Here is a 121,896-nt window from a genome sequence, read left to right as displayed (position 1 = left end):
CGAATTATTTTTGGCCGAATATCACATCCGTGAATTTAAACAAAGCTGAAAAAAACGTAAACCGAAAAGCCAAAAACTATTTGGGATTTTTTGGCTTTTTTTGGAGGACTTGCTGTTGCTTGAGGCTAACTGTGGGTGGTCTTGCTTTTACTACTAGAGACCCTAAGGAATACTTGAAATCATACCTTTGTACCCTCTTCCTCTAGATGCTCTGTAATACAGGAATTCTCTCACTCCTCTATGTCGTAATGATAGCCATTTTGCCTGTTGTATAAACTACTTAAAAGGTAGTCAGTAATACTGCATTGCACAGCCACTGAGGGACGTAGGTTTGTACTATTTAAACCTTATGTATGATACATAAAAACAAGTGAGAACTCGGCTGCCCTATAATCTAAAACTTTCCAGGGATTGAGCTCAGCAACACATACTTACGGTAGTACTGTAAACTGACATCTGTAATAAAGGGACAAAAAATGGACTCAGTCCCAAGAAACCTAAGTCTGTGATCTCAGGCTGTGTGTATATGTGTGCCTCCCCCCAGTACAATTATAGGGCTTTCTGTTTGATCTTTATTACAGTGAAAATGATCTGTTTGGCAACCCCATCTACGTTTTGATCTTCCACTTTTTAATGTAATTTAACTTCACTGCCTGGAATCATTGCAACATACAGTAGGTTGACATGTATAATTAATAGTAAAGGAGACAGTATCACTTTTGGCATGCAGTCAAACCTAGAAAGATATATGGTGGTAAATTAAGGGTCATGCAAATCTCTGACTGTCTAAAAATCTGTCAGAATTTAATTTCCCTACCTTGGTATTATGCATCCTTATCCTTTGCATGTTTAGTGTGTTCAGTTGGCTTGTTCTGAAGCAAGCACAGAATCATAGACTAATTGCTCTGCATGGTCAGCAAAATGCCCCATTTTCAAACTGAAAACATTAGAAGGTTTTTTAAAGCCTTTCAGTGGACGGGGAACGGCTTTGGAGGCTTCGCGGTGGTACCTCGGCCACGCCGTCCCTGGCTGCTGAAGGCTCAGGAATGGACTGTTAGGGTGCTATCCTAAGCAGGTCTACTGAGAATTCTACTCAGGTCTATTCAACTGGATGTATATCCAGGAAAGTGGTCTTTAGATAGCTCTGATAATGGCTCAGAATATAGAATATTTTTTTTCTTCAAATAAAGGGGAATGTGTATGTAGCTACATCTGAGAATTCTTGTGAGAGAACTCACAAGGAAGTGCTTCTACATTTTCTAATATTTGAAAGGAAGCCCACTATTTGAGAATCAGGCTGTGGAAATTGACTGTATATCTGCATTTTTTCCTTTGAAGCAATCTCAGTCCTTTGCTGGTGGAGGTTAATGCTGTTCTCTTTGATCAAGTCTCACTGATGGCATGAACTGTTTAAAAATAATTTAATTTTAGCCACATCTACTGAGTGTCTTTTAAGTATCAACGGCTCATATGTAGTGTTTGACAAAATGTTTTTTAAAATGGCTTTTATACTATACGTAGATAAACTTGTTGTTTTGGACTGTGGTAACTACAATTGAGGGAAGCAGTGTGGTCTATTGGTTAAATTATCAGTCTAGGATCTGGGAAACCTAGCTTTGAATCCCCACTCTGCTATGGAAACCTGCTGGGTGACCTTGGGCCAGTTACCTTGTTAGCTCAATCTACCTGACATGGTTGTTAGGATAAAATTCAGTAGAGGAGACTGATGTAAGCTGCTTTGGGTCCCCATTGGGGAGAAAAGCAGGATATAAGTTAAGTAAATAACATATAAACAAATAACAATGTGAATAGATTTGTTTGTGTAGTGCCTGCTTAAATTACAAATATTTACCCAAAGCCAAATGGGTTGGAGATTGGTCAGTGCTGCCTTTTGCACTATTTCAATTACACTCACATCAAAATTGCTTCTCAATGAATGGCTATTAGAGAAGGACTTTTAAATTACCTGGTCTACTTAGTGATGCTGTGGCTGACTTCCTACTTGAATCTAGATATCCTAAGTCCAAATGGCCATTCATTGGATTATATGGGTGTCTGTTTGCTGTTAATTCATGTCTATCATCCTCCAAGTTTCTATTTTAACAAATGGCTAATGATATCATATGATAATGTTGGTTTGTGGACTGTGATTGGCCAATTCTGGGACTGTTAATACTCAGAAAAACTCTCCTGTTGTTCACTGTGTCCACAATAGCATTATCAGAGTGTTCGTTTTATCCACATTAACTATATATGTTCTGATTTTCAGGAGGAAATATGTCGATAACTTCAGTAGCTTTCCGGTTTTGTGATGAGAGAATGAGCACTTCATTCGAGAGCCAGCAAGGTGTAGTGGTTAGAAGCTGTGGTTTGGAGCAGTGAACTCTGATCTGGAGAACCAGGTTTGATTCCCCACTCCTCCACATAAGTGTCGGACGCTAATCTGGTGAACTGGATTTATTTCCCCACTCCTCCATGTGAAGCTAGCTGCGTGACCTTGGACTAGTCACACTCTCTCAGTCCCATGTACCTCACAGGGTGTCTGTTGTGGGTGAGAGGAAGGGGATTGTAAGCTGGTTTGATTCTTCCTTAAGTGGTAGAGAAAGTCGGCATATAAATACCAACTCTTCTTCTTCTTCTTCATCATCATCATCACCATCACCACCACCACCACCACCACCACCATGGCTTTTCATTCAGATGTCCTCCCATATTAAAAAGCTCATGTTATTGCTGAAACTTGTTTCCTGAGAAGTTTTATTAAATTATTCAATTTGATTGACTATAGTTCACAGGTAAAACCTTATGTAAGAAAGTTTAATTATGGTTTAGCTCAAGGGGATAATTATAATTTCAAGTTTGCAGAGCAATAGTGCTACTTTAATAGGCGTTGATGACATTTTTTTTCCTGGTAATAAACTGAAATGAACTCTTCTACCTCAGGAGGTACCCAAAGATTCTAACCATGCCTCTGAGCTGAATATCAACCCTCTTAACCTTCTTCATTGTCCCTTATGAAAAGCCTTCTGTCTGTCTGACTCACAGTACATATTTCTCCATTCCCTACAGCATATATACATAACTTGGTTCTTCACCTTTTACCTTTCTGTCCCCTCAGCCCAATCTACATTCCTCAGGGATTCCCCTTTTAGATATACCTTTCTGCCCTCACCAGGGTTACCAAGGCAGCTAACAAATTAAAAATATACATAATGAAAACATGTCTTAAAGGTAATGATCCCCTGTGCAAGCACCGGGTCATTCCTGACCTATGGGGTGACATCACATCCTGACATTTACTAGACTTTGTTTACAGGGTGGTTTGCCAGTGCCTTCCCCAGTCATCTTCCCTTTACCCCCAGCAAGCTGGGTACTCATTTTACTGACCTTGGAAGGATGGAAGGCTGAGTCAACCTTTAGCCGGCTACCTGAAACCAACTTCTGTTGGGATCGAACTCAGGTCGTGAGCAGAGCTTGGACTGCAGTACCTGCAGCTTACCACTCTGCGCCATGGGGCTCCTGGAAAACATGTCTTAAAACCCATTAAAACTATGCAAAAATACATCATTAAAACCAATCTAACATACACACACACACGTTAAAAACAACCATTAAAATGTAGGGTAGGAAGGAGGACTCCTCCATAACATCTGAGCTGGTTTTGTTTTAACTGTACAGGACCATTCTGTGCAAGTATCTCTGAAATGTGCATTAAAAGATATTTCTTATAGGGCTACTATGCACGGGTTATTTATGTTGGATATGCTGCTCTCTCGAAATAAATTCGGAGTACTTGGGATTATTCGGAGCAAATTTCTGCAGTGAAAATGCAGAGCATCTGAACCAAGGGGTGGTGGTGGTCAGTGATGTGTGAGACCGCCCCCCTGCAAATACTGCTTTATAATTGGCTGTAGTGTATTTTTTAAAAATACGTCACCAGTCCCTTGGTAGAATTCTTTCATTTTAACTGAGCCGAGTAGCTGACTAGCCCCCCATCCGGGGTGGTGGTGGTGGTTGAAGAGGATGTTAAATGGAGACTGGAGAAATAAGCAGCCACAGAGGACGTTTATTATTATTTGTTTGTTTATTATTGGTTTGTTATTATTCCAGTGTCACTAGTCCTGCACTCACACAAGAATGCAATTTATGCCTATCCTAAAGAGGTCATGTGTAAGGGGAGGGCAGCAAATCAGCCAGCCGAGGTCTGAAACTGAAACACTCACTGTGAAACTGACCAAATAAGCAGCTACGTAGTTTGTTATTATCCCAGTGTTATATCGCTAGTCCTGCCTTTGCAAACAAACAAAAAAACCTGTTCAGTCCGGCCGAGGCCTGAAACTGACCAGATAAGCAGCCTCATAGTATTCCAGCATTGCCCCCCCCCCAAAAAAATGGCTTTGAGGGGAGGGGTTGGATGAGGGGGAAAGACAAGTGGGAGGGAGAAACAAGAATGGGCATGGGAAGAAAAACCCAAATTGACAAATATACACAGGACCAACTTTCGATTTGGGATCGAGGCAGACTTTAAACATGGGCCAAAACAGAATCCAGAAAACACAGGGGAAACGCAACAGGAGAGCAAGGCGACTTCCAATGGTTGGAGAAAACGTGCATAAAAGTAGTTGGGGGATGATGGCGATGGAAACAGCCCGTGCATAAAAGGCCATTGTTCTATAAGCTTCCTCATGAATGAACAAAGTTTATAGTACTGAATTCTAGGTGAGTGAGTAGGTTTGCCAACTGCATGGACAAAACTGTCTTTTCCTTTTAATAGAGGCTTCATTGGATATTATTTACTACTAGGTGGTGTTTTTTACTTCCATGCCCTGAAAAGCTTCAGCTGCCCATTTCCACATATTATGCCTTTATTAAAGGGATAGACTATTTTTCTTCAGGCCTGTTGGCAACCCTATGTCACCTACCATTGTGCTCAGCAAAGCGTGACGCCAATTTAAGAGGCTCTTCTGCCATTCTGCAAGTGTCCTTGTAGAATGTGAATGTGTCACCCAGAAGTGAAAAGTCGCTAGAAAAACATACACCAGTTCCAGTTGCAAGAAGGAAGCAGTTAAAAATTTCAGTCCCTTTAAGTTGTGGAATTAGCTTGTTTAAATAATTAGTGCAAATCTGCACAAATGTCTCTTAAGTGTTTTAACACTCCATTCGTATGTGTGGCAATAAATAGGTTGTGGGTGAGATTCTACTGCTGTTTGGGTAGCAACCCTGGACCCTCCTGGCAACGGAGAAAAATGGGTGTAGGCCTTATGCAGTACGCGGTTAAGTTCAAAGCTATGTCAACATAAATTGATACAAAAAGATAAAGGGGAGACAAAAACAGTATTTCTTTTAGTGCAGGAAGCTGCCTTAAACTAATCATTTAGTTTTCACGGTGTTAAACTAGATCAAAGAAAGTACATTTGGAAAGGGCCACCTCTCCCCAAATGAGCCCATTTGTCAGTTGTATTCATTATGTCATCTTTTTCTCACCATTCCCCTGCCGAGGGGGTTATACACTATTCCTGTGCCATAGTGATTTGTGTTGTCATACCCACCTCATGGAATATGTCACCAGAGCAAGTGAAAAGAGTTTCCTTTTCACAGATGTTTAGAAAGTACTGTATGACTATTTTTTTTTAAGTTTTAAAGTGACTTTTATTTAGGAAATGTTTCTGCAGTACAAACGGTAACAAAAATTAAGTCAGTACAAACCAGTCCTGGAAAACGCGGGTGCATGCATTTTATACATGTTACAAAAAAAGACAAAACCATGTTTTTGCAGAGTTATCGCCCAACCCGTTATCCAGAGACTCTACCGAGCATCAAGGGAGCTCTAGTACACAGGGTGTTCCTTGGTGACAATGCCATATTAAGAGAAGTTACCTGCATATTGATTTGAGAAATTTATATCCCATCTCAGAAAAGCCCTTTTGGTTTCCAGAAAATAAAATAGTAATAGACTAAAAACCGTAACATAAAATCATATAGGAGTACATAGTAAAACTAATAATTACTTAAGAGAACCGCAGGAAAAGACCATTTAAACATGTATCAGAAGCCTGGAAGAATAGAAAGGTCTTAATATGACACCTAAAGAAAAAGAAAATTGATATCATGCAAGGTCTTTGAGGCATTGCATGAACCATGTGCCACTACAGAAAACCTCTTACCTCAGGTAACCCATGTACCCTATTTCAGAAGACAAGGACACTCTTGAGTAGCAAGCCAATTCACACAACACAGAGTACACAGGTTGGGTCCAAATCCTCACCCAGTGTCATGTGTAACAGTCACATATGAGTCACGCATGACTTGCAGATTCTGCTCAAGTCAAGAAAGTGCTGCAAGCCTATTTTGTTGTCCGGGCTTTGAGTTTCTTCTCTCTGGATGTTACTGGGTGGATTATGTATGTGTACGATTTCATTATTGTATTTTCTTCATGATTGTAAGCCACATTCTTCAGACTGTTCTTTTTGGGGGAAATGTTGGACATAAATATTTTAAAATGAATTAACACAGGAAGGAAGAGTTCTTAGAAAGACGTTAACCGAGTTCCAAGTTTTGATAGCTTTTAAAGTAAGACTGTAGCCCTCTTTTGTTTCAGAGATATAAGGGGAAATGTGGAAACAGTTTTTGGCCAGATTGCGTGGAAGGAATGAGGGAGGGGAAGTTGCAGGAACAGAAGTTGAGTCACCTAACCTCTTCCTGACCAAATTCTCCTCCGTACTTTCCCCCTTGTGTTTGTTTCTATTTTTGCTGTCTCTTTAATAGGCTAACTCAGAAGGTTAGTGAACACAGGCCTTGAGAAGGAGAAGAAAAACAGTTTCACTTTTGTTGTTGGTAATCTGTATGAGTGGTGGATATATAAAGTGTTCAAACCCAGGCAGGGGAAATTCTGGGCCTAGTAGGAGTCTAGGAAAAGGATTAATTAAGTTTTTGTTATATTTTTCTCTTTAAATCTAGTTGTCTGCCCTGGATTTCCCGGTGTTGTTTAAAACAAACCATTGAGATAGAAAAAGAAAGATGAGTTTTTGTTGCTGCACTGTACAAATCTGTCTTCTTTCAATGCCTACAGTGATAAGTGAGAATATTGGGCAGATAACTGGGTGAGATTTATACTATCTGGTGGTTGCCTCTTCTGCTCGCAGTAGGAAATTTCCTTCAGGCATAGGTGGAGACATGGGGTCAGGGAGGACAGCAGCAGAAGAATGAATGCCGAGTTTCACTCAGCCTGGTGTCTGCTTTTAATCATTCATTGAGAACCATCTTACTGTAACTTGCTTGTGTTAAGGACTGTATGTCTCTGAGCATGAAGATAATGCCTTTTATTCATCAATGAGTAACTACTTCCAAGCTCCTTCCTCACCACCCCATTCCCGTAGGTATGGTGGGTAGACAACCTGGAGGCTTGGAGGAGGGGTCATGAGGGGCCACCATGCCATCTGTGTCTCAACATCACTCCGGGAGAAAACCCAGAAGTGACATGGGTAGCTCTAGGAATCACCAAAACTGGTTAAACTGGTTCTCCCTGAAAGTGACGTAGAGAGTTTCTGGTGATTCCTAGAGCTACCCTGTGTCTCTTTTGGGTTTTCCTTGGAAGCGTGTAGAGATGCAGACAATGTCACTGGGTTCAATTTTTTTTAAAAAAATCCTGCCACCACTCCAAACAGTGGCAGGCAAAATAAGCAACCAGCAGGAGGCCTGGCAGCTCTACTTAACAGATCACCAGTCCTGCTCAAAAGCTAGCACACAGGAGACTCGGCTAGCTTCAATAACAGGTCTCTTTATTGCTTCCAACTGGGAGAGAACACAGTTGAAGAGCACCAAGACACACACTGGAAGACTGCAACCAACACACAGAACTAGACGCAAGTGTGGGCACTCCCATACAAGCCTTAAAAAGTAGGGTTGACAGGTCCCTCTTCACCACTGGCAGGAGGTTTTTGGGGCAGAGCTTGAAGAGGGTGGGGTTTGGGGAGGGGAGGGACTTCAATGCCATAGAGTTCAATTGCCAAAGTGGCCATTTTCTCCAGGTGAACTGATTTCTATCAGCTGGAGATCTGTTGTAATAGCAGGAGATCACCATATACCACCTGGAGGTTGGCAGCCCTATTGAGAGGGGAAACAGAAATCAACTCTTGAGGGCTCACTTAGGTATAAACACATACGTGACATCACCCTCATGGGATTAAGGCTAGACTGAAGAGGCTCAAGCGGGTTTAAACTCCAGAACTTGTCCGTACAGCAAAAGAAACTCTTTACTGCAGATGGTCACAAGGCTGAAGAGGCATAATATCCCAGCAACCCTAAGCCCTGCCATCTCTCACAACAGCAAATAGACATTTTAGGAAGATCTAAATGAATTTGAACCAGTAACAAACCCTCTTCTGAATTCTAAGACTGGAAATACTCTGCACGTTTGCATACTTCTTTCACCTTACTATGTAGTAACCACACCCAGAGCCATCAAAACCTTTACAAGGTTCTATAAGGTAGTTTTTATTCACTGGAGATTTCATGGATTGAAGGCTGCAGGCTTTTTATTTTATGAGCCCTGTGGTGCAGAGTGGTAAGCTACAGTACTGCTGTCAAAGCTCTGCTCACGGCCTGAGTTCGATCCCGACAGAAGTCGGCTTTAGGTAGCCTCCTCAGGGTTGACTCAGCCTTCCATTCTTCCGTGCGCCCAGATTACTACAGGGGGTAAAGTGTAGATGATTGGGGAAGGCAATGGCAAACCAGCCTGTAAACATAGTCTGCCTAGTAAACGTTGTGATGTGACGTCACCCCAAGGGTCAGGAATGAACCGGTGCTCGCACAGGAGTCTATCTTTACTTTTTATGAGACTTTACTAGATTAGGGGGAATTTGGGGAATTACTGCTGTTTTATGTTTTCATTATGTATTTTAAGCTTCCTTGAACCACAAGAAAAGGCAGAATAGAATAGAAATATTTTAATAAATAAAAATAATTGGCCCTAAAAATTCAACAGCACATTCCCAAGATGCGCTGGTGGCCCTCACCAAAGGCCTTTGGAGGCCGGCAAAGGTGCAAGCTGGCGCAAGGGCCCACAATGCTGGCATCCGGGAGGCGCACGCTGGCGTTTGTGGCCCCAGCGCTGGTGTGCAGGGCCGGACCCGGACGCCGCCAAAGCCTGTTGCCAGTGTCTGGCCACCGGCAAAGGCCGCGTTGTCGTCCTGGGAGGCGTTCCCGGGGCGAAACGGCGCTGGCCGGGGGGGGGGGCACAGCCGCTGTTAGGCAGCCTCCTGAGCTGTTTCGGCTCAGGAACGCCCCCTTTTTTCCTCCCTGAGATACTCTACCTTTTAGGTGGTGTATCTCCCATGCAACCCTATGCGGCTTGCATGGATTTTTTGTGCTGGGAGGGCTGAAACCTCCTTAGGAGGCAGCACCACTGCATTGCCTCCGAAGCCTAGCGCAGGCATTGTGGTCAGGAATGTGCTGCAAGTATATTACATTTAGTACATAGTTAATTGCCATGTTTTTAAAAATCTTTTACTGTGGTAAATCAGTCATTTCAAGGCACAGGATTGTGACTACACAACGGTGCACATAGAGCTAATACAACTGTTCATTGTGAAATCACCAGGTTTAGGATAATGGGGACCTGAACCCCCCGACCCCCCCGCAGTGTATTCATGCTTGCACACTGTGAAATTTCTGGCTATGGACCTGGCTGTTTAGTAGGGGCATGCCCAGGAATGGGGTGTTTGTGTGCATGACAGCAAAGTGAAGCACTAACACAAAATCTGAGACACTTGTGCTGTATTTGCAGAAAATGTATTTATTTGCAAAAAATATCTGGAAGATTCAAGGCAAGACTTACAATGCAATAAGCAAAAGTATACCCTTCTAAATCTGAAGTCAACAGATTTAGAAACGTATGACTCTGGCTAGGATTGCATTGTGAAATTGGTGCAAACAACCATGAATCTTTTATCTTACTCTTGTTTAGAGAGGGCTGATCTCCTCCTATACTCTTGGTAGAAAGCAGCAACTGGCTACATTTGAAATAAGCTAATCAGCTAACCTACAGTACTACAGAACTACCGGAAAGTTGCCATAAACCTTGCTGTTTAAAAAACATAATATACTCTAATCAATGACCACCCTTCATTCAAAATACAGATTGTAGTCACTATGTAGCTTTAAGAACAGGAAGTTTGTTGAAATTGGCAAAACTAGCCTGCTACTTGTGTAATGTTTCCTGAAAAAAAACATCCCGTTTAAAAGAAAATTTCTCTTTCCCCTCCTAACAAAATATCTCTACACCACAGTAGAAGTTACTCTTGGCAGCAATTGCTTAATTTCCTGGAGGTAGAGGATCTGGAGATAGAATGGCTCTCATTGGCTGAGCTGCCCAGATCTTGAAAAGGCAGGGCAGATAGACCTACCCAGTGATGGCAGTAGAGTAAAAGAAACAGAGGCCCCCCACATTTCCTGCAGTGACAACTGATGCAAAGGATTAATTCAGTTTCTCTGCAATCTTCCTGTTGTCTTGTAGCAGTCCTTTCATCTTATCATCTGAGGGCCTCATAGGCCTTTTATGCAGGGACGTTTCCCCACGGTCACCCCTGCCGACTGCTTCAGGGCTTCCTTTTGATTATGTGTGCCTTTTCCTCCCGTCAGAGGTTGCCTTGCTCTCTCTGCGCACTTTGCCCGTGATTTCCAGATGCTGTTTTAGCCAGAATATGGAAAATGCGGGCAAAACATGCAGGGAGAGCGAGGCGACCTCTGATGGGCAGATAAGCATGCATAATCAAAAGGAAGCCCCAAAGCAGTCAGCAGGGGTGACTGCGGGGAAATGTCCCTGCATAAAAGGCCGTAGTCTCCCTACCTGAGCAGTTTCCTGCTTCTGATATATTTAAAGAAATTCTCATAATTTGTTTTAATTTTTTTAAACAAAAAACTCCTTGTGTTCTCTTTTTGCCTGCCATTGTCCACTTGTATTTGTATTGTCAGAATCTATGCTCCCTTTTGTTTACTTCACACGGGCAAGAATCCCACTTCGTTGGTTGCTAACTACACAATCTGCTTAAATTTGGCAGTACCTTTCCTATCTCAATATATATTCTCCCTAACAGGCATTATTATGGATTTAAATAATTTCCAAGAATCCTGAAGGGATATGAACTTTTTATCCTCCCTTTTATCTTCTTTATGACTGATCCCTTCATTTTTTAGAAATTTCCTCTTCTGAAATCCAACGTGATCATGCTGGTGTTTTTGGACAACTCTCTAGTTACATAAATGCTGAACTTTAATAGCACAGTGATCAATATTCTAAGTTGCTGCAACAATAGTTTCATCTCACATCATGTCCGCAGCACCACTCAGGACCAAGTTCAAGGCTGTCTTCCCTTTTAGTTGGCTCCATAAGCAGGTTTTCCAAGGCTAGGGTTGCCAACCTCCAGGTAGTAGCTGGAGATCTCCTGCTATTACAACTGATCTCCAGCCGATAGAGATCAGTTCCCCTGTAGAAAACGGCCGCTTTGGCAATTGGACTCTACGGCACTGAAGACCCCCCTCCCCAAACCCTGCCCTCCTCAGCCTCCGGCCCAAAATTCTCCAGGTATTTCCCAACCCGGAGCTGGCAACCCTATCCAAGGCACATATTTATCATTAGGGTTGCCAGGTCCCTCTTCGCCACTGGCAGGAGGTTTTTGGGTTGGAGCCTGAGGAGGGCGGGTTTTGGGGAGGGGAGGGACTTCAATGCCATAGAGTCCAGTTGCCAAAGCGGCCATTTTCTCCAGGGGAACTGATCTCCATCGGCTGAAGATCAGTTATAATAGCAGGAGATCTCCCGCTAGTACCTGGAGGTTGATCATAACTAGAACTTTTGCCTTTCTTATAACTTCAGCACACATTAACATAGTCAGTGTGATGGAGGCTGAAGTCACCTATTATTACACAACCTTTGTCCTCTGCTGCCTTCAAGGAGCTGCTGGCAGAAAAGGCAGCTGCCCTGAAGAAGCTCTGTGTGACTCTTATCAATATGAAGATTTTTGTTAAGATCCGAATCTTTAGCCACCCAGCTGGGGGAAACACGTTGACATTTCTGTCAAGAGTTCAGAAAACCTCCCACAAAGCCAGCTGTGATATGCATCAGCTAGGGTTGGGGAGGGTTAAAAATAATCACCTGTAGTTGAAATGAGACTTGGGAACTAGGAAGTGCTGCAGCTCAGGCTTCCTGTATAAATAAGTGCAGCTTTCCCACAGCTATTGCATATGTGTACGGTGACGTGTTTTTTTTTTTTTAAAGATAATGGCAACATACTCTTAATAGCAGGGAGGAGATTATTTCTCAGAGTGCTGAGAGGGTTGGGAGATGAGTCCTCTTTCAGATCTGTAATGTGTAAAGCTTTCAGGCACCGGGAGTAATAAGGAAGGAAAAGAATCGAATGCAATCTGTTTTCTCAGGCTTTGAGCGTTTGCTGGCTGTGACATGAGTCTTGGAAGCACTGAAGCGCCAGTGGAGCGTTTGAAAAGTCACACTGCTGGGGGTCGAATCCTTCTCTCCTTTTGCAAGGTATGTTGGTGCGACCTCTGTTTCTTTACAGGAGGAGATTTTGCGTGCTGGCCAAGGAAAGTAAAGTAAAACAGAAATCGTTCTGGGTACATAATTTTAACATCAGCAGCCAGTATTGCAGTGCTTAGAAAATCTTTTGGGGTAAAAATTAGTTTCTTAAATGCTAAATACCAGAGCACTTTTAAACAAATTCAGGGGAGAAAAATGTTGACTGTATCAGAACAGCGATAGAAAAATGCTTGGAGATGTAACTGAAAATGCTCATTCATAATTATATGGAAGCAGAAACTCAATGGCGTGTTAACTTATGTGCTGCAAATGGTGTCAAACTTTCTGTCAGAGGGTGATTGCAACAATGCGAATCTATTTGATGTTTTGTACGTTGAACGAAAATTCCTGTATCCTATTTAGAACATAAATGCCCCAATCCTATTTAAGACATAAATACTCAAATATCATTTCCCCCTCCCCTTTCTAATTCCATTAAGACTTAATGAATAGCAGCATTCTGCTGGCAAATACTGAATATGTAATCTAAATATTTTTGGTTCCTCATGTAGATTATTTTATTATCCAGTAGAGAAAATAAAAGCCATATGTTTGTGTGTCTGCATATTTATAGACTTCTTGTATACATTATTTTATACAATGATGTCAGTACAAAGCGGCCTCTGCTCTTTAGTCTGCGAGTGATCTTCTGCTTTAAGACTTAATATGATAAAGTGCCAGTCAAATGCCAGCCCCATAACTCCTGTTAAATATCCTGAAAGGCTTAAGGAAATGGTGCTGCTTTTGTTCTCTTAATAAATGTGCCGGAGTTATTTCTAAAGACACGACTTCGGTGTGCATGCTTGTATTTTTCGGGGCAAAGAGAAGAATGGAGATTTCACCAACAGTTTTAGTCCTGTGCAGATGGGCAAACTGGGTAGAAATGCATGTATGGAGGCAGTATCAAGATTGTATCTGCTGTCCTCAACCCCTTCCTCCAGCAATGATGGTAACTTCTGCACAGAGATCTGTGTGCCAGTACAGAGCATGCATGGCTCTGAATTAGGGTTTCCAGGTACCCCCTTGCCCCCAGTGGGGGATGGGGTGGGGTGGGGTTGACAGATACATGCTGGTAAACTCCTGGAGGTTTGGGGATGGAGCTTGGGGAGGACAGGGACCTCAGTGGAGTACAATGTCATAGAGTCCACCCTCCAAAACTTCCATTTTCTCCAGGGGAACTGATCTCTGCAGTCTAGAGGTGAGCTGTAATTCCGGGGGATCCCCAGGTCCCACTTGGAGGCTGGCATGAAAGATGTGTAAAAATGAAGAGTACAGGTCACACATTCAGAATTACATTACACACAGATACCTCTGCAGAAGTTATAATCAGAAAGGGAATTTGACTCTAGTCTTGCTGGCCCTCATGTATATATTTGAGTCCAGTTTAAGTGTGTGAAGTGTTTGCTCTACTACAGCCTCTCCCCTTCAAAGTCCTAGATTCAGTTCCTGGCATCTCTAGATAGAGGTTCTCAGCAGGGCTGGGAAAGATTTGTCTGCAAAACAATATTGGGCTTGAAGACCGATGTTTTCACTCATCGGTACTGAGCAGCTTGGGTATTCATATTACAACAGGACTTTTGACTGCTGTACCTGTTCACAGCTTGTAATGCTCCTTAAAAGTGAATGCTGGGTATTTGGAGGTGTAATGTTGAGCTGAGAGGTAAGGTATGATAAATTCCTTGCTTGGTCCACCTTGGACTACATCTGAGAGTTTTTCTGATAACAGCCTGTTTACCATATAGCTGCCACTCATCTCCTCCAACCAACAGACAGTAAGGCATGACTAATTTGCTCACCTAACAAATTAAAAGCCTAAAGTGAAGAAGTGAACTCTCTGAGGTAGCTGACCCTTCAGTGAGTGGAGTAGATTCTCAACTGTTATATGTTTTAAAAAATAATAATAACCTGTACTTCAGGGGTTATTAGGGTTGTGAACCTCCAGATGATGGCTGGAGATCTCCTGGGATTACAGCTGACCTCCAGGAGACAGAAAATGGCCATGTTGGAAGGTGGAGTCTTGTACTCTATTGAAGTCCCACCCCTCCGCAAACTCTGCCCTTCTCAGGCTCCACCCTCAAAATCTCCAGGTATTTCCCAACCCAGAGCTGGCTACTCAATGATGCTGATTGATGCGAGAGAAGTTGGGGGACTCTTTGTGTCAATTATAGAGCATCACCTGCCATTCTTCACCTCTTGAATGAATTGGGCTTTTCATCTGCAGGATTTGTTATGTGGTTTTGGCCACAAACGTTCTGTATCCGATGGCAATTTTGGGGAACAACTTAGGGCTTTCCTGAACCTTAGTTATTGTTCCACTGTTTTCAGAGTGTGCCAGAGTTCATCAATAAGTTCCACATGGTGGCCAGAAATAAAATGGCGAGACGATCGAGGGCTCTAGTGTCTCCAGATCTGTTTGAGCTGGTAAACCAATGCTGATAAATACGATATAAAGGTTCAGCCAGAAAACCTGGTTTTGGTTCCAGGTCATGTTTACCTGACCTGGAACTTGGATCAGATCAGATTTTCCAGTTTCATTTCTTACAGGAGGTGGTCTTTTTCTTTTTTTCTTAAAGCATTCAGATTTGGGGGTAGCTGGCAGTGCTAAGGCTGTGGAGGGGGAGGAATGTGGGTACAAAGGGGCATAACAGATGGGACTGAAGATCAGGACTTATTGGAGGCCATAAAAGCACACCTCTGTAAATGGGAAGATCTTTGGCTGTTTCACTTGCCACCACCCCTCCGATGGGCTTTGGGTCTTTGTTTTGATTCTGCATGCCGTTTCCGACTGTCAGAGGTCACCTCGCTCTCCCCATGCATTCCCCTGGGTTTTCAAATTTGAGATAAAACAGGTCCCTCAAAATGTGGGCAAAATGCGGGGAACTGCAGGGGGAGAGCGAGGCGATCTCTGATGGTTGGAAGCGGCATGAAGAATCCAAACAAAGACCCAAAGTCATTGGAGGAATGATGACGAGTGAAACAGCCATGCAGAAAAGACCCTTGATCCCCCCCTCATTTTACAAGCTTGAAATGTCCTGAACTTGTTTCAGTGCTTTTTGCAGCCCAGGAGGCTTAGAAACTGCCCCCCCCCCCCCGCTGATTTTAAACTGAAAAGCTGATAGTCTTTTCTAAAAGCTACTGTGCTCATTCTATCCATCTATCCATTTTTCTCCTGCTTTTGCTTAGAGAGTGGAGGGTGGTATGCATGATTCTTCCCTACTCAGTTTGATCCTCACAACAACCCTGTGCTGTAGGTGAGAGAGAGAGAGAGAGAGAGAGAGAGAGAGAGAGAGTGATTGGCTGGCCCAACGACACCCAGTGAGCTTCCTGGCTGTGTGGGGATTCTGCCATTTGTTTGCTGTATTGCTCATTCGTTAAGGTTTCTAGACCACTTGTTTTAGTGAACTCTGCCTTTGAGAACTGGACTTTGGTTTGATATGAAGAACATAATACTTTGCCCTTCCTTTTTTGAAAATAAGCTGCAATGGGAAGTCATGGGGAGCTGGTTGTCCTTATACTCAGACGGGCTGGTATTTTCAACAGCAATGAAACCCAGAAGCCACAAGACCTTATTCTATTCTGTTCTGGCATAGTCGACTAAAGCCCCAGAATTTCTGCTTCTGGAGTCTGACTTGTATGCAAAATGCAATTTGAGGGTCTTTGGAAGTACTGGGTAAGTTTGCAGTGTTCGCAAATGTTTACTTAGCTTCCTGTGCCAAATAACTTTGCACTGAGCGTTCCATTGTCATGGTCTTGTACATACAAAGTTCTAGTTCAGGAGGGACTAACTGATCATTAATGTAATATAACAAGGAAATGAAATACTGGGTTTTTTTCCTTAAAAAGAAAAAGAAATAGCCAAATCATACAGGACGCGTTTCTTCTGTAATAACTCTAAACTGGACACATTTGTTTCTTTGTATGCCAAAATACACAATTTCTGTGGTTTTGTAAAAAATTATATGGTGTGTGCCTCATGACCAAGAGTTTATATGATCAAGGCTTAAGACTAAATCTCTCAGTGAGCTCAATGAAACCTGATGCATGCCTTTGGCTGAGAAATGCAGGGATGGACCACATTGCAGCTTTAGATATATTAAAAGGTAAAGGTAGTGCAAGCACTGGGTCATTACTGATCCATGGGGTGATGTTGCATCCCGACGTTTACTAGGCAGACTGTTTATTGGGTGGTTTGCCATTGCCTTCCCCAGTCTTCTACACTTTACCCCCAGAAAGCTGGGTACTCATTTTACCAACCTCAGAAGGATGGAAGGCTGAGTCAACCTTGAGCCGGCTACCTGAAATCGACTTCCGTCGGGATCGAACTCAGGTCATGAGCTGAGCTTACAGTTTACCACTCTGAGCCACGGGGCACAGATTACCTGATTACATTTTTTGTTTGGGACCTAATTTTGTAAACTCTTGGGTGTCATAACCCTAATAGCATTGCTGCTGTTGCGGTTTGTCCAGAACGGCACGTGCAGATATGTATAGGACTTGGCATTCACAAAGACAGGGTTGTACTCTTTTTCAAAACACTTCTTTAATGCACGTTTATGTTAAATGTCCTTCCAATTTGCTCTTTATGTTTCCACTGAAATTAAAGGAAATTACTGTGCTGAATTTGGTAAGACTAGAAATTAAGCTACAGCAACTGCTATCAACTGGGATGGGTAGATTCTGCTTTAATGGTTTACCACTTACGACTTTTCAGGAGAACAACAGAGTTCTGTGGTTAATTAAGGCAAACTTTCCCTCTGCTGCAAGGATCCTTCACATTGCTTTGGCCGAAGGGAATGTTGGATAGGATTCTCCCTGCCTTCAAGGAAGGCCCGATCAAACTGTAGCCTTATTTCCCCAAGCTTAAAAAAAAAAAGATCTTTAGTGCCTACACTTACTCCCACTTAATGGTATTGACTTTTCAGTAATATGAAGCTCAGGACTAATATAATGCTTTGCCTCTGTTTCTTTGTTGTAGTCATGGGAATAATGAAGAAAGCATTTATATGAGTACAATATGACTCATTCATAAAGGGCAGAGCTTTCTCTGGATAAGAGGTAGAAGCACAGCCTTGACGCAGGGTTCATCCAGCTCTGGATTAGATCGTGTTGTCTTTTAATGATCAAGCTTGCAAGGCGAAGCACCGAGACATATCTTGACTGTACTAGCATCTTTATCCTACTTCTGTTGAATTTTTATTTTCTTCTTGTTGTTGTTATAAGCTAAACTTGAAAGAGTTATAAAAAAAGATCAGGCTTGCAGCTTAGGAGTGTTTCTGGACAAGGTAGGGTTGCCAGCTCTGGGCTGGGAAATACCTGGAGATTTTGGGGATGAAGCCTGAAGAGGGCAGGGTTTGGGGAGGGGAGGGACTTCAATGCCATAGAGTCCAATTGCCAAAGAGGCCATTTTCTCTGGGTGAATTGATCTCTATTGGCTGGTGATCAGTTATAATAGCAGATTTCCAGCCACCACCTGGAGATTGGCAACCCTAGGACAAGGCCATGCTCCTGGATGCTCAGGTGGTAAGCGAGGTTTAGAGGGTGTGTGGCTCAGTGGTAGAGCATCTGCTGGGCATGCAGAAGGTCCCAGAGTCAATCCCTGGCATCTCCAGTTAAAGGGACCAGGCAAGTATGTGATGTGAAAGACCTCTGCCTGAGATCCTGGAGAGCCGCTGCTGTTCTGAGTAGACAATACTGACTTTGATGGACCAAGGGTCTGATTCAGTATAAGGCAGCTTCATGTGTTCATGGTGGCGGCCAGGAGTGCTTTTTTACCATATTGGGCTGGTATATGCTGTCCTAAGTAGAAAGGTTCAGGCTGTTGACATTCAAGCCTATGTAACGTACGGGTCAGTCTATTGCAATGTGCTTCACCAGGGGCTTCTGTTTGGAAGTGACTGGGAATCTACCATTGGTCAAGAATGCTACAGTGAGAGTTTTAACAAGCACCTAATGTACTGAGCATATTATTGCAGTATCAATGTTCTAGTTCTCAGTTGGTTTCTGGGCTCAGTTAATAGCACTGACCGCAAGGGTTGCCTGTTTCCTGCCCAATCTCTTATCTCATCTTTGCAGGCCCTCTTCCATTTACCTTTATCATCACAAGTGGCATGCGCTCCCTGCTCCTCTGGCATGTGGCTGATAGATAGTAGACTTATTGGTTTATAACAAACAGCAATTTGCTGTGACCTCTGTAATATATGAGATGACACATTGTGGTTTGTTCCTTGCTTACAAACCAGGATTTCAAACGACTGCTGATCCAGGCTTGTAGGAAAGAAGCAAACTGCAGTGTGCTATTCCATCTAGTAGAGATGGCAAACAAATTTGTTTTTATTGCAAACTATGAAGTCTTTAGACCAGGGGTGTTGAACTCAATTGTTACGAGGGACATAAATGTCACTTGGTTGGGCCGGGCCATGCCTCGCCAGCCCAGATCGAGAGTGGGGGGTGGCTGCCTCAGAGGGCTGGCTCGCAGGCCGGATAAGAGCTCTCAAGGGGCCAGATCAGGCCCTTGGGCCTTATGTTTGACACCCCTGCTTTAGACTATAAGCCATATACAAGGTGAGGAAGGAGGATTTGAGTCCAGGGACTTCTGAGGCATGTTTGTCAACCAAACTGTAGTTAGTCTGGTCATCTGAATATGGACAGAGATTTCTCAGTGGTAGCCACGGTGGGGACCCCTCATTTAGATATTAATACCACTCTTTGCTCTCCATTAGGACACAAAATAGCATACAACATTGTTCTCTCCCGTTTTACCCTCACAACAACCACTCTTGCCCTGTTCACATGTTATGGTGAACTCATGTACCACTGTTGGTGAGAAAGAGCCAATGAACATTTGCTTTACAAATAACAATGGGGACCAGTACCTTGATAAATGTGGGTTTTGTATAACGTGATCAGCTGTATGTGTGTAGACTGTAGGATGAGAATGACTCAACGCACCTATAAACAACAGTCAAGTGTACACTGTACATGGATTGTGCATGTGTTCATTGTAACTTGTGAACAGCTTCTGAGCGGTAGGTTAGACTGAGAGAAAGAGACTGCCCAAAGGTCACCAAGTGAACTTCTATGGCATGGTACGGATTTGTATCTGGGTCTCCTACATCTTAGTCTAGGATTGCCAGCCTCCAAGTACTAGCTGGAGATCTCTTGCTATTACAACTGATTTCCAGCCTATAGAGATCAGTTCCCCTGGAGAAAATGGGCACTTTGGCCATTGGACTCTATGGCATTGGTCCCTCCCCTTCCCAAACCCCGCCCTCCTCAGGCTCCACCCCAAAAACCTCCTAGCGGTGGCAAAGAGGGACCTGGCAACCCTATCCTAGTCTGAAATTCTAACCAAGACACCATGCTGGTTCTGTGTAACATCTATGCTGTTTCCTTTTCTAAAATAAAAAGAAATGGAATTACCAAGGTAACCCTTCCTCCAAGGAGCAGCCATTGCAGAACATGTACCTAAGTAACTCCTTAGAGCATTGGCTTACAAACTTCACACTTTCAGTAAAATGCTTTGAAGATTGTGATTTTAGTATTTAAAAAGATGTATCCTACAGGGAAGGTGCATTGTATATGTGTGCAGATGCCCAGGTCTTTTGAGTTTCACCTCGGCCTCCACATGTTGATAGTGCACCCTATCACACACTCTCAGCTGTATTTAGCAGCAAAAAGATTGTGAATAAAGTTGCCTTTCAAGAAAGCTTGTCTTGTCACCTTGGAGTTTCCCAGAATACAGTTTGAAAACCACTTCCTTTGATAAAACTCCATAGTTACACCAAGCAATATTATTCTTTTTAGTTAATCTGAAGTTGGAACAGTAATATGTCTGTTTTTAAATGACATGTAGATATATTACAGTTGTCTAACTTTTTATAAGAGCTCATTGAAATTGAACATCCATTTAGTTTGCCAAGTATAAGTTTAACTTTTCTGATTAATTTTTAATCTTGCTGTTATGGTTTGTGTTCGAATAAAAATAATTGCCCCCCTCCCCTTTGTTGCATCATGTTCAAAACATTTCCACATAAGTGGTTTCTTCCGTGTTTTTTCCATCCTGGACACTTCCTGATGGCATTATTTTTTTGTCATTTTCAGATTTAGGTTTCATGGTCTCTGTGCTACACAGTAGATTTCTTGCTGTTAACACTGAAAGGTAGGGAATTTTGCTTAACCTCAAAAGCCTCAGGGAGAGTTACGTCCATAGTTCTACAGTGTGCTCTGTTTTTCTGTGATCCATTAGATATGCTAAAACTGTTAGCATCTGTCACTGCTAAGAATTGTCAGTACAAGGAAAACAAGAGCTGGTATTGTCACTTTTTGCAATGATGAAATTATCACTCTAAAGGTCCAGATACTCCATGCAGATTAAGATTTATGAGTGTAACAGTGCATTCCTAAGGAGAGTTAGGGGAGAGCCATGGCTCAGTAGTAGAGCCTCTCCTTGGCATGCAGAAGGTCCCAGGTTCAATCCCCACATCTCCAGATAAAGGGACTAGGCAATTGGTGATGTGAAAGACCTCTTCCTGAGATCCTGGGGCTGCTGCCAGTCTGAGTAGACAATACTGACTTTGATGTGCCAAGTGTCTGATTCAGTAGAAGGCAGCTTAATGTGTTCATGTGTACTCCAGTCTAAACCCATTGAAATAAATGGGCTAAGACTGGAGTAACTCTTCTTAGGATTGCACTGTAAGGAAAACAATTAAGATGGTTCAAACTCAGACCCTCACTTTCAGTTAAAGAAATCTCTACTGGATTTATTCGTTGATATCAATTTATTTTCCTAGCAGGTGGCCTGCTAGATCTCTAGATCAAGCTTGCTATTGACATAGTAAATTCTTTGGTATCTTTCCTCCCATCTTTGTTGTTGTATCATCACTCAGTTTATAGGGGGAGTGCCAGAAGGCTTTCTAAAGCTCTCCATCCCTATCTTTCATTGTATCTGAACACTTAAAACCCTGCCTGTGCAAGCATAGGGCTGCAGGTGGAGGGAAGGTGCAGTGCTAACAATTTGAACTATTCCTTAAAAATGCTCCTAACTACTAGTTTACATCATCTCATACTCTTGGAATGACATATGTCATGGAAGATGCTAAACGCAAATCAGTAGCAAGTTATGGACGTTTTGAAGCGCTAATGGAAAATTGTAGTATTCTTTAAGAAAATAGCTTATTTTGGTATAATGCAAATCTTAATGACAAAAAGAAGCTAAAACACCTTGTACAATTGTTTTTCACTCACTTCGTTCTTTTCCGGTCTTTTGGATGCCGGCAAGATTTAATGGTGCATTTGTGTGTGTGTTTACCCTGACATATTCGATGTTCTGTTAAGCAGATCAATCTTTTAAATATATTTTCTTAAAATGTATGCAAGGCAGTCATGAAAGATTCAAGATCTACTTGTGACTTAGTGGTGTGGATAGGCCAAAACTTTTGAAAGTGAGCAAATAAAGAGTATGCAAGTGTATCTTGAGTCTTAAGCATTCCTTGATGAATAGTTTTTAAAGGTTAAGTAAATGTAAGTACTGCAGTCTAATTTTAGCTTCCTCTAAGCGATAGACTATGATACAAGCTTTCTCTTGGAGGGTCTAGTTTTAAAATATGTAGTTCTGCTTTGAAAGCTAAGCAGGCTTGGGCTTGACCAGCCTCCGCATGGGAAACTGCATAAGGACTGTATGTATGGGCACAGGAAGCTGCTTTACATTTACTCAGATTGACCCAGTGGCTCTGAAGTTTCTTTCCAGGGTTTATGGCACACGTAGGTTTTTCCTGACAGCTGCTACCAAAGTTACCAAGGACTGAACCTGGCAACTTCTGTGGGCAGAGCTTGCATTCTACCATTGAATTATTATCCCACCAAGTATGACTGGAGAAAAGGTGAGATTGGGACTTGATTGCAATCTGTTTTCTAGCATCTCTTTGGCAACAGTTCATTTCTGATTAATTGTCCATTGATTAGCCAGAGAAATTAGTAATAACTGTTTCACAGCCCTGGATGTAATTCTTTTGGATCTGATTGAGATGCAACGAGTATGGAGGCTTCTTAATTTCATTGAATTTATTGGCACAAGGACTTTCAGGATGAAACCCTTTGTGCTTAGGTGTAGATTTGCACTGAAACAAACCATGACCATTTTAAATTATATTGGTGAGCGGAGTGCACAGAATATTACATTTACATCTTTGGGTATCTGGAAGCTGAGTTCAGTGGTCTTTACACTGTATTGCAATGAATGTCGTCTACAATATAGCAATCAAGAAAGCTACACATGAGCCTCTTCAAGTTACAAAGAGTAATACAGTTGGCAATGCTTATTCTCAATGGTAGCAAACATCGGATATCGGCTCAGTTCAGACAAAGTGCAAAACCATGGCTTATTTGAACAACTGTTAGTGTGTGATGCTAGGATTCACCTTGCATCAACACCTGCTGGTTTTGTTGCCTTTGCTTGCTTTCCAAAAGAGATCTGGTTGGTATTCTGTCCTTCATTGTGTTGAGGAAGCCATTAAGGAACAAGCATGTAATGAGATAAGATGTCCACATTTGTACATCATGTGAAACCATAGTTAAGACTGACTGTAGTTAATACAACCAACTCCAGACCACTTCAAATCCTGGTTTGATGTACCTTTAATGAAGAAGAGTTGGTTTTTATATGCCGACTTTCTCTACCACTTAAGGAAGGATCAAACTGGCTTACAATCACCTTCCCTTCCCCTCCCCATAACAGACACCCTGTGAGGTAGGTGGGTAGGGTTGCCAGGTCCCTCTTCACCACCGGAGGAAGGTTTTTGGGGTGGAGCTTGAGGAGGGCGGGGTTTGGAGAGGGGAGGGACTTCAATTCCATAGAGTTTATAACTGACAATCAGTTGTAATAGCAGGAGATCGCCAGCTAGTACCAGGAGGTTGGCAATCCTATAGGAGAGGCTGAGAGAGCTCTAAGAGAGCTGTGACTAGCCCAAAGTCACCCAGCAGGCTTCATGTGTAGGAGTGGGGAAGCCAACCCGGTTCACCAGATTAGCATCTGCCGCTCATGTGGAAGAGTGGGGAATCATACCTGGTTCTCCAGATTACAGTCCATTGCTCCAATACCTATATTTAGTGTAGTAGCCCATGTTTGGATGATCATATCAACAATATTTTAATGTATTTGAGACCATGGACAGTGCTGAGGATCTCCAACTTGAACTCATGGCAGCTCTGTTGTTTACTTCATCCTAAGGCCAACCAGCATGGTTTACTGGTTAAGGTGTTGGAATAGGATCTGGGAAACACAGGTTCGAATCCCCACTCTGCCATGGAAGCTGGCTGGGTGACCCTGGGCCAGTCACACATTCTCAGCCTCAACCCTGGCAAGTATTTGGATGGGAGACCTCCAAGGAATACCAGAGTCATGACGCCGAGGCAGGCAATGGCAAACCACCTCTGAATATCTCTTGCCTTGAAAACCCTATGGAGTTGACATACGTCAGCTGTGGCTTGATGGCAAAACAAGCACATGCAAGGCCAACCCTATCTTCTTTGGAGAGTCTGTTTACATTGATTAAAATCTTCTGGATATACTGTGCCAGAGTTTGGCAGTAATAACAGACGTAGGAGTATCTTTATTTGCAGCTTATTATGAGTTAACAGAAACAGAAGAACAAACATCACTTCTGAATGTTGTGCATTTTTCCGACTACAAAGGATTTGTGATGTAAATAGAACGCAAATAGGTCAAATTAACACCCTGTGCTAAATGCCACTAATTTAATGGTATGTTTGCTTCTGTGTAGACTGGTGTAATCCTAAAAATATTTGGGACAGGCTATGTAATGAGTTGTAAACAGATGCCCACAGAGCTTTCCCAGACTACTTTCTATGTGTCTTTTTATTAGTGGGTTTAAAATCAGATATGACTATCCAGAATTATGATGCTACATGCAGTGAGCTGCACTAGGTAATATATTTGTGCACTGTCGCTGACGTAAGTTATAATTCCATTTACAAGGACTTCTTCAAGGGTGTTATGAGCGTGTTAGTTTTAAGAGGCCTGGGGTTTGAGGTAGATTTGTCTTGTATAGAATCTTTTTGAGCTAAATGTGGTATGTTTCTGTGTGGACCTTTGTACCACTATCCCTGATTTACACACTACTGGGTCTGACTCATGAACAACATATGTGGCTGCTGTCATATGTAGGGTTTACTCCCACAACTGCATGCTGGATTGCAAGGCAAATCTGTAGATTGCGGCCCCAGCCCTAGGGGGGTGGGGGAATGGCCCGGGGGGGGGGAAGGGGGGCCACGCCACCCCAGGGGCTACCAGTACCCTGGTGAGGAAGCGTGATTTTTCGCAAGAATGACGAGTACGCAGTGTCTGGAGTAAACAGGCCACAACTTTATTGATTACAGCGTTAGGCATTGGCAAGCATGAGGGGCAGGATCCAGGGATCAGCTGACCCAACTGTCAGCTGATCACGCCCTGCGCCCAACCTGCCTGCTGGGCGCAGCCTGAGATGGCAGTATGCTGGGACCCACGTGGGCGGCAGCCCACTGTTTGGTCCACTGCCACTTGGGAGGAGGCCACACCGCAGCCCCCGAGACAGGCTTAACCATTCCTCCCCCCAAAACCCCTTATTAGAGTCCCCAAAATGGGAAGCGGGGCACGCAGGCCTTCTTTCCCCCAAACTGGATCCGGCCCCATGCCCAAACCGCCAACCATTGTTGTGACTGATAACCCTACCAATCCCCATAAACAAGGGGAGGGTGGGCGGGACAAGCGGCGTGGAGGGGGGGAAGAATGGCCACGGCCAGGGGCGGGGCCTCAATATATCCCCCCCCGGCATGCCAGCCGGCGCGAACCCCCATTGGATGGGGGAAGGCCCCGTGACCCCCGCGGGGCCCGCTGGACATGCTGAGAGAGGCGGGGTGGCTGCGGGGGCCACCGGGAGCCGGCAGCCACCATTGTCCTTCCCAGCAGCCCCACGTAGGACTCGGGCCCACCCCCTCTATCCGTGAGGGCTGGCTGGGCCCCCCCGGGCCACCCATGCCGATGCCCCTGCTGCCTGGATAGGCTCCGCCACCCACCGGACACGGCCGCTGGTAAGGGGAACCGGCCCCTCTCCCCCTGATCCTCCCCCACCCCCGCGGGTCCGCAAACCCGGATCCCGCGAGTGGGATCCACGGCTTGGCGGGTCCTAAATTCTTTATTTTAGATTTTTGGGAAGAAATCCATGACAAGTTTTATAAAGGACAGAAATCTTATTCCACAAACATCAGAATAAATTGGGTGATTTCCAACCAGGAAAACATTCAGTCTCACCTGCTTTTGAGACTAAATGTTGGAACTAACAGTGTGGTACTTTGTAAAAGGCCTTTCTAAAAGCAGGCCTGCAAACGCATATGCATTTTGCAAAAAACATATGTAGGTGTCAGAAGCACATTAAACTGCAGATGAAAGTAAAGGTGGGCTTTGATGCGTCATGGCATTGTTTGATGATTCACTGATAACGATCATTGTTGCAACAATTATAGAACAGTGGTTTATGGGTTCTGACTTGGATTAAAGGCATTGTTCAGAAAAGCTTCTGGTAATAAGCTGCAATTCCTGTTCTGTTCTCACAAGGAATTATTTGCGGCTAATGGCATGGAAAAGGATGCAGGGCTTGTTTGTAAGCATTCAGAGGCAGATGGTTACTTTCCCCAGTAACAGCTTCAACAATTCAATAAGCTTTTGCTATGCAATTCATTTAAAAGCATGTCGCATTGCCAGCCGAAGTTACCTCTTGTACTAGGTGCTTTTGTGCAGCAGATTTGCACCAGGAAAAACAACAGCAAATAACCGTTTGCTTCTCAGGCCAGTTACAAAGAGCCACTTCACTCCTCAAAATTTTCCTCTGTGAAAATACTTTTCATGTTAGACAACAGTATACACAACCACTTGTTATATGCAGTATGGGTTCTTATTTTGCTATGAGTGCGCGGGTGGTGCTGGCTTCTGGACTGCTTTGGGAATGGAAAAATATCATGGTGAAGCAACCCTGAGGTACTGATGCACTACACCCACTGTATAAATAGGGTTGTCAGCTCTGGGTTGGGAAATACCTGGAGATTTTGGGAGCAGAGCCTGAGTAGGGCGGGGTTTGGAGAGGGGAAGGACTTCAATGCCATAGAGTCCAATTGCCAAAGTGGCCGTTTTCTCCAGATGAACTGATCTCTATCTGCTGAACATCAGTTGTAATAGCAGATCTCCAGCCACCACCTGGAGGTTGGCAACCCTATAAGAGAGATCACATACCTGGGCTAAATCTAAGAAGAAGAGCTGGTTTTTGTATGCCGACTTTCTCTACCTTTTAAGGTAAATCAAACCAGTTTACAATCTCCTTCCTTTCCTCTCCCCACAACAGGCACCTTGTGAGGTCGGTGGAGCTGAGAGAGCTCTAAGAGAACTGTGACTAGTCCAGGGTCACCCAGCTGGCTTCATATGTAGGAGTGGGGAAACCAACCCAGTTCACCAGATTAGCGTCCACCGCTCATGTGGAGGAGTGGGGAATCAAACCCCGTTCTTCAGATTAGAGTCCACTGCTCTTAACAGCTATACCACGCTGGCTGTCTTTTGGCTTGCTTTTCCCAAGTATGTCCCCAGATCCAGTCAATAGGTGCAATCAGGGAGTTCCATGTTTCACAGGTGCATGGGAGCCTGATCTGAATTGGAGCCATGGTGCTTGGGGACAGGGGGCTTAACCCCCACCCACTGTTTTCTTGACATGGAGGCCCAAAGGGCCACTTCTTGCTCTGCTGTCAAAACTTGCTATGTAACTCATCCTGCCTCTGACTCTGGGCAGGGCTTCTGAACACTGGAACTTCTTGTTTCGTGTAAGTGCCTCTGAAACTGAATATACAATGCCAGGGGTTCAATCCCATCCTCTCAGAGTCCTCCGTGTATCCCAGGTGACCCAATGGGAGGAAAATGGTCAACAGCACTCACAAATAACAGCAGGCTACGACAGCCTGTCAAAACCAGTAGACCCTGTTCTAAATTCTTATTCCTTTCTTGCTTGCCATGATTGTGTATGAACTGTGGTGCTCAGAATGGCACACAGAGCTCTGCACCTGGATATGGCTGTGCTAGGCAGAATAGTATTGTTGCTTCCTGTCCCCTCACCCCAATAGTTTTTAGTTTAATAGATCAGAAATGCAAGTGGGGATTTTGAACTGTGGGACTGTGTGTTAGATTCTGGTTCAGTTTCCACTGTGCTCCTCAGAATTTAGCTAGTCAGCTAAATCCAATCTGATTAGGGTTGCCAGCTCTGGGTTGGGAAATACCTGGAGATTTTGGGGGTGGAGCCTGGGGAGGGCGGGATTTGGGGAGGAGAGGGACCTTAGCAGAGTATACTGCCATAGAGTCGACTGTCCAAAGCAGCCATATTCTCCTGGGGGACTGATCTTGATTGCTTAGAGATCAGTTGTAATAGAGGAAGATCTCAAGGTTACACCTAGAAGTTGGCAACCCTAAATCTGATACTTGTATGTGGTTTTCTTCATTGGAACAACTCATGTTGGTTGTTGTTGTGGTATTTCATTCTTGGATTTTTTTCACTTTCTTTAAAATGTTTGTTTATTACAAATATCCCATATTTCTTTTTTATTGTTAAGATTGTTTTTATTTTATTTTCCAAATAGATAGTAAATATAACAACACAGTCCCTGTAACCCTACCAGGGAACTCAGTGGGGTACAATGCCACAGCGTCCACCCTCTAAAACATCAGTTTTTTCTTGGAGAACTAGGGTTGCCAGGTCCTTCTTCACCACTGGTGGGAGGTTTTGGGAGCAGAGCATAAGAAGGGCAGGGTTTGGAGAGGGGAAGGACTTCAGTGCCATAGAGTCCAATTGCCAAAGCGGCCATTTTCTCCTGGTGAACTGGTCTCTGTCGGCTGGAGATCAGTTGTAATAGCAGGAAATCTCCTGCTACCACCTGGAGGTTGGCAACCCTATGGAGAGCTGATCTCTACAGACTCTGATCTCTGCAATGAGCTATAATTTCAGGGGATCTCCAGGTCCCACCAGGAGGCTGGTATTCCTATCAGGTAGAGACAAAGTGTCCCTCAAAATAGATAGAACAAAATCCACCATATCCTTCCCCTCCAGTTTTTCTCTGATCCCCACCAACTATAAATAATTATGACAATTTATGCTTCTCAAATCTAGAATTTGGAGCTGTTGAACAGAGGCTGCGGTAGAGGTAGAAGCATCTTCTAGGCTGAAGATTCTGCTTTCTGTATTTGTAAGTTGTTTGGATGTCTGCTTCTGAAGAGATTTCAGTTCATTGATTTCAGATCTGACAGTAAGGAGACCTTCCTGCAGCTCTCTAATGCCTTTGGTATGCTGAAGGATCTCTCTTAAGAGGGCCACAACTAGTGGAACAATTGCAGTAGGGAAGCGGCCCCTCTATTACAATGAATAGCAGTAGGGTTTCCAGCCCCCACCCCTGCCTGGTAACGGGGGATCCACTGGTAGCATGGAATCCTCTTTAGGGCTCACCCCCGGCACCTTTCGGTCAGCCAGTGGTGGAACTAACAGGCAGTAAACATAGTCTGAGGCCTCCGGCATTCACAACGTGGTAATGTCATTTTTGGCATGCATTGGAAGTGACGTCATTGCGTTGCCAACAACTGCAGTACACTGGTATTTGGGCAAAACTCTATGGTAAAAATGGTCTCTACCATAGAATTTTGCCCAGATACCAGAGTGACCCTGCGGCTGTGGGTCACACAATGACATCACTTCTGGTGCATGCTGGAAATGACATTATTGCGTTGTGGCTGCTGGAGACCTCGGACTACATTTACTGCCCATAATTTCCACCCACCCCTCCATCTCCTGCCGGTTGCAAGGAAGTACCTGGCAACCCTAAATAGCAGGAACAGTAGAACTGCAGCTAGTGATGCTAGTGAATTTGGATCAGTCCAGTAGAAATGAGTGCCAGATGATAATGGATTGGACCTGTAGAAGACTGGAACTCACTCACAAATGCTGCATATAGCTAGGAGTCTCCGCCCAATCCCCCATTTCCCCCATTTCTTTGGTCTGTGGAACTCACATTGGCATATGTAGGGTTCCTAGGAGAACCCCTGTCCAGACAAGAACCACATTTGCTTAGCTTCAGCAGGGTTGCTGTGTCATATGCATTTGAGCCATACCTTGGAATTTTTGCAGCCCTTCTCAGTTTTACTGCCCAGAAATCTGCTGTGTGATTTCAAAGGTATCTCATCCAAATAATTAAATATAGTAAACAGTGCTAGACTTTGCAGTGACCTCTAAGGAAGTGTTTGTTTTAGCTGGTTAATATGGGTTACCTTTTACTATAAGGATGGTCCTTAGGTGTGTTTTAATGCTCACTGTTGAAATCAGCAAACTATGTTGAAGTGTAAACCTGAATAGAATTAATATCAGCACTTTCCAGTGCATCTCCTTCTTCTAAATACCACAGTTTTAAGCAGAGGTGAAATTCAGCTAGCATCATTGCTTGTGGTAGTATACCATCTCTTATTTACATTTTTTTTCCAGAACTGTTGGGCCTGCTTGTATTAATGGCCTCTGTTGGAAAGATCTGTTATCACACCATGATGGCAGGAATATCAGAAGTTGGGGAATTATCCTTGGAACCGTTGGTCATGTGCAAACTTTGCCTCTGTGAATATTCACTGGATAAGATGACAACTCTCCAAGACTGCAGCTGCATCTTTTGTACCGCAGTAAGCATTTTATTTTTATTTACAAAATTTATATCCCGCATTTCTGCCCTCACAAGGGCCACCAAGGCAGCGAACAAATTAAAACATATATGATAAAATCACAGTTTAAAACCATTAAAATCCCCCCCAATATACTTAATCAAAATACCTATGAAGACAGCATTTAGATCAATCCAGTAGAAATGGCATTCCTTGGATGGAAAGCAAGTGTTCTTGTGCTTCTGGAGCAATAGAAACCATCTCACATATATTGTTACATTGTCCTTTGTTAAAGCCAGGTGGAATATATTGGGAGTTTTTGTTAATACTGCTGTTCAGTGTTCTAGTAATTCTGTTATCTTGAAATTGTTCTTTTCTAATGATATGAACTGGTTGGAAGCTGTCGCTAAATTTCTTGCACATGTTTAAATAGATGTAATATTTAATGATTTGTTGATCTATTTTTTTTCCTTTCCAAATCCTACCAACCTCTGGTTGAAGGGATAGGAAATTAAAAAAGTATTAAAGTAGAAAAACAACAATTAAAACATTGGTCAGGAAGGAGGGATCACTGAGGGAATGTCAAATGAAACAAACTCAATCCCACAGTTCAAAAAAAGCATTCCTGTTATTAATGTTGAAGGAACAGAATAGGCTGAAAGTCAAACCATTTTATAGTAATTTTCAGCAGGTCACTAGTCTCATTGATGAGAAACAGAGTGAAGCGTTTGTGTTTTACATGCTAAAGCATGATATTTCTTACAAATATCCCCTCCTGATGGGCTAAGATATGACAAATCTCCTGGACATGATAAAACACTTTCTAGGGCTGATTATCGAACATTTTCTCTTTCTCCTTCCCTGTATATGTACTATTGATATATTCTTCTGAATTTATGGAGCTTATACTGAATATATGCCCTGACCTGGATAGCTAAGGTTAGCTCGATCTCGTCAGATCTCGGAAGCTAAGCAAGGTCAGCCCTGGTTAGGACATGCATGGGAGACCACTAAGGAAGTCTATGCTTGATATGCAGAGACAGACAATGGCAAACTACCTCTGAATGCCTCTTGTCTTGAAAACCCTATGGTTTCACCATAAGCTGACTGCAACTTGACAGCAAGAAAACCCAAAAATGACATCAGACGATGACTTGGATCCTCCTAAAAATATCTGGTGATGGAAGGATTTTCATCAGCAAAGCTATACTTTCTTGCCTCCACCCCCACTACAGCCCCAAGTGCCCCCTGAAACGCTGCTCCTGAATGACATGTAGGGTTGCCAACTGTGGTTTAGGAAATACCTGGAGATTTCGGGGGTGGATCTTGGGGAGGTAGGGGTTTGGGGAGGGAAGAGTCCTTAGTGGAGTATAATGCCATGGAGTTGATTGTATTTTCTCCAGGGGAACGGACCTCTGTCATCTGCAGATCAGTTCTAATTCTGGAAGATCTTCAGGCCCCACCTGGAGGCTAGCAACCCTAGGGACAGGGGCCCTCCAGGAACAGGGTCCCCTGTCCCTAAGGAGTCGGACGTCTGCAATGGTAGGGGGTAATCAGCACAAATCTCCACATCTTCTGTTCACAGGAATCTCCAGGATCCAGCTCCCATTGGTCTATCTAGCCTAGTACTCTGAGAGTGGCTTTCAAGTATCTCCTGGAGGTTTTCCCCCAGTCCTGTTACCTTTCAACTGCAATTAAAACTGGAAGTTCAGTCTGCCAAGCATGTGCTTGATTGAATTATTGGCTGGTCCCCATAACTCAAGATAGATCCTATTGCTGAGCTAATGTGCACTCTTGACAGCTGTATTTGTCACCTGTGAGAAATTCTCCTGGCATCCATTGCAATAGTGAATGTACATGGGATACATTTACATAAATACTGTCATATTACTGCTGTTGGTTGTAGCCCCTGAGATTATTAGTGATAAGTGTCAAATCAACCCCCAGGTTGCTCTAGGCAAATAGTACTTCTTTTCTTTAGATGTCAAATACACCCCATATTTTTAAAGCATAAGAATTGGGAAGTTGTAATTACATGTTTTAGCCATCTTGGGGATTTAATATTTGTACCATTTCATATATTTGCTTCTTTGAAGGCTTTAAGTTCTTCTTCTCCATTACTGAAGTGCATATTTCTCCTGGATACCTTCTTTGGAGGAAATAGGCTATTCCCCATCCCATACCCCAGTTATGTGGGAATACTGCAGTCGTGGTACAGTTTGAGTTGTAGAGAATTGTCTTTTTATTGTTTGAAAGTTCCTTAAGAAACAGTAAATCTCATTTAAGCAAATGAAGACAAGTTTAGAAGTCCACTGTCCAAAAATAATGGTTGTAAGTTGTGTTGTGGAGTTTTTACATGACAGGCCTAAATAGGAGTCCTATTCAGATTGCTACCAATTCCCCACATTGAGAAAGATTTACCATCTAGAGTACACAAGTCAGTGTTTTTTTTGTTGAGTAAATATTACAGTACTAACCTTTTACCCTGATAAATGGAAGTAGTCCAAGAACATCTCCATATGTTCCATCAGTATCTGTGCATTGTTAAGAAAGCAATGTAAATATCAGTCAGTCTTGGTACTGAAATCAAGCACAGTATAGTACCGGAATCCACTCCTGTATATTTTACACCTGAGTGTGCTTAGTGATACAATATTTTTCCAACAATATTTTCCCCAGTATGAATAGGAACTACAAGGTATTGGGGGTCACACTGGAAGATGCATGATTGGATTACCACTTCTGCCTTTGCTTGTATGTTTGTCCAAGGAGGGGGTGGTAACTTGTTTTTCTATGCCTGTGGTTACTTGTTATCACTTCTGTAGGTGGTACAAGTTTTTTGGAAAACTTGTTTTATCTTTACTTTGGAACAACTGTCCTTGGGGAATGCATGGTTTGATTTTAAATCTTGTTTTATGGAGTTCCCCTACTCCCCATATATGGACTGTTGGGCTTACCTAGAGAAGTCAAGAAATTAAACTTGAAACACTGAGGAACAGATATGTGAAGGCAGCAGAGTAAGGACTTGAGGATTCTACCCGATTCACAATGTCCAATTTGAAAGTGTGTTTTTATGGAGGTTAAATTTTAACAGGAAAGTTTGCCCTTCTGAAATGCAGTGCAATGAACTGCTCCTTATCATGCTGAAACCAATTTGTTGATGTTTGCAGTATGGACAATGGCATACTTGTCACATGTTCTATGTTCCACAGATGGAACAGTGGCTCCCACTAAAACCTTAGCAGGAGCAAGGCCTCAGTCTTGGTAAATTCAAGGTTATACAGGTTGAATATCCTTTATCCTGGCTGCTTGAGACCAGAAGTGGTCTGTATTTCAGATCTTTCTGCACATTGGAATATTTTGGAATTTTTGCATATGCATAATGAGATCTTGGGGATGGACCCAAATTCATTTATGTTTTATATACCCTTTATACACATAGCCTGAATGTAATTTTAAACAATATTTAAATTATTTTGAGTACACTGAACCATCAGAAAGCGAAGGTGTAGCTATCTCACCAGAGTACCTGTATCAGCTGTTAAACAAGAGCGACAACACACTAACTAGCAATGGCAGGCTTTCAGTCTCCACCTACGATGCAGTGAACATTGTATTTTATTTTTTTAGGTGAGAGGAAACATTGGAAGCAGGCAGCATGGATCTGCCTGCATGCCGGCTCTAAGGGTCTGGCTTTTGGATCAGTCCAGATATGGGATGCCCGGATAAGGGATAGCCTACCTGTACCTTTGTCTAGTGCATGAAGAAGCAAGAATAGGCACCCCCTCCTCACTATAATCTACATTAGTGTCCATTGTTTTTCCACAGGCTGTTTAAAGGCAGTGAACAATTAGCATGGCTTTGTAAAGATAAACTCTTTACTTCCCCCCATTACTTTACTCCTCCCCTCATTTCTTTAGGTATCATGCCCTGACATTCCCTTCCTTTTATCTTTTACTTTTTGTCCCATCCGTTATTCTTCTTCCTCTTACCCCCACTGTGTGTGTGTGTAAAGTGCATTCAAGTCGCAGCCGACTTACGGTGACCCCATTTGGGGTTTTTATGGCAAGAGAGGTGGTTTGCCAGTGCCTTCCTCTGCACAGCAACCCTGGTATTCCTTGGTGGTCTCCCATCCAAATACTAACCAGGGCTGACCCTGCTTAGCTTCTGAGATCTGATGAGATCAGGCTAGCCTGGGCCATCCAGGTCAGGGCCTTACCCCCACTACCCCTTCCTTTTTATTTCTTTGTAGGCATTTTGCTTAATATTGTCATTTTTAGAAGTTGTGTTACATGTAAAAGAAAAATATGTTGTATAAAATGTTTTTTTTTAAACCCATTGCTGTAGACATCTGTAGCATCCTATAAGCGACTTTTCAATTATTTGGAGGCGTTTTCATTTTTTTTAATTTTAAAAATGTAGAGACAATGGGCAATTTACAGTGTAATCCTAAAAAAAAAAAAAATTCCTGGGTGTAAAACTCACTGATTGGACTTGAGCAGGATTCTTAGTAAACCTGGTTAAGATTGCACTGTTAGTTTCTCCTGTGGTAACATGAGCAGTCCAGTTGAAAAGACTGTGTTAATGTTGTGCAATCTCATGGAACTTCCCTGCATTTTTCTCTTCGAAGTTCAGTAGAAAGCCTTGGGCATCCTGCCAATGCCTAGCAATTAGCCTCAATGACCCTGAAGGTTCTTTCCAGGTCCAAGCCTACAAACAAGGTTTATCTCTTCTGTGGAGTCTTACTGTGTCTTTTGGAGCTAGATTCCAGTAGCACCTTAGAGATCAACAAGATTTTCAGGGTATGAGCTTTTGACAGTCAAAGCGCCTTTCAGATAACTTTGTCAGATAACTGTCTTTTAGTATCTTTCAATCTTAAACAAGTAAAAGATTGTTGTCGTTTGAGAGTGAGCATGGTGTAGTGGTTAAGAGTGGTGGTTTGGAGCGGTGGACTCTGATCTGGAGAACCAGGTTTGATTCCCCACTCCTCCACATGTTGTAGGGAGGGGAAGGGAAGGTGATTGTAAGCCGGTTTGATTCTTCCTTAAGAGGTAGAGAAAGTCGGCATATAAAAACCAACTCTTCTTCTTTTTAAAAAGAAGCATCCAGTTATTGGAGTAGACCATTCACTAAAAACGTCATAAGGAGGAGGTGACTAAGAACTGTGTAATATGCAGTACAGGATTTTGGTTTGAAGAACTCAACTGGAAAGTAAATTTTAAACATTAGAATGTGCATTTATTTAAACCTTCGTTTTACATAGACCTCTCTTTAAAGTAATTTTCTAGATTAAAAAAAACTGAACCAACCCAAAGCCTGTGATATAGGGGAGGATAATCAGTCTAAATACCATACATTTGCATATGCCCCAGAGCCATCACTTGCTAATTTTGTGCCCGAGGCAAGAATATAAAATGGTGACCCTCTACACATTTATAGTAGTTATTTTGGTTACTCTGTGTTGCCCCTCTTTAAACAATGTTACACACATTTCATTCAGTGCATGTAGTGGAGAAGTGAGCAAAAGAGCACCGCCCCACCTCTGTGTGTTCACTATGGTTGCCAGGTCCCTCTTTGCCACCGGTGGGAGGTTTTTGGGGCAGAGCCTGAGGAGGGCAGGATTTGGGGAGGGGAGGGACTTCAATTCCATAGAGTCCAATTACCAAAGCAGCCATTTTCTCCAGGTGACGTTGTTGAGATTGATTGCGAAAAATCGTGATCTTGTGGATCGTAGATTAAACAAACACACACAAAGACTCAAGACACGTTGCTTTCCTTAACAAAACTATAAGTGTCAGAGTAACAAGTTGCCCAAAATAATCTGACAGAGACAACTGAAAGGTAGCTGTCAGATCAGAGGCATCTAGGATGATGCAAGAGGCAGCAATAGCCTTGCAGGTTCTAGGGTGAACTGCAACTAACCGGTTTGAAGCAGTAAGGATGATGTAATACTGTGGCCAGGTCTGCAGGTGGCCTTATTGGTTTCAGGTGGAGTTATGTATATAAGCCTATGTAACTGTAACTCTGTGTTGGGAAGTTTTGTGGAGAGAGTGTACGTGACGGTTTGTCTTTTGTATCTGTGCACTGTAAATTAAACAACACTGTTTTCTATAAAGCAAGGAGTTCTGGTGGTGTGTCCTGGATAACTGCTAATCCGCCTGCTTCCACATCAATAAGTACTATATTAAAGGGAGGGTAAACTAGGGATATAAAATAACAACTCCTAACTACAACTTATTTTCTTAACTCTTGCTGTCACGTGGCTCATAACTCGAGGAAGAAGAATTGAAGCGAAGTAAGTCGTTTCTTAACAAAAATGGCGGTTTAACTACAGCTTCTCGGAATGCACCTGAACATTACATGACCAATATTTGTTGATCGGACCAATCAACACTTGCCAAGTGGCGAGCACTATCCCCTGAGACCATATAAACAAAACATAAACAATTAACCATTTTTTGTAGTCCTGACAGAGACAAAACTCGCAGACTAATTCCCAACAGAACTAATCTCTATTGGCTGGAGATCAGTTGTAATAGAGGGAGATCTCCAGGTAGTACCTGGAGGTTGGCAACCCTAGCGATCACCAGCAGTAGAAAAGAGTAGGAGTCCAGTAGCACCTTAAAGACTAACCCTCACTTCTTCAGATGTGGCTCACGAAAGCTCCTACTGATGTGTCCCCTCATTTACATAGAGTCCAATGGAGTAAATGAAGACGAAGAGGTTGGGTTGAGCTTCACGGCTTTCTTTATTGGCCAAGGAAGAACGAACTGGATGATCTCAGACGCAGACTTGATGAGCTCTGCTATCTGGTCACACCCAAGGGGGGGGCAATGCAAGAGGTTTTATAGACAATTCACATTCCAATCAACATCCGATACAGCTTGTCACTGCTATGTCATTTAGCTTCTACCCCGCCTGTGTGGGCATTGCTACATTTGAATACAGCTCTATTGTTCTCTAGCGAGTAGAAACGAAACCTAAAGGAAGAGGGGAGGGGGGTTGAAGGCTATCAGAGCCTTCCTTTAGCAGACAATGGAATCTGTGTGCATGTTTGGTTGCTATGCAAGAGGCAGGAAAGGAGGGGCCATTGGGTATGCATGTAGCCTGCGTGTCTGAACGTGATTACTCAATCACAACACTACCCTGCCAGAAATTTTGTTAGTCTTTAAGGTGATACTGGACTCCTACTCTTTTCTACTGCTAGTGAAGACTAACGCGGCTACCCATCGTGATCTAATGATCACCAGGCTATAAGCACCACACCTACACATGGAAAACGTGCACACGCATTGGGGCCAGCCATTGGGAACACTGCTCTTTTCCAGCACCACCAATCTGACCATGGGAGATTCTGTTTAGTCTCTTCTCTGGCAGCTGAGATTCAAGCTCTGCTTTCACATTTTAAAGTAGAAAAAAAGAAAAGAAAATCAATGTTTTCACAGTATTGAATGTTGTACCTGCTAATGAATACTGGGGTAGGGAGAGGGAAGGCAGCATGGTATAGCCTGATCTCATCGGATCTCAGAAGCTAAGCAGGGTCAGCCCTGGATAGTATTTGGATGGGAGACCACCAAGGAATACCAGGATTGCTACGCAGAAGGCCCTGGCAAACCACCTCTGTTAGTCTCTTGCCTTGAAAACCGTGTAAGGTGTCACCATAAATCAGCTGTGACTTGACGGCACTTTACCCGCACACACAATGAATACTGGACTTACGACATGTGATTGTGAGAAATGTGGTTATCTACGCTATCTCTTTGTATTCCAAGTTTAATGATCTATTTTGCCTTTCTACAGTATCACAGAAAAAGCATAAGTACAAAGATATTCTATAAAGGATATCTGAATTACACTAATCCCAGAACAAATTTGAGAGACCTTGCTATAATTCAGTATTTTCTGACCCCAGTTCCACCGGTTAGACCTAATCTTGTATAGGGCTTGGATTTACCAGCACATATTTTGTACTGATTTTGTAGTTGCAGACGAGTTCCCAACTGGCATTACAGCTTAACTGCCGAAATAAAAAAAAAAAGGGAGGGGATTATCCTGAAGTAATTGAGTAAACCATTAATAAAGGCAACATGGTAACAAAATATAAATTGTACTAAAATGTAAATATATGCAGATAAGTTTGCCAAAGAGTAAGTCTTTAAACGATGCAAAGAGATGAATTCTGAAGTCCTACATAGTACCAAAGTTGTAGCCAAAGTTGTCTTCATCCCCTACTTAAGTATCAAGAGTTCTCATGTGGTAACCAAACTCTGGAACCAAGTCCTCTATATCCTAAGAATTAATGACCTCCAAAATGTCCTATCATTAACAGCCTTGCTCCGGTCTTGCAAACTGAGGGCTGTGGCTTCCTTTGTTGAGTCAATCCATCTAATTGTATTTCTGTTTCTGTTTTGGGGAATTTATTTTTGACCATTTCAGGAAAGCCTGTTACCACTTCCCATCTGAGGTATGCTGCCCTTAACTTGCTGGCTTTTGCAGAAGCAAAAGTGCTTCAATAAATTGTGTGAGTGGCAGAAAAAAACACCCTTTTATTTATACCCCCTTATCTTTGCTTCCTTTATATATAAATAGTGGACTTATGTAAATATGTAAGGGCCCTCCTTTGCGTCTTAACTTGACTGTTAAGTCCCTTGGCTTTCTGCCTCCCTCCACTAAAAGCAATTGGAGGGCAATTTATAGTGGGGAACTGCACTGGGGAAAGTGTTTAACCCCCCTCCCATCAGTTCCTTTCTATATACAGTTGTTTCTAAGGAACATTAATGACCTGGAGGTATCACAACCTTGGCACTGATATTCATGTCTAGTCTGGATTGGCCCCAAAGCTTTGTTTGTTGTATTGCTGCTTGAAGCCCACACATCAAGATGACACCCCCCACACACACACTGTTCAGGAGTGTGGTGAAGCAGGTCAGTGCGTTTCAGTTGACTATGCTCTTAGAATTGACCCCTTCCTGAGAAGTGGTACGCTATCTTATTCAGTTAGTCACCTACTAAGCAGGACTCAACTTATTTACTCACAAAAGTAAGTCTTTTTATTGAATAGCTTCAATGTAATAAATGTGTGTATATATATATATATATGTGTGTGTGTGTGTGTGTGTATGCAAGTATTACAAAGTCTTAAAAGCAATAACAATGTATACAATAAAGCAAGCAAGTTCTACATACTATTTAGTTTTAAAATCCTATACTTAAAATATAACAGTTAAAGAAGTCTGATTTAGTTAAAAGAATCTGATTCATGCTATCTAGAATAGTATATAAATAAATCAATACATACCCCAAGCCAATCTTCTTTGAGATCCTCAGTCCAAAGACTTAGAGAGAGATCTAGCTTTCTAGCCTTTCCTTGTCTATATACTGTCCAAAGTCACCGTATTCCAACTTAGCTGGACTCCTACAGCTAGATTTTTACTGCTTTCCTGCAGACTACCATATAAGGATTTCCTCTTCCAGCTGGTTATTGCTGATCATAGCTATTTCTTAGACAGTTATTAGCATTAATATACCTCTATAATGATTACTATTATCAGCATCTTCATCTCCCACAGAGCATGATCAAAATGAATCTACTTCCAACATTCTGTTATAATTCTTTCATATTTAAACTTTAAAACCCAATGTAACATCATATAACACCATCTGATAATGTCTGCAGTCATTGTTAGTGACAGATTGGATTCCAGAAACTTAGTTTTCTAAAAAGCGTAGGATTCCAGAAACCAGTTTTTCAAAAGAGTAGGATTCCAGAAACCAGTTTTTCAAAAGAGTACGATTCCAGAGGAGTCTTCTAAAAGAGTCTCTTAGCCAGGCATGTCCATTTTAAATGAAAGACAAGCCTCTAATGGTCTTTATGAAAAATATGGTTTTACATTGAAGAATTCTGCATATGTGTGACACTAATACAATAGTTCATATGCTCTAATATGTCAAAGCCTGTAACAGTGGCAACTGTAGTGCTTGGCTTCATTTTCTCCTAGCTGGTGTACTACCAGAGTACAGAACAGTAAGCAAATGGGAGACACTGCTTATATAGAATCAAATCACAGTCTTCCACAAGCTAGTAAGCCAGCGATGCGATGCCTTGTAAACGAGATTTTGGAAAGATAGTTTGCACTTAGGTTGCAAGATCTCTCTCTAACTTTTCTGATTGGTAAACTTCCCTATCAGTTTCATATCTGTTACACATTTCTCTCATTTTGAACTCTGTGTCAAAATAATATCTGGATTAGAAGACTGCAGAATACTGCTGTTAACTTTTCTGTTCAGTTTAGCTATAACTGCAGTTGACAAGTGGGACCTTTTTGGTTTAGGTTTTGATTAATTTAGGGTCCTAGTGGAGGGCATACTAAACAGGTCCTGAGTTCCACATGGGCCAAGAGGTAGATTAACTGAACTGAGATGTCCCAGTTCCTATCACTGCCTTTAGCAAATTCTTGAACATTTAGCTCTTTGTCTGCTACAAAGATGACTAAAGACGTGTGGGTTTTATTAAGAGGCAAGTTGTATTCTCTGGTTCAAGCTTTCAGGTTCTTTATCATGCTCTCTCATTCTTTCACAACCATTATCTACCTTCCTCTTGAAGAGAATGAAAATAGATAATTGAAAGAGTCAATGAAAGTCACTGTATTCTATGGCTCTCAGCACCATTATGAACATGCTGTTCCCTTTTGTCTGCAAAACAGTGGTGAGCAGTGTGCCGGAAAGACTAGCTGGACCATAGTTGAAATGACAAAATAGGGACCATGAAAAAACTGAAAAACATTTTGTTAAGTGTTGCATGGAACTGTTTGGAAACCAGCGCCATGGATGACTGCAGTGATATGCCTGGGATTGTGCTCTAATCTGATCCTCCAGTGGTGTGCCTGAACACAGCAAGCAATGGACAGAAGACAGAATAGGAGGCAACGTTGGGCATATTAATAGAATGAACCATCGAGAAAGCCAGGACTAGGCTTGGATCCTGAGGAAGGCAAATTCTGTGCTTCCCCCCTTTCATTATCGCCTTCTGTGATCCCTGAAACTTTGCTCTTTCAGGAAAGTGCAGGGAGCAATCTGCAGGAGGAGGGGAGAATCAGCCAAAAGCTCCTTCCCCTTTTCCACAGATGCAAAAAGTATTCCATTGAGCTGGTGCTGGGCTGATGGAATGGCACTTTGGGATCAGATGAGCATGCCTATTATATTAGGTGCTGTGGAACACAGGCAGGACAATGCTGCTGCAGTTGTCTTGTTTGTGGGCTTCCTAGAGGCACCTGGTTGGCCACTGTGTGACCAGACTGCTGGACTTGATGGGCCTTGGTCAGATCCAGCATGGCCTTTCTTATGTTCTTATGATCCAAGCCCAAGTCATCTCCACCTAGGCGTACACAATGGGTGGATATAAACGGTGTGTGTAAAGTGCCATCAAGTTGCAGCTGACCTATGGCAACCCAGTTGGGTTTTCAAGGCTCAAGATACTAACAGAGATGGTTTGCCATTGCCTTCATCTATATAGCAACCCTGGTATTCCATGGTGGTCTCCCATCCGAGTACTAACCAGGGCTGACCCTGCTTAGCTTCTGAGATCTGACAAGATCAGGCTAGCCTGAGTCATCCTGATCAGGGCAGATATAGACTACAATTTGACAAATAGTAATTTTTCTCATAGTACACGGAATCACTTGAAAAGCTGGCTGGCTACGAGCCTATACAGAAACTGCACATTGGTGGGTTGTGCGGTAAATGTTTCTGTACAATTTAATACAGCCGACCAAGGGGTCTTGGGTGGGATCCCATCCCACCTAGAGGTAGTTTGGATGTGGGTCTATGTCCTCCTGCAACATGAGGGGAACTTTGTGAGCCATCAAGGGATGGCTGAGAAGAAGAATTTAGGGAATGTCCTCCCTCACAGTGCTGTAGTGCAGTGCAACGTCTCTCTCTTGTTACATGTAACATATCAGTGACTATTTTCTGGAGTTTCATTTGCGACTTGGTCTATTTTGTGCTCATATATTTGTTGCTGAGCCTTTTGGGCAGGTCTGTGGGTAGATCAGTAATCAAATTGATGCAACAAGTGGCATGGTGAGATGTGTAGTAAAGTGTAGCTGTGGCTTTCTGTTGTTTTGGGCAACTAGTCTGGGTGCATAGTTTGTAATTCCTCACGTGAAAAGCATTTTCCATTGCCTACTTGTGGGTGGTAGCTTAATGAAAAGCACCAATGAGCTTCTCATAGTAATGTGAGACTGGACTTCTTGCATTTCATTGCCTTTTGGTCCGACTGCTTGCTATTTCCCCCCCTTGGTGCCCATATATATTTGCTGACTGACATCATACTTCATGTGTCTGGGGAAGTGGTCTCTAGTCCATGAAAGCTTATCCCACAATAATTCTGTTATTTATGGTGCCCCAAGGTTCCTTCTTGGTTTTTTTCAAGTCCCATTTTCAGTTAAATGATATTTTGCAATGACTCAGCGTGCTCCATTGTGAATACTAAGAAGTCGCTACCACATACTTGTGCAATCCCGTTGGAACAATGTTTATACTGCCTCCTGTTATGCAGAAAATAGAAGGCCAATCTTGTTTGAAAACCAGCTACAATTTTATCTTTTAACTAATACACAGCTGTTGTATAGCTACATGGTAGTGTAATGACTCATCTTTCTCAGAATGGCCTAGGGTTTTCAAAGCATGCAAAGTAATTGCAATGGGAAATATAGCAAAGAAAAAGTCGATTTTGTCATCAAATTGGTAGAAGCAGTTTTGTAACAGAATAGGATTTTCCCATTTTAGACTCGGACTAATTTAATACTTTATGTGGGCAAATTGGACAGGTAGGAGCATATGCAATCCAGTCAGCTTGTTTAAACTGTACTGGATAAACTACTTGTGTAAAAGGTCTGAACCTATTGAATATTCCGAGCCATATTTCTGAAAACCATGTAGCAAATGGTAGGCAGACTATTTTTACATTCTTTCCATACGGAAACATGTATCACTTGTCTCTGTCTGGTCAGGATCTGCCCTGTTATCATACTGTTCTACAAGCTCACAGCAATATCTAATAGTCTACTTTCAAATATGTTTACTCAGAAGCAGGTCCCAATGGAGCGAACATTGTCCTTAAGACTGTGCTTTGTTTAATAAATCTGCCTGTGTGTGCATGTGTAAGTGCCATCAAGTCACTTCTGACTTCTGGAGACCCTTTGAATTAATAACCTCTGAAACATCCTGTCATTAACAGCCTTGTTCAGGTCTTGCAAACTGAGTTCCGTGGCTTCCTTTATCGAGTCAACCTATCTCATTTGGGTCTTCGTCTTTTCCTGCAGCCTTCAACTCCTAGCATTGTTGTCTATTCCAGTGAGTCGTTTTCTCATAATGTGACCAAAGTACGATAGCCTCAGTTTAGTCATTTTTGCTTCTTGGGAGAGTTCAGGCTTGATTTGATCTAGAACCCAATTATGGACTTGAAAAAGCAGATACCTTGGTGCTCAGTAGATGTGAGCAGGTAGCCTTTTCTAATATTAAGTACTTTTGGGTAAAGATAACAAGTCTTTAGTTCAAGTCACACAACTCCAGCATCACATGTAATTAGGTTGTTTTTGTCTCATCCTTCCTCCACAGAGTTCAGAGCAGCCTATGTAGTCCTCCCTTCCTTGTTTTCTTCCCCACCAACTACCCATTAAAGGAGGCCCAAGATCACCCACTGTTCAAGGTGTAAGTGACCCACAAGGCTCTCAATACAGTGGTAGAGTTTTGCTTGAGGGCACTGGGGACCAACCAGTCTCTTTAATGGCTACCTTGAGTTACCAGTTTCCATTGCTGCCGAGATACTGGCTCCTCTCCTGTAACCTCCAACCTTCTATCCTGGCGCTCCCCTGCAGTGTGATAAGTTCACTCTATTTCATGTTTGAGAAAATGAAACAGAGAGGTTATTTCTGAATAAACATGTGGTCCAGTTGATATCCTGTTAGAGATGGATAGCCTGCTTTGAAAAATGGAATTAATTGGTGAAGAAGTAGGGTAGGGTTCCCAGGCAGGTGGTGTTAGCGGACAATTGCCCACCAATCCACCCACCTGCTCCAGAGTGGCGGCTGCGTGTGCACGTGAGCAGAGCTTGGACTGCAAGTACTGCAGCAATTCGTGAGCAGAGCTTGGACTGCAGTACTGCAGCTTACCACTCTGCGTCATGGGGCTCTATGTAATAGGACTAAGCCCTATTAAATAGACTGGAATAGAAGTCTGAGTAGACCTCCTTACGATTGCTTTGTATCTGTGATAGGCTGAACATACAGAAATGGGGCTCTGAGGAGGTCCCCCCAATAAGTATTGCCTGTACACAGGTGTTTTTATGTATACAAAGCTTTAGTATTTCTGTTATATCGTGTAAAAAATCCCCTTTTGGCCTGTGTTTTGCCTAATTACCTGTCTCCTGACAGTTAAAAACCAGATGGTAACATTTGTCATCCATAGCATTTGTAGTGTTTCTTACTTGGGGTGTTTTGTTTTCCAAAAGAAATAAAGGGTACAGCTGGAAACCTTTGAGGTTGAAGTGGAGTGAGTTAATGGAACATATTGAATGAAGGACTGGATATACTCAGAAAAAGCTACATAGCATGCCGACTGAGATCAGTCCTTTTTGTGTGCATTTAGCTATTGGAGGGGATTATAAGTGATCCCAAATAGTAACCTGGACTTTTAGTGAGAGGAGCCAAGTGCCTTGTTGACTCATCACCTAGCAACATAAGATCTGAATGCACTGCCAAAGGGGTGGAGTGAACCCTGATGGAGGAGAGGAACCCTGATAGAGGAGAGGGGTGGCAGGGAAGAATGTTGCTTAACCCTTTCTCCATCACCCAGTTTTCTTAAAATGCCCCTGCATTGGTCTCTCTTCACTGGGTTACAGATCTGAAATCATCTTTCTAAATATAGATATGAAACACTGTGGTGGAAAATGTGGTTTCTGGTAGATGAAGACCTTTGAGTTGGAAAAGCAGCTGGTGTGGAAAAGGTTGAGACCTCCTCATCTCTACCCAGCTACTCCAAACCACAGCTTTTGAGTGTTGTATCTGTTTTGTTACTCATTTGTGCACGGAACGTGCATTTTTGCGCAAGATTTCCCCCCCTTTTAATCTAGAAACTAACAATTTATCTTATGGGTTGAATACCACACCAATGGCAAAACTAGATGCATCTCAGCAAGAAATGGGGGCTATAAATTCAGTAAGTAAATAAATAATAAATACAATTTCTGACAGTATAATTTTAAAGGCTTAGTAGTACAATCCTAAACAGAATTCCGCTCTTCTAAGCCCACGACGGCTGTAACTCTGCTTAGGTTTACACTGTAAATCCCTTAAAATGCGACTTTTGAAAGCACCAGTGCTGTCAAAGCATTATTAACCGTACTAGGCTTAGCTCTAATTTATTCATAGATTTTTTTAAAAAACAACAGCACAAACTTATTCAGGGGTGTCAGCTTTAGGACAGTGAAGAAGAATCTGCAATTTGTTCTAGACAAATGTTTTGTAAGAAGAACTCTGGTTTGCAGCCTACAACCAAAGAGCGACAAACCTCTTAAAGGAATTATGCTGTTGTTTTCAGAAATGTATCAGGCCACAATTTGTTAATTTCCTTCCTGCCCTGTCTCCTCCCTGCCAAAAAGTTACAACATATATAAGTCAGTCAGTTCTTACATTACTGGAGTTTTGTTTGTTCCGTGTTCTGTAATGCTCTGGTAACAGGAATAGAGGGGGAAGAACTAAGGAGGGGGCTACTACCCGCATGGTTCCCTACCTTCAAAGTTACAGATGTGGTGTGGAAATGTATTACTAAGAAGTGACGACTATCTCTCCTTGTAACAGAAAAACTTGCTTGCTTGCGTACATGGATGCTACTATGTGTACACACACACACACACGTATATAGCGTGGTGTAGTTGTTAACAATGGCAGGACTCTAATCTGGAGAACTGGATTTGATCCCCCACTTCTCTATATGAAGTGTGTTGGGTGACCTTGGGCCAGTCACAGTTCTCTCAGAACTCTCTCAGCCCCCACAGAGGCAGGCAATGGCCGACCACCTCTGAATGTCTCTTGCCTTGAAAACCCTATGAGGCTGCCATTAATAAGCTGTGACTTGACGGCATTTTCCACCACTACATTGTTGATTTGACCAAACTTTCAAAACTTAGAACATCTGTGTAATATAGTTTCCTAACTCCAACACCATCTGTTTTGGTTCTGAATGACTATTCTAGAATCGTAGAGTTGGAAGGGGCCATATAGGCCATCTAGTCCAACCCCCTGCTCAATGCAGGATCAGCCTAAAGCATTCCTTTATCCCCCCCCAATATCCAGCCGGTACCTTTCCGTCTGCAATTTAAACCCATTATTGAAAGTCCTATCCTCTGCTGCCAACAGGAACAGCTCCCTGCCCTCCTCTAAGTGACAGCCCTTCAAATACTTAAAGAGAGCAATCATGTCCCCCCTCAACCTCCTCTTCTCCAGACTGAACATTCCCAAGTCCCTCCGCCTTTGTCTCCAGGCCCCTGATCATCCCCGTTGTTCTCCTCTGCACCCGCTCTATTTTGTCCACATCTAGTATTGTTGAATACAGTGAAATATTTAATACATTCAAACAATCAAATTTCAAATAAAATATTTGGATTATTCTTTAGGAATGCACAGAATGCAGCGAAGAAACCTTTAAAAATTGCAAGTTTAGAACTTCTTGGGAATCTAGTCAAATGAGGATATTAACAAATGGTTGTTAAGTCAAGAATATCAGTTTAGACCCTTAAGACTAGAATGCCTATCCCAACAAATGGGAGGCAGTGGACTCTTACACTTAATTGTCAGGTGTACTCATTCTTCCTTTTCATTATACCCTTCCCGGCCAGCTGGAAAAATGCACAGGTACACTCTGAGGCCCCAGTTTTGGTCAAGATCTTCAGATTAACTCTGGCAATGCAGGCACCTTTGGATGCCAAATAAACCAGTGGATCAGGCAATAGGCAATGTGAAAGACCCAGATAGCTGCTACCAGTCAGAGTAAATAATACTGACCTCGATATACTAATGGACTGACTTATTACAAGGCACCTTTATGTGTTCCACTGACCTATATAGACTTTGAGTAGGTTCTTATTGGGCAGCAGCCTTGTTTTTGAATTCCTGTGTCCCAGCCCATGTGGCACTACCTATCACCCTAACAAATTTGTGGGGAACTAGTCATTTACACTTCTCTTATTCTGTAATCTTCTGATGCTGGGCGTGGTTTGAAAATAGCAAAACTGTGTTCTGTCAAAGATAACTTATTCATTTCAGCTTAGATCGTTATGTTGTTTAGAGCTTTCATTTAAGATGAGCAACGGATGATGAATCAAGAATTTGCTAGGTGTGTGTAACATAGGCCATTTCCACACTAATTATTTGTAATGTTTAATTAAATGTCTTATCTTTTTGTGTCTGCACCATTACCCCTCAGTGTCAGGCCTTTGCCTTTTTTTTTGCTGGAGCAAAGGCTCTTGACATGAGTTAGGCCAGGTTCTGGCCACACGTCAAGTCCTTGGTTCTCATGCCTATGAATGTCTGTGTGCAGTTCTGCTCATCCTGTTTTCTGCAGCTGTGATAATGTTTAGTCTGTCTTCCTGGGAACCGCTTATCTCAGGGTTGCCTAGCAATGTTTATCTTTTCAGTCCGTAGTGTCTTAAGCATGTAACCTGCCTGTGCTCATCATTACTAGCCTCACCTGCCTGTACGCAGTCAGTCCTTTAATCTGTCTTTTTGCTCCTAATAAAGTATTACCGTATATACTCGCGTATAAGCCGAGTTTTTCAGCCCAAAAAAAGTGCTGAAAAAGCCGAACTCGGCTTATACGCGGGTCAATACGGTAGGCGAGGGGAGGGGGGAGGAGGGAGGAGGGAGGAGGGAGGAGGGAGGGGGGAACTTACCTCCATCACCGCCGCCGCCGGGCCCAGCCGCCTTCCTCTGGCCGGGAGGGGCCTGCCTGCGCAGGCAGGAGGCCCCCGCCGGCCGCGCCGCCGCGGCCGCGCGCCTGGCCGCCTTCCTCCGGCCGGGAGGGGCCTCCTGCCAGCCCAGGAAGGCTGCGCCGCCGCCGATTCGCCGCCTCTTCAGGTAAGTAGGGGGTTCAGGGGCTCTTCCCCCTCCCCCCCTTGGATGGCACTGGGGTCGGAGTGGGTTGGGGTGGGTTGGGAGGGCCCGGAGGCCGGCGGGAGGGCGACCTGGGGCAGGGGCCCTGCGCTCTAAAATGGCGGCCGCCATTTTAGAGCGCAGCATTGCCGGTAAAGGGAATTTCTTATTGACCCTCGGCTTATACGCGGGTCAATAAGAAATTCCCTTTTCTGGCCTCAAATTTGGGGGGTCGGCTTATACTCGGGTCGGCTTATACCCGAGTATATACGGTATTGCTTCAGAGCTACCTGCCTGGATGAGTTTGCTTATGGGATGCTAGGGACAGATGCCTAATACACTCAGTTTGGTCTTAGAAACAATTTCCAAGTGTTTAATGTCCGTGGTTTCAACAAAAACTTATATGACTATGTATTTCCTTACTCCGTTTCAAAGGCGACTATCCCTGGGGTGTGGACAAGTTGGAGATGCTATTAATTTCTCCACCCCTCTATTGGCAACACCCACTCTCTTCTCCCATTCCACCTTACCCCTCCCCTCTCCATTCACCAATCATTTTCTTTGCTTTAATTTTTTTTTTCTTAACTGCATTTGGTCTGCCAAAGGAACGTTGGAGCGTTGGACTAATCACATTGATTTGTGTGGGGTCCTGATTTAACTTTTTCCCGATATCTTATTTCCTTGAAGTATATTTTGTAACTTATTCGTGGGGCTTGGCTGGCTATCCACAAGGGGGGCAGCTTGGGAAAGAGAGCTCCCTGCTTGTATGAAGTGGAAAAAAAGAGGCAGGGAGGGAGGGGGCCAGCAAGAGAGATAGAGAGCAGTTGTAGGAGGCTGCAGGGCCCATTTAATTGGCAGCACAAGCACTGCATCCCCTTCTGCAAGCCTGCGGCTGCCATGGATTCCGCGCACAACGCCACTTCACAGGGCAGCACCGATGGCTCCTCGCCTTTTAGGGCATTTCTCCACGGTGGCAACGAGTTCAGCGTTCTCAGAAATGGTTCCCACACCACACATTCATACAGACAGGATTCCCAACACTCTCCCGTTCCTCCTGTTCTTTATTTTTTAAAAATACTTTGTATTTTTACATGCAAAGGAACGCTGGAACCTGGGACTAACCCCCGAGAGGACGGCAGGTCTGTGATTAGAACTGTGATTAAAATGGCTCTGTGATTGTTTGTGTGGGGGAGGCTGGGAGGGAGTGTGTCTGCATGGACATTGTGGTTAGGGTCTTTCTACATGCCTTGCAAATTAGGTGATTCTCAAAATGATGTTCAAACACAAGCAACACCCAAAACTAGCTGAGGATCTAGGAACCCAGCCAATCACAGCGTACCTTCGCACCAATGCTAGAGCGAATGCACAAAAACAAAAAAAGGGGAGGGGAAGAGGGGGGGTGTCTTGGGCATTCATGACGTCATGAATGACACCACGCTCCCCCATGGAACATCTTTTTTTTTTTTACGGAAAAGTGTGGACAGGGCAAAACGTTCTTGGGTAGAACATATACAATGGTGAAAGTGCTGGAATGTGGACAGGAATTTTGAATTCATAGCCAAACCTTGGAGATTGACCACGAGGATAATAAGCTGTAAGTAAATGGTGTGGAAATGGCCGTAGATACTTAAAATTTTTGCAAACATGCAAGAAAGAGGAGACACTGCATCATTTTGGAATGCACCACTTGTGACTGGGTCTCTGGGATCTGATCAGACGATACAGTAAACACAAGTGGGGTTGAAGGAAACCCAACCCAAATCATGTTTCATGTGTGACCCAGGACTCAACTTAAACATAGTGTGTGTGAGTGGGGGGGGGGGGGAGGGGAATCAGCTCCTGAGCATGGTCCTGTGGCAGGAGGCGCTTCATCATTCTCTCCCTTCCGCTGCATCTGCTTTTGCTAGCAGAAAATGGGCATGGGGGCATGCTCTTTTTGTCACTGCTGGTTCTGCTGGGTGACCCAACTTATGTTTAACGTATCATCTAATCAGACCCCCTGTTCAGATTCACACTTGGGTCATATAGGTGTCATCAATTTCATGACTGCTTTATACCTACTTTTGGTTTATTAGACTTGCAGAAGCACAATAGCTAACTATCAGTTCTGTAGCTGCAATCAGCTTTCACTGTTGACTTTGCTGACGAAATGTTCTGATTTTTTAAAAACTCTTCTGTACAGTTACCTATTTTGGAAATTAAATAATGTGGACATGGACAAGTGAACTGAAATCTTGAACATTTGCAACAGGGACTAAATTGCAACAGGCAATTTATGAGATCCACCTTTTTTTTTTTTTTGAGGAAAGCTTATAGTCTCTACAACCAAAGGACTTTCCTGCTAAATTGCGTAATTGCTTACACTGCAGTTTATTAAGAAAAGTGTGCCCTTGAAGCAAACAAAGGCAGTATGCTCTTAGTCATTAGGTGAGAGTGCTTGAATTAAGAATGCACAAAGGGAGACAAGGCTAGAAAACAAAGCAAAAACAAAAAAAATCACCCCGTACACATTTTAATTAAAAGAAAACATATCCTTTCTGATGCTTTTCAGGACTGTGTATAGAAAAAAATATTAGCCCAGAAGGATTTGACTCTCTGACTTGAACAAACTAGCTACATGGAGGATAATGTAATCCATAATGAATTTTTCTGCATTGGATTCTTAAATTAATCGTCTCTTTGGAATAACGAGGAATGTTATTGGGATTCCAGGTCAGCCAATTAAGGCGATGGTGTAATGCCTCTACTATGAGATCTCCCTGCGTTAAATATGGATTGTAACTTATTTGTATCTTTTTGGTTTTTGTTTCCCTTCTCGTGTTTAGTGCCTAAAACAGTACATGCAGCTGGCAATTCGTGAAGCATGCGGCTCGCCCATCACTTGCCCTGACATGGTGTGCTTAAACCGTGGGACTCTGCGAGAAACGGAGGTATCGACACTTGTCATCTTTCTTCTTCCTTTTAATCGTCTTTGTTCATTTACATAATGAATATATTAGATTGTTTCCTCCCCTTAATTACCTCTAATGACTACTTGGCAGGAGGCCCACTTGACAGGGAAAACTAGCAACAACCAGATGGTTTCCCTCTTGTTTTTCCTTTCCTGGGGAAATGTTTACTTGGCATCTGGAGGTCTCGGAACTGCCTGCTTAAAAGCTACAATATTCCCCATCTGAATGTCACTAGTTCTCCTCCTTTAGTGATGAATCGGGATATGTATGGCATGCTCGATGGTAAAATGCAGGTTGCAGAAAGGGTTTTGTGTGTGTGTGTGTGTGTGTGTGTGAAGTGCCATCAAGTCACAGCTGACTTATGGCAACACAGGGCTTTAAATGTATTTACTTGTTTCTTAAATTGTAAAGTGGAGCTGTGTGATAATACAATTTGAGATAGTTCTAAATACAAAGGCAGGATTGTAGAGGTAGGTGATGGAACACACAAAGGTGGGTGGGTGTCTTAGCAACAAATTGCTCAGTCTACCAACTTGAAACTGCAACGGCTCAAAACAAAAAACTGCAGAAATCTGAAGGTCAGGAAGCCTACAGTGAACATAAGAACATAAGAAAAACCATTCTGGATCAGACCAAGGCCTATCAAGTCCAGCAGTCTGTTCACATAGTGGCCAACCAGGTGCCTCTAGGAAGCCCACAAACAAGACGACTGCAGCAGTATTGCCCTGCCTGTGTTCCTAAGATAATAGGCATGCATCATGACTACTATTCATTTTGACTAGTAGCCGTGGATAGCCCTGTCCTCCATGAACATAGCCACTCCCCTCTTAAAGCCTTCAGAGTTGGCAGCCATCTCCACATCCTGGGGCAGGGAGTTCCACAACAGTGCCTCAACCGTTCATGTATATGCTCCTTTTAAAGCAATTTGCAAATAGTTTCCAAAGGGCCCATCTGCCTCTGCTTCTGCTCCTGTCTGTTTCATACTCTGTTCTTCTGCCCTCCTTGACTGCCTGCCAGAAAGAACCCATTCACCTCAAGTATAATTGGCAACTCAATCTGCATTATGTATTACTACATATCTGCCCAAGTGGGTTGAACAGTGGCAGGGATCCATGATTGCTGCATGACTGCTCAAATGCAACCACAGATCTGCTCAGATTTGCTCACTACCCATTCCTTGCTGCGCCAGTTGGGTTTTGTAAATTGGCTGTTTCTTTCTTTAGTTTATTTATATCCCGCCTTTCTCACAGAGACTCAAGGCAGGTTATGGAATACACACTCACACACAGACTGTAATCATACAGTATAGGACATTGAGTGGATAACACACTAGCACATGGATTTACAGGGTTTTATAGAGTCAGTTTGCAAGCGGCAGACCAGGTGTTGACGTAGATTTTTGATGGAGAGCAGGGTTGTGTGGTCTCACTGAAAGCATACGGGCCACCTAAACTCCCGGACTGGACCTGGCAACCCGATATGCAGGCACACGACTACTGTTCCAGCCGCGCGTGCGCCCCAAACGCTACTGGATGGCTGCTCCATTGCTCTCCATTGAAACTGACACGGCTGCTCCTACGAGCTCCGTGCAGCCAGCAGCTAGGAAACAGAAGCAAGGGCAACCTCCAGCGAACCTGAGAGACTCCATGTTCCTGTGCAAACTCTGTTCCAGCCGCAGCCATGTCGTGGAAAGCAGACAGTCACGTAGTGAGTGCCAACACCTCCCTTTTCCCATTGCAACATCAGCAGCTTAATGGGAAATCGGCAGCGATCCTGATATCAGCGATGAGTCGTTCCTCCAGCTATGCAGCAGCGATCCCCAGATGTTTGCAGAGATCACGCCTATTGTTCCAGAATGCTAATCACTTCAGCAGAGATCTCCTGGTTCCTCCCGGGTTGCAAAAGTCATTGGAATCAGAATAGATTTCCAAATTCTTACTAGCCCACCCCGGCAGCCACAGATAAATCCTTTTGTCACCTTTTGTCACCTGGGAACCTAGGAGGGGTAAATCCCTCTCCCTGTCCCCAGAAAAACAGTATATCTGGGGTGCCCCCAGCCCATAATGTTACCTTAGGTCTTTACTGGCATCTTTGCTGTTACTCTGTTGGTTTGGTTTTGCGCAGCCTGACCACACTCCCTCCCACCTTGCTGGCCAAGTCTACGGGAACCCCTTGCCCCCGCCTTTGCTCTTAATTTCTTCTGTCTTAGTCTACGTGAACTTGGACAACACCTCTTCAAGAAGGGTAAATATCACCCCATCAACGATCCCTGCCACGTTGGCATCTGTGCTTGTACTACTCTCTTTGCATTTCTTAGATTTCTCTGTATGTGTGTATGCATCACTGATTTGAAAGGAAACAACATAAACTCTCTTAATTCGGAATCCTTTTCTTCTGACTTTATTTAAAGGTCACAGTTACCCGCTCTGGTATACAAAGGTTGCTCTCGCTGTATAAATATTGTAGTTTGCCATCTTGCTTGCTAATTCCCCAAGTTAAAAGAGCAATTTGGCTAACATCACCATACCAGCTATGGCTCTGCTAATATAAATATGAAGTATCAGTAGTCCACTAATATTTCATAAGTCTTGAAACTGGTTCCAAAATTTGTTTCTTTTTTTTTTTTTGTATGCAATTGTGATTTTGTTTGTAAAGCTCCTGAAAGCTAAAGATCCATTTCAGTTAGCTAAGCAAGAGGGCACTTGAGGGTATGTATTAATGGGCCATTAACATTTCCCTTAGTACTCTATGGGGCTAAGGATTGAATAGATAAACAACCAAAGCATGTATTTAATGGCCCATGAATGACTGAATGCTCTGGATTCTGTTCAGGGTTGTTATTCTGCTTGTATTTATGGCCTGTGTGTTACAGTTAGGAATAATAACTCTAAGCAGAGCAGGGACAAAAGTAAGAAGTGAAGTGATTAACATAATAAAGTTTTAACAAGCTTCCGCCTCAGCAGCTGCGCTGCCTATGCCTTCCACAAGATAGAATCATAGAGTTGGAAGGGACCAGGGTCATCTAGTCCAACCCCCTGCACAATGCAGGAAATTCACAACTACCCTCCCCCCCCCCAGTGACCAGAAGATGGCCAAGATGCCCTCCCTCTCATCATCTGCCTAAGGTCACAGAATCAGCATTGCTGAGAGATGGCCATCTAACCTCTTCTTAAAAACCTCCATGGAAGGAGAGCTTACCACCTCCTGAGGAAGCCTGTTCCACTGAGGAACTGCTCTGTTAGAAAATTCTTCCTAATGTCTAGACGGAAACTCTTATGATTTAATTTCATCCCGTTGGTTCTGGTCTGGCCTTCTTGGGCAACAGAAAACAACTCAGCACCATCCTCTATATGACAGCCCCTCAAATACTTGAACAAAGGAAGATCTCTGTGTTGGTTTACTCCTGGACTATAAAATAAAACATTGCAGTCCACATAGGGCCTCCTACTATTTGGGGGGCAGCTTGTATGTATTGTTCAAGTTCCAGAAGGTGTAGGTCTGCAGTAGAACAGTTAGGCCTTTTATGCAGGGACGTTTCCCTGCGGTCACCCCCACCGACTGCTTCGGGGCTTCCTTTTGATTATGCATGCCTTTTCCGACAGTTTGAGGTTGCCTAGCTCTCCCCACGTGTTTTCCCACACTTTCTAGATTTGGGCTAAAACAGCATCTGGAAAACATGGGCAAAATGCGCAAGGAGAGCGAGGCGACCTCAGACTGTCGGAAAAGGCATGCATAATCAAAAGGAAGCCCCGAAGCAGTCGGTGGGTGGTGGGTAACCGCAGGGAAACATCCCTGCATAAAAAGCCTTAGACCATTTATGCAGGGTCAATTTTGATGTTCGCTCAAAGCTCTTTTTTAAAATGCGACCTTTAAAATGCCTATTCATGGTCCTGATGCAAAAGGAGAAATTCCATCCCCCCACTCGCCTGCTCCTTCGTGTCTTCATTTGTATAAGCATTGGCAATGGTCGTTTGCATAGTTAAGCTGCGGCTGTGATTTTTCATGGTTCCTTCAGTAAATGCTTCAGTGTGGGGGCAGAGCAAACAAAAAAAGTCCCATTAAAGGGGCTCTTAAGAAATGCGAAGCAGGCATGCACCAGCTTGGCTGTCACTTCTTGAATGACTCAAAAAAATATGCATGGCACTTCAGCCTGGAACATGCTGCTAGTTACCAAGCATAAATGGCCTTAGATTCAAGTCCAGTATCACCTTAGAGACCAACGAGATTACCCTGAAACTCTTGTTGGTCTCTCAGATGCTACTGGACTCGAATCTGTTTGAGTTTGAAGCTGATATTTTTATGACACACAAAATACAGGTCAGGCTTTTAATAAGTTGCACCAAAATCAGATTGGCCATTTACTGGGGAAAATCCTGGTGGGCCTTTGCCCTGCAGGGCCACCTGTCCCTCAGCCCTCTTCCCCCATAGTGGGACTGGCAAGGAGGAGCTCAGCAGTGTCTGGGTTTGCCTTGCCACCTCAGGCACAGGGAAGCTGGCGTGGAGGAGCATGGCGGTTGGATTGATTTTATTACATACACTTTGGGTAGCCTTTGCTTTGAAGTGGGTAAGGGCACCGTGCTGTTACTGACAGCATAACTCAGGGGTTTCGAACTCAATTGTTATGAACTCAACTGTCACACAGTCCGGATAACCTACAAGAACCTATCCTATCAGCCCTGTAAAAAAAAAATTTGAAACTGGAAATAGCCAGTATCCTCCATTTTTTTGTCAAAGGAAACCTCTCTCACATTCGTAAGGAACCATAACCCTTCAAAGTTAATTAGATAGGATTGTATAACTTCCATAGCAACTAAAAGCGTTGGCAAATGAATGTTACCCGCAGACTAAAAATAGCCACCCACTGCTGTTTATATCGCACTGTTGTCTGTTAGATTTCTCACCCATATGAGGTCTGTTCTTTTCAACTTGATGAGGTTGGCCAGGATGGCAAGTAGATAAAGGTGAATCACAGGGCAGCCTTAATGAGGCAAGATGAAGCCGTTTCCTCAGAAACAAGGCCTTGAGTGCAGTTTGCCACTTTACAAAAAAATTGTTTACAAATGATGCTGTGATAGGTGTGAAATGGTCATTGCTACTCGATCCCGGCCGAAAGAAAAATGGCAGCTGGCAGGGGTGTCTGTGCATGCACAGGAACGATGGGCCCATTTTTATATGGTCAGAATGGTCTGGTTGCCACTTGCTGCTAAATCGATCTCCTCTAGGTTTGCCGGGTCCCTTTCTGCCACCAGCGGGAGGTTTTTGGAGCGGAGCCTGAAGAGGGTGGGGCTTGGGGAGGGGAGGGACTTCAGTGCCATAGAGTCCAATTGCCAAAGCGGCCATTTTCTCCTGGTGAACCAATCTCTATCGGCTGGAGATCCGTTGTAATAACAGAAGATCTCTAGCTAGTATCTGGAGATTGGCAACCCTAATCTCCCCTCTCTCTACTGGCGCCTGAATCTAGGAAACTATGGTCTAAAACGCATGGTCAGTTAGCCCAGTTCCAGCCCTGTTCCTTTTTGCTTCCCATACCGGTCAATCACAGCCATGATTTCCCTCATTCTCTCGAACAGAATATGGAATTAAGGACCTAGAGCCTTGGACTCCAGCCAGGTAGTAAGACAAATGGGCATGCTGAGATTCCAGGTAAAACTTGGCCAACTGGGCAATCCTTTGCCTAGTACATAAATGGTATGATTTGGAGGATGTGCTTGATAGCTTTCTGACATCATAACGGGATATCTGGAAAGAGGTGGTAGTGAGATAAGTTGGTTTGCATTAGTGCAGCAGTTTTTAATTCCTTTAAGAAGAAGAAGAGTTGGTTTTTATATGCCGACTTTCTCTACCACTTATGGAAGAAACAAACCGGCTTACAATGACCTTCCCTTCCTCTCCCCACAATAGACACCCTGTGAAGTAGGTGGGGCTGAGAGAGCTCTAAGAGAGCTGTGACTAGCCCAAGGTCACCCAGCTGGCTTCATGTGTAGGAGCGGGGAAACCCGGTTCTCCAGATTAGAGAACACCACTCCAAACAACCGCTCTTAACCACTACACCACGCTGGCTTCAAGTTGCAAATAACATGCTAACATCATTTCTTTGACTGTCATAAAATATTGCATAGTGTAGCTTCATTAGGATCCTTAACTACCCATTTTGCCAGTGCAAGGCTACTTGCCTCATGGGCAGAAACAGTGACACAGATGCAAGAGATGGAAGGAGCAACTTCTGCATCTGTCTCTTCCCTGCAGCTGCCCATGTTTGTGGCTTTTTCTCCAGGCAGGTCCCCCACCTGTGACATCATCTCTTACAGGAAGTTGGAGGGTGAAAATAGGGAAGATGAGCCTCTATTGGTTATCTTCTGACTGTGTTGCATAGATCAAACTCACTGTTTGAAAAAGAGACAAATTTCCGCCTGAGGATACTTTCTGAAAGTTTTTTTGTTTTTTGGGGGGATAATGCATTTGCCTCTTGTACAGTGCCTAAATCCCATCTCATGTGCTGCTTTGTAATGGAGAGCCTAGAGCAAAAAGACGAGCAACGTTGCCCCAAGATGTTTGCTTTTGAATATCCAGTTATTTATTTTCTGTCTTGTACCATTCACTGCTGTTTTCTAATAAAGCCACAAAGACGTGTTCTAAATGGCAAGGGAGCTTTTTAATAGTACAGATGAATATTTTATGATCATGATGCACAGTCTCTGGTTAGAATAGGAACAGTAATAATCTGAAATACAGTGGAAACCAAAAGTAATGGTGATGATATTAGAAGGAAGGCAAATTAAACTTTTGCTCTTGGTTTTATAGAATAGGGTGTTCTGAAAAGACAGTGTCAGTCATAATCTTCCGATGGAGAGCCGTCCTATGGAGGTTGTGTCTCGCTGTTCCCTTAAGTCCTGCCTTTTTCAGGTGGCTTTTGGAGGAAGACTTGATTGGGGGTAGGGGGGTGGAGTCTGCTCTGAATTGCAGGTTTTATTACATTTTTATGTAAATCACCTTGAGCCTAAGAAAGAGGGGATTTATAAATGTATTGTGTGGATGTAAGTCCCTTTGGAACCTTACTTAATCTTACAGATATATTATGAGAAACAAACCTACACCTTTCAAACATCATTTTGATGTATTTTTAAATACATACATATTTAAAATATATAGCGTATCACTTGAATTTAAAAAGCAAAGAATACATCTACTGACCTCTAGAATGTACATGCTTACCCTTGTCCATTAAACAGCTCTTCATTTGTCCAAGCGCACCAACAAATCCTTTCACTTGCCTCAATTCTAAACCCTTTAAGCATCCTTAGAACACTTAAACCTTGATATTGGCTCGAGTATTACTGTTCTTACTTTTGTAACATAAAAGAGTTTACACCAAAGAAGCAACCAAACCATCCATCTCTTTGATACAATTTTATGTTCTGAACAGACTGATTCATGTCTTTTAATAAAAAGTGTAGATTATTTTGTAAGAATTACACTGTTTGGTTTTCTTCCCACCTCTCTGTACCCAAGAAGAATAAGTTAGAAGAGCTTTTCCTCCTTCTGGTGCAACTCAGGAGAATTTGATATTCCTGTTTCCATGAAACAGGATCAAAGTTCGAATGATTAATCATCTAAGGGAGATGCTAAGTGCTTGTGTTCTCTCTTAACTCATTTACCTACAGGAATGTGTTTGCTCTGAGTAGAGAAATAGTTAGTGATTGAACGGTTAGAATCTTGCAGCAGATACTTAGAGTGGATTCAGGAAATTATGACAATTATTTATATGATTTCTGGGCCCTAAGAACCTTCCATCCTGTACCAACTCCTTGGCAGTCCTTATTTAGAACAACGGCTATTAACAAAAGAAACCTTACACATCAATACTTCCCAATAAAAGTAGGTATCTGAATCTACTTTTGTGAGCCTTCATTAGCTCTACCACATGGACCTGCCCTGAAGAAAGTTAAATGAGTGTGGGATTTTTGGACAGTACCATAATTTCTGCTAACTACCACAGGACATTTCTTGGACCTTTCTATTGGGTTAAATTTCTTCACTCTGTTTCGTCAGATGTTTTGATGTTCAGTGTAACTCCCTTGTTGCCTATCCGTATTAATATCCTGGAGTCTGAACTGTAATTTGATAGGTTGGTCTCTCTCTGAATTTGCTCCCTGATTTTACAGGAGGTTAATTCATCAAACCCTATGAGGAAAATCATGCTGGGAAGGAATGACCCAAAGTAATCCCATTAAGCTTTGTGGCTGAGTGGAGATTTGAACTTGGATCTTTCAAGTGTAAGGCCAGCATTCTGTTTATTAGACCATATTGGCTCTGATTATTGCTGGCCAAGGTAGGCCAATCCTGTTGGAGGGGATCCAGATTGGAAGATGCTATCATTTTTGCTGGCTAGCCCTCTTGGCCAATTCCCACTGCAGGAGACAGAGAGGGAGGTTATTGGCAGACATGATTAAGTAGTCACTTTTGGCTCATAGTATGCAGCAAACTATTAATGCAATAAGTGTTTATACTTATATTATTTTACAGATTGTGTAGTGGTTGTACAGTGTGCCAAGTTTCTCTGCTTAATCTAGGGGATTCCAGCAGTTACAAGCACCAGTTCTTTTAAAAGAATGTTCCATGTTTATCCTAGGACAGGAGATGAGAAATAGAGTGTCTTCCATGGTCATCCTTTAAACTAGAGTCTTAGCCTGGATAAGGTAAAATCCCATGTAATATTTAGTCCGGCTCTCCTGTAGGTTGGATCCAGGACAATCCTCTCTGAGTATGTGGACTTACATATACAAAATGCACAGCAGTACTGGGGGAGGGGTTGTAGTGAGGAGGGTGAATTGAGCAAAATGGAGGCCCTCAGATAAGATTTTAGGGACATGCACTTGCTATAGGGGAGGTAGGAGAAAGATCTAATTCACCACACTCCTTCCAAGGAGATAAGAAGGAGATAAGATCTCTTAGTCCTTTTATCATCCATGTAAATATTTTCTGAATTTCTAATTGTCAACCTTTGTTGAAGTGTGTCATCTGGAACAGCATACAGTTCTCAAAATGAGGACTATATGACATTCATTATAGTGGTACAACTAATTTGTAGACCAGATGTTTCTGTTAATACAGCATGGAATTGCTACTGCCCTTTTCTGTTATAAGCATTGGTTTATGTCCAGTTTATTTTATTAACAAATTGATTGAGGCATTTTGAAGACCTGACATTGTCTTGCATGTAGTGAATTGTTTTGCACACTGATAACATAGTGGTGATTTGAGTTTAACTTTACAGTTAAATTAAACGGTGACTTTTACCATCATATCCTTGGTCCAAACTCAGTTGGGGCTGGGATATTTTGAAAGAGTGCAAGTTGATGACCAGGCTTTATTAAAAAGATGCTTGTTAATAACAGCTAATTAATCAAAAAGTGCTTCTATTCTAATTGCAAAAAATACAATTGATGGAAATTTTTTGTCACATTCCTTTGTAATTAACGGCTGTAAGAGTCATGTAAAATAAATTTTCTGGCAGATGATACCCCAAATCTGTGATCAACCCATTATTTTATTTATATAATTATTTGTTCCGCAGTGGAGTATTTGCAAACATTTCCCTGTTTTGCTTTTGTCAGTTTACTTAACATTTATATTCCTCATTAATTGCCAAACCATAGTGAATGTAAAAGTGTTGTGATCAAAGCTTGCTTGGACTGCTCTTGCTTGGTTCTCCCTTCTTTATTTCCGCTGATACTTTAGATAATTATTCCTCTCAGATTAGATTTGTGGATTGAAATGATTCCTCTTTTCTCTTGTTCCTTCTCCAAGTATGCTCTGGTCTCCACTACTAATGGATGTTAGTACAGAATTAAAAGTCATTGTTTTCGGTACTTGGGGAAAAAATCCACCTTTCATATGTGAGATCCACATTTCACTGTGTAGAAACATGTGTAGAAACATGGGTCAACTAACTATAGGAAAATAACTATGTTGTTATTAATAGTGAATGGAAGATGTTGACATATTATTTCTAGGCCGCATGGTAGAACAAATAAATGAAAGACAAGTGGAAAAGACAGACATAATAATGTACGATATTGGGAGGGATTATGGGGCAGTGAAGACTTCAAATCAGCTTTTAAGATATGGCAATTCCTGATCTTCCATTTCTAAAGTTTGTCTTTTTCTCTGTTTTTTTTTGTTTCAGATCTCCAGTTTGGTGCCTGTTGATCAGTTTCATTTATATCAGCGACTGAAATTTGAGAGAGGTGCGCACTGTTACTTTTACCTTTACTTTCTAGAACATTAATACTGACCGTCTTGTTACAATTAATATTAAGTAGCAAAAGAGTTATAACAACAAGCAAAAGCCTACAAGCTAAACTTAGTGGTAACATTCAAACACTGGCTATGCTGATAATCATGTGTTCCACCTTTCTTTCAAATCATGGGATCCTGAATAAAGTGAGGTCCATGGTAGAATATGTCCAGTGAAGCAGTTATGTAAGGGACTTGGCTTGGTGTGCAAAAAACAAATTTTACTGTGTGTGAACATAATTGGTATGTGCTTTTTAGGGAGGGTACATGATCACACAATTCTTTGGCAATGCTTGCAATGGTCACACATTGGTAGTTTCATTCTGGTGTAATGCCAAGCAACAAGAAAGGACAAGAAAGAAATTCCACCCTGTCCTTTCATGACTCCATAAAAAAAAAAAAAAATCTAAAAGCTGTGTGAAAGTGAGAAGCTCAAAGGTTTTATCTAAAGGGGGGTGACTGAAAGTCGAACACCTTCCCTGATTTCCATTTTATACAAAATCTCATATATCATAGAAAAGCTGTTGTAACTTCTGTCTGATGCCTCTAAAATGGGTCTGTGCAAAATTTCATTGCATGTGGCAATTATATCTTGTCAAAATCATTCTGGCATTTCAACGATCCTTTCAAAAAGTAGATAAAACGGGTCCCTCACTTACAGATAGTGCGATAGCTCCAGAACTTGGACAGTTTGTCTTGATTACTTTTCCACGCAGTATCCTCATGCTTTAAAGGAAAAGATTTAAAGGAAATTCTTTAAAGGAAAAGATTTAAAGCATGAGCCCTGGTTAGTCTTAAGTCACTATTTGATTGAAGCTTAAGGCGTCAGTGATTTGACTTTTGAAGTTAGTAGAAAGATTCAGGCTAAATGTAAACTGAGAAGTGGAAAATGAAATATAAAAGTTAAAATGGTGTGTGTTTTAATGTTTCCCCCCCCCCCCACTAAACCTCTTCAGAAGTCCACCTGGACCCACTGAGGACCTGGTGTCCCTCTGCTGACTGCCAGACTGTGTGCCAAATTGAACCCAGGGAATCTGGACTACCCATGCCTGTAAACTGCCCGGTTTGCCATTTGACATTTTGTTCATCGTGCAAAGAACCTTGGCATCTGGAGAGATCATGTCTGGAAAGCCACCTTATTGTGGTACCAAATGAACAAGGGTAAGGGAGGGAATGGCTTAGGGTGTGTGCAATAAATTCAATTTTTCTGTATATGCAGTTTTTAGATGCATACAAAATCTATTGACATAAGTTCTGATACAAGCGAATTTAAAGAGAATACCAATGTCACATAAAAACATGAAGCTGCCTTATACTGAATCATACCCTTGGTCCGTCAAAGTCAGTATTGTCTGACCAGCAGTGGCTCTCCAGGGTCTCAGGCAGAGGTCTTTCACACTACTTGCCTAGTCCCTTTAACTGGAGATGCCGGGGATTGCACCTGGGACCTTCTGCATGCCAAGCAGATGCTCTATCACTGAGCCACAGCCCCTCCCCGAAATTCATCTGTTGCATCCAGATGAATTTAATGCAGGGGTTCGATATGCTGTTTCATATCCCTGTCGTCCAGCTGCATGAGTATGGCTGTGCGGGCTAGGTGTTGTTCTGTGGTAAGAGCATGTTATAGTTGCATGCTGCAGCACACATTGGAATGATGTGAGAAGCTCTTGTAGGAATATATAACTTCTATAAAGTTCCTTATAGAAGTTATATATTCCTACGAAAGCTTCGCACATAATTCCAATGGGAGCTGTTTTGCACATTATGGAAGTAAAAATGCAGTAATCTGCACATCCTCTATTCTTACTACCAGTTATTGTACAAAGGAGAGGGGCAAATATGTGCTTCAGCTGTATGTACAAATGTCCACACTTCTCCAGTGGATAATAGGAGCACCATACATGGTGGCATGGAAACAGAATATATGGATTTATGCTTGTAATATTCTATGGAGAGTACATGGAGCAAGTTAAGACACATTTGTGGAATCTTCTGTGTATACACAATTCTAGTATAGTAAGCCTTTTGTGCAACTTCCTTTGATCATAATGGCCCTTGTGTGTAGATTACAAAAAACACTTCCTTCTGATGGAGCTAATGTATAAAAGCCTCTCTTGCATGCAGTGTCCTCAATGCATGAATTATCCATGTGCCAGTAGTCACCACTGATCTACAGATGTTTCACACATTTAGGTTGGTGGCTGGGCATTTTAATTTTATGCTCATTGTGTAGTGCTGTCACAAGGAAGTGCTTTTCTGTATCCTTTGCACAGAGGCAAGGATGCTTGTATTAATCCACATTCATTGGTGGAGTTCTGCATGCTGCATGCCCAGGCAGCACAGCTGAGTAAGAATGAAAGAATTGTGCAGCAGCCTCACAGCAGGCCATCCCTAAGCTGCTGTGTTGAAATATCTCCTTTCCCCTGGTTTTCTAGATCACTAATCAAGACTGACGCAGAAGCCCCAGTTAAGCAGTGCCCAGTCTGCCGGATCTATATCGAGCGAAATGAAGGCTGCGCTCAAATGATGTGTAAGAATTGCAAACACACCTTTTGCTGGTACTGTCTACAAAACTTGGATGTAAGTGATATGTAGCAAAGGATCTGGGTCAGGGCTTGTGCAGATGGTTTCAGAAGAGGATGCCTCTTCAGATGAACACATGAAGCTGCCTTATACTGAATCAGACCCTTGGTCCATCAAAGTCAGTATTGTCTACTCAGACCAGCAGCAGCTCTCCCGGGTCTCGGGCAGAGGTCTATTCACATCACCTACTTGCCTAGTCCCTTTAACTGGAGATGCCAGGGATTGAACCTGGGACCTTCTGCACACCAAGCAGATGCTCTGCCACTGAGCCACAGCCCCTTCCTTTCATGCAGCTTTTTACACGTGCAAGCATATCTTTCTCTTTTCCCACCCCATGTCCCTGCTAGGCTGTTTTCTCAATAAACGCAGCAAGTGATTGATGTGTGTGTTCAATGCAAGTGGTGATACACCATTTCTGTGGTATTCAAATAGTGAAACTTGGTTTTGTAGCAGCACAGGACTGGAATTAAAGATGTGATGAGCCAGATGTGGCTTCCTCATCAAGGACAGAGGTCAGTCCTACACATTTCCTGTCAATGACTCATTGTGCCTCTTCCTTTGCCTTTCAGAATGATATCTTCTTAAGACATTATGACAAGGGCCCATGCCGAAACAAACTGGGCCACTCACGTGCCTCAGTTATGTGGAACAGAACACAGGTATGCTAATAACCTAGTTCCTTAATTGTTTGTAATATGGGGGGCATGGCTCAGTGGAGCAACCTGAACAACATAGACTAGCCTGAGCTTGTCAGAGTTCAGATGCTAAGCAAGATTGGCTAGGAATAGTACTTGGATGGGAGACCACCAAGGAACACATGAAGCTGCCTTATACTGAATCAGACCCTCCATCCAGCAAAGTCAGTATTGTCTACTCAGACCGGCAGCAGCTCTCCAGGATCTCAGGTAGAGGTCTTTCACATCACCTACTTGCCTAGTCCCTTTAATTGGAGATGCTGGGGATTGAACCTGGGACCTTTTGCATGCCAAGCAAATGCTCTACCACTGAGCCACAGTCCCTCCCGACTGGATCCTATGCAGAGCATGGCAATGGCAATCCACTTCTGCTCATCTCTTGCCTTGAAAACCCTATGAGGGGTTTCCATAAGTCAGCTGCAACTTGACGGCACTTTATTTATATGGCTCAGTGGCAAAGCATCTTCTTCGCTTACAGGAGGTCCCAGGTTAAACCTCCAGCTTTCCCAGTTAAAAGGATCAAGTAGTATGTTATGTATGCATGTTTGTGTGTGATTGAATCAAGGGATGAAGCTCCGTGTAATTGCATCAGGGGAAACCCTGGGCAGCTTGGAGTTCCCCAAGGCTCCTGAACTGTATGCTCCTATTGGCTACTGGGGTTTTCCCCCCCAATCAAGGTTGTGGGGGTAGTGGCCGCAGGCGGCCAGGCGGGCATATAAGCAGGGGTCTGGTCACTGTATTTTAGTTCTGTTCCCGTTCACCTAATAAAGCGGTTGCTGTTGGAACTCCGTCTCTGACCTCGTGTGTTCCCCCCATGTGGATTTAACATAGTAGTTGATGTGAAAGCCCTGAGACCCTGGGGAACTGTGACCAGTCAGCGTAGACGAGACTGACAGGGATAGGCCAATGGTCTGATTCAGTATTAAGGCATCTTCATACGTTGGGTTTAACTGTGTCAACTTTGTGCTTATATATAAAATTTTCCTTTCACATTTGTTATTTCTCCTTTTCAACTTTGTAGGTTGTTGGGATTCTTGTGGGCCTTGGTATCATTGCCCTGGTGACATCTCCCTTGCTGCTCTTAGCTTCACCGTGCATCATCTGCTGTGTCTGCAAATCCTGCCGAGGCAAGAAAAAAAAACATGACCCGCCAACTACGTAGAGCTCTCTGTCTGTTGGGTGTGAAGGTCTGCCTAGCACATGTGAGGAAAGAGATCTGAAAACCGATCAATGGTACCAGTGCTTTATCAAACAATTTCCCCTTTATCGACAACAGAAAATATTTGGAACTAGTATCTTCATTAGTGCCACTTCACCAACCATGATCATAAGCTGTAGGAATGTAACGTCAATAAACCAAGCAAATAATCCTGTTGTACTGTTTAGAACTGGAGCATAAATGATAATCAAGGCTCACGGAAACTATGGTTGGCACTGGTGCCAGAAATCTACCAGCAGATCCCAGGGAGGCTGTGGAAGCTGTGAACAGGTGCCCAGAGGCAGTTTTGGAATGGATGAGGGCTAACCAGCTGAAACTTAATCTTGACAAAATGGAGGTACTACTGGTCGAGAACATAAGAAAGGCCATGCTGGATCAGACCAAGGCCCATCAAGTCCAACAGTCTGTTCACACAGTGGCCAACCAGGTGCCTCTAGGAAGCCCACAAACAAGACAACTGCAGCAGCATTATCCTGCCGGAGTCTCAAAGCACCTAATATAATAGGCATGCTCCTCTAATCCTGGAGAGTCTGACCCAGGAAATCCTGGAGAGAAAGGTCTGACCTGGAGAGAAAGGTCTGACCCGGAAAATAGGTTAGCCCCTATTCTGGATGGGGCTGCACTGCCCCTAAAGGAGTAGGCTTGTAGCTTGGGGGTGCTCCTGAACCCGGGCCTCTTGTTGGATAAACAGGTGGTGGTGGTGGCTAGGGGTGCCTTTCACCAGCTTTGTCTGGTGAGCCAGCTGCCATCCTTTCTGGGCAGAAAAGATTTTGCCGCTGTGGTGCATGCCCTGGTAACATCTAGACTAGATTGCTGCAATGCGCTGTGCATGAGGCTGCCCTTGAAGACTGTCTGGAAGCTACAGTTGGTACAGAATGCTGCAGCCAGAGTGTTGACCTGAGTGGGGACCATATCACTCCAGTCTTGTTCCACCTATACTGCCAGTTTGCTTACGGGCTCAATTCAGGGTCCTGGAATTGACCTTTAAAGCCCTGTACAACCTGGAACCAACATACCTGAAGGACTGCCTCCTTCCATACGAACCTACTGGCTCACTCAGGTCAACCTTGGAGGCCCTGCTTCTGAGGCTATACAGGTGGTGACCCGAGAAAGGGCCTTCGCCATCATGGCACCAGAAGATTGGAACTCTGTCCCAAGGGAGATTCATCTTTTTTTCTCCCTCTGTCGTTGTTATTTGCCAGCAGGTGAAGATCTTTTTGTTTCGTTTGGCAACCCCCCCAATAATGGTATTGGTCCTCCTTCTAGTGCTGTGTGTTTATATGTTTTCAATTGAATTTTGTAATTTTAACTGTATTTTTAATTGTTTATTTTTTTTTTAATGTTCGCTGCCTTGTAGACCCTGATTGGATGGTAAGCGGTATTAAAATGTTTTAAATAAATAAATAAAACATGCAATTAGAACTTGTGGTATGCCTGAACAGGAGCAGAAGGGTCACTTGGGCTGGCTACGGCATAGGGTAGGCGCACAGTCCCGAATCTCTCTCCATCAGGGTATTCCCAGTTCCTGGGTCAGGAGATGAGTAAAAACCACCTTAAGGGGTGGGGAGCTCTGCAGTACTATGGTGGCACTAGAATGTCTTCAGCACACCTGTTGCACTGGTATACAGTGAACTTCAGAAATGTACAGAAACATTTTTTAAAAAATGTTGTTCCCATAAAACAGGTCTGTAGCGGGATCAGCGCAAAATAAGTGTAGGAAAGGAGCAAGGAGAGATACCCCGTCGGTTTTTCTCCTTGACTTCAAACTTGCATAACAACAATTACCCTATCCTCGACAGGACAAACTGCCGTTTTTCAAATTCTGTGGCAAAAAGTGGTGTTATATAAGTAAGATATAGCAGCTTTTTTCCCCTTGATTGACTGGCATTTTACATGCTACTGGTTGCAATTTCTGGCCTTATGACTATCCTGACTCATAGTCTTATTTTGTTCTACACTGAGTCATTTAGAGGTTGAATGCTAATGTAAATAAATCTAATAATTCAAGAAAGTCATATTATGTTGTGGTGTCTGTGTTCTCCAAGACAAATACTGAAGCTTCAAGTTAATCCCAGAATGCTTCTGCAGCACGATAATGTCACTTCCAATTTTTCGCCAGGATGGAAGGCTGAGTCAACCTTGAGTCGGCTACCTGAAACCAGCTTCCGTTGGGATCGAACTCAGGTTGTGAACAGAGCTTTTGACTGCAGGACTGCAGCTTACCACTCTGCACCACGGGGCTCCTCCATAGTGGTCTCTAAATATGACAGATAGCTTTGAATAGTCTTCCATTGGTAACAGAACTTTACTGAATGCTTGCATGATTATGCTTTAAAGGCAGCCTGTTGAAGATTGAAACAGAGATAAACTGCTTTAGATAATTTTTTAATTTTGCACATGTTGCATGTTATGGCATTAGTAGGAAGCAAGAGGAAAAGAGAAGGAAACCTCAGAGACTGAAAATATATATTGAATGAGTGCACACATAGAATGAACTAAAGTAGATTTTCATTTTTAAAATTTCCCAGATACTGGATCATTAAGTAAAACCTTCTTTACACTTTTGTGCTTTCTTTGAAATAAATGCAGAGATAGTTTCTAATAACCCTTACAAAGATCACAGCTTTAGCCCTTCATCTTAAAGCCCTCCAAGCTGGCAGCCATCACCACATCCTGGGGCAGGGAGTTCCACAATTTAACTATGCGTTGTGTGAAAAAATACTTCCTTTTATCTGTTTTGAATCTCTCACCCTCAAGCTTTAGCAGATGACCCTGTGTTCTAGTATTATGGGAGAGGGAGAAAAACTCCCTGTCCACTCTCTCCAAACCATGCATAATTTTATAGGCCTCTATCATGTCCCCCCTCAGCCACCTTCTTTCCAAACTAAACAGCCCAAAATGTCTTAACCGCTCCCCATAGGACAGTTGCTCTAGTCCCCTAATCATTTTGGTTGCTCTTTTCTGCACCTTCTTAAGCTCTGTAATATCCCTTTTTAGGTGTGGTGACCAGAACTGTACACAGTATTCCAAGTGTGGTCTCACCATAGATTTGTACAAGGGCAGTATGATATCAGCAGGTTTATTCTGTATTCCTCATCTAATTATGGCCAGCATGGAATTTGCCTTTTTTACAGCAGCCGCACACTGGGTTGACATCTTCATCGAGCTGTCCACTACCACCCCAAGATCCCTTTCTTGGTCTGTCGCTGCCAGCACAGATCCCATCAGTGTATGTGTGAAGTTGGGATTTTTTGCCCCAATATGCATCACTTTACACTTACATTGAATCTCATTTGCCATTAATATAAGTTAAAATACTAGAGTATACAAATTTAAAATAAACAAGAGTAAATTAGGATTCTTAAGGTGCTTAAACATTAAAATCAAGATCATTTGACTGAAGTTTAATTACTCTACAGACACAGCAGAGACTGCAATAGTACTCATGTCACTCTACAGATGCAACAGATATAACAGCAACTATAATGGTAGACATGACGCTAGTCACAGTGGTTTTAATCTCGTTGTCCCTTTAGAGAAATTACTATTACCAAATATTTTGCAACGAATTTAGCTATTCCTGGATCAACATCACTCATCAGATATGAGGCCACCCAGGATTCAGCAGGGAGATGGAATTTGAATAAGATTGGTGCGATCCAGATGGCCCTGGGTATAGCCCACAGGATAACGAAAGATGGCCTATTGACTCAATTGGCGCCTGATGCACAGCAGCAAAGCCTATTTGAAAATGGGATTTTATTAAATTGGCCGCTCAATTCAGCTGTTGGAAGGACGTTCAGTCTGGCGAGCATAAATGCTCTCCTGTGGCTGGGAGTTGTGAGAAGTTTTAGATATGACGGGAGGGTGGCAGGTGGAGGAATTCCTAGGGCAGCAGTGGAACACACTCGCCTAGCCCTCCTCAGTTGTACTCACTCTATGTTCAATACAAGATAGGGCTTCTACCTGTTATTGACTGATAGGTGTCACTTTTTCTGCCATTGTAGCATGATGACTGGAGAAGCTGTATGTGCTGAAATTCTCATTTGAAAACTACTATTAAACTACTATTAAAAAGGGAGTTGTGACTTAGCCCTCGAGGGAAATAACCTCTTTTCTCATTCCTTTTTTTGGTGTGTGTGTAATATTTGCCCTCATAACCCTCAAGCTGTTATAAGCAGAAAAATATAATTATAAACATCAAGATCACAAACGTAGGACAGCAGAGTTTGATTTTCTATTATACTTTATCTCTGTTACTCAGGCCAGAGTACCAAAGGAGATTTTGGAATTAAAAGAAGGCAAATCGGTTTCATGCATGGAAAGCATAAGTGACCTGTGCTTTTTTAGTTTTAAAAAAACTGTTCAGAAATGTGCAAATACTGTATATAGCTCTGAAAAAGCTCTTCTAGGCTCCTGACCTTTCACAAAACTAGACCTTTTCTAAACCTTTATATTGGCTGACTGAACGCCTGCGCTGGTGGGTGGGTTTATGGCAACAGACCCTGTACCCTCATATTTATATGCATTCAGCTGTGCCTATGGGCCTATTCAAACTATAATTCATTTGAGCAGGTTGCTAATGGATTTTTTTGTGTCAGTCCAGACACAACCAGTTTGGCTCCTGGCTGCTAATGGATTTTTTTTAACCTGTTCAGACAAAGTCGCTTGTGTCCCATTTGCAAAGCGAGGCTTAGCCGGTTTTTATGAAAACTGCTTTCAACCGTTTTCAGTTCTTTCTCGCACCTCTGAATCCCTCCAGTGTGCTGTTTGAACTGCTTGGAGTGCTTCAGGAAGGACTGCGATTGTTTTCCTGCCTTTTTTGCTGGTGTGTTCTTTTCTGGCTTTTTTTTTTTAACTGTCTGAGATTTGCCTTATAGTGCTATAACGCAAATCTCAGACCATTGGGGGGAAAAAAGCCAGAAAAGAAGGCACTGGCAAAAAAGGCAGGAAAACAATTGCGGCGCTGTTTGAATTGGCTAGAGTGCTTTAGGGACGGCTCCTAGACGGATTGAAATGAGCTGTATGAACACCCATCTTTGTATCGATTTATTCCGAAACGGGCCAACAATGGATGACATCCAGTTTAGAATGGTAATCTGAATAGGGCCTCAGCTTCGGCATATAACTGGGAACCTCCAGGGCTGGAGTACAAAATCCATGTAACTGAAATGCCAACCTACTTTCACTTGTCTTGCAAACAAGAGTTCTCTGGAGATGGAGGGGTGATCAAACTCCCTTCCTGAGAGTCTGGCAGAAAGGAATACTCGCTTCAAATCATGTAAAGCAGTGGTTCCCAAAGTTTTCAGGCCACCACCCTCTTGGTTCCACAAACTCAACCCCAGCACCCCCTACCCTATCCTATAAAAAGCATTAATGCATTAAAGAAGATAAGAACAATAAAATTTTGAAACAGTAACAATTAATTGCACATCTATTCAAAATCAAATTAAAACTTTAGTTGAAATGTATTCAACAAAACTAATGAACTTGATCCAGTGGTACCAGTTCTTCAAAGTCTGGGAAAAAGTTCTGATAGTTTCTACCAAATTTGCCAGCATGATGCCATAGCTTGATCTATTGTAAATTAGTGAACAACTCAGTTGAAGGGACTCACCTCTAGCACCCCCCTGCGGCCCCCTTGCCTCTTAGTGCCCCCCTAGGTAACCCCACCGCCCCCCAGGGGGTGGTACTGCCCACTTTGGGAACCGCTGATGTAAAGCAATGACACTGGCAGTGGGTTCCATTTCAGAGCTGGTACACAAAATAAATATTTTTCTTGTTTGGCTCTGCTTTTTTCTTTCTTTCAGTAACTTCAGAGTTAGGCTATCTCACCCCTCAAAGGATGTGGACAGCTTGCACATTAAAATATGGAGCATTACAGGCAGGAGTCAACAATCTATTCAGTAACCTAAAATATATCGGTTTTATACTATTGAAATGGGTATGTAAAGGTAATTTTTAAAACTATGTGTTTGGTCAACGACTGTAATAATAAATGATGATGATATTCAGTAACATTTTTTACTCCCACGGTGAAATCCCTCTTGAATAATATTTGACGTTAGCTGTCTCGTTATTGTGAATTGGTATATTGCTTGGCCTGGATAGCCCAAGCCAGCCTGATCTCGTCAGATGTCAGAAGCTAAGCAGGGTCAACCCTAGCAAGTATTTGAATAGGAGACCACCAAGGAATATCACGATCATGACATGGAAGCAGGCAATGGCAAACTATCTCTGAATGACTCTTGCCTTGAAAACCCTACCGGGATTTTATAAGTCAGCCATGACTTGACTGCAAAAAAAATATTGCTATGGATTTGACTGTGGGTATTGAATAAATGAGTAACTATTATTTTGCAGGGTGGGGTCTGAGCCCAGGACTTGGCTATGTGAGGCAGAGACAATGCTTCAGCCAGATGGAAAGATACAGAAGCTGAGATCAAGACAGTAGATAAAGTGAAGAAACTAAAACACATAGTGGAAGTGTGTGAAAGCTTCTTTCTGGGGATTTACTGCGTGCTGAAACAGTACACATTTGTCTCCATTATGTGGTATTTATATTGTTTGTGAATAAAAAAAAAAAACGTTACAAAGACACCAAGTATCAATAGGCCCAGAAGTAAGCAACTCGGCTTAGAATGGCAATGCAAATGTCTCAGTTCTTCCTCATCAAACACTGCTTGGATGTAGCTAATCTGTAACAATATATTTGTCTAGCCCCTTCGAGAGCCAGCGTGGTGTAGTGGTTAAGAGAGGCAGACTCTAATCTGGAGAATCGGGTTCGATTCCCCACTCCTTCACATGAAGTCTGCTGGGTGACGCTGGACCAGTCACAATTCTCTCAGCCCCCGCAAAGACAGGCAATGGCAAACCATTGCTGAATGTCTCTTGCCAAGCAAACCCTACAGGGTAGCCATAAGTCAGCTGTGACTTGACAGCACACTAGGGTTGCCAGATCTCCAGGTTCTAGCTTGAGATTGCCTGCTATTACATCTGATCTTCAGCTGATAGAGATCAGTTCACCTGGAGAAAATGGCCACTTTGGCAATTGGACTCTATGGCATTGAAGTCCCTCTCCTCCCCAAACCCCGCCCTCCTCAGGCTCCACCCCCAAAACCACCCGCTGGTGGCGAAGAGGGACCTGGCAACCCTACTGCACACACACAGCCCCTTCAATGAAGCAAATATGGACAATTCTGCCCTTTGGAGAGTAATGAAGATGTGGTGGTGGTTGTGATAGATACTTCAGCATTCCTGATAAGGGCACAGGGTTGAACATTTCCTTCCATGAGATGCAATACTCCACTCCTTAGGGCTTCGTGTGTGCAGGAAAAAAAAATCCAACCCATATCAGCGGCATGGTGTTTACTTATAGTCCAAGGTAGCTAAAAGCCTGTCATTAATTTTAATGACTGCCATCTATATTTTATACAGTGTTTTGAAAATTACTGTGACAATAAGGTTCTTGCTTGCTCCCAAGAGGCTATGCTTTTCATAATGGCAGATTCCAAGTACAGGCCGGCAGCAAGAATAGAAGGCTGAGGGTAAAAGGAAATAAAATGACAGGATGTTAATCATGCTTCTCAGCTGTTATTCCTTTTAAACCCCTTTCCTGACCCACTGCATAATGTTAAAGAAGGCTTTTATAATTGTCGGCATGCAGATTTTAAAACACTTTAGATAACAATCATTGGCTCTTTAGCGATTCTGATTCACGGAGAAGGAATTATGTCACAGGAAAGAACGACATAAAGCATATTCTGAAGGGATTCCAAAATTATGTCCTGTCTGTCTGGCGCTCTTGCACTCTAAGATATCATGATGCACTCAATCCCTGCTCATCCCTGAACAGGTACAATTCAAAAAATGGTGCTACTGTCCTTTGTTTAATCTTTTGTTACATTGTATTTCCTCTCAATAAATAGCTGGTGTGTGATGCTGTGGTTAAGAAAATGAGCAACAAGCTGGAAGGCTGGGGCATCAGATTCGCTAAAACAATTCCTGAAACTGTAGCAAATTTGTTTTCTTTAATTTTGACGATATCTTCTGAATTGAAGAGGCCACATGAACTATATTTACACCAGGAGCATTAATGTGTGAAATTTCCCCCCCCCCAAGGAACCCTGGAAACTGTAGCTCAGGAGAAAGATTGGAGATGGACAGTCAGTGTAGTGTAGTGCAGTGGTTGGAACATAAACCTAGGATTGGGTAGACCCTGAAATAATAAGCTGAAAGGGTAGGACCATATATGCTACCATGAGCCCCCAGGAGAAAAGGCAGGAGAAAAGATCTCAGAGAATTCTTTACCAAAATATGACTCCCAAGGATTCTTTAAGGAAAGCATAACACATATAGTTGGGAGTACAAATAGACCTCCCTGATTCTGCTCCTCCTCCTCCCAGCTCTTACCTGCTTCCTCACTCAACTGCCCTTTCCCTCTGGGCTACTGCAACCCCAAAGGAGAGGCCAAGCACATGAATGGATATTTATGCATGTATTTATTTTGAAACATTTGTTAGCTGCCTTTCTACCTCCTGGAACTCAAGACAGCTTACAGTGTAAAGAATATAGTAGTAAAAAACACACCAAAGATCACAATTTAAAATCTCAATTAGGACTACCAATAAATACAAGCTAAATTAGTCAAATCCTGTCCTCCATAAAACTGTCTTCAACTGCCTCCTGAAGATCAAAAGTGCCTCCTGGAGAGGTGGTTCTATAATCATGGGGTTGCCACCTAAGACTACCAACCTCCAGGTGGTGGCAGGAGATCTCCTGCTATTACCACTGATCTCCAGGTGACAGAGATCAGTTCCCCTGCTGGAGAAAAGGGCCGCTTTTGCAATTGGACTAGATGGCATTGAAGTCCCTTCCTTCTCCAAATCCCGCTCTCCTCAGGCTCCACCCCCAAAATCTCCAGGTATTTACCAACCTGGAGCTGGCCAATCCTACTGCTACCAAAAAGGCCCTTTGTTAGGGTTGCCAACACCTCCAGGTAGTAGCAGCAGATCTCCTGCTATTTCAACTGACCTCCAGCTGATAGAGATCAGTTCACCTGGAGAAAATGGCCACTTTGGTGGCGAAGAGGGACCTGGCAACCCTATCTCTTGTGTCCCCATTAAATGTGCTGGTTTTTTTTTAATATAAAGGACAGCCAGGGCCTCTCCCTGTGATTTTAATTTCCGGTAGGGTTGCCATAGCAATACACCAATTCACAATAACGAGACAGTTAACATCAAATATTGTTCAAGAGGGATTTCACCGTGGGAGTAAAAAATGTTACTGAATATCATCATCATTTATTATAATGGTCGTTGACCAAACACATAGTTTTAAAAATTACCTTTACATACCCATTTCAATAGGATAGAGATCAGTTCACCTGGAGAAAATGGCCACTTTGGCCATTGGACTCCATGGCATTGAAGTCCCTCCCCTCCCCAAACCCCACCCTCCTCAGGCTCCACCCCAAAAATCTCCCACAGGTGGCGAAGAGTGACCTGGCAACCCTATGGGGAAGAGAGGATCCCAGTTTGTTGTAGGTATTTAGAAGGGCTCCAAATCAGTTCTGAATTATGGGTAGAGATTGGGACTTCCATAACTGCAAACACAATTCACTTTGCTAGTAATGACCCCCTTTTCCATGTCTTTCATACCCACAATGCACTTGGGCAGTCGAACTCAGGTATAGTCGCTGTAAAGGCCTTAAGAGCCTTTTATCAATAGCAGTTTCGTTGAGTTTATTCCATAATTTGGAGTGATTTAAAGAGTCAGAGGCCCCTTTAAGGTGGATAAAGCCTGTGTATAGTAACCCCCCTTAAAAGATGAGTATTTCTCATCTTTTAAAGGACTAAACAGTGGTCATATGTCAAGAAGCCTTGCTTAAAGCCAATCTGCTCATAACCCAATACAGCTTCTGCTTCCATCCATTCCAAGAGTTTCTTAAGCAAATAAGAGTGAGGAAAGAAGGCTAATTGGCCAATAAAAACTGGAATCCGATCTAGACCCTTTTTAAATATTGGTTCTATGAGCAAGTGTCTCCACAAATTAGGCATCTGCCTAGGGTTGCCAAGCTCCAGGTACTAGCTGGAGATCTCCTGCTAATACAACTGATCTCCAGCCGATAGAGATCCGTTCACATGGAGAAATTGGCCGCTTTGGCAATTGGACTCTATGGAATTGAAGTCCCTCCCTTTTCCAAACCCTGCCCTCCTCAGGCTACCCAAAAATCTCCCACTGGTGGCGAAGAGGAACCTGGAAAGCCTACATCTGCCCCGTTGAATTAATTAGTGTAAAAACTGGGGCCAAGTCTGTGGGCCACTACTGTTGGTCACCCTTGAACAGCTTGTTAGGAATTAAGTTAGAGCGAGGGGCTTTTCTTAGCCTCTAATAAGACATACTACTTCCTTAATTAACACCTTGGACTAAGAAGCTGCAGAATCAAGAGCAACAATAATTGGAGATGAGCTAGATACATTAACATTGTAGAATAACCCCTTAAAATAGTTTTCCCACATCAAGGGAGCAATTCGACATGGGATTTTAAAAATTGGATTAATAACAGAGTTGGTAATAAAAGGCCTTATTGTTATAGTTGATGGCTGAGATAAGCCATCCCCACTCCTTACTGAGCACAGCCTTCTGGCTGGGGAGGGTGGGGTAGAATGTAATAAATAAATAAATAAATACTCAAGGCGGTGCATTTTCTGGTTTTAATCAGCTCTCTATATGTCCTCTTAAGCACCAACAGCTCTCGAAGGACAGTATTGGGCCGTTACTTAACTCGCTGCGCTCTCGGTTGCATCTCTTGGTTGCTCTACAATCACTATTGAACCAGCTATTTCATTTGGTTTCAAAAATAATTTTATCAAAATTCTTTTTAACACGAAGGGTCTAAACAGGCCAAATACCTCAGACAAATTAGCTAAGCAAAAAGTGGCTTACAAAAAAATACAGTTTAATCTGTTGATCTGTCCCTCAGCAAAATGTTGAACGAATCCATTGTTGAACGAACAGGAAAAGGGTACACTAAGTCTGGGATGGGCTGGGATTCAGTGGGGCAGTCCATCAAGGCCACGTTCTGAAAGTAGGGTTGCCAGGTCCCTCTTTGCCATCGGTGGGAGGTTTTTGGGGTGGAGCCAGAGGAGGGTGGGGTTTGGGGAGGGGAGGGACTTCAATGCCATAGAGTCCAATTGCCAAAGTGGCCATTTTCTCCAGGTAAACTGATCGCTATTGGTTGGAGATCAGATGTAATAGCAGGAGATCGCCAGCTAGCACCTGGAGGTTGGTAACCCTATCCTCAAGCCATAGACCAACAGCCCTTTGGTTCAAGCTAGGGCCTTGAAGTACCTGCAGCGGGAGGGAAACGAAAACTCAGCCTGGATCTTAAAACAGCTGGCAACTCAAACAGAAATGGGTTTGACTATATTTGTTAAATGTGAATGCACCTTCAGCTTAATAGCCTTGAATGGTTATATAGTATCTACAGAAGCACCAAGTTGAGCCTTCCTGGAGCAGACCAGTCTGATGTGTTCATGACCCTTCATTCTGGATTCAGTGCAAACTGTATTTGTTCGTGTCTCCTTCTAGACAAAGGAAGCTGACTAGCTAGACAACGCAGCACAGCGACAAGGATTACTGAAGCACAGTATCTTTGCACCACCTTGTGGTGGCACAGCATGGATCCAGGCAACTGGTTCTCCCTGTTCTGACACTGAAGGAACTGTAAAAAAAATAAAAATAAAAATCCAGTAGAAATATATTACCTGTCCAATTCAATTTGCAAAACAATGTCTGTCAAATGACCTTGCTCAGGCGAATTCTCATTTAGTGCCTATGAAAGTGTCTGGCTATCAGTAACTAACTGGGTGTGCACATTATAGGATAGTTTTTTAAGGTAAGGCAAAAGCTAGAATTTAGAGAAAACAAGACAGCTAGTTCAGGTTCTGGTTTGGGGAAAAAAAGATTGAAGGTTATGTTCAACTTATGTTTCTCCAAGTATTCATCTGAATTACGTTCTCTTAAAACGGTGTTATTGCCTTTCCCAGAGCCCACACAGATCTATTTTGCTACTATTTTCACTACAGAAAAAACCCAGAAGCTAAACTTAAATCTGGGTGGAAAAATTGATGCAGGGAATTGTTTTAAGTGACACTGATATGCAACGGACGTGGATCTTAACAAATGTGAACAGCTTCCCCTTTTCCATAGGGGAACATTGCCCTTGGTGAAAGATGTTACCTCCATCGTAGATTTTTTTCCTTCCCAACCTAATAACTTGTTACTTCAATCTTTAATTCAGCGTGAGTGGATATAGGAAAGAGCACTGCAGCATAATATCTCATGCTGCTATCACATTGCAAAGAGAGCTTCGAAACAAGGTTAACGATTTATTGCAAAGAACAAACGTATAATTCCTCCCAAACTACAATGATGTAGGGTTTTTTTTAATAAAAGGAAGAGGTTATTACTTACAGAATCAACCTCCATCCCCTTGGAGACCTGGGCACTGGAGATCAGTCTTTTGCATATGCTAGAGATATGCATGTTTCATGGGAGAACTGTAAGACACTTCAGTGGAATTGGGAGTCATGTATCAGAGATGTTCTTGGAGCAGTTAACCTCATAACAAGACAGTAAAGCGATACTGCGTGTCTCCAAAGGTGTATCCATCTTCTCTGTAACAGGCTTTTGGTACCTTTTCAGTGTGAGGGGTATAGCTTGAATGGATTCTCAAAGTCAAAAAGTTCTGGTACATTTTCCCAACTACCCTCAGGAGGTTCAAGTCAAACAGAGTTCGCTATGGAGTATAGTCTCCACAGGATAATATTCTTCCCTCATGGTGAATAGATTTTGTATTACTCTTTGTTAACAGAAACTTTGAAGTTACAGCTTTTGGTTAAATCTTATCATTAATGGTCAGAATGTCCTCGTCACCGCCAGTGGATTCCCCATCAAGATAACACACAAATAGACAAAGCCATTCTCATTTGATGAATTCCTAGGTTGCCCTGGATTTTTCCCCCTACAGAAAGAGCACAGTGTGACAAATACTCCAGCCATACTTTCCATCAATAATCTGTAAATATATAAAATTTCTGGTGTCAGTAATCTAGGGTGCCATGTTGGAAAATAAAATCTGCAGTTGAACTTGAATGTCTGTCTAGGTGTTTAGACAGCCAATCCATCGAATGTTGAGTGCAGCATTTAAATTACAGTTGGTATTATTGAGCATAGGATAAGAAGAAGAGCCTTACCAGTTTGTCTGAATGGGTACTGCATCTCCTACGATGGCCTAGATTTGTGCATAATAGATGGTGGCGCAACAGGATACCACTACGAGCAGAACATGCATGGTGCTCCATGGTCCTTGAGTCTTTTACAAAACTGAATGGAACTGCTGGAACTGCAGTATTAAGGGGGAGAGGGGCATGGAGGCCGGCCAAAAAGGACCACTCAAGCTGCTTTGATCCCCACAGGGGAAAAAAATTATAGGCTCTCCACAACAGCAGGTGTGGTTTTCTGGAAGGCATTAAGTGGCTACTTCTCCTCGATCTCCCTACTAGTCTTTTCCTTTGAGACCCAAATGCGGTATAGGGTTAGACTGCTGGACTAGGACCTGGGAGACCTTGAATCAAATCTCCACTTTGCCAAGGAAACTCACTGGGTGGCACTGGTTTTGTTTCTCTCAGCCTAACCTACCTCACACAGTTGTTGGGAGAATAAAATGGATGAGATGAGAATAGGGTTGCCAACCTCCAGGTACTAGCTGGAGATCTCCTGCTACTACAACTGATCTCCAGCCAATAGAGATCAGTTCCCCTGGAGAAAATGGCTGCTTTGGCAACTGGACTCTATGGTATTAAATCCCTCCTCAAATCCCACCCTCCTCAGGCTTTGCCCCCAAAACCTCCCACCGGTGGCGAAGAGGGACCTGGCAATGCTAGAGTAGAACAATGTTATAAACCATTTTGGGTCCCCGCTGAAGAGAAAGCCTGGGTCTGTCTGTCTGTCTATCTGTCTGTCTACATAAAAATCAGCATTCCAGTAGCTACCTTCTGTAAAACAAAATAAAAGTCCAGAAAAAAAGATGATGGAACTTCATGTAATGTGCAATTCCAACCTCATTTAACACATCCATATTGTGAACCCTTAATATGATTCAAAAGCTTAAACAAACATAGATGAGAATTTTACTCCATATTGGAGGGGTTAATTATTATCGAAACAGTCTTAATTCATCTTTTCCCTCTAAAGCCTGTGCACCTTAAAGACAAAAAAAAGAGGTTGTTTTGATTTACTTGGAAAGTCAGTCCCTTTCCCCAGAAAATGGCTCATAAGGTGAAATAAATTTTAATTGCAGATTTAAGATATGGAAAAAAGAAAGAACATTCAGACAATTTAATGAGATACCCATCTGGAATAAATAAGTCTTATTTGACTGCTTACTTATACTGTTCTAAAAAAGGGTTAGTAGTGCTAAAAAGAAAGTTGGAATTCTAGCTGGTTTCCAGCCTGGTGACTTTGAGACCAAGGACTTAACAGCTGCAGCAACATTAATACACATCATGGTTATGAAGGTGACTTATCTGAAACAGAGATAGCTCTGCCCAGAATGGCTAAGCCTGATGAGCCTGTTCACTAATGATCAGTGAGTTATAGCACTGAAGTTGATGAATTTTGGGATTGATTTTGGGAAGGATCCATAAATGCATAAACTCTGTGCTATCCTTCTTATATAACTGAAGATGAAAACTGAACTTGCTGGGTTTTTTAGGGCAACTTTTCCTTTGGGCAACCATGCTTTCCTTTGTTAGCTTAGGCCTACTTAGATCCACCTTGGTGATCACTAGGATTGCCAGGTCCCCCCCCCCTCCACTCCGGCAGGAGGTTTTTGGGGTGGAGGTGAGGCAAAGATCATGCACGGGCGCCCATGCCAACGCAATTGTGTCACTTCCGGTTTACACCTGGCGGTGCCGCATCGCAAGGGGCCTTTTACCACTCAAAATCCCAGTTTCAGTAGTAAAAGGCACCTTGTGATGCATTTACACCTGCAAGCGCCACATCGCAAGGGACCTTTTACCACCGGAACTGCCATGGCATGGCGGGCAAGCGCACGTGCATGCGTTGCCTGCCGACCCTCAGCTGGTCGGCAGGCAGCCAGGTGGATTGGTGGGGGTTTGCCCACCACCACCTGGCACTTGGCAACCCTAGTGATCACAGTCTGTCAAGCAAGTATCATTGCTAGGGTTGCCAGGTCCCTCTTTGCCACTGGCTGGAGGTTTTTGGGGTGGAGCCTGAGGAGGGCGGGGTTTGGGGAAGGGAGGGACTTCAATGCCATAGAGTCCAATTGCCATAGCAGCTCTTTTCTCCAGGTGAACTGATTTCTATTGGCTGGAGATCAGTTGTAATAGCAGGAGATCTCCAGCTACTACCTGGAGGCTGGCAATCCTAATAATTGCCCACCGGGGAGTATACAGCAAACAGATTTTTAACTTTGCCTCACAGCAGATGAGAGGTGGGTATAAGTGTCTGAAACCCAGTAAGAAAAGGGATGGGAAGTGACATCTAATGGCAGTGACATCTCCTATGGCTTGTGGGGTTTTTTTTTAATGTAAAAGGTAAAATCTCCAATTATATTTTAATTTGGTTACACTTTACATACCATACAATACAACTTTATGTATTCACAGAAAACAGAATGTGCAACTTTGATACGTATACTTACTACATGGGCCCATGTAACTGTTTGGTACAACGATTCAGTTTATAGAACCAAGGTGTTGGTCAAACAGAGAGATCGGAAGTTCTGAATTAATAGCAACAGGCCATTTGAAACAGATTTTGAAGACACCTGCCACGAATGTAGTAAGACATTCAACTCTTATAGTTTCAGCCACTCTTACTCCATCATTGATCTGGCTTTCCAGGATCTCTCAGGATGAATAGTTATTTCGGTGTGTGGCCAGTCTTAGAAGGCTTTCAAAGGAGATTAGACAAATTCACTGTTATATGTAGAACAGCTAAATTATACCTCCCTATAGAGAGGTAGTGTATATCTGAATACCAGTTGCTGGAGAGCTAGGCTTGGAGAAAGGTAACTCTAAAGCCTTGCTCTCTGTACTGGCTTGAGCTTATCAGGGCCTGGGAGCTAAGCAGGGTTGGTTACAGTGCTTGGATGGGAGTCCACCAAGGAAGACTGGGTTCGCTATGTGAAGGAAGGCAATGGGAAACCACCTCTGTTCATCTCTTACCTTGAAAATCCCATGGCTATCCCATCACCATGAGTAGGATCACCATGAGTTGGTTGCTCCTCAATGGCACATTCTTCTTCTTTTTTCCTGTACTGTTTATAAACATTCAACTAGCCACCGGCAATCCTATGGTGTCATAACAATGGAACCTTTGGTCTGTGAAATTATCAATTTACATTTTAGTATGACACCATAGGATTTCTGGGCTTGAAAAAGTGAACATGAAATGAGACTATTACCGGAAACTCATTGAATTTCGGCTTCTGTGGGCATTAAATGCGTGTAACATTTTTGCCCAAAGAGGGGCACATTCAGCACTGCTTACAAGTGTATGAAAGTGACTTGAATATACCTTGCATAGAAATATGAAATGTGAAAAACGCTGTATGTAATTGATTCTAGGACAGTGAGCATAAGGAACTTTGTATAATTCTATAGAATATTTGTATACTGATTTGTTGAAGATTACTGCCTTGTTTAAAATTGATATCAGGCTTAAAAGCAAATGAATTCGCCATAAGTGTTCTGTATTTGATTTCCAAAACTCTGTTTTGAACACTAGTTGTTTAAGTACTGAGTACTTGGAGGTTGGCAACCCTAGCTGTAGCCCAAACATCACACACTCATTGGAAAACAAAATTAAACAGGAGTCCGGCAGCATTTGAAAGACCAACAAAATTTATTTCAGTCTAAGCTTTTGTGAGTCAGTGCTCACTTCATCAGATGCAGTGGAGCTTCCATCCAATCCAAAGTAGCTAAATTTATGCTAAGCGTTCAGGCAATAGAAGAGGGAATAGGGAGAAGCTGCAAGGAGAGGCCCATGTTCAACAAAACAAATCAATGAGTAATGAGCCAGTTCAGAGTGGGTGAAAATCACTCTCAACTATTGATAGACAGGCATGTCATATCTAATTATGGAAAACAAGGTGTAAAATATGTTAAGTGGACTCAGTAGGTCAGTACAGAGTTCATGTAAAGATACAGCTGAATTAATTAAGAACTGGAGGCGGGGTCATGCTAAGACACTGGCACCTATTGTGAGTAAGTAAACCAAAGTCTTTATTCAAGCTGGTGGAGCAGACAGTATTACAGTTCTTGATTCACAAAAGCTTATGCTGGAATAAATGTTGTTAGACCTCAAGGTGGTATTGAACAGAATGAGATGGCTAGCCCCGTAGAAATATTATAATGGAAGCCATTGTAAAGCACTGACTGGATGATCAAAATGTGATTGTAAACCATCCTTCCTGTATGACCATCAATCAATTTAAAAACTCTGTACAAGCATACATTAAAAACCACCTTTCTGTTTTATCATATATCAGAAACCTGATATTTATGCAGAGACTGGGTTGGATCCAGCCAACTTTTGCGTTCAGTCTCACCTAATTTTTCCCTTTATTACAGCCCCCATCCCATGTGGCAAGGGGCTGTGGCTCAGTGGTAGAGCATCTGCTTGGCATGCAGAAGGTCCCGGGTTCAATCCCTTGCATCTCCAGTTAAAGGGACTAGGCAAGTAGGTGATGTGAAAGACCTCTGCATAAGACCCTGGACAGCCACTGCCAGTCTGAGTAGACAATACTGACTTTGATGGACCAAGGGTCTGATTCAGTAGAAGGCATATTAATGTGTTCATGCAGCTTTTGTCCAGGCAGGTTCCATGATCCCCAGCATAGCCTTTTGGGTGTTCCTGCTCCCCCCCTCCCACCCAAAAGAAAGCTGATTGGATTCAACCTACTGTCCTTCTGCTTTTCACACATAAGAAAAGCCCTGCTGGATCAGACCAAGGCCCATCAAGTCCAGCAGTCTGTTTGCACAGTGGCCTACCAGGAAACCAAAGGCAGTAAAAAGGCTGAAAAGTGCTTTAAATGGCCTGGGTAAATGCTGAGGGATTCCAAATTCTGAATAGTAGTAGCAGTGGTGATGGAGAAGGAAAGCCCTTACCCTTTAATGGGGTAGTTCAGACAAAATGTCCACTCTTCCTGCAGTCTGCATGTCCTTATGGCAGTTCTTCAGTGGCCTCTGCAGAGGAAGAACACCATTTCTAGCACCTTGCACAGGAAGGAGCTCATTACTCCTTATTAATTAGGCTTTCAGTCCCTAATCTGTTTGTGTGTCTCCAACAACTGTTTACAGATAAATGTAGTAGGGTCTAATTGATGGAAGATAATTAGCTCCTCCCTAATTAGAGTGAAGTATGTTCCCTTCACTCTGTGGATTATCACTTACGGATGAAGAGCCACAGAAGGAAAGCCAAGGATGTACAGTGTGGCTGATCTTAATTTGTTTAACCTATTTTCAAAGGCATATTAAATGACTAGTGAAATATGATGCTTGGACATGGATTGGGTTTTCCCCTCACTGAGCCAAATCAAACTTTTTTTTTTTTTTTTTTTGCAAAGATTTCCATTATGGAATGTTCTGTAATGACCTAGCATTGAACAAGGCACATGCCTAAACCCTCCAACATGAACTAGATATTAAAAAATTGGGTTGCTAGGTCAAAGATTGCAGAGCTGAGACATTTGTGATATTCATGCTAGACTCTGTGTACAAGCGTTGGTTGGATGTGAATTGGTCTATCCAACCCCTCCCATTCTTGTCCTTGTTTGACCCAAGAATCCCCAGTGCTCTTACACTGACCTCTGTGCATTTGCATTTATTTTAAAGCAGGCTGCTGGGTTCATAAGGAATTGTGGAAAGGGAGGGGGGAAGAATTTAGAAATTTGAACCCTCCAACTCTCTTCCTCCAGGACTCTATATATTCTCAGGAGTTTAGGCAGGCTAATTTCCCCTCTCTCCCTCTTTCCCCCCCCCCCTTTAAATGGGCTCTCAATGTTCCATTCTCCTGGGCCTTTCATGAATGGTCTGTTTCTGCTAGATCTGCTGCTCTCTAACTGCACAGTATTTGCAGCTGAATTCTCAAAACACTATGAACAGGGGCTTTTTGCGCCGAAGAAATTCCAGGAGTACCTTGTGATCAATTATGCATCCTTAGTGAAAATGCAGATTTTCTAAACCATGCATGTGTCCCTCCCCCTCAAACACTATTTGTAATTGGTTGTGGTGTATTTTTTAAAAATACATCACCATCCCTCGCCAGCCCTGCAGCAGGATTCTTTCATTTGATCTGAACCGAGTGGCCATTTTACAGCCAAAGCAGAGAGGGGTCTGGACAACCCTCCTGACTAATTTGCATAACTCAATGCAGGGGTCATAAGAACATAAAAACACTCACAAGGTCATTTGTGACATTCATTGTTCCATCAGTAGTCTTGCATTGCCCCCCCCCCCCCCGGCTTTCATGCCCATAAGAGAATGCGTATAAGGAGAGGGCAGTAAATCAGCCTGGCTCTATTCCACCCTGCTGAGAACTGAAACTGACCAACACTCGCTGTGAAACTGACCAAATAATGGTCAGTTTGACCAAATCATGGTATCCCTCCCAGCATTATTCTCTTGCTAGTGCACTCGATAATGGCTTCAATGGAAGGAGTTGGATGAGGGGGACAGACATGTGGGAGGGAGAAACGAGAACAGGAGTGGAGAGAAAAACCCAAAATAACAAGTATGCACAGGACTGGCTTTTGATTTGGGATCAAGGCACACTTTAAACTTGGGGTAAAACAGCATCCTGAAAACGTGGGGAAAACACAAGGGGAGAGCGAGGCAACTTCTGAAGATCAGAAAATACATGCATAATTAAAACAAAGCCCCGAAGTAGTCAGGGAGTGATCACGACGGGAACAACCCGTGCATAAAAGGCCTTGGGATACATTTAGTTTTTAACTGGCTGTTTTCCAGGGGTTATTTTTTCTTTTAATTCTTCGGTGGCGAAGAGGGACCTGGCAACCCTACCTCAAGAGCTTGCTCTGATATAAGGACAGGATTGAACTTGATATACTTTTTGCCTGACACAGCCCATGATGACTCTTTATTCTTGTGGGGAAATCTGGCAAATTAAATTCAATAACAAACATACAGTTCCTTATTTAATGGGTACCTCAATTATGGTGCAACTATAATGATAGAATTTACAATTAGAGCCTCTCCCTTATATTTTATAGTGTTAAAAAACTGGTAATTTTTGGCCTTGCCCTAAGCTCACATGAACTTAGTTTAAGCCACAAAGAATGCTGTAAAAGATGTTTTAGGTCATTTATGCATGGTCGCTTTAACCTCCTTTATTCCCCGTTTCAGCCAGGATCGCATTTTTCAGTATGCACGATACCTCATTCCTTGGAAGCTCAATGCTGTTTCAACACAAAACAAACCCTGCTTTTCCCATTCCTCTTCTGGCCTGAATTAAACCGTTCATCCTGGCTCATTCCGGAGTTACAGAGCATGCATACTCCGTTCTCGGGTTGAGCTTCCCCGCGCCATCACGCCCCACCCTTTTCCAAGCAGCATGCAGGGGGGGGGGGGGAACAGAAGATTGGCTTCTCTCACAGCCAATCACGAAGCAATGTGTAAAGAGGCAGGGATTCAAGGGCTTCCTGCTACTTCAGAGCTCTTTCTGAGCAAAAGAAAGGCTTTTTAAAAATGAGGCTTGGATTCCCCCCCCCCTTCTTTCAGATTGCTCCGTTTTTTGTTTTTTGTTCTTAAAATGATTTTTAATGTGGCAGTTGGGTTTTGGGGAAGGAAATCTTCTCTCACATGGAGCAATGCAAAGTAAGCCAATTACAAAGCAGCATTTAAAGGGATGGGACTTGATTTGAGCTTGGGAGACTGTTTTTCTGTATTCATGGTTCGATTAGCACACAGTTTCGTCCCTGATCATTCAAGCCAAAGCATACCGTTTCCCCCAACCCAGGTTACTTTAATGTGTGATGAACCCAGGTCCAAGCAGGGAGATCCAGCCCATGCATAAAAGATCTTAGTTGCTCTTCATATTAAAGTTGTTTTAAACCTTTCCTCATTCCGGTAGTCTCATCTTTGAACTTTGAACTCCTCTAGCCAGCTAAGGATTTAGATCAGTGAGGTTCAAATCAAACAAACAAAAGCATCTATTTTCCACTGCTGTGGTAATTTCAGCCCAGGATGACTTGTGTGTGTGTGTGTGTGTTTACACACAGGCACACAAATAAAGCTTCCCAGTTCTGGTAGAGGGGAGAAAAAAGTTTGACTACCGTGGCCAAGTTCACAACCTTTTCCAATTAGTATAGTTACACTGACATCAAGAAGTCAGCAGGCTAAGAAAACAGCTTTTTCCAGGGCAACAGGGGATGAATAAAGTATGGGAAGGTGTTACCTTTCACTTCAGAGACTCCCAAAGGTTCTCTGAAGAAGTCATAAGTTATTTAATACCCCCAAAAAAGAGGTATCCCCACTTGGGCTTTTCTCTTGTTTATGGCATGATTTTTGTTCTGGAGCCAAGAGAAACCTGTGAGGGAAAAGTGTTTCTCTTTTTAATGGCATGAGGGAGATGGGAAATTTATTTTATCATCCCTGTGGCATATCTTGTTTCTAGAAAGCAACATCCCATAACTTAGTGCAGGCTGAACTGTGTGTTACAAGGTAGGGGGTGAAATGATGAGAGGAAACTTTAGGTCAGAAATAAAAACCAAGACCTTTCTCACCCCCCTAGGATGCAATCAAAATGTTTGCCTCTCTCACTTCTAAGAGGCGTGTCCGGACAGGAAATATACACGGATAATATTGAATCTATTTTTCAGAAAGAATATTTAGCATTGATTTAAAGGAACACCTTCCAATCATATCAAAGTAGAACTCAAATCTGGCCTGATAAATCACAAATGGGTTTTTGATACTTTAGTCTGCAATCCTATTCCCTCTTTGTTAAGACAGGGACTTACTTCTGAGTAAACATACACACACTCAGGTAAACAAAGTCAATGCAGAGCGGGAATAGTTGGTACAGCCCCCTCCCCCCCCCACAGTGGTGATTTGGATGGAGCACAAATGAAAGATGCCCAGTCTCTCCTTCGTTCTCAACAACTGTCACATTAGATAAGAGGCTCATTGATCTGGGATCAGATCCCCCGGCATTTTAAAATAAGTTCCTTACTTTGATCATGACAAAGCTCATATGCTCCCCCTTCTAAGCCACAGTTTAATTCTGGTTTAGGAATCAGATCCTGGTTACAGACAAGAGACAAACTTCTCTCTCTCTCTCTCTCTCTCTCTCTCTCTCTCTCTCTCTCTCTCTCTCTCTCTCTCACACTCACACACACACACACACACACACACACACACCAAGTCTGGGTCCTAATATCCTCCAATGGGCCAATAACACTGGCCAAAGAGGAAAATATGCAGGCTCATTAGTTATTGTTATGAATCAGAGCAGATGAATCGTGATTGTGGTTACAGAAGAGTCAGATGATAGCACACAATAAATCACAGACAAAGACTTTTGTCTTAATCAAACAAAATCCTTTACTTTCCTAGATAGGGTGGGGTACACGAGGAGTAAAAACAAATAACTCTTACTTTCTACATGACTAGTTCCCTACAAAACTTGTCAGTTTGCATTAACAGGTAACTACAGGCTTAGAATCCATCTTTGCTCTTAAGAGCAGAGAGGCCTTCCATCTGGTTGGTGTAAGATCCAAAATGTGAGTGAGTAACTGCTGTGTCTTCTAAACAAAAGGACAGCAGTTGTCCCAATTGCAGTAGGTACGTGGCCTTTGGCATGTAACCCATGGCGATTTTGCTAACCAATGGAATACATCATCTCCTTGAGACTAACTTAACTGTTGATACAAACAAATTAACCCTTTAACTATCTTGACAGAAATGGAACTCGCGTTGAATCCCCAACAGTTATGCATAATTATTTCCATTTATTTTGATCCATGTACAACCTATCAAATAAAGTAACACCAAAGTAATAAATCCTTCAAACCAAGACAAGATACAAAACCACAGACTATGGGAAAATGTAATTCATTTCAGGCAAAGCAGTTAAAACCCAGATGCAACACAAATATGGATACGAAAAAGAAATTATACAGACCAATAATTGTACAATAAAACATTCAATAGCCTAACCTCCCAATCACCTCCAGCCCATCTAGTTGAATTAGGGTTGCCAGGCATGGAAACCAGAGGGAGTCTGGGGGTTGCTGTTGGTAATGGTGTAACAGCACTTCTGCGGGAAACCTGAAAGTGACGTCACACCTCTCTAGGAATTGCCGGAAACGCTATGATAAAACCAACAATTCCTAGAGAAGTGTGACATCATTTCTAGGTTTCCCACAGAAGTGATGACATGCTGTGGGCCCGACAGCAGTGTTTTTGTTTCTTTGTTTTTCTCCCGCTGCTGCTCCAAGAGGGGAGAAATGAACACTGGGGTGGGGGATCTAGCGAGAAGATGGCTGTCCTAACCTGAAGGCTAACCTAAGCCCTTTTGTTACTCTATGCTTCTACTGTAGTCTAAAGCCGTTTTCTGCCTCTAGAGTTCTTATATAGAATCCTTCCAGCAGGGGAACCTCCAAAATATTACAAAGAAACACCAAAGAGATAAGGAAAATTACCATTATCTTTAAAAAGATAACGAAATAAATGAGAAGCAAACAATAGGACAATACAAGCAGCAAGAAAGGAAAGGAGGGAGGGAAGAGTAGGACTAAGTCTGAGGCAGAAAAACATTTTAGATCTTCAGAGAGGAAAGTCTGATTGTAGCGGGTTCTGACTTCATCTTTTATATACTTTTTCATTGATCGGAGGTAGCCTCTCCCGTTCTTAGAAGCAGCAATTTTGTCCTGCTTATCCAATTATCCAAATTTATACTTCAGTTATTTTATTTTTGGACTTCAACATGACTTGGATTTTATAAGAAAACTCCTCTTTGTCCATTGTTTTCATCAAAGGAACCCATTTTAATTGTCAGTCCAATCTTTATTACCACACACAGATGTGTACAAGAATGTTGGCTCATCATACAAGCAACTCTGCAGCTCTTCCACTTGATGTCAGCTATTACGCAGCCAAGCCATATAGCACCTCTGTTTTCTCATTAAGCAAACTGTTGAATTGTCATCTTCAACTGGCCTTCAACACATCTCTGAGTTTCTGAGATCACATGGCTAAGCAGCTCTGATTTACAGAAGATTCTTTTTGTCCATTATAGCTAGGCTTGTAACAAGCCAAATCCAGTGTTCTTCAGAGTAATCAGACTGGACTTCCTTAGGATGCAAAGATCAGCTTTGGGGACTGGATTAACATCCCTGATTCAGATAACATGATAAACTGTGGCTTGTTCCAGTAAGTCTTCAGCCTCCAGACTACCTGCATGCAAACCCAAGGATTTCCTGGCTTGTTCTCTCAGGGCTTGCTTGTGATATCTGAATGAAGTCATAGTTAACATAAGCCTCCACTTCTTCATGAAAGTAAGATACATACAAGAAATGGCTGGGAGTGGGGTCAAGTAATAGCATACATCACTTTAATTGGGGCCACTGCACTTTGCAACCTCTCCTCTTAGTATAGCATAGACCTCTGTCTATGCTGCAACGGATTCAAATACTGATGGCATTATCTGTTGGGAATCTATTTGATCATCACAGAGTCCTCCTCCTAGCAATCCGTAGCTCTCTTAGCAGATTTCAGTAGTATTCTTATCACTCATATAAGAGAGCCTGCGTGGTGTAGTGGTTAAGAGCGGTGGTTTGGAGCGGTGGATTCTGACCTGGAGAACTGGGTTTGATTCCCCATTCCTCCACATGAGCGGCGGAGGCTAAGCTGGTGAACTGGATTTGTTTACCCACTCCTACACACAAAGCCAGGTGGGTGACCTTGGGCTTGTCACTCTCTCTCAGCCCCACCCACCTCAAAGGGTGTCTGTTTTGGGGAGGGGAAGGGAAAGTGATTGTAAGCCGGTTTGAGTCTCCCTTAAGTGGTAGAGAAAGTCGGCAACTCGGCATATAAAAACCAACTCTTCTTCTTCTTCTTCCTCATATCTTAAGCATGTTTCACATGTTTGATATGACCACAGTACAGTAGGCATCATGTCTGTGCCCTGTACAGTATGTGCTCTTTGGATTCTACCTTCTGTTCAGCAAGAATTTGAAAGCTGTCAACATGAAAAGGCTTCATTATAGTTGTTGTACATTAACCATTGGAAAACCATGATGCTTATATCATCATTATATCCTTCCATGGAAGGCAGGGTGTTGAGATATTTATTCTTGAACAGGAGATTAACCAACCTCCAGGTAGTAGCAGGAGATCTGCTAATTCAACTGATCTCCAGCCAAAAGAGATCAGTCCACCTGGAGAAAATGGCTGCTTTGGCAATTGAACTCTATGTCATTGAAGTCCCTCCCCTCCCCAAACCTCACCCTCCTCAGGCTGGCAACCCTTTGTATAAATGACCTCAAATGGAGAAGTTCAGTGGATCTGCAGGTTAGTGACAGAAGAAAAAGTTAGCAGACCAATTTATATTCCAAATAATGAATAGGATCAAGATTGATTTTTTTTAAAAAAATCACTTTGTTAAGACTTTAAATATGTGTTTGCTAGAATTTCTACTAAACTCTGCTTTATTCAGAAAACATTTTGGTAGCAAAACAAATTAACGATCTGAAATGCAGCAACTTCTGGCAAGACCAGCCTTTCAGGATTCAGTGAAGTCAGATGGCCCTCTTTGGTCTTACCAAGCTAATTGGCTTCCATTTATTTGTCTCTGAAGCTTTGCTTTTAAAGATGCAGGCTGCAAAAGTGAAGGCCAAGAGTGTGGTCAGGTGTTGTAATTCTGGATAATTAACAGCTGGAAGTCATTACCTGCTACTGGCAAGGACCAGCTGCTCTGGATCTGGAGGACTTTTTTTTGGCTGACTTGAAGGTAGTGTAACTAGAATGGGCAAAATGTTATGTGCAACTATCTCTAGGAGCTTCTCTGTACTGGATGTGCTTTGGAGCTAAAATTATTTTGTATAGGGTAAATCTAGGGATTAGTGTTCTGGAGTAATATTTATAGCAGTAATGCTTGTGGGTGCTTTGTGTGTGCACAGTTTCTGTGCTTCATCTGAAAAGACAACAATCTGACTAGCTGCCTGAGTGCAAAACTGGTTCTCTTACAGAAGGCAAGAAACTTCTGTTAATATGTTACTTTTGCAGAGAAATTCAAAAGGGAGATGGCCTATCTTGTTGTAGGTTAGACAAGGGCTTCTTAAACTTTTTCCACTTGTGACCCCTTTTTGCCCAAGAAATTCTTGCATGACCCCAGGTATATAAGTATATAAAATAGGTATACAAATCAAACATTTACTGATAATAAATCATAAAGAAATTTAGAAACCTTTTACTGTTGCCAAACTTTTTGTGACCCCCTATTCTGTTATGCGGCCCCATATGGGGTCGCAACCCACAGTTTAAGAAGCTTTGGCTTAGACCATATATATGTATGAAGATGACAGAGTAACACTTGACATGTGGCTGGTGCAGTGTTAGTTTTTAATAGCAACTAAGCATATACAGTGGAAAACGGGATTGTTGGGTTTGGTCCATGCAAAGTATTGATGATCTGTGAGACTGTTTGAATGCAGAGAAGGGATTTGAACCTGGATCTCCTAGATTAAGGGGGATCCACTATGTTCCATAGATCTATGATGATGTGGACTGTAGGACAAGCCTTCAGAATGAGCATTATCCTTTTATTTAAAAAGGAGATATGTTAGCTCTATCATCAGCAAAAATTTAGAATGAAAGTGACCTTTAAGAAACTTGCTAGTGCCGTTGAATATGTATGCTTTGCAGAATTAGTGAAATGTAAGGCTAAATAGAATGTTTTTAGACAAAGAACTTTAAATTGAAAAGTGCCTCACAATTCCCCTAAAAGATCTCTCAAAGCTTCCATTTTCAAGACTACTGGCTGCCCTTCTTGCTAGCTTTTTCGAGGCCATTTGTTCTTTTCCCCCCACTGGGGCTACTTTTTTCCTTGCAATGTGATCATGTGGCGAATTTGATGAAATTATAGTGCAAAATATACATTTAGATGTAGCAATATGGCAGCCAGCAAACCAGCACAGAAACAGAGAACCCTTCAAAGAAAGATAACACCCCGCAGAACAAAATAACCTACAACAGTCCCAAATCTTTACAAAAAATCCAAAGCAGACAGAAACACCCCCTACAAAACAGCCCTAAATAAAACTAAACCAAGTGGACTCAAACAAACAAGAGATTTCCCCCCGTCCTGCTCCGGAGAGGAAAACAACCACTCAGCTGTTCCATCCTTGAGCCTATGGGAGTTGGCTCCAGCATCGAATCACCTTTCAGAAAGGGGATGGACTGTTGGAGGGACGCACAGCAGGAAATAGTTCAGATCTACCTCTTAGGTAGTGCAGTGATAGTTTTGGGTCTGGCTCAGGTAAAGAGCAGACACAATGAAAGGGTAGCCCTGCCTGGTAGTGTGGCAGAGTGGTTTTGCACTACCTCTGGGTAGGGATGCCAGGTCCCTCTTCACCAGCGGTGGGAGGTTTTGGGGGCAGAGCCTGAGGAGGGCAGGGTTTGGGGAGGGGAGGGACTTCAATGCCATAGAGTCCAGTGGCCAAAGTGTCCATTTAGGCGAAGAGGGACCTGGCAACCCTAGGCCTGTCTCCGGTGATGAGCAGCTGTTGTACCATTTAGTCTGACTATTGGGAAAAGGCAAGCTGGTGTGGGTGGAATCCTGTGTGTGAAATAGGGTTGCCAACCCCCAGGTGGTGGCTGGAGAGCTCTTGGAATTAAAACTGGTCACCAGATGACAGAGATCCCTCCCCCTGAAGAAAATGGCTGTCTTGGAAAGTGGACTCTACTGGTATTATATCCCATTGAGATCCCTCCCTCCCTAAACCCCAGCCTCCCCAAGCTTCACCCCCAAAATCTCCAGGAATTTCCAAAGCCAGAGAAGGCATCCCTAAAGGATCCAACCTAGTGGCTAGTCAGTGAAAGCCTGTTTATACCTGCAAGCATTAAAGGGTTTCAAACCCACATTCTGAAGTTGTAACTAGCTTAAATGTATGTGCCTCAGCCAGGCTTCTCCTTCAATAGGCTGAAGGCCTGTGCTGCTGTTCTGTTCTTTAAAACCAACCTGTAAATAAATAAATAAATAAATAAACCACCCAGCTCCTGCCTCAGTCATCTCTGCGTTTTTTCTTGCTCACCACAAAAGTTACCTCATGGCAGCGAACCCAAAGCCTTTACACTTGCTACCCTAAGAATATTGTGTAACTGAAGGGAAGGTTTACAGTTCAAAACAAATCTGGTCCCCCCAAAATCATGAGGCTGTGTGGGTCCCCCTAGGGTTCCCAACTGCCTGCTAATGGTGGGCAATTGCCCGCCAATTCGTTCTGCTGCCCGCTGACACTCAGCTGGTCGGCAGGCGTAACCAGGCTGACTAAAGGGAGAGGACCGATTGGCTTCCCCTGCACTATGACGTCCGTCACTACCAGTTTATGTGGAAGCGCCGGCATTGCATAGAGTTTTTTTGGCAAGTGCTAGAGCATCCCCCAGGCGTGATGCTGACACTTCTGCATAAACCGGAAGTGACATCATCACACAGGGGACGCCGATCGCCACCCCTAATCCCACCTCCCTAAACCTCCAGGAGGGACCTGGCAACCCTAGACCCCTCAGGTGGTAGAAAGGGCCTGTTGCAACCCCCCAACACTGAAGCGTATCAAGAAAATAAAACACTAAATACAGAACCTTGCAAACAGTAAAACAACTAACTAATAACACAACCACAACACCAGGAATGTTAAACCAGACATCAGGAGACTCCCATGTGGTCTTAGCACAATGCAGCAGCGAGAGGCAGGGACATTCATCTCCCATTAAACAGATGCTACAGCAAGATCAGAAGAAAGGAAAATGGCTGGCTCTGGCCATGCCTGGCAGCTAGTGAAAGATGGGAGAGGTATAGGGTTGTCAGTCTCCAGGTGGTGCCTGGAGATCTCCCACTATTACAACTGATCTCCAGGCAATAGAGATCCATTTACCTGGAGAAAATGGCCGCTATGGAAGGTGAACTCCATGGCATTGAAGTCCCTCCCCTCTCCAGACCTCGCCTTCATTAGGCTCCACCCCTAAAATCTCCAGGTATTTTCCAACCTGGACCTAGAGAGGTGGAAGATTCTGTTTGGGGGGAGTGCAATTGATGTCCCTACCTGGCATGAAGACATCACTTCCAGTGATGTCATTGCACCGGGTTGGGGGGAGGTTAATGCTCTATCATTCGTCCAAAACTCTAGCTTCCCATGGGAAGCTGGCAACCCTAGGACTAGCCAAAGAGGCCTTATTCTGAAATAAAGTATGTCCATTACAGCCAACGTATTTGAGATGTTCTTGAATAAAGGACATTTTTTAAAGTAAGAGAGATATTCAGTACCACACTTGCCAACTTTGTTCTCTATAGCATTCCTGTGTTTAACAGCTACATAAGCGGCAAAAATCAGCTGGTGAGCCCCCTCCCTTTCTGAATGTCCAAGCCATGAATAGTCTGTCTGTTGTTAAAAGTAAAATGGACTGGCAGGTATAAAAGTGGCAACTCTGGCACCCAGTGTTAACAAGCCGGGATTTTTTAAAATGAAGGATAGCCTTAGTAGTAAGTGAAGCTGCTCTGATCTGAAATATGGGATAGTCCCTTAAAATAGGGCATTTAAAAATTATCGTTATTTTAAAAGATCTGTGACAACCTACTATTCTCCTTTTCCTTCACTGAAGTAGCCATCTTTAGAACCAGTTCCCACCGTTGTGGCTTGATTTGCTTAGCTCCCTGCTGTGACAAACTTCCTTGCTGATTGCTGGTCAGTTGGCATCCTAGCCCTCACTATTGCAAATGTTTTAAGGCCAGCCAAGTTTCTGTGTCAAGGGATGATTCACTTCAGAGCACATGTTTCCAACTACTCTAATCCCCCCCCCCCAAAAAAAATCTTGTTTCCCCTGATGTGGTAAACTTTACACCCCGGAAAGGAATGTAGGAGGAGAAAGAAGGGGGTTCACCAAAACACACAGGAATTTCCCTAACTAGGCAGCCAGTGATGATCCCAGGAAACGGTTCCCCTTAAATAGTTAAATGGCTGCCTCTCAGCTCACACAATGTCACATTGAATTTGAAACAGGGAACTTTTTATATCCCCCCCTCCCCCTTCCCCAATTGTGCTGGCACCTGGCAGATGCCTATTTACCACAGGCATCAATACACATAGTAATCAAAGGAAATCAGAGGCACAGATTAGCAACAGCTGCAAGTCATTAGTGGCAGACATGGGAAAGCACAGCTCTGCACCCAACTTTGAAATAACTAATATGAGTATTTCAGAGCACCAGGGTTACCGCAGGGCACATCTGAACATGAGAGGCGGGAAACAATTGCTTTGCTTGTCTCGCAAGATCACCCCCCCCCTCTTCTCAAAAAAAGCATTTTGGTTCGTTCTCTATTGTGGGGTTGCCAGATCAACTTTTCAGAAAGAAGGGCACCGCGGAGCTGGTATGGATCTGGTCTCTTGGTGTTCTGCGAAGCGAAATACAGAAGCCCTGGAAATCAGTCAGTCAAGTTGCGTGGTGAATTCTGGAGAGGCTGGTCAAATGACAACCCTCTTGGAAGGCATTAACAAGGATTCTGGGGAAGGGAATGTTCCCTGCTTTCATCTCCATAATAACTGGTAAGGCTTCTCCCAGGAGCTTGCGAATTTCCTTTAAACTGGAAACTTTATAAAGAAGGAAAGATGATGAGGCGCCTTGGTTCAGCAAGAACTTCTTGGTCAGGTTTAGTGCGAAATCATGATAAATTTTAGTTCCAGATCCCTTCCATCTATTCACAGTCAAGTTGCAACCCAAAGATTTTTCTGTGCCCTTTTAAAACTAGAAAAAGAAGAAGAGTTGGCTTTTATATGCCGACTAACTCTACCATTTAAGGAAGAATCAAATCGGCTTACAATCACCTTCTCTTCCCCACAACAAACACCCTGTGAGGTAGGCGTGGCTGAAAGAGTGTGACTAGCCCAAGGTCACCCAGCTGGCTTCATGTGGAGGAGTGGGGAAACCAATCCAGTGAACCAGATTAGTGTCTGCCACTCACGTGGAGGAGTGGGGAATAAAACCCAGTTCTCCAGCTCAGACTCCACCACTCCAAACCATCGCTCTTAACCACTACACCACGCTACTCATTAAGCAGGACTCAAAAGCATCTATGGCCAGTCCTTTTGGATCCATCCTTCTCCACCTGCTGGGCATCATACTTAGATTCTTAGTTGTGACTGGTGGAACTGCTTGAGTTTGGCTTTGCTTCTTCTGGGATGCCAGTGGTCCTCCAGGGCACTGGCCCCTGGGAGCTGTCCTAGAAAGTTAAATGGTCAGCCCTTCCCTGGATATAGAATGGTGGTACTTGCAAAAAGTTCTGGTAATTAAAAGGGGATATGAACATTTCCACTTGTATCCTTACGAGAACAGTTTTATACTGATTAGGCAGAGATCCAGGAATCATCTTCAACAACCCACATTCAAAGGTTCCAGCAGGGTTTGAGAGACAGAAGCTAAAATTCCAACACTGAACTGTCACTACAAACAACAAATGAAGCTAAGATAACCCAGTCATCAATGAGTTGTATCCCATGCATCCGTTCTGCTAACAGCTGTAGTTTCTTTCATGAGGAGGAGCCATCTACTGACACGAGAGGTCTTCCCTGCTTTCAGGTAGGCTCCTTGTGCAGGGGGAAAGTACTGCTGTGAATGGAATGGATCCAAATCATGCGTCGCACAAGCTTGTGTTAAATTTCTTGCTACTCAAGCCACCCCCAAATCAAGGTCATACAATGAATGAAAAATTGCAAAAGGTGTGCTTGCTTGCTTGTTTATTATTTCCACTTATTACCCCACTCTCCCCGGCCAAAACTGGGCTCAGAGCCACTTACAAAATATAAGTGTCCCATTAAATCAGTAAAAGCATTAAAACATTTTAAAATAGCCCTATAAAATCATATAAACATTATCCTAATTTACCTAAGGTGCCTTTAGAGTGTAACACAAAACACAAACTTCAGCTAGGCAATCAGATGGAATAAATATAGATTGAATAAAAAGATATTACCACACTGGAGAGGAAGTATGACCTTTACAGAATAGTGGACCATCAACATGATCTGAAAAAGTATAAAGAAGCTTTAAGGTTTGAACAAATGAAACAAAATTTTGTTTACCACAGCAGGTAACTCAGCCATTTTGGGATGGTCCTCACTAGCCACCCCCAGGACCAGCTCTCCTGCCAAGCCAACTAAGCAAGTACTGGAGGAAGTACCAAGATGGCAGTGCTAATGCACCATGGGGGACTCAGCTTACTCCCAGCCATCACTGGCATGGGAGATGGCTAGGATCTTCTCCTGGGGCTACAGTGCCATTGCGCTGGTCCATGTAGGGTTGCCAGGCCCCCTCTGGCCACCAGTGTGGGATGGGGGTAGGATGGCCAGGTCAAGGTTGGGAAACTCCTGGAGATTTGGGGATGGAGTCTGGGAGGACAGGGACAGGGACCTCAGTGGGGTACAATACCATAGAGTCCACCCTCCAAAGCTTCCATTTTCTCCAGGGGAACCGTTCTCTGTAGTCTGGAGATGAGCTTTAATTTCGGGGGATCCCCAGGCCCCACCTGGAGGCTGGCATCCCTAGGTCCAAGCCAAGGATTAAATCTGACTGGTGGCAGCGTGGGCCCAGGAAAAGATGGCTCTGGTAATACCACACACATTGCAAAGATTAGTAGTGCAACTAAATAAAACATTTGCCAGCGTTTGGAGCTGTGGTGAACCGGGTTGGTTTCCCCACTCCTACGTATGGTTGGGTGACCTTGGGCCAGTCACAGCTCTCTTAAGAGTTCTCTCAGCCCCACTTACTTAATAGGGTGTCTGTTGTGGGGAGGGGGAGGGAAGGAGATTGTAAACTGGTTTGATTCTTCCTTAAGTGGTAGAGAAAGTCGGCATATAAAAACCAACTCTTCTTCTTCTTCTGTTGCGGTAGTATATTTGCCTTTACGTTAGGGCAGGGGTCTGCAAACTGCGGCTCCCAAGCCGCATGCGTCTCTTTGGCCCGTTGAGTGCGGCTCTCCAAACTTGGTTCGGAGCCCCTGCTCTCACGCCCGCTCATGCTGTCAGCCGGGTTGCGGAGCCGGCGCACCTGAGAGAGAGCGAGAGCGAGCAAGAGAGAGCAGGCGAGCGGGTGCGCTGTGTCTCCCCCCCCTCCGCCGTGGAGAATGGCCGGGTCCCCCTTTACCTTTCCCTCAGTGGTTGGGAGGCTAAAGCCTTCCCTCCCCTCTAGCCGCACGATTGCTGGGCAGGCGGCTCGGCGGTTCCTGCCCCCCCCGCCTGCCTATCAATTGTTGGGCGGGGCAGGCTTCCTTTGGTAGACCTGGCCTCCGGCTGAGTCCCATTGGGAGGCCATGTCTACCCACTGGCTTTCTTGACGGTAGACCTGGACTCTGAGGAGGGAAAGTCCCCCTTCAGAGGCCAGGTCTCGCAATTGGCTTCTATGGGCCTCCGGAGGCCAGGTCTACTGCCAAGAAAGCCAATGGGTAGACCTGGCCTCCCAATGGGACTCAGCCGGAGGCCAGGTCTACCAATAGGCTTTTATGGCGGTAGACCAGGCCTCCAGACGAGGACTCCGGACGGGGGGGGGGGGAAATGGCAGGGACTTACAATTTAATTTTTATCAATAAATAAAATCACTATTAAGTATGATATCAAGTTTTATTCAGTGTACCTATAGTTTAATTAAGACTTAAAACTTTAATTAAAGTTTATTAAGTTAATAAACAGTGTACCTACCTATATAGTTTAAGTTTAAGAAATTTGGCTCTCAAAAGAAATCTCAATCGTTGTACTGTTGATATTTGGCTCTTTTGACTAATGAGTTTGCCGACCCCTGCGTTAGAGTAATTTAAAACTTTATTTATTTTTTTGTACTATCACAGCCATGCTCCTATTATGCCCTCTTCCTGCTCCCTTTCTACCAGGTACTGTGCTTTGCATGGCGGATGTATTTTGCAGTGTTGACTGTTCTCAGTGGTGCTGACTTGTGATAATGCTTTGCTCAAATGAGGTTTCTGAGTCACCTTTCACCTAAGGTACAGATATTGTCATTCATGCCCCGGGCAAAGAACTTAGGTGCATAGCTGAACACTGCCAATGCAAATTAGTTATCTCCTAATAGCCTTTAGCACATCATGCTCATAATTGAAGTGAGTGCTCAAAATGTGGGTTCTCTCTCTGCCTTTTAATGCATGCTTATAGATGAAGTGGAGAGACTAAACAAAATTGGTGGTTGTTTTACAAAAAGACTGTGAACTAATTCATGCTAATTAATTAGAAATACAAAGGAGTGATCTTATGTATATGTTATCATTGATAGATGCATTGATTCACAGAATGGGGTTGTAAAATGGCTGAATATTTTCTGTGTTGGAGGCTGTGTGGGTACACACTTGGTTCCAGTGCAGGGTTTGTGTGTGTATGCCACTAGAATGAGGCTATATTTCCGGTGGCCCTAGAGTCCTCATTAAATTCTGCTGCGTGGTGTCACATTTCAAGTCTTGGCAATTTCTGTTGTCCCTTGTTTAAAATGTGATGTACACTTTCCTTAACTATGCCCCAGAAGCAGTTTTGACATTACACAAAAACAATGCCTCAAATTACTATCAAATGTCAAATAATTATGTATCTATAGTACCTTTTGTCCAAATATTGAGACAGGCCAAGCAATCCTTTTCCCCATCATTGTGTCTCTTTATGTTTATGTAGTTCTTAACCTGAAAAATATAAGGATCCCAAATCAACCAATACATATAAAATTTCATCAGTCAACAAATGGTACCAGTGGAGAACATAATCACATATTATCAACACTATCTATATTTGTGCTAGTCACTGAACAGAAGGAGTATAATGTGTGTATAGTTCTAATTTAATTTGAACAGTTTGGCTAAAAAAAACGAAAAACAATAAGTTAGAATAATTTTTAGATCCAAGCACATTTTCTCAATGAATAGCTTATATTTCAGTTCACATCTTCTCCCTTTGTTTGTGCAATGTGTCCAATATTCATGCATGAATCTCTTCATTACTGAAATAATCATTTTGTGAATATAGGAGCTGAACAAATAGGGTTACCTTTATGGTGGGCAATACAGTTGGGAATGATAATAGGAATGTGCATTAAGGGGAGCAGATTCTCTAGTATGCAGTGTGCTAGGGAATTCCAAGTCCATTTAAAACTGTTCTAAATGTGTGGTTTTGTTTTTGTTTTTGCTTGAGAGCTGAAATAGACGAGGTACAGGGAGGTATATGATGAGATGTCTTCATAGGGGTTTGTTTTAGTTGAGCACAGCTGTGGGAAGGGGGGAAGCTTAGACAGAAACTGTAACTGGAGAAGGTATAACTCTTTTGCTATTTTCATTTTCTGATACAAATTGTCTCCCACTACTTAGTCTACTATGAGCCCCGTGGTGCAGAGTGGTAAGGTGCAGCACTGCAGTCAAAAGCTCTGCTCACGACCTGAGTTCAATCCCGACGGAAGTCGGTTTCAGGTAGCTGGCTCAAGGTTGACTCAGCCTTCCATCCTTCCGAGGTCGGTAAAATGAGTGCCCAGCTTGCTGGGGATAAAGGGGAGATGACTGGGGAAGGCACTGGCAAATCACCCCATAAACAAAGTCTGCCTAGGAAACGTTGGGATGTGATGTCACCCCACGGGTCAGGAATGACCTGGTGCTTGCACAGGGGACCTTTACCTTTACCTAGTCTATTATTTGTTCTACAGCAGAAAACAGAAAAGATAGTTATGAGATGTGATTTCCTCTTCCCCTCCTACCCCTTGGCTGCTTGTGTCTCATCTAGTTTGGCCTTTAGAAAAGCAAGCTTGAGCACAGAAGTAAAGCACAGATCCTCATAAAGAATGATCATAGGAAGCTGCTTTATACAAAGTCAGACAATTAGTCCATCCAACTCAGTATTGTCTACTGTGATAAGCAGCAAACTATTCTTACCCCTTCCTTTGCCTGATCTTCCCACAAGTACTTCTGTATGTCTTTCCCTGCTTGGATGTTATAATAGGGAAGTGATGATCTTCTTAAGATTAGTTGGGAGGGGGGTGGCAAATGAGCAAAGAAGTTCATAGTGGAGTGTGTCTGCAGGCCATATACTTCTGAGGAGCAGAAGCAAGAGGCAAACTAGACAGTCACTGCACATTTACAATTGGCAGAAATGGTTGCTCTTTGATACATCTTGGCCATTTATGCAGGGTCGATTTTGATGCTCGCTCAAAGCTCCTTTTTAAAATCCAACCTTTAAAATGCCTATTCACTGTCCTGATGCAAGAGGAGAAAGTCAAACAAATTCCACCCCCACTCACCTGCTCCTTCACTGCTTCATTTGCATAGCCATTAGCAATCATCGTTTGCAAAGCTAACCCGCGGCTGTGATTCTTCATGCTTCCTTGAGTGGATGCTTCTAGGCGGGGACAGAGCAAATAAAAAGGTCATGTTAAAAGGGCTCTTAAATGCGAAGCAGGTATGCACCAGCTTTGCAGTGACTTCTGGAATGACTTTTCAGTGTGAACAACTAAAAAAAAAGGGGGCACTTCAGCCTGGAATGCGCTGCTAATTACCAAGCATAAACGGCCCTTCTTTGTTAAGCTCTGCTGAGAAATAGCATTGCTTTTGCAGACAGAAGTCCTGCCTCACCAACTGCTCAAAGGAGTTTTCAGAAAATGGACAAGAGTGTAGGGCTGTCAATTCGGTTCGGCCCGAACTGAAAATCAGCCGAATTTCCCCTGATTCGGTGGTTTTTAGTTCGGGAGGAACCGAACTCAAAACTGACGGGCAACCGGGGGCCCCGAATTCAGCGAGTTCGGGAGTTCGCGAATAAATTCAGCAAATTCGGCCGTCAGTAAGCAGCATAACCGTCAGTAAGCAGCATTCTCCTCTCCCGGCCAATCGGTGGGCAAGCTGGGTCTTCTTCTGGCCAATCAGTCAGGATTGAGTACTGGAGGAATCAGCTGATGTGCGGCCCGGCCAGGGAGAGAGAGAGAGCGAGCGAAATCCTCGTGTGTGTGTGTGGGGGTACTTGTGCACATTCACTCCTTTCTGTGGCTGCAGGGGGCGTATTTTTTGGGGTACAGACACAAAACTTTCACTGGAGCTTCAGATGAAGCTTCTTAAGGTACCCCCCAAGTTTTGTAAACATTGGGTCAGGGGGTCCCGAGATATGGGCTCCCCCCTTTTTCTTTCCATGGCTGCAGGGGGCGCATTTTTGGGGGTACAGATCCCAAACTTTGAGCGGAGTTTCAGACCAGTGTTCTTAAGATACCCCCCAAGTTTTGTGAACATTGGATCAGGGGGTCCCGAGATATGGGCTCCCCCCTTTTTCTTTCCATGGCTGCAGGGGGCGCATTTTTGGGGGTACAGATCCCAAACTTTGAGCGGAGTTTCAGACCAGTGTTCTTAAGATACCCCCCAAGTTTTGTAAACATTGGGTCAGGGGGTCTCGAGATATGGGCTCTCCCCCTTTTCCCTCCCCCCTTTTTCCATTTATGTGGCTGCAGGGGGCGCTTTTTTGGGGATATAGCCCCCAAACTTTTAGCATAGCTTCAGTGAATTATTCTTAAGATACTACCCAAGTTTTGTAAAGATGGGTTCAGTGGGGGCAGAAATATCGCCTCCCCCCTTTTCTCTTTCCATGGCTGCAGGGGGCGCATTTTTGGGGGTGCAGATCCCAAACTTTGAGCGGAGTTTCAGACCAGTGTTCTTAAGATACCCCCCAAGTTTTGTGAACATTGGGTCAGGGGGTCTCGAGATATGGGCTTTCCCCTTTCCCCTTTTCCCTATTGGGATGAATGGATCAGATCCTGTGCATCTTCTCCAGAGCAAAACGTTCCGTGCCTAATTGGAATCATCTTGGATTACAAGCCCTCTCTTCAGCCCCTCTTGATGAAACAGAAGACAGCCACAGTAAGACCCCTTTGGGGGCTTTAATCTATAATTTTTCTTCTGTGTATGTGTGTGTGTTGGGGGGGAAATCAGAGTCTGTGTGTGTGTGAGGAGGGAGCAGTTTCTGTGGGTGGGGGGGAAGCCAAAGGGGGCTTTCGTCGGTTCTGCCTGGGGTGTGTGTTCCCCCTCGAGTCTCTCGCTCCCTGGTTTGAGGGGGGAGGTTTCAGTTGTGTGTTGCAAAGGTGTTGTTTAACAAGGTTGTGTTTGCAGTTGTTTTGCTAATTTCTCAGTTGTTGTCGGGGCTGGGAGCTTTGTGCATGGGCGGCAAGCTCTGCTCAGACATGCTCATTAAGGGGGGGACCCCTTTCGGGGCCCATATCTCAGCCCCCCCTGACCCAATCTTTACAAAACTTGGGAGATCTTTCAAGAAACGTCCTTTGAAGCTCTGCCAAAAGTTTGGGACCTCTAACCCCAAAAATGCCCCCCCCAGAGCCGCGGAAAGGCGCGATTGTGTTTTTAATGGCTTTATTCGGCCGAATTTTTTTCCGAACTTTGAATTCCCGCTGAATTGAACGGATCCGAAGTGGGGGAGTTTGGACTTCGGCACGTACCGAACCCACAAGGGCCAAATTCGGCCGAATCCGAACTGTACCGAATTTTTTTTTTTTGACAGCCCTACAAGAGTGACCCAGTAAACAGAATATACTTGGGCAGGAGTGAACTATGTGGTTAAAAACTGGTTCAGGAGCGAGCCGAGCGGAGTGGCCTCTTCATCACTGCAACCTTGCATCTCCAGCAACACCAGTGATGGACATTGGCTCACCCACTGTCTCCTCCTGCAAACTGGTTGCAATATGGGAGGAAACAGTGGGTGAACTATAGTGCTTGAAGGCTTGGCTGTTCTTGCTTTTGGCTGGTAATGGCCCTCCGCCACTGCAGCCTGCAGGAACTTTCCTGGTAAATTAAATGGCCAGGCTACCCCTGTACTTGGCTACCAAGAAGCTTCCAACACAGTCCCTCATGGAGAGTACTTGACAAAGCAGTTATGATAAGAGGATGGGTTTTCTAGTAGATTAATATTTGTTTAAAACAACAGGAGGAAGAGTAGGAATAAAGGGATGTAGAAGAAAGTAAGTCGTTGGGAAGCCAAGGATTAAGGCTAGTAGTATTAAGGATAGTGCTATTTATTTGTAAAGGATCCAGAATTGGGGGTGAGTTTACAGATGATACCAGGTTATTGAAATGGTGACAGCTATGGTGGATTGTGAAAAAATCCAAGTGAACCTCTCCAAACTGGGTGAAGGAGGAACAGTATGGCAAACAAGGTTCCGTTTTTTTAAAAAATGGCTTATTTGTTTTATTTTATTGTTTTAGCTGAGATCAGCCTTCAGCAGGTCTTTGGAAAAGCAGCATATAAGTTTTCTAAATAAATAAATAATGCAAGTAAGTGGGAAATTATGCTTACTGGAGCAAAATAATCCTAACTGATTGAGTCTGAACTGCTACTTATTGAACAAGAGAGAGACCTTGGGGTCATGGTGGATAGCTCAATAAAAATGTTGGCTCACTGTGCAGCAAAGGTGAAAAAGGGGGGGTTGTGCTTCATAGTTAGTGAATCAGAAGTCACTTGATGGCACTTCACACACACACACACACACACACACACACACACGTGTAAGTATCTTCTGCAGAATTAGGTTGTCCTTAGATAAAATGTTTTGCCTCTGGCAGTCATGCATAGGGTTGCCAGGTCCTTCTCTGCCACCAGCAGGAGGTTTTTGGGGTGGAGCCTGAGGAGGGCGGGGGTTTGGGGAGGGGAGGGACTTCAGTGCCTTAGAGGCCAATTGCAAAAGTGGTCGTTTTCTCCAGGTGAACTGATCTCTATTGGCTGGTGATCAGTTGTAATAGCAGGAGATCTCCAGCTAGTACCTGGAGGTTGGCAACCCTAGTCATGCAACAAGCTAAATTACACATGTGTAACCAACACATTATATGGGTGTGTGCAACAGAAATCTGAAAAGAATATCTTTGTAAAAGGTCTAAGTTTCTTTAAAAAGCACTGGATTATTTGTAAACTATGCAAGAGGTCTTCTCATGTCCTTTAAAAAAAATCCGGTTTTATTGGGTAGTGAATATGTTTCTCCAGAATAATCTTTATGTGGCGAGGCTGCCAAAGGATGGGATATGTTTTTTCTCATTAGCCCACTCTCTTCCTAGCTCTTGAGAATCACTGCTAATTGATACTTTTCCATTTTAATTACATATAATTTTTCTGTTTTGCTATTCAGGGAACAAGGAGAAGAAAACAATACTCTGCATGCAAATATTCCAATCAACAGTTTAAAACCTTTTCGCTCTTGAATTTGCTCTTTATATTTTTGAAACGAAAATGAAGTGTTTGTGATTGCCCTTTACAAGTTTTCAACATTTGGGAAATCTTTACAGTTAAATGTATAGAATTATTTCAAAATGGAAAGTCCTCCTTCCTTTTCTTTTTGCCTAATAGGAAAACCCGACACCAACAAGAGTACCTTCCGTTTAAAAATATATGCTGCCTTCCTCAACACTAAAAACAGAAAGGGACACCCGGACACTCACAGCTATATTGCTTAGTCTACAAACTAATTTTTCCTGACCCCCTCTCCTTTCTGGTTAAGCTTTAGTTCCGCTGACAGAGGTACACAGCACGTTCCAGAGATGGGCTTTAGATAGAAATGTATGTTCTGAATAAGTTACGCAGGTAGAGTTACTTGGTCACTTCCAATGAGTTGTCCCTTTCTTAGGTTTGCTCATTTGTTCCACATTATCCTAGGCCATTTCCACATGGATTATCTGCCCCAGGTTCAACGCTGTTGAGAAGCGTTTTCCACCCCCTGTTTTCCCACAGCATTGTGGAGCATTTGTGTGTCTCCTGGGGTTTCCTCGACTTTTCTCCAACCTTTCTCACACCTGCTTTGCTTGGGAAATATCTCTGTCAAGCCAGGATGGCTGCTGTGGAGGAAAGTTTGAATTTTCCTGTCCACACGGCAGACATTTCCCCTGATTCTGTTCCTCCACCATCTGTGGGTCTTTCCCGTTTTTATTTTTAAATAGCCAATTTCATATGTGTGTGTTAAGTGCCGTCAAGTCGCTTCCGACTCATGGCGACCCTATGAATGAAAGTCCTCCAAAATGTCCTATCTTTGACAGCCTTGCTCAGATCTTGCAAATTGAAGGCTGTGGCTTCCTTTATTGAGTCAATCCATCTCTTGTTGGGTCTTCCTCTTTTTCATATAGTTATATTGATTTACCACTTTACCAATAAGCATAATTGAATTCCCATCTTTCATTTTTTAAGAAAGTAGATCTCCATCCCCTTTCTCCTTATATCTCCACAATGGAAGGGTCTAGATACTCCCCCCCCCAATGAAAGCTGGAAATTCACAGAACCTGCTTCATGTTGTTATAATGGTATAACAATATGGAACGAATAATTTCAATTTTTGTTTAAAAAGTTTCAGTGTCCCAGGGAAGGGAGGATGGTTGCTGCCAGGGGACTGGGAAACTGGGGAAACCAGCCACGTAGAATCTCTGTTGCTGCTGTGCTGTATTGGCAGCTGCAATGAGGAAACCACACAAGCCTGTTCCTGTGTGAAAACAACCCTTATTTATTTCAGAGGACAGTTTACTTTCTTGTATCTAAGAATACCATTTCTATATACATACTATAAATATGCTGTATTCCTACATTTTTGCCTCTCACCTTGAGGAATTTCAATTCCCCTCCTTATTAGAGTTGCCGTCCCACATGACCTTTGCCAATGCAGTTCCCATGATCTACAGCATAGTCTTTTTGGTGGCCAAAGAAGATTCTCTTGCCCCTTTTCCACCAGTGGAAAAGCTGTTTGGATCCAACCCATAGTGTTAACACTATTGCAATATACAACAAGGGTGAAAAGTCTACTGGTGATGTGTGTGTGTTTGTGTGCATGTGGGAGGATGGGAAGGTGGTAGCAATGAGAAAACCCCGAGTAAACATTTCTGCATTTGCAGTGGCAACTAGAGCAATATGGGGAATTGTCTCCATGTTGAAGCAACCTAAATTTAATTGGCTATGTGGCAACATGTCCTTGATCTTCTAAATTACAGTTCATCTGTCAAGAAAAACTTTATTGCTTCAGTCAGTATAGGCCGTACCTGTAGCTAGTTTCCTTAGAAAATTCAAAACATCCCCACAACTATAATTATCAACTGACTTCCTTTCAATCAGGCTTTGCTTTTAAGGCTTCTAGACAGAGGAGGGGTTGTGTGTCTTTGTTTCTCACATACCTTCCATTAGCCATTTATAAGTAGTGTGTAGCCCAGCACAGTGGATTTATATTCAAAGGTGCATCAATGCAGTCGATAAAAGCAGGTTCATTAGGAAATCAGATCACTTGGAACTCAAAACCTCTAAAAGAACTCTAAAGCTGGTTAAAAGGCCAACTTTCTTTATTCCGGGATGCAATGAAAGGTCAAGGCTTTATTCAACCAATTTCTAAAATGCATTTTAAGCTATCACATCATTTCAGGATAGATTTTACTAGACACTGTCTTTCTTTCCACAGACAGGTGCTTGTCATGAACACATTCTCTAATGCCCTAAATCACATGAGGCTTGTCTTGGTAGGTCCACTTCAGCACACTGTCCTCTATGAACACAAGGCTTGGTCACCAGCTGATAAGTGCAATATGCAAACACGCTTGACATTGAGAATAATAAATAATAAAATATTATTGTTAATGGTTTAAAGCCCCTGAGCAGTAGGAAAAGTATATTTGAGCATTTTTTATCCCCCACATTCCTTAAAGGGTGGCACTAGGGTTGCCAACCTCCAGGTACTAACTGGAGATCTCCTGCTATTACAACTGATCTCCAGCCGATAGAGATCAGTTCTCCTGGCGAAAATGGCCGCTTTGGCAACTGGTCTCTATGGCATTGAAGTCCCTCCCCTCCCCAAACCCCGCCCTCCTCAGGCTCCGCCCCAAAAACCTCCTGCCGGTGGTGAAGAGGGACCTGGACACCCTAGGTGGCACACATGGTTCTCCCTTTTGCCACATTATCTTCACAACAACTCTATGAGGTAGGGTAGTCCGAGAGAGAGTGTTTAACCCAAGGTCAACCAGCAAACCTAATAGAAAGTGGGGATTTGAACTCAGATCTCCCGGTCCTAGTCCAGCATTCAAACCAGTTCACCACACTAACTGTCCAATGCCCTCTTTTCAAATTGGCAAATGCCCCCTCCCAAGAATTCCTCAAAAGTGTCAAGAAAATGACAGGGATCAAAATGCAACCAAGACCATTGTCCTGCCGAAGGAGCTGTAAGCATGGAGGCTTGAGAAGTATTATTGTTAGCTAGAACTTATATTATTATGTTTTTACTCTCTATTATTATTTATCCCTCCTCTTTAACTAATGTTCAGTGATGTCATTTGTTGATCCCTGCCTCAAGTCCAGATGTCTTTGGCCTCATGCTTCTTAGAGGCAAAGTAGAAAGAAGCAGGAACCTGCTTGCCCTGAGGAGCATGCCTGATTGAATTCCTGTCTAGAGAAACGCCTCCGCACATAATTCCTACCTGTCTCTGCGAAAACTGTCAATAGGTCAGAGAAAGTAAACAGGGACTCATGATGGCGGCATCGCTACCAGAGTAAAAGATCCTGAGTGAGTAATTTCACCAGTCTTTGTAGGTGACACATCACATGACACATCAGCTGTGACTGTTGAAGTGAAGCTATACACTACAGACACCGAAAAGCTTCATCATATATTTTTCTGCACATGCAACGAAGCCCCAGCTAGCTTCAAACCACTTACTATATTTCCATATTCAGTCAGTACATTGCTGATGCTGGCATGGTGCTTGCATAGCTAGTCAGTACCCTAAGCTCTTGGCAGATTAAAGTAATCCCCAAACAGACCAAATCCCAAGGAATTGCAAGTACAGTGACTCCATTGCTTGCTGCTGTTCTTCCCATCAACTCTTGTTCCCCATCTCCTTTCTCCATGCAGCTTACATGGTTTATCCCCAAACCAGCAGAGATCAAGAGGATTGTGAGTCTGGAAGAGCCAACCCCTTTTCCTTGGTAGAGCACAACTATGCAAACATAGGAGAACTTTCTTATCCCAAGGGTTGCCAACCTCCAGATACTAGCTAGAGATCTCCTGCTATTACAACTGATCTCCAGCCGATAGAGAAAATGGCTGCTTTGGCAATTGGATATGCCATTGAAGTTCCTCCCCTCCCCAAACCCCACCCTCCTCAGGTTCCACCCCAAAAATCTCCAGGTATTTCCCAACTCGGAGCGGGCAACCCTATCTCCTGCTATTACTACTGATCTCCAGCCAATAGAGATCAGTTCACCGGGAGAAAATGGCTTCTTTGGCAATTGGACTCTATGGCATTGAAGTCGAAGGAAGTTTTTTATGTTTGTTGAAAAAGTTCTGCAGGTGTAACATTCTACAAGTGCAGGGGTGGGATGTGTGCAGAAGGGGCTTAGGATTAAACCCTTGCCTGACATGGGCCTGGTTCTGCTGACTTCTGGCCTGTGGGCCTGCTCAATTCCATCAGTACTGGCAGGGCACCAAAGCCAGTATATCTCCATATGATGTTAATGTGGGGCTTAGAGGCCATCCTAGTTGACAGATTGGCCTTCGAATTGCACTGTCAAAAATATAACCCTATCCACCTTATGGAAATAGGATTTCTTTTCCATGGGGGTGTTGTGAAATGTATAACCAGAAACTCCCTGCTTATGATTTCTCTGTATGAAAGAGATTAATAGACCAGCCTTCTGTCGAGCATCTGGAATGTACATGAAATGCGATACGCAACAATGGTTATAGAGTCTGACTCTCTCTCTTTTTTAATGAATCTTCAGAAATGACAGTAGTCTCATAGCGTGCTCAGGATTTCCAGTATGCAAACTGGCCCATCGTAACTTTTTGGGAGGGTCACAACAGCTGGAACCATTGAACAATGGTATCAATGCAAACTCTCTACGAAGAACAAAACATTCCCGTTCTATTCAGTGCAGCTGTCCAGCTGGCTCAAGCTGAAATGTTAATGCCTCTGCAAGGATGAGTCACTCTGTAGAACTTATTTGGGACTTTCCTTTCCCTCTCAGGCCTCATACAGCTCTGTAGAGTCTTGCCTGAGGTTCTCTGCTGGCTCACAGTGCCGACCTTTTGGGTAGGAGAGGGAGCTGCGGACATCCGACTTGCGGTCCATTTTGATCCGTCTATGTCAGTTTTAAGATGATTCTGCACACCTAAATGGCATGCACAGTTTTGCGTTGATCCTTAGAGCTTTTTAAAAATTAAAACACTGCAGTTTAGCTTAAAATAATATACATATAGGATGATAAAGTACAAAATCAATTTACCATACTCCTAGAGCATGGGTTCTCAACAAGGGGGGAATTCCTGTAGATTATGTACAATCTGTAAAATTGTAGTTTGTTTTTAATTTAATCTGCGACATTCAATAAAGTTTAGGGAAGGGGGGAATTCTATTCTGAACAATGGTGAAAGGGGGGTAATGGAGCAAAAAAGGTTGAGAACCACTGTCCTAGAGTGTCATTTTTGCAACATAGGTCTTTGATATACATTTTAATGTGTTATATACATACAATCTTATTTAGTAGTTTAATTTACTGAGTGGTTCAATTTTGGCTTAAATTGGGTGGGAGTTGGCATAGAAGAAAGGATCTAGAATTTCAACTGCATGAAACATTTTCTCCTTCTGGGTCTTGCTTATTGGCTGCTCATATACTAAAGTAGCATTTGTGGCATATATTAAGCCTATATATCTGGATGTCAGTGAAGGTTCCTCTGCATTTAATCTTTTTTTTTTAAAGCCAGTTCAATATGGGATTGTTATCTTGATTACTGGAATTAGGGATGACACTTTACATGACTGTATGACTTCATATGTTTGGGTACATATGCAGGGCCACCGTGTGAATGGAAATAAGTCATGTTGGGTTCTATGATGTATGGGACAGTTTCAGTTTCCAGTTTTCTGGGCTTGGAGAATGCAAGCAGTGTGTGCAGCTGGTAGAAAATATAGGGCTGTTTGTTGTTGTTGTTGGAGATCCAGCGTGGTGTAGTGGTTAAGAGCGGTGGTTTGGAGCAGTGGACTCTAATCTGGAGAATAGGGTTTGATTCCCCATTTCTCCACATGAGCGGTGGAGGCTAATCTGGTGAACCGGGTTGGTTTCCACACTCCTCCACATGAAGCCAGCTGGGTGACCTTGGGCTAGTCACAGCTTTCTCAGCCCCACCTACCTCACAGAGTGTCTGTTGTGGGGAAGGGAAGGTGATTGTAAGCCGGTTTGATTCTCCCTTAAGTGGTAGAGAAAGTTGGCATATAAAAATCAACTCTTCTTCTTCTCATCTTGGTAACTGGGTGGTTCCGCTTTTTTTTTAAAATTTTAACTGGTCTCCAGATGAATTTAGCTGAGCCCCTGTGAACTTGGTATGAACCCAATCTGAAATCTTCTTTCTGCCAACAGAAAGGTGACAGTAACCGTAACCTTAAATTTCAGGGAAACCCTGGTAAACCTTTGCCTGGAGTAAGACCTCTCAAATACCTCAGCTGGCCCTAGGTCAACCCTCTCCCTCTTTTATGACCTGTTCACCAGTGTGTTCTGATTGGAGACAACTCAGACATTGTGTTAAACAGAATTCCATGTGCTTTTCCCCCTTCATGTTTTTTAAAAAGCCAAATTCAGCTTTGTTAAAATAAAGGAAGAATGGATGGAAAGAGGCTGTTCAACTTTTTTTCTCCCAGGTTATTTTTCACCTCAAAATAACCCTTGCCCAGTTGCTTTTTCATCCGTGAGTGGAAATATATGGAGTTCCTTTATCTTTTTCATCTGCGACGGGGGACTGTAGTTTGGGGAAAGTGATTTTTGAACTGAGGAATGAATGGAATGAAAATGGCTTAGCAGCTTCTCTCCATTTCCCGCCCCCCTTTCCCCCCTGTCCCAACTACAGGCTAGTTTTGACTTTGCAGAAAACCTGGAGAGAGAAAAGAGAAACAGAACTCCGTGTAGCTTGTCATTGGAGCCACTTTCCCTCCACGGTTCTGTCTATTTACTTCCAGTCTGTGCCCCATCTGTGTGCTCCAGACAGCAGCAGGTATTGGGTGTAAATCAAGGATATTCGTGACGAGGCTTGAAGCTTCATATAGGGCAAATTCATCATGTACGATTTGAAAGTACTCAACACAGAAGCAGTTCCTGACTTACTAGAAATCCCAGTCACTAGTGTGTGGTTTGGACTAGGTGTACTACATACAGAAGGCTTAACATATCGTTAAGCCTCTTTTATATCATTTCAGACACATGTTAATGTAGGATACAACGAGAAGCACAATCCAGTCTTGTCCACGCATGTTACAGAAGCAGCTGAAGTTAAAGCCACAGGCGTGAAAATGCCATAAGAGAAAGTCCCTGCATGTTAAAGATTGGGTTGCCAACCTCCAGGTACTAGCTGGAGATCTCCTGCTATTACAGCTGATCTCCAGCCGATAGAGATCAGTTCACCTGGAGAAATTGGCCGCTTTGGCAATTGGACTCTATGGCATTGAAGTCCCTCCCCTCCCCAAGCCTCCTCAGGCTCCGCCCCAAAAACCTCCCACTGGGGGCGAAGAGGGACCTGGCAACCCTAGTTAAGGAACAAAAGTTCATAAGAAATAAAAGATAAAATGGGTGCACAAAATGACAAAATGGGTGCACAAAATGACCTGTTTAGAGGCAATCGATGAGACAAGATGTTGGGAACCTACCACAAGGGAAAGCTGACATCTGTTCATGTTCTGCATGGGAGTTCCCAGAGTTATCTGGCTCTGTTGAAAACAGCATGCGGGACTGGTCTGACCCAGCAAGGTATTTTTATGGCCCCTGACATGAGGACAAATGTTGTACTTGTTGGAAAATCTGCCCTTCCTAACAGTGTCACTTGCCTACACATTAAGAGGGGGGACTGACCACAGAGAGTCAGATAGATAGACAGGACTCGGGAGGTATCTGTAGTTACACCTCACCCTCATTTCCTGTCCCCTTTGATGTTTAGAGATGTATTGTCAGGGAAACTTCCCCCCCCTCTCTTTCCCTTTGCCCATCATCCAAGCAAGACCTAGAGCCGGGCGCTCTACGTGTCCAGGCCTTCCCACCCCAAGATGGAGTGGAAGGCAGATACCCTTTTATACCTAGAGAATTAGCAAGGTAGATCAGGATAGGGGACCCTTGTTTGTCCTTTCCTATCCAATGTGTATTTCAACAATAAATGTACTTTAGTTTGATTAGAGCACACGACTGATGCTCCTTTTATTTTCACACACTCACGCATGGGTATGCTTCTGCTGAATGCTAAGCTTTAAGCACTCTGCTAAATACAGGAATATGTCCACGACAGATATTCCAACAGTACTGGATGGTAGTGAAACAGGCACTGTATAGTAGATATTTACAGAATGTATCCAGTCACTAGCCACATAGTACTCCCAATACCAAGGGAAAAAAGGGAGAAATTATCACTTTATTTGCAAAATTTTGCTGCTCAAGTGCTGGAAAAGTGCATTCATTCTATTTGTGATTCCAACTTTATGAAACAGTCAAGTAACAGATTTCTGCCATGAAAAACTCAATTATGAAACTTATTCTTACTGTCATGTTATTTGCCAGAACAAGGAACTGAACCTGTGTTTCCCCACTAAGGGAAGGGATGTGGCTTGCAGATCATTTGTGTTGCATGCAGAAGGTCCTAGGTTCATTCCTGGGTTCATTCTATTTAAAACGATCCAGTAGTAGCTGATTGAAAGACTTCTACTGACATTGCAGAGAGCAGCTGCCGGTCAGAGTAGACAATACCGACCTTGATAGCGCAATGGTTTATTTATTTATTTACATTATTTATAATCCACTTTCCCTGAGACTCAGGGCACGTTACAAAGTGTAAGTCAATGCAGTCAGTGGGATGGGACATCCAATAAGCAAAATAATAGGATCAGGATATGGAAATTAAAACCAAGTAAAAATCTGCAACAGAGCTGAAACAAAGAATTAGTATTAACATAACATATGAAACAATGCAGAAATTACATAATAGGATAATATGTACAGCAACAGATTGTCTGTATTATACACAGTACTATAGTCTACAGTCTCTTTCCCTTTTAATAAAGGATTCTCCCTTCACCGTTCTGTTGTAATAAAGCCCTATTACTTTTGTAAAAATGTCTTCTTGAATAATTCAGTTTTTGCATAGTTTGCGAAAGTGGGAGCCTTCCTGACCTCATTAGGTAGGACATTCCAAAAGGTGCGGGCCAGAAGAAGAAGAAGAATCTGATCTGGAGATCCAGGTTTGATTCCCTACTCCTCCACATGAGGGGCGGAGGCTAATCTGGTGAACTGGATTTGTTTCCCCGCTCCTACACACGAAGCCAGCTGGGTGACCTTGGGCAAGTCACAGCTCTGTTAGAGCTCTCTCAGCCTCACCTACCTCACAGGGTGTCTGTTGTGGGGAGGGGAAGGGAAGGCTGGTTTGATTCTTCCTTATGTGGTAAAGAAAATCGGCAAATAAAAACCAGCTCTTCTTCTTGTGGAGTGGTACAGGGTTCTGTTCTTTCACCCAGGGCTTTTGTGGGGTTTGAATGGCAGACATCTTGTAAGGTGGGGGGAGAGATTTGGGACTTTTTATTTATTTATTTTTAAAAATTTAACTGAAAATATTTTAACTGTTGTAAGCCGCCTTGAACCAGGTCCATGAGGAAAGGTAGGGTTCCTCCCCATGCCAACACTGGGATCTTCTTACGTAGGCTAAGAATATTCATGGGCATGGTGGCATGGGAGGGAGTTGTGCTGTAGTGTCTCCCTTGCCCTGAATGTAATGTGAGAAAGTGACCTTCTGTATTACTGCAGTGCATAAGCACTCATCTAGCCTGTTTTTTTAAAAAGGGAAAACCATTAGCAACTTTACTTTCCCCTGCCTCCAGCAGTGGCCTTCTAATTCTGTATACCATTTAAAATTAATTTAAATTTATTTAATTCTTAGTCTTTTGTGCTCCTCCTTTTTAGAGTTTCCCCCATCATACTTAAAAAAAAAAAAGAATTGGCAAACATCCATGTCTTTCACTGCAGACTCATCCATCCCTTTCACTCTATTCAGCATACACCCAGCGTCACATCATTGATTCTGAATGGCTCTTTACAGAACTGTCCTGTAACTGCTAAAATGTAACTGGGTCATGCACTCCCTAACCTTGATAAGGCCTCCCTCTTCATGCTAGGCTAACGTTTCCTTAGCTATTCTTTCTCTCAACAAATGAAAATGTTATCTAGGCACTCATCCCTTTCCCCCTTTCTCCGAAACAAAATATTCTGCTGGGGTTCATGAAGCCATTAAGGAACATAATGGCCATCTACCATTTTTTCTGGACATGGCATATCTTTTTAGGAGCCCTCTTCCAGCTAGTGTTTCTTAAACAAATCCGTTTATCCTGATGATTGTTGCATCCTTCGAAGGAGACTGTATCCTTGGGCTGACGCCATGCAGCATAATAAAGAAAAGGTATAAAAAGTATACAAATCCTATGCGGGAAGGAATTTTCTTTTCCGATGCAGTAAAATGTGTCCATTTTGTGTGGTATGCTTTTGTGGAAAATGTGTTGGTAAGCATCCTTGGATTGACTGCTAGATTGTCCTTGAAAATAAGAGAAAGACAGGCTTCCATTGACTCTGGCTTTAATCCAAGTTTCCCAGCGTCACTGGCGCACCCCACAACAGCATACTTGCTGCTGCTGAGCCCTGGTGTTAACACATCTGGTACCCGTATCCTCCTGCCCTCATTGAGAAACATGCTGTCACTTCAGAGGCAACCTCCATCCTGCCCAGACTCACTCTCCCACCTGCCCAGTCACCTATAGAGAAAGGTGACATAGCAATCACCTTTATTTATATCATCACGAACACGTCCTCCTTTCTCTTCCTGAAGAAAATGTTCCTTCCTTGGAGAGGCCTGCTTTTTCGTTGTTTCCAATTTGTACTCAACACTGAAATTATAGCATAAGAAAATTTCTTAATTTCTCAAGTATGTGGTTAAGGACTTTTTTCCAGTGGGAACCAACTGTGGTCTGCACTTTTAAATTTAATCACAGTGAACAGCTTTGTTAGAAATAATGTAGGGCCAAATAACTGATAATTCAACAGAGTAAAGCTATTTATGTTGAGATTGGTAGTCTATGGACTGATTTCCCTGATTATTTTTGAGATACGAAAATTGCCATGAGCCATGATAAAGTGGGCATTTTACAACATCCAGGAAAAGAAATTGGGGTGGGTCCAGGATGGCAGTTTTTCATGGAACGAAGTGGCACGAGGATAAAATCTAAGCTCTCGTTCCCCCACCTGCAACAAGCTAGCTAACAGCAATGTTGCATTCCCAATGCAACATGCCTTCTGCTAGCACAAGGATCCTTGTTCTGGAAGAGGCGTGCTCCACCACTGGAAGTCTCCTCGTGTTGGAAGAAGGCTTTGTCAGTGTCGTTGACAAAATGGAACCTCAGGATCCAGCCTATCACCTGCCCCATATCCTATGATCTATTCAGTAGTATAGTTCCTGACATTCCCCCACAAGATAGTCTGTATCTTCTCATGAACAACTGGACAGAAGTCGTGCACCTTTCCTTGATTGCCTACCCCTTTATTTTTGGAACCTTGTTATTTTTTCTTTAAAAAAACGCTGAACTTAAATTTGTATCAAGTTCAGGGTTGCCAACCTCCAGGTGGCACCTGGGGATCTCCCACTATTATAATTGATCTCCAGATGACCAAGTTCTGCCCCTCTGGAGAAAATGGCTGCTTTGGAGGATGGACTCTATGCATTATATGCTGAAGATGAGGTCCCTCTCCTCCCCGAACCCTGCCCTCCCTAGACTCCACCCTCAGAATCTCCAGGTATTTCCCATCCCAGAGCTACCAGCCCTAATCAAGTAGCCAGGGCATCCATTCACTGGGTTTCTTTTAACAGATGCTGATGTTCTACTTCACAAACCCATTTCACAGTTTATTCCACTTTTCCCCCTGTCTACAGCTGGATAAGAGATATGTATTTTTTTTTTTTTTTTGCTGTCGAGTCACATCTGACTTAAGGTGACCCATAAGGCAAGAGACATTCAGAGGTGGGTTGCCATTGCCTGCCTCTGCATCATGACCCTGGTATTCCTTGGAAGTCTCCCATCCAAATACTTGCCAGGGCCGATCCTGCTTTGCTTCTGAGATCTGATGAAATCTGGCTAGCCTGGTCAGGGCAAGTTATGAATACAGGAGTGCAATTGACCAAAATTAGTTCTCCTATGACCAAAAAGTTAAAAATGAGACTGGAAGTTGAATACATATGGACCACGTGCAAAGATCAGTACTGGGATAGTGAGGAATAAAAAAAGGAACCATGAGTGGTGGGCTGGATATCGGTTAATGATGTCTCATCAGATGGTGGTGCTTTCCCAATATTATTTCACTGTGTGGAAACTGAAGAGAAAAAAGCCCTTGTGATGACTTAACACCATAAAAAGAGTCATGTAAGGTAGCCTGAAAGTTCAGAGTAGGAAGAAGTTGTCAACATAGTTTGATTGGCCAAGGATGTATTTCTATTGGCCAAGGATGTATTTCTATTGCATCTGAAAATAAGGGGTTGTACAGCTGAGTTATGCAATGCAATGATATATCAGGTTTATTTTAGTTTGAGGATGATTCAGTGTGGTTAATTCAGTGTGAAGCATCATTTGCAGAAATCCTAGGTTTACTACAGAAAGGTTTTGGAGGCAGATAACTAGACAGAAATGTAGGGCTAAGTCTACAACCCAGTAAAGAAAAGCCCCTGCCCCAGCACAGATGGATGGACTGAAGATCTGATAAATCTCTTCATTAATCAACAATTTTTTTTAAAGGCAAAAAATGAAACATTCTTGTCCATCTTCCTAGTGTGCTATGCCTCATTATATTAATTTACAATTTATGTCTTTTCTTTTTTCTTCATCCTTTGCCTCTTTCCTCTCCTTTCCTTTGGCTAGAATTGCTGTCAACACAGGTCCACTGCCAAAAATGTCTTCATGTTAATTGAAGGGCTGACTTACATGTTATGGAGTACACATATAGGGGGGCCATATGGGGACACATATGAGGACTAAGGGAGGGGCTGTGGCTCAGTGGTAGAGCCTCTGGTTGGCATGCAGAAGGTCCCAGGTTCAATCCCCGGCATCTCCAGTTAAAGGGACTAGGCAAGTAGGTGATGTGAAAGACCTCTGGGAGCCAGCGTGGTGTAGTGGTTAAGAACGGTGGTTTGGAGTGGTGGAGTCTGATCTGGAGAACTGGGTTTGATTCCCCACTCCTTCACATGAGCGGCGGAGGCCAATCTGGTGAACTGGATTTGTTTCCCCACTCCTACACACGAAGCCAGCTGGGTGACCTTGGGCAAGTCATTCTCTCTCAGCCTCACCTACCTCACAGGGTGTCTGTTGTGGGGAAGGGAGGGGGTGATTGTAAACTGGCTTGATTCTTCTTTAAGTCAGCATATAAAAACCAACTCTTCTCCTCCTCCTCCTCCTCCTCTGCCTGAGACCCAGGAGAGCCGCTGCCCATCTGAGTAGCCAATACTGACTTTGATGGACCAAGGGTCTGATTTAGGGCTGTTGAATTTAAAAAAATTCGGTATAGTTCGGATTCGGCCAAATTCGGCCCGTTTAGATTCGGGATATGCCGAAGTCCGAACTCCCCCACTTCGGGTCCGTTCAATTCGTCAGGAATTCAAAGTTCGGGAAAAAAATTCGGCCGAATAAAGCGATTAAAAACACAATCGCGCCTTTCCGCGGCTCTGGGGGGACATTTTTGGGGTTAGAGGTCCCAAACTTTCAGCAGAGCTTCAAAGGACGTTTCTTGAAAGATCTCCCAAGTTTTGTAAAGATTGGGTCAGGGGGGGCTGAGATATGGGCCCCGAAAGGGGTCCCCCCCTTAATGAGCATGTCTGAGCAGAGCTTGCCGCCCACGCACAAAGCTCCCAGCCCCGACAAACAGCTAAGTTTGCAAAGCATTGCAACAGTAATGCAAAACAACACGACTGCACAGCAACACAACCTTGTAAGCAACACCTTTGCAACTGTGCAAAGCAACACCTGACACCTGGGAGTTTGCAAACCATGGAAAGCAACAGAGGCAGCTAGCTATGCATAATGAGCAGGAGGGGTGGAATTTCCCCTTTTGCATCGGACCGGGGACCAGGCAAATGCATTCTTTAAGTCACCATATGAAAACCAGTTTTGAGCAAGCATCCAAATAGACCTAACCGCTCTTATGAATGAGGGAAAACAGACACACAACTGAAACCCCCCCTCAAACCAGGGAGAGAGAGACTCGAGGGGGAACACACACCCCAGGCAGAACCGGCAAAAGCCCCCTTTGGCTTCCCCCCCCCCACAGAAACTGCTCCCTCCCCACACACACACAGACTCTGCTTCCCCCCCACCCACACAGACACACAGGAGAAAAATTATAAATTAAAGCCCCCAAAGGGGTCTTACTGTGGCTGTCTTCTGTTCCATCAGGAGGGGTGGGAGGAGGACTGGGTAATCCAAGATGATTCCATTTAGGCACGGACGTTTTGCTCTGGAGATGCATACCAGGCTGGGGTGATCCATTCATCCCAATAGGGAAAAGGGGAAAGGGGAAAGCCCATATCTCGGGACCCCCTGACCCAATGTTTACAAAACTTGGGTGGTCTCTTAAAAAGGCTTGTCTGAAGCTCCGCTCAAAGTTTGGGATCTGCACCCCCAAAAATGTGCCCCCTGCAGCCAAGGAAAGAGAAAAGGGAGGAGCCGATATTTCTGCTCCCACTGAACCCATCTTTACAAAACTTGGGTGGTATCTTAAGAATGATTGTCTGAAGCTAAGCTGAAAGTTTGGGGGCTGTATCCTTCCAAAAGCGCCCCCTACAGCCACGTAAATGGAAAAAGGGGGGAGGGAAAAGGGGGGAGCCCATATCTCGAGACCACCTGACCCAATGTTTACAAAACTTGGGGGGTATCTTAAGAAGCTTCATCTGAAGCTCCACTAAAAGTTTGGGGTTTGTACCCCCAAAAATGCACCCCCTGCAGCCATGAAAAGAAAAAGGGGGGAGCCCATATCGCGGGACCCCCTGACCCAATGTTTACAAAACTTGGGTGGTCTCTTAAGAAGGCTTGTCTAAATCTCTGCTGAAAGTTTTGTGTCTGTACCCCAAAAAATACGCCCCCTGCAGCCACAGAAAGGAGCGAATGTGCACAAGCACCCCCCCCCCACACACAAAGATTTCCCTCTCTCTCTCTCTCTCCCCGGCCCGGCCGCACATCAGCTGATTCCTCCAGTACTCAATCCTGACTGATTGGCCAGAAGAAGACTCAGCTTGGCCACCGATTGGCCGGGGGAGGAGAATGCTGCTTACTGACGGTTATGCTGCTTACTGACGGCCCCGAATTTGCCAGATT

The 121,896-nt window shown here is 43.3% G+C and overlaps 1 protein-coding gene and 1 non-coding gene across 2 annotated transcripts; one reads left to right on the top strand and one right to left on the bottom strand.

Moving 5' to 3' along the window:
- The first annotated feature begins 12,510 nt into the window (after positions 1-12,510).
- Positions 12,511-66,135, top strand: RNF144B (ring finger protein 144B). The gene is made up of 8 exons (XM_056854345.1): positions 12,511-12,538; positions 30,136-30,323; positions 51,274-51,378; positions 61,586-61,646; positions 62,652-62,856; positions 64,131-64,275; positions 64,848-64,937; positions 65,995-66,135. Exons 2-8 carry the CDS (start codon positions 30,159-30,161, stop codon positions 66,133-66,135), a joined length of 912 nt encoding a protein of 303 aa, XP_056710323.1. The 5' UTR covers positions 12,511-12,538; positions 30,136-30,158.
- On the bottom strand, positions 64,486-64,557 carry TRNAT-GGU (transfer RNA threonine (anticodon GGU)). Its single transcript has one exon. It is a non-coding gene; the product is annotated as a tRNA-Thr (tRNA).
- Positions 66,136-121,896: the final 55,761 nt, after the last annotated feature.

This window comes from Euleptes europaea, chromosome 8 (assembly GCF_029931775.1).
Source record: "Euleptes europaea isolate rEulEur1 chromosome 8, rEulEur1.hap1, whole genome shotgun sequence".
Classification (NCBI taxonomy): domain Eukaryota; kingdom Metazoa; phylum Chordata; class Lepidosauria; order Squamata; family Sphaerodactylidae; genus Euleptes; species Euleptes europaea.
This window is presented reverse-complemented; position numbering and strand designations above follow the sequence as displayed.

Excerpts from the sequence above, each read along its gene's own strand:
- RNF144B (XM_056854345.1), top strand. The coding sequence starts at position 30,159 with ATGGCCTCTGTTGGAAAGATCTGTTATCACACCATGATGGCAGGAATA. Across the intron at positions 61,647-62,651 it reads GCGACTGAAATTTGAGAGAG|AAGTCCACCTGGACCCACTG; the intron begins GTGCGCACTGTT and ends AAACCTCTTCAG. Across the intron at positions 64,938-65,994 it reads TTATGTGGAACAGAACACAG|GTTGTTGGGATTCTTGTGGG; the intron begins GTATGCTAATAA and ends TCAACTTTGTAG.